The 139,159-nt window shown below is 40.4% G+C and overlaps 2 protein-coding genes across 4 annotated transcripts; both read right to left on the bottom strand.

The window, feature by feature from the left end:
• Positions 1–11,349: 11,349 nt before the first annotated feature.
• LTV1 (LTV1 ribosome biogenesis factor) lies at positions 11,350–19,676 on the bottom strand. The gene is made up of 11 exons (XM_083857784.1): positions 19,552–19,676; positions 18,746–18,877; positions 18,066–18,254; positions 16,879–16,966; positions 15,865–15,985; positions 14,944–15,193; positions 14,131–14,258; positions 13,513–13,652; positions 13,240–13,292; positions 12,331–12,531; positions 11,350–11,729 (listed from the first exon to the last, which is right to left on the bottom strand). The coding sequence occupies exons 1-11, from the start codon at positions 19,552–19,554 to the stop codon at positions 11,616–11,618; spliced, it is 1,419 nt and encodes a 472-aa protein (XP_083713910.1). The 5' UTR covers positions 19,555–19,676; the 3' UTR covers positions 11,350–11,615.
• Positions 19,677–24,087: 4,411 nt separating this feature from the next.
• On the bottom strand, positions 24,088–127,545 carry PHACTR2 (phosphatase and actin regulator 2). 3 transcript variants are annotated; one of them, XM_083856083.1, is made up of 13 exons: positions 127,453–127,545; positions 72,887–73,054; positions 65,886–65,966; positions 62,905–63,063; positions 52,268–52,501; positions 48,147–48,675; positions 46,706–46,908; positions 44,685–44,841; positions 42,531–42,586; positions 36,246–36,307; positions 35,122–35,259; positions 33,351–33,427; positions 24,088–29,738 (listed from the first exon to the last, which is right to left on the bottom strand). In XM_083856083.1, the coding sequence occupies exons 1-13, from the start codon at positions 127,463–127,465 to the stop codon at positions 29,723–29,725; spliced, it is 1,893 nt and encodes a 630-aa protein (XP_083712209.1). In that variant the 5' UTR covers positions 127,466–127,545; the 3' UTR covers positions 24,088–29,722. The 3 variants fall into 3 exon arrangements, with proteins under 3 accessions (XP_083712209.1, XP_083712208.1, XP_083712210.1); XM_083856082.1 differs by lacking the exon at positions 127,453–127,545 and adding an exon at positions 99,290–99,775; XM_083856084.1 differs by lacking the exons at positions 52,268–52,501; positions 127,453–127,545 and adding an exon at positions 99,290–99,771.
• Between the last annotated feature and the right edge of the window lie 11,614 nt (positions 127,546–139,159).

Raw genomic sequence — 139,159 nt, 5'->3', positions numbered from 1 at the left:
CATTTAATCGGTAAGAAAATTCCTTGTGGATTTTAATTGAAAGCCTTAATGAAAATTTTTGGGCTAAAAAGCCCCTACTTGTTGCATCTGAAAGTTTATGCAAGGTGATCCAAGGCCGACAGTGGATCAAGTCACCAAAAAAATAAAGGATATACATCCACAACATTTCTGTCTTGTTGATCAAATTTTAAAAGAAATTAAAATGTTTAATGCAAGAATGAGATTTGGTTTTAGTCTGAACTCAAAGTGCTTTGAAGAGAGGCACAGCATACATGGCCATTTATCATGTATCAATCACTATCATTTATTGTTTACTGGAAGATTCTATTAAATATTCACATGAAGTTTCACAATGTTCACCTGTCTTGTTCAATATATCAAAGCATTAGGGGAAAGAAGAAGAAAATCACACAGTACTGGATCTTCCTATATTTTGTTAAAACCATTGAATGAACTGCTGCTAATATCCACCCCTCTAGGTAATCATTTAATTAAATCTTGGCAATGGATACAAATAATCTCACAACTTTAAAAAGGATAGCATAACAAGATTTGTAGCCTAGAGGGGAAAAAAAAACGAACCACGCCTGAGCCAATGAATTGGAGTTTGCCTATTTTATTGGTAGCTGTAGCATTTCAGGGGGAAGTGATGCTGAAAAATTGTGTTGCTTAAGTTCTTCCGTAATGTGTCAGAAGAAAGCCTTAATGCATCCTTGCCAATCAATCACTCTTATCTTCTGTTGTCTCTCTGTGGTCTAAAAGCAGCAACAAGCCATATACCTGCTACTTCTTGTTATAGAAAGAGCTTTTATATTTTACTCTATTTTTTCTAAGAAGATTAAACCTGTACTTGTGGGAAGGTGATGGAGCAGCTCATCCTGGAAACCAATTCCAGGCACATTAAGGATAAGACCATTTATTTGCACCACTCAAAGCCTGTTTCTCACATCTGCTTTCTCAGCTAAAAATGCTCTTGGCTAGCACTGAAACTGATTTCTCACCTGCCCAAAGTAAATCACCTGGCAGAGCTCAAGTTTTACAGAAAATGCAGCAGCAGTTGCCAACACCCAGTACCTGCAAGCTCACATAGACCAGTCTTTTTCACAGTTCCACACTCCTCTGTTTTAGATGAGAGTGTGGATGTCTGTGCAAGGGACCGCAATGGCTGTCCCAAGCCTCTGCAAACTGGCTGCAACTACAACCCCAGTGATACCTGGACTTGCCAGTATCCCTTGGGAGAGGAGGTGTAAAGCCTGACAAGCCCCAGGTTTCAGAATTGAGAAGTAGTGGTAATTTTAAGGCTGAATCAACAAGGGCATTTGCAACAAAGGACACACAAAGCTTCCATTAATATATGGAATGTATCATCCCAATTCAGATTGGCTACAAAAAACTCTGGAAGGACATAAGGTAAAAAGGATGGAATAAATCTCAAAATTTAAGATTAAAGGTTATGGAATTCTTTACAGGCAAAAACAACCTCAAAGCTAGACTATATATTTTAGGTCTATATAGATACTTCTGTTTGAGGACCTCTAACTGAAAATGCATTTGGGTCCCTCCTGAGGACCCAAATGAAAACCTTCATGCACAAAGTCCACACAATGAATCAAGACAATGACAAGGAAAGCCATTCACTATCAACAACATCCACTTGGAAATTTTTGTCCTTTCTCATTTATAGCAAGTGTTGTGTGGAAATGAGTTTAGGCTATCACATCAGGACTTGCCAAAAAAAAAAGCCCAGCAAAAAAGATCAAACTTTACAATTCTACATTATTCTATCAGAAAACTGGATTCCAAAGGCTAGGATCTGCTTTAAAAGTGCCTCCCCCTCCTCAAATACCTCAGGGTTTGTTATAAGAAAAACGTAAATATGACTAAATGAACTCTTTGCCTGGCTTATGTTCTTTTTTTTGTACTCTCTCCAGAAGTGATAACACAGCAGGTGTTAATGTTGGAGTTTTTCTCTCAGTCGATGGTTGCTTGTCCTAGTAAAAAAAGATGCACAATCATCACTCAACTCTAGCAAGGAGCTTATAGACCCTAGTGAAAACTCTCCAAATCGCTCTTGAAGTGGTGCTAAGAAGGAATAGGCCATATGTCCACCCTCTCACATTTGCAAGCCATTTTTCCTGCTCCAAATAGGTGAAAGAAAAGTTAGATTTTTAGGCATCTTAAAACAAAAAAAAACAAAAACAAAAACAAAACAAACAAACAAACCAAACAAAAAACCCCAAACAAACAAACAAACAAACAAAAAAAAAAAAAAAAAAAAAAAAAAAAAACCAAAAAAAAACACCAACAAAAAAACAAACACCAAAAAAACAACCAACCACAAAATCCCCCCAAACCAGCAGTACTCTCCTAAAGGAGCTGTTTATATTATTCTCTTTTCTATAAGAAAACAGGATTCCGCTTCAAGACACTGATTTGCTCCATTTTTCTGATTCCCCCAAGGGGCTTGGCCCTTTGGCCTTGTGTCTATTGGCCAGGGAATAGCAAACCTTCCAACAGCAGGGAGCCCTAAAGGACAAGAAGACTTTTCTCAATGTACTGCAAAAACCTGCCAGGTTTCTATTCTCTACAGAGAATATTCCTATATTCCAGCTGTTACCCTGGAATATAACTGCAGAAGAGTATGAAGAAGTTGTTATCCCAAGTTTTTTGTACTGTGATATTCTGTCACTTTTTTAAATCAGAAAAAGGGCTCCAGTTTCAGGCATCTCCCAGGTGATATCAGTATGTGTCTTGTTATAAGAGTTTATCAACTCCCTTGGAATTTCAAGTCTTGTATTAGTATAGGCGTCACTGACCACAAACTACTCTTTAGCAAATCTGCTTCCAGGACAAGGACTGTGTTTGCTTACCAAAGCCTGTCTGGTGGGGTTTGCAGCACAGCAGACAGCTTGTTCTTTGCAAAACTGCATATCCCTCTGCTGTGGAGCCTCAGTAAACCCTTGAGAGCAGCACGGATGTTGAATATAGTCTGATGGTAAGAAAGGAACACCTTGTGTCACAGTTTATACACTACAGGAGAAGAATTTGCCTGCTTTACTGGAGCATTCAAGATGCCTGGCCAACACCTGGTTCTACACCTGGCCCCACCAGCAAGTGTCTGTGATGAATTTCCACCAGCTTCCAAAGTACAAACTTAGTAGAACCACAAAACCTTTCTCTAGAAAAACACTTGGGATACTAAAATGCATGCTTATGGTATTAGCCCAGCAAACAGCAATTGCTTTCAGGAATAAATCCTGGGGATTAATAAAAGCAGATTTTCTTATCTCTGTCCTAGTCCTACTCATTCCCAACCTCACAATTATCTAGTCTGAGCAGAGCTCCTTGAGAAACATGAATAGTCAGGCCTCTGGCTGCAGGGAGTGTCTGAGCCTGGTGTTAAGTGCTGGAGGATAGTGGGAAAGACACCTGCATGCACTGTGAACAGGTGGATGATCTGCCCAGCCTGGTGGCAGAGCTTAAAGAGGAGGTGGGGAGGCTGAGAAGTATCAGAGAGTGCAAAAGAGAAGTAGACCTGTAGAATCGCACCCTTCCATCCCAGCCAGTGTAGTCAGTCAGAGGGATAACAGCTGCAGGTAATAAAAGAAGGGTGGTGGTTGTGGGTGCCTTGCTTCTGAGGGGAACTGAGTGTCCTGTATGTCAATGAGACTCATACCACGGGGAAGTCTGCTCCTTGCTGGAGCCTGGGTAAGGGATATTACCAGGACACTCCCTGGACTAATTCAGCACACTGATTATTACACACTAATGATTGTCCAGATGGGCAGTGACAAGGACGTTTGGTCATGGGTTGGAATCAATGAACTCAGAGGTGTTTTCCAATGTGATTGATTCTGTGATTTAGCAAAACACTGCTGAAGCAGTTGTGCCCTGTGAGCTGAGGCACATCTGAGAGCCAGGTTTCTGGGTGTGAAGCAGCATCGTGAAGAATATGCAATGGTGCTTTGTAAAATCTTTTTTGACAGTATTACTGTCTAGATTCTGCTAAAAGTTCTTCAGCAACTGTTATGGCAGGTACAATCCAATTCATTGCAATAAACAATCAGTGTTCAGGGTCAACACAGTCACGTTCAGTCATCACAGTGCCCTTGATGTTCTCAGACCATTCCTCCATGTCCAGTGACTTTTACAAAAGCAGCCCAAGTGCCTTTATTTAATACTAAAGAGTCAGCATGTTTCAACAAATTATTTCTTTCAGTGGCAATACAGAAAAAAATTTTGGAGCCACCAAAAACCTGCTCCAGACCAGTAGCATGGGCAAAATGGTTCTGAGGGGAGGGGAGAGGAGGATGAGATAGGGCAGATACCTGGCTTCAGGGATGCAGCAGGGACACCTGGAACTTCAGGGGAGAATGGGGAGTTTTGGGCTCTATTTGGAGGAGGATGAGACAAAACCAAAAATCTTTCTCTCCTTCCCACAATCTATGTACTTTCTCACCAGTCCTGTAGTACAGGATATACAGTCCTGTAGTAAGTATAGGATATACATCCTCACTAGGCCACTCAGGAATTTGTCCTTCCTAAAAAGCAATTCTCCAATTCCTTTCTCTACAACTACTGCTGCTCTCTTTGCAAGAGCAAACCAAGCACAACTTGGTTTCCTCCAAGAGGGAGAAGGAAAGGGAGGGTCTGCCCTTAGAGTAAAGTAAAGACCAGGAATAATAGTCATCAAAGAACTCAGCAGTGGAAATTCAGAGAGGAGTTAACCCCAGTCTAAGAAGGAAGATGTGTCCTGCTGCTTATATTGCATTGCTGTCATCTAGGAGAGGAGAGAGGCTGAAATCATGGCAGCTGGTCTTGCTATCAGTCATGAATCCCTGCTCTGGAACTGAGCCCAAAGAGCCACCCTTCTCCCTTCTGCTCTCTGCCTTCCTGACACAGGCAGGACTCCACTCAGACCCTTTTCAAGATTGTTCCCACATTTTATAAATCACACTATCATGAGATATTGTCTGTGTGTGCATGCTTTTGGATCTGTAACTTTTAACACAGGGAGCTCTATGCAGAGGCTGAACATGGTATTAAGTAGAAAACCAGACCTGTCATTTTCTAAATGTCTTTCCCTGTCTGCAAAGCTGGGTGGAGAAGGGGACAGTGGAAAAGCCAGCAGTGGGGAAGCTTGTGTACACTACTTGCTTTGAAAGGAGAGAGGATGTATTTCACCCTCTGTTCTAGGATAGTACAGCTATCCTGACTCCTTCTGAAGTGTTAATAAGTGTTAATATCAGACCCCAGACTTGCTGTCTTTACATTTAAAATGTATGGTTAGTTTTCTCTTCCTCCCCACCGCCTCTGCTTTGCATTCCTACTCAGTTCAAGCCAAAAAATAGAGCTGAAAATTAGAGCCTATGGAGGGAATTAATGTTCACATTCTGTTGTGCCAGGGGTGCAAAACTGAATCCCATCTGTGCTTAATAAGATGTCATTCTGTTATCAAAGATCAATACAAGAACCACAATAAGAAAGCAGACCACAAACCTGGATTGGTGCTTGGTGGGGGAGAAGGTGGAAGAGAGTGGCCCTCCTTCACAGCTTTTGTGATCTGTTTGACCGGTTGAATAGTATTAAGAAAACACTCATAATGCTGCTTCCAGTTAGAGTTCTGTCCTGGCTGTTTCTGTAATGGAAATAAGAGAAGACACCAACTACACTCCCCTCTTGCAAGGGACAGAAATATTTTAGAGCAAGGGTTACTTTTTTTTTTTTTCCTGAGGGAAAGAAAAATGTTACAAACAAAAGAAATTTGCTTTTTTTGAAAGGCACAAGAAAGCTGATTCAGCCCTTCACTGTCTATTGACAGCACCAGAAGAAGTATAAAGTACCAATGCATTCCAACAAAATACCATGGTCATGGCAGACCTAAGAGCACTTAGGAAAAATTAGAAAAGACACCTTCCCTTTCCCACTTGTCACATTCTTTTAACTTTAAACTTTTGTGCACTTCTGCTTCTTTCCACAACTAATTTTAAAGGACATTTTACAACAGCAGTTGACCAAATCAGTAGTGAATTGGCATCTCTTGATAAAATAATATCCATGCATGTCCATATGTACTCACCTCCTCCCCAGCAAAATGACTTGTTCCAGAGATTCACATTGTCTTTAAAATATATATTTGAACATTTACTCAAAGAGCAGAGACACTTATGTGCCCAAGGCCGGCATGAGATTACTGATTTGGCTTCTCAACAGAGCAATATTCCCAAACACTAGCAGCACAGGGAGGGGGAGGAAAGAATCTGGCACCCAGTCAAGCACATATGTGAGACTCATCCACAACATCCAGGCTTTGTCCTTGGAGGAAACAATAGTGTTACTGGATGAAAGACTTTGTATGGAGATAACACACACACTTCAGTATTAACTATACCTTTTGCAGGGGCTGCTTCTTCACAGTGGTTATTTGTCTTGCCTGTGGTCTCTGTTTCAAGATGCTGAAGGGCTTGCACTTCCTCTTGAAGGCTTTCTTGGAACACTGGATCAGCTGGGTTGCAAAGGAAAACCATTTTGGGTTGGAATGATGCTTTTTTAATGATGCTTTCTTACCCAGGCTTTAAAATTACTTATATTCAGGAGCAGGGAGCTTTAGCAGTATTTATTTTGGGTTCAGTTTAACTCCTTAAAGACTTAATCAAATCTTTAAAAAGCTGTCCAAGTCCAACTGCTGTTCAACACAAATAAGAAATAGAAGCCATTTCCAGTTTTTTCTGCTCAGGGACGGGCTGGAGAACAGTCCAAATAATGACATGCAGAGAAGAACAGATTGGGTCTGTTAACAGGAGCTGTCCCATTGGACTCCTCCCCATACATGCCTGGTTCTCTTTCTTTCTTAGTTGAGAGGGAGAACAGTCTGATCCTGTTCAAGGGGTCAATATTTTCATTATTAGTTCACTGAGTTTAGATGTATTCCAGAGTGGTGTCTCCCCTGATGAATAGCAGTGCTGCCCATCCCACCAACACCACTGCAAGAGCCACAGCCCCATGCTGAATAAGAGCAGCTGCTTACCAGCATCCATAACCTGACCACACAGAAGGAAAACTAGGGATAGCACCTGCAGCTGGAAGCACGGGTGCCAAATTTGAAGAGCCATGCCTCACAATAAAAGAGGTTGTAAAGTTCAGAGGCGTCTCAGATTTTAGCATCACTCTCACTCTTCTGCAACAGGGTGGGCAATGCCCTTTGTGAGGAACAGCATGGAAGCAAGGACCAAACTAAAGCCTCTTTCCTGCCCTGTGAATTGCATGAGTCCATCCATAGCTGGTAAATTAAAGACCCTGCTCCTATCTTATTTGCTTGTTCCCCTTTTCTAGTTCTCAGTTTTTCTCTTGATGTTCTTAATAATTTCTCTATGCTGTCTACTCTTTCCATAGGAATTAAGCAGATACCTAAGAAAGGCATTTTGGTTACAACTCTACTGGACTAAAACACAGCTCATTCTACTAAAACACACACTTCTAAATCCTCATTTCCCTTTGAACCTTCTACTGACACGATTCAGGTCCTTACCTTCTGTTTCTAGAGATTTTTAACAGCAAACTTGAGAGGAATACTCCCCTGCAGTACCAGAAGAGCAGCAGATACCTTGTGCCTTTCTCATGGAGAAGCAAACCAGTCCTGCATCATCAGGTTCTCACAGGACCTGATGAGCCATCGTAGGATTTGGATCTCACACTAGTCACAGTGACACAAAACTTCTCACCTCTCTCACAGCACAGAGTTCTCTCTTTTCAAACTATTTTTCTAGATAAAATCATTGAATCTTGAGATTCCAAACATGGAACTACTAATGCAAAGTAATTGCACCTTTGTCTTGGTTCTTGCAGTCACACTGATTTCAGTGTATTTTTGTTTTGTTTGTTTTGTTTGGGTTTTTTTCCTTGCCAAATCAGTTTTTAGCACTATTGCAGGGCTGATGTGGTCTACCACAGAGACACAGGATCAGTAACAAACTGAGGAGCAGAGGGGTACATGTAGAACCCCATCCCTTGCAGAAAAATCCTGCATTTGGGTTGTGCCAGGCCAACTGTGCAGCCATGCATTCAGTTTGCATCCAGGGATCAGGGAGGTCGAGGGGAATATTTTCATTCACTTCAGCAGGCTTTGGAACAGGGCCTGGTGCCCACATTATGCTGTCAAAGGGACTAATCAGATAGTTTATTAGTCTATTTTTCCCAAGAAGACAGAAATAACAAATTCAGCCTAAAAACCTAGAACAAAAAAGAGAGCTGTGAGTTAGTAATTTATGCCTCACCAAGAGAAAATACATTCTTTTAAATTCAGTGTATAGTAAACATGGTTTTGGACAAGCAGGTAAATTATGACAGTGCAACACTGAATATGAATTCACAGTGTGTCTGTGCATAATAAATTCTCTAATCCAGTTCACTAATGAAAGCAGTTACTTGCTATTTTAAACTTTTTCAACCCACTTCTCTACCAGCAGTCACCTCCTCCTTCCCCAGTGCTCATTACCCATTTCAGCTAAATTAACTTAAATTCCCATTAAAAAGAAAGAGGTTTTACCACAAAATATGCAGAGTGTTTTCCACGGGTTGTAGAAGGAGCCAGACCTCGAGTTCAGGCAGCTGTGCAAAATGCAAAACATGCAAGAGTCTCAGTTACACAGCACAGGATGTCATGGCTGCAGCACTTGGACAGGGCTCTTGCTGGAACAGTAGTTCATTTTCAGAAAGGGACATCTCCATAGAATTACAGAATATCCTGAACTGGAAAGGACCCAAAAATTATCAAATCCAACTCTCCCATTGCATACCAGGATTCCACTTTGCAGAACTCCCTCCTGATTTATCCTGTTCCAACAGAGCACAGGCTCTCCTTTGCTGTGACAGGCATCATTGTTTTCCACATGACTGCCTAGGTATGTGCTTTCACAGTGATATCACAGTTGGCTGAGGAGATGGTGGAACAATACTTAAGTTCATCACTGCCTCAGTTCAGGGCAGATGACCTGCACCCACCCAGATTTATGGTTTGGATGTCAGCAGGAGCTAGTGATAGCCAGTAATGGCTTAGGTAGAAAGTGTCATGCAAAGTATGGCATGATCTCCATTATTACAGTGGACTTTCCATTATATGCTAAACAGCATTCCAAGATGATCTTACTTTGTAGATGTTAAATTTGTTGAAATTTGCATTTAAATCACCTTTTTTGAAAAAAATAGATGTTAAAGTTACATGGAAATAGTTTCAGGCCCTACTAACTCCAAAAACAATTACATTTTCATTTCAGAGCAGGGACATGACTTCTATTAAACAAAGACAGCCTTTAGGAAAACTTCAGGAAAAAGGGAGTCCTTTTCATTTCACTTATAACCTACAGCGGTACTTCATTAAATTAACTTTGGTACGGACTTCTCATGTAAGTATTCTTTACCTGCTCTTGCTAAAACAAAAGAAATCCTTGTCTTGCTAAGCAGATGAATGACTGCTTTTGTTTCTTACCTTTTCCTTGGGATTTTACCACACTCCAAAACACAGTTAAAGTTACTGCAGTGTTTCACTGATTACAAGTGCAGAGGAACAAAGAAATTCTGTAACCTTTTTGACTCCTTTCCTATTGCCTGTTTAAATGTCTTTCCTCTTTTGTTTCTAAGCAACAGCTGTGTCTGTCCTTGGTCCAGACTACACTCTTCCTTCCAAGTGCCTTCCTCTGTCTCCCCACCTCTTTATTCTGTTCTCATCCCCTAAAGGTTTTTTTCTTGGGTTTTTTATTTATTTATTTATTTATTTTAAAGGAGTTTAGGTATAAGAACAGTACCACTGAATCAATAATGAGAAATCTAACAAAGAACAAGTGCACTGGCTTTAGTAAAAGATTGTCCTTTTTGGTAAACCACTAAATCATATTCCATCCCAAAGCACTGAACAGCATGTTACTTACTTGTTCCATTGAACTTATTTCCTGGTATCTGACTCATCTCAACAGAATCGCTTCTCAGATTTCCTTTTCTGTTTTGTTGTCAGGAGCCATGAGTACTGAGTGGTCAGTATTCTAGTTACCACAGAATCAGTGATTACACAATTAGCAATTATGACACAGGCAGACCCTGCTTAAGCTTGTCAAGCACATGAAAAGTAGTACAGGTATCAGCTAAAGGAAAATGCTGAAACTTTTTCTAGTCTTACAGATTATTTCTATTGATTCAGTTAACAGACAATTCTAGAAAATGAAGGTTTAATCTAAATGTGTATTCTGTATTGATACTTTAGCTCTTTGAACAGTGATCAAGACTTGCAGATTCAAATGCCTCTTTATTCCCTTCTCCAAAATCATGTAACTTTACCAATTAAAATATATTATAAAAGCCTTCTTCCAGTAAAAGCAAGTATTTGGAATTGTTTCTGTACATCAAAAGACTTCCCTGTTAGCTTGTCTCCATCTAGTATTCACAAAACAATTGAAGGAATATTGAAGATGCTTTGAATCCAACCAGCAGTCAAGACACTCCACTGATGTATTGGTTACCATGTCCCTTCCAGTAAAAAGTTTAGCTTTCCATATAAAGGCAGAAGATTGCCCTGTCTGTAACATACAGAAGTAAACTCGAGGGGTTTTTTATGAATACAGAAAGATTCAAGACTGACTACAAATTGTATTAATTTCATTCACGTTATGGACTGATACTATCAAAATAATTCATGTTTACAGTATAAACATTTAAGTTCACCTCAAACCTACAGATTTTGGCCCTCAGCTCATCTTTAGGAAGTTTTAACAATAGTAGTGGGTAGTAACTTTGTATTCCAATTAAACCAAATTTAACACAAGACCTGAGGAAAGAGTATTCCAGAAACTCCAAGACAGTGACTATCTGCAACACACACTATTTATCCAAGTATCTGCTGTTTGCCATCCTACTCAGACTGAGTACTCCCAGCAAAGCCAATTCCAATGGCAACATTAAGGGTCACTGAGTACTGTAACTGCAACACTCCTTGTGACAAATTTTATTTGCCAGGAAATGTAAAACTCATATTAGGTAACAGGGATGTCTAACTACACAACAGCTTTTCAGACACCTTTGTTTACAAAAGGCTTCCATCATAGTACCAAAACAATAAATAACCTACCCAAAAAAAAGAACCAAGGAGGAGTGGGAGTAAACTCCTTGACTAACCAAACTGTATCACAGCAAGGAAATATATTCAACCATCAGTATAAAAGAGAGAAGACGTAAATGAAAATACTGCTTTTTAAATGGAAATAATTTAATAAAAGAATCTAATCAGATCATATCTGTAGGATTCTGCTGATTTGTTGAATACATTCAACAAATATATATATAACTCTGTTCAGTGATAACTTGTAAGAAAAATATTTGTAATTTTAATACATTTCTACTGTAATGAAACTTGGCAGCAATTGCCATGTCACTCATGACAGAACAGACATCACCAATACATTATTTATATAGAATTCTATTTCAGAAAAAATGACAAGTTACTGGGTCTTGTTACAGTGAGGTTTGAACAACCTCCTTTGAGCAGGACTGGCAAAGATGTGAATTAGCAGTTCCCTTCTCAATACAAATGAAAAATTAGGGATGTTTCCACAGGAAGTTTTTCAGTTTCATCAGGACAGCTTCAGACCTTGCACGTTTTGTTTCAGATTGAGCAACTCTTTCTCTTGTCTTGTTTTCTCCTGTTTGAAGGCCAGCTTGTTGGCTTTCTTTTCCATTCTGCGTTCCTGCACATAGGAATAATGAGAAATTTACAAAATAGGAATTAGCATGCAAAATTAAACCATTCCAATTAACTCCTGTAAATCATGAAAACAAGAGCAATCTGAACAACAGTATTATTTATTACACTAATTATTAGTAGTTAAATATGTGTACCAACAGGATAAACATCTTTGGTTAGTTGAAGCTTCTAATACACCGGCAATTTCTGTTCCTAAATAAGACAGCTAGGATTTCATTGTGGCCAATTAGGATTTTCCACATTTCTTTCAGATACTCCTCACTCAGTGTGATCTGAGACATTGTAACTATTTCCTTTGCTACTCTAGATTGTAAGGAAATGCGATGTTCTTTCACAAGTTGTATCTGCAGTAGTGGCCACAGTAACAGATCCCAAGTTTTGAGACTGGAAACCAGTAAGACAAAAAGTATGATGTTTCTTCCCAGTAGATTTTATTTTTTTTAAGAAGCAATAATTAGTCCTTTGAGACCAGCAAGTTTTTCCCATGACCTTCAGACACGAGAAGTGAGTTTTAAACAAGTTCCTAAGGCAGAATTCAGGTAACATAAAATGCTTGGCAGGGTTTTCTTTGCAGCCAGACATACCTTTCGCTCCTCTTTTATTGCCTGTTTTCTGGCTTTGCGATCCTCTTTGCTCTCAGCTTTGGAACGAGGCTGTGTTGATGCTCTTGGCAGGTCACTGCCATTTATCATCTGCATGCGCTCCACCTGCTTAGCAGTGAGACCTTTCTGAGGCAAGACGTGTAGGGGAATTCCAGTCTTCTGAGAAATTTTTATTGGCTTAGGCTAAAATAGAGAGTGCGTATGAATTAGCGGCCCCTAGGCTTTCTCTCCAAGAAGTGCACATGGCACTGCCTTAATGTTAAATCTTCAGATCCAGATTTAACAGTAATAAATGTTAAGTCTCCTCATACTATTTAACTCCCTCACAAAAACACACATTAATCCCAAAGTAAGAAATCAAAACATCTGTGACAAAATCTGGTCTTCCAGAATAAGAAAAACATTTTCCCCTTTTGTTTAAATATTACTGAAAAAATAAAGAACTTAAGTAGTTACTTAATATTCCTTTATAAGCTTGCAAGAAAAAGGTTTCATTTCAAATTTGGGGATATCAAGCTGTGTTCTAATGATGGGAAACATATGGAAGACCAAAGAACCAGGATAAATTGTTTCAGACCATAGGAAAATAAACCTGTACAAATATGTGGCTGTGAGACAGAGATTACACAAAGGTGTCTCAGAGATAACAACAAAGAAAATTCAGTGCTCTGTTTCTGCCTAGCTGTTACAGAAACTTTGAACTGACTCAGTTTTCCTTCTAATAAGAAAAAATATATCCAAACTCTTCTTTAGTGAAGAAATAATACCAAAGCCCACCACAACCTTCATTTCTGCTCCCTGTCTTTTGAAGGAGATACCCATTGAGAAAACAAACACATTTATCTCAAGTTTGTCCAGTGTTATTCATCAGAATAAGTTTAGTAATTTTACCTTTGATGGTTCCTTAATAAGTGTTGGGTGATTATATAGGTTTGAATAGGTACCTAAGTCACAAAAAAAAGAGAAAAAAAAAAAAAGAAAGTAGTCAAGAAAGGCTTGCGAATAGAAATTATGAATTGTACTGCTACTTAGGTTTTGGAAATTCCTCCTGTTGTCCTTAGAGAATAAACCATTCTAACAGAAGCACTATCAGAAAAGTTTTGAAATCATCTATTATTTACTTTGAAATCTTAACAACAAATAAGCAAACTCCAAAATACTTACTCAAAATGGATTCACAATCCCACTTTTCTTTTGGCTCCTCAATAACTACAGTTACTATCTCTTCCTTTTCTTCCTCACTTTCTTCATTTGCAGGAGAGTCCAAATCTTCATTGGGTTCAAGAGCATCCAATTTCACACAACTTTGAAAAAGTTCAAAGGAGAAAAATATATGATTTATGTCTTCTTGAAAATGTATAATTTTGCAAGCCCAGACACCCTTAAGTAAAGCCCCAGACCCAAGAAAGCTATTTCCAAGGAAATTTGGAGCAAAAATGAAGTTTCCTTAAGTAAGCCTCCTCAAAATAAACTAAAAACATTAGGACAAAGATAAAATCAACAAAAGAAGTATTTCTATTTTTTAAAGAGAATGAATGTCTCTAATAGATACTGCCTACATAAAGTTCAAGACAATTATACAAAAGGAACATAACCTCCTCAAGCCAACAAAATTCCTCCACTTAATTTTATCCTACAAATGGATAATACTCATATGCAGCTGTTTTTATTGTGGGATGCAATCTTTGAGTACGTGAACTTGAAACAACACACCCAAAATTTCAATATAAACAGAGGATTACAGAACTACTTATGTGAAGCAGTACTTCTGGGAATACACACTTCTTTGCTTTCTCTTTGTAGTAATCATCCAGGACTTCCTGCAGCCGAGCATTGTCTGTGTTAATGTAGCCCTCTAACTCCACGTTATCTAAGGCTCCAATCTCATCTTCATCAAATTGTTCATAAAACTAGAATAAAGAAGTGGATATCTGTAATTAGACCACTTTTGTCATGCAACTTCTTGATAGCTTAAAGAAGAGTCACACATCTATTTTTATTTGCCTCTTTTTCCTCTCCCTTCTCATTTGCTGAACAACTGCCAAACATCTGAAGTAGGATTTCCTCCTTACTGTCAGTATTCTTTCGGCATAGGACTCACAAAGTTATCTTACAATAATATATAAATCAGCTCCTAGAAAACGTTTTTTATTCTGATACATTATTTCAATCTCTGCCTTAAGAAGCCTGCCACTGCTCAGAACAAAAGTTACACCCTATTTCCACTGCTCTGACATCAGTTCATGAATTAATACTTTACCAGGGACCAGTAAATTGTTTGCTGTGTTGAACTGAGCCTCTCACACAAATGTGTAACACTAATTATGAATGCTCATATAGTCATTGGAGTAATTTTGTTTACCTCCATCAATGCTAGGCCTTTCAACAACAATTAACACTATAATCCAGGTGACACAATCCTCTAAATGTACCCAGTATTAAACACAGAATACATGCAAAGAGCAGTGGCTTGATGCACTGACTACTAAAAGCAGTAAAATCTGCCCAGGTATACAGGACACTGCCTGATGAAATGAATCAATAGACAAAGAAGCATTTAACACTCTTCATGGTTACACTCTTGAGCTGCCTCACCTTCTCAAATCTGTCATCTAACAGGGTTAACTGTTCATTCCGTCTTATTACTGAAGATGACATAGAATATTCCGTGAAGCGACTCTTGGTTTCTTCCTGCATAAAAAGGAATTCTTTTGTCTGCCCATTAACCTCATCATCTGACAAAGGACCTTCTGAATCATAGTCTTTATCAGTACTGCAGCTATCATTTTCATCACTATCATCTTCCATATCTTCCCATTCATCTTCATCCCCAGCATCTGGTCCCCTGAACAGAAGTATAAAATAGTTTTAGAATGATACATGGACCTTTACATAGCTCTGACCTATGATGGGTTATCTGAAACAATTTGGCAATAACAGATTTAAATCTTGAGTGAGACTTTTGTCTGAGAGCTGAAAGCATTGCTGGCTGGATCATGCATCTGTGCACTGAGGCTGAAGTTATTTTTATATTCAACTATACATGTCAAAGCAGAAAAATATTGCTGTATTCTTGACTATTAAAACAAGCAAAATTTCTTACTGTTCATGAAATTATGAGAATGACACCAAAATCTAAGTAGATAAAATGCAGTGGGGTATTACACAAAGCATTTGCAAAGGTTTCAGAAACACCCATTAGCCTTCATCAATACTATTACTGATGTATTTTACATGTAATACATGACAATGTTTTAAACAGTTCAAGAACACTATTATTCCAAACATTGCATATAATCCATGAGCTCAAAGTAATAAATGCACCTCTTGGATAACATCAGAAATTTGATTTTGCAAGCTACCATCCAAATAACACAAGGTAATACTTTTTTCAACACATTAAAGTATTCAGTTTGAAATCTGAAACCATTGTGGCTTCCTACACCTCCACATGCAATAGCAAATAGCATTTCTCCTATTTACATATGACAAACATTTCAACAAAGCTTTACCTACCGCTTCTGTGGTTTATTTGCTTGTAGAACAAAATCATCTTCCAGGATATTTTCTGGATTGTCAAAGTCAAAATCATCATCAAGGGCTGCAACAATATCTGGGTCAAAATCTAGCCGTGGTCCTAGAAGGTTGAAAAGACAAAACATAAATATTTACATTTCTCTGACATTACAAAGCTACTTTCCTGCATAAAAAAACATCCAGCTGGACTGTTAATCTGCCGTAAGGAAAGCTTAAACCAAAGAATCACAAAATTCCTCAAGAATAATTGTAGATTCGATAAAAGCCTGGGCATGTCACCAATCTCTTGTCAATTTTTTATCACACGTTTCCCAGAGGTCTTAAACTCCCATAAATGTATTTTAATATAGAACATTGTAAAAGAAAAAACACCCAGGTTAAAGCACCACATGATCAGCTACCAGCATTAGCTCCAACCCTAAAATTCTCTACATTACAGAAGGTTAGAAAGTGTTTCTCTGCTGCAATTAACAGAATTCTCTTTAGCATCCTTCTCCCAGGACAGAGAGAACTGCTACAATTCCTTACTGTTATGAAATATGGAGATAGCTGTGGAGTCAATGTCCAGTGTAAACATGGATACATAACAAAAACCTACTCACAGTCCCTAAAACTGAAATAACACTAATGAAGGAATGTAAACACTGCTCAGCATTTGAAAAGAAATTGAGTAAAAATCCAGTTTCAGACTCAGATTCAAACAGACAGAATAATAAATTAATAGTATTATCTATAGTCTTCTCCTGTTATTAGTTTGTGTTTGCTACACAATAGTAAGAGCTCATGGATTCATCCTCTCCAAACAAAGCAAAAGAACTTTTACTAGTCAATCACAGAAGTCTCAAATTGAAACATGAGTCTCTCACAGATCATTCCTATGTCTGCTACTGAGCCTGTTCTGAGCCAAAAAAACACATATGACATCACAACAGAAGCCTTAATTACCATTTACTTCCTAGACAGCAACTCACATCACAGAAAGGTGAAAAATACCTGAAACAGGAGCAGCTTTATTTAACAAGCCCACATCCTCTTCAAACTCTGTGGCAAATACCGAGGAAGGCAACTTAATGGTTGGAGCCTTAGAAAAAGAAACAGAAGAACATCATCACAATGTATTTGTTCTTAGTTTCATGTTTGAGCTCACATTAATGAAATCATGCAGACACTCCTGTAACCAAAAGAAACTCTGTGAGTACTACTTAAATGTTACAACAAGCACTTATGTTATCTATTATAATCATATAATTATATTTACTATATATATATATAATAGATATATCTATTGTAAAAAAACCTTATACATTATTTGTGCTACACAGCAAATTTTCAGAGTTATGTAATGATACCTACATAAAGTGCTAGAAGCATCAATTCTCATGTCAATATTCTCCAGGTACAGAGACAGCATTTTTTACATCTCTGAAGCTTTTTAGAGAATGGTTTTACAGCAGGCACACTAAAAGTTTTAAATTTTTTTTTGCTTGTTTTGAGAACACTAACACATGTTTGAAATCAGCCCTTTACTGAAAGGTTTGTTAAAAGCTTCACAACATGCATATCTACCCTAACTTTAAATCTTATGTAATATCACCAAGCTGTACCTGAAAGGTACTTCTGTCTAAGACTATTGGTTTTGACTAAAATTACAGCATTTGGTTGAATCAAACACCCTCAGCTGTGACTGGCAATGGCATACTTCATTGCTTCAAAGCATTTACTGCTTTTCCATTCCAATGTGATCCAGCATCATGAACTCCTACAAGTTATGCCAGCAATTGAAAAGATTGTTTTTATTCTGTTTTTATTCTGTTTTTATTCTGGTTTCCATTTCATTCCCCTTTAAAAACATGGTGTGCTGATAATACAACCTGGCATATTCATAACTCCCAGAGCATTCAAAACTCCTAAAAAAACTTAAAAACAAATGCTCACCCCAGAAAAGCACACAACTTGTTCAAACAAACACCTTTGCAAGCCATCTCTGTAGAGAAAAGTTTGTCATGGGTACCTGAAATATTTTAACGCTGTGCTAGCAAAATAATGTTAATCAGTAAACTCTGGCTGTGGGTCAAAAGGATCCTTATAAATATATATATATACACACACAATTAATGTGTCTAGAGGATGTTAATGCTCCAAAGAACAGAAATACCATTAGCAAAAATACCACTACTTACTGAAATTCTCTGAATTTCATCTTCTATGTGCCCCTCATTTGTGATGACAATTCTGCTTTGCTGTCCACGCACAGATGGGACAAGCTCAGAGGGACCAGAGGCTTCTTTGAGGTGCTGCAAATAGTCATAGTCATCATCAAAGAAGACACCATACTTGCGCTGCTCTTCCCTTCTTTGCTCCTCATGCCCCTAGGAAGCAGGGGGAGAAGAAAATAATCAAAAGGAATACATTTAGTTACTCAAGTCCGTTTAAAACTTACTAGCAAAAAGAAAAGCAACACATCTACTGAGAGTGTCAGAATGCTGAAGTCCTTGTAGTCCTCTCTCCACTCCTTACCCTAATTCACAGCTAATTAGAATGTTGTAATCAGCTGCTTCCATGTCTGCATGCTGTCTGAGCAGGACCTTTCCATCAGCAACATAACCAACAATGCCTGTTTTATTACAGTGAGACAAGTCTTGTTTTGTTGTTGTTTTTCAAATACATTTACACCTCTAATGCTAGTTAAGTCATCCTTCAACTATGAAATTCCCTACAACATTCCTTTTTTAAAAATAAACTGAACTGAAAATTACCTTCTCTCAGCCTATGTTTTCAAACTGTATAATTGCATACCAACTTTTTTTCTCCATGTTGTTTCTTATCTGAATGAACCTCAGTATTAAAAGTGAGTATTTACTTTCTGTGTGGGCAGCAGAACTCTCTGGGGTGCAGTATCATCAGCAGCAAGAGGATCCCTCTGACTTCGGTGCACTAAGTGGAATGTTACTGCTTTCTTCTTCTCTATGAAGGGCTTTTTCTTCTTGTGAGGCTGCAAAAGGAAATTTGGTTAACTGTTAACAAAAAATGAAATATTAAAAAAAAAATTAAATCCACCGAAAGAGAACCTTTTCTCTGTACTGTGCTGCTGCATTAGTTTTAAGGCAATGCCTTATATGCTTGGAGACAAAGCATAAAGGGACCCGTGGGAGCTTAACTCATCTCCCCACACGCACCATGGACATTTTATATGTTCTAGCAGCAAACGCAGCTTATTCAGCTGCAAAATGGCAATACATCGAAAAGTAAACATCTGATAAATAGCACATACAGCTCAACACACAGCCCTAGAAAGGAATTCCGCAACACACTTCATCCAAGAAACACGGGAAACTGACATAAGGAAATTCACACCAGAATTCCACTGTTCCTACAGCAGAATTCCATATCAGCCATGAGGACCAGCGGCAGCACCCAGGCACAGCTCTAACACCGAAACACACACCGAAACGCGTCCTGGATCAACCCACCAAGTATTCTCAACTGGCTGAAAGCCTCTCCTGCGAGTTACCACATCTGACCTGGAAAAACACTTCCAGCAAGGTTTCCGGCTTTACTCGCCTAACAAAACGCGTTACAGCCGATACAGACAACCTGGGGACGGCTCTATTGCTCTAAGCTGCCCTGCTCCCCTGGAATCCCAGGCACAGAGCACGGCACACTCACCATGGCGCTGTCCCCGGCCGCTCCCGGTGTCCCGAGCCCCACTCGCTCCCACGCGGGCCGGGCGTCAGTGACCCCGGGTTGTGCCCGCCATCTTGGGGTAGACCAGTGACCAACGGGGGGAAGGAGAGACGCGGCCAGTCCAGCCCACTTTGTAAGTTTTTGCTTTCCAGTTAAAAAAACCAAAACAAACGATTATAGTTTGCTCAGACTGAAATATTATTTTGATAAAAGAGAGGCTCAGTGGACCCAAGAAGACTGCTCGTCGGAAACACATTTTCCCAGTTCTCCCCTCAAAGTAGTGAGGAATGGTTCGGGCCGCCAGTGCCCCCAATGGCAGAACGCGGCGCAGGCGGGCAAGGGGCAGTGCGCGTGCGCAGTGGCCGGGCCGGGCCGGTGTGGGCGGGGCTCGCTGAGGGGACGGGCTCGTGGTGGGGGCTGAGTCTGAAGGGCTGGGAATAAATAACGCGTGTTGGTGTCAACAGTGTTTTGCCGTGTTTGAGTTCTCATTTCTCACGCGGCATGACTGGGGGAACTGGGCCTCTTCAGAGGACAGACGAGAAGGGGGGGACCTCAGCAATGGCTATGAGTATCTGAGGGGAGCGTGAGGGGAGAGTTTGGATCCAGGCTCTGCTTGTTGGTGCCCGGCAACAGGACAAGAGACCACAGACAGAAAATGATGTACGGGAAGTTCTACCTGAATATAAGGACGAATGTCTTTATGGCGCGGTTGATCTCGCAGTGGAATAGATTGTCCGGAGTGGCTGCCTTCTCCTCTCCGGAGATGAATCCAAGAACCATTTGGACACAACCGAGTGCCGCGTGCCTTGGGACGGCCCTGCTGGAGCAGGGACCAGGTGTGCTACCGCACTGAGGTCCTTTCCAACCAAACCATTCCGCAGTGTGACACTGCAGTTGTACAGATTTTATCTGCATCACGTACCGGGCCTGTATGCTTGGTATTTTAAAACCTGTTTCGTTACTTTTCCAAAGGAAGGGAAGTGTAAAACACAGAGGGGCGCAGGTTTTTTTTCTTTCCCATGTGCTTACAGGCAAATAAAACAGTAACAGCTAAGAAGAGGTTTTCACTGAAAATTCAGAAAAGTTATCCACATTATGTGTGTATAGGTGTAGCTAAATATATATGTGTAGGGATGTACCCCTTAAGGTATTAGCTTTAGTGGTATTTGGGTGGATTTCTTTGGTTTTCAATAGGTGTCACTAAAGCTCCAAAAGAACACAGATTTTCACTCTTCTGGCTGTTTCCTGAGCTCTTGAATCTTTCCCAAGTTCCATCACACCACTCTTACAGAAATGCACAATCTAATCGGATCCACTCCATCAGCTGAAATAACTCCTATACTCGGAGGATTTAGATTATCTCTGCATTTATCTGTGCGAAGGCTGGGCTTCCCTCTTTGTTGCAAAAGGCGCCGGTGGGTGTCCTGTTGCTGTGTGAGGTGTGGTGTGGTGACACCCCACGGCACAGGAGCTCAGCAATGTCCCCTCCGGGACTGGGGCTGCGGGTGGACTTTTCCTGACTGCCCCCAACAGCAACAGCTCCCTCCCTGCAGTGTCCCTGCTGCCAGCCCAGCGACAGCTGCAGTAGCAGAGATGGGTTTTCACAAGGTAATCAAGAGCAGAATCACTCAGCTGTTGAAAACACAGTACTTAACATTTATTTGTGGGGTAATGATGTGGGTTAGATTACTCCTTGTTGCTTCCAAGTTCCTGACGTACTTCTCTGGCATCCACAGAAATGCATGTACATAGACTTGGTGATAGGATTACACTTCACAAACCCCTAAACCTGGTGACCTCCGTGTCTGGTGGTGGCAGAACTGTCATTCCACATACCCCAATCTGGTCTAGAAGCATTGTATCACTTTGCATGTGGGAAAAATTAACTTTTGCTCTCAGCTCTGTTGTAACTCGACTATTTCCTAAGCGTAAGATAAGTTTACCTATTCAGTTAAGTCTCAGTGTTTTCTGTCTTTCCTTAATTGACATCCTTCCCCTGAATTTCCCAGTTAGATTGTAAGTATTTAAGTGGAAGGATATATATTATATATTCACACAGATTAAAACAGGTTTCTTCCCATATCACAGGAGATTGCTAATGTATACTAACGCTAATACATCTGGGGATGAGTTTAAATCAAAGACTAGCAACAATAGGCACCACATGTCTTCCTTTGTTGATACCTGAGGGTGAGTCATCTCCTGATTTATATCAAAATTCAGTATTTATTATTACATATATGTGAACTGTGTGTGAAAGAGTGTCTTGGAAACTCTGCTTAAGCTTCTTATTTTATCCAAACCTTGCAAGGCCATCCATCCCACTGCACTCTCTCACTTCGTTCTTTGCAGAGACTACTGACACAACTCAGCAAAGAGCATCTACAGAGACTGAGGGGGTAAGTGCTCTGGTCACTAACTGCTTCTTTTATGCTTGCAGAAGAAAAACGGTCAGTATTGAAACAGTCCCACTATTAAGGCAGTCACTTAAAAGATAATATGCTGGAAGCATATCCTTAAAATAATCATCAACTTGCCTTCTGTGTGAGGAAATGTATGCTCATTTTTCTTAGTTCTTGCAAAGAAGAAATTATTGCAAAGTAATTAAAAACAAAGGTTATTGTCAGTCACTTTGAAAGTTAAAAGATTGGCAGATGCACTGCTGACTAGGCTGAATCCTCAGCTGTGCAGATCAGGTTTGTTCATGTGTATTTCCACAGCAAATCTGCTGTCAATGAAACTGGTAAAATACACTTCTTGCTGATAAAGAAAGGGGAAAGTGGCAGCATAAATTAGGTCTCCAAACCACTGAGCTACAACTCTGACTTTGTGTTTTTAAACCGAGTATCACCTCTTTGAACACACCTCTCCATGAATACACTGCACACAGGGAATTTACAAGATGTGTTTGAAGGACTGCCAGAATTCAAAAGAAGGCTTCATTTTTCATCTCATTTCCATGAGGAGGGAGTTTATTTTGGCCTCTGGAGGGTCTCCAAATTTACTTTGTATGCCCATGTACATGCTAGAAATTCAAGAACAAAAATATTTTCAGTAAAGATTTTCTGAACAGTTTTATTGAGGTGATTTATTCATTTATATATATCTATATTTCAAAGAGCTAAACAATTTTCTAAAAGGCACTTGGAACTGTGCACAGCAGAGTATTCAACAGTCCTGTACAACCAGGCACCACGCTTTCAGTTTCCTTGTTTAATAAAAACACCATAAAACAAGCATAACATATGTACTGTATAACCCCCCAATACAGTCTTTATGTTTTTCAGGTGATGATACTGGACTATAATTGTGTGCATATGTGTGTGTGTGTATATATATACTACATTACAGATAGTAATGTAAACCTCAGTAAAACCTCAAGAAGCAGCTATCATTACTCTGTAACAATTACAGTTACTGTGTAAAATGCAGTATCAGATCTGCCACTTCTTTAGTTACCATATTCAATCACACTGCGCCAAGCAGATGCATTCATTTTATAATTGTTACATAAAATCCGCCCTGCCTAAGCTGAAAAGTTATCAGTATTGATTCTCCACAGCATTCCATCTTTTGAAAGTAATGAAACATGTGGAAAGTACATTTTAAAGGGACACCAATTCTAAGTTGATAATACATAATTTTTTTTTTTGTAGTTACCAGTAACTATTTAGCATGATGGGCAGTGGGGAACCAAGGCTTGAATTTTGTTTGCCTTACTTGGCTTGTAAATGGGAACATTTAATGAAATCAAAGGAAGTTACTTAATTTTTAACTATTTTTCATCAAATTAACGGAAATTATAAAGTCTAAAAACTGGCCCAGTGTGTATGAATTGGTGACACTCTGTATGCAAAATTTTAATTCCAATAAATTTATGTGAAAATTCCATTTCAGGTGATTGTGGTTGCCTTAGATTCTATGCAGCAAGTAAGTCCTGGCAGTCCTGGACCCTTGGGATACCCCAGTGGAGCTTGGAAACCCGCGCTGCTGTGGATGTGTGATTGAGCCCTCCTTACTGGAGTTATCGCTCCGCAGTGTCCGTGTGGACTTACTTGGAAGAGGCAGGTGTGCAATGATTCCTACTGCTGAATCTGTCCTGGTGTACAGCAGCTCTGCTAGAGAAATACAGGCTCGTGATCCCCCAGGGTTTAAGGTACAGCTGGGTCCAAAGCACAGCACACAAACGTTGCCATGATGTACTGGTTTGAGCTATTGTGCCGCAGAAGGCTGGGAAGGGACACAAACTTATCAGCTTTATCAGCTCCTGTGTGTACAATGGTGTATGTGCTCTGCAGTCTGCTTGTGCCTCTCCCAGATTTGCAGTTGGGTTGTAAATGGAATTCTATTTTTTTTTTAAAGAAACCCTCCTCCCCCAAAAAACTTAAGAGCTATTGAAACAGTTGCAGGCAATTAAGCTTGTGCCATCTCCACACCCTTGCCCCGCTGCTGATACAGTCGATGCCCGTTCAAACAAGCCATTGCTATTTTTGTTTCAAATCACACCAACTAAAATAATAATAATCCAAAACACAGTATTTCTTTAATTCCAAAATTTGTACAAGTTTACAAATCAATATACTACCACACAAAGTAGTGAAAGGAAGAGAATATATATTTAGCAACGTTTTAACATTTTACTATATCATAACAATGTTCAGATATTGTTAATTTGACATAGTATTGCAAGATTTTTTTTTTAATATAAAGAATTTATGCTTGAACAGGAAGATACTGAGAATACCATTGCTTTCTTTGTTTCTATCTGATGGAATATGCAGCTTCTAGAAAATATTGGTGAAATGTTGTTCATATGAGCTTTATTTCCATTAAAATCTGATATGGGAACACAAAGTGAAACAAGGCCTTTTTAATTATTAAACTTAATAAATAGAAACCTGCTTGAACATTACAGCAAATATATGGTAATTTCACTCTATTTCTCCCTTTCTTTCTATAGATACAGTTCCATAAGTTTTGGTGGTGGTTTTTTTTTTTTTTTTTTTTTTTTTTTTTTTTTTTTTTTTTTTCCAGATTTCTGTTAAATAAAAGTTTTAAGCTATTCTGGGCACTTTTAAAATATTTTCTTTTTTTATTTGACCTTCAAAATATTTTTGTATCAACCTTATAAAATCTTTCAGATTACAGAATATATTTTTTTTCTTTTCATCAGAATCCATGTCCCATCACTGAGCATTGCATTGATCTTGGTATAGTAAGAATAACAGCAACAATAATGGAACTAAATGTGGAAGATCCCTAAAGGCAGTAGGCAAGTTTATTCATACTTTTTTTTTTTTTTTTTTCACCCTGAGTATGTTTTCAGTTTAGTTTGCAGCAATGGGACAGGTCTTAACTCCTGAAGATCATTAAAACCAGAGGATGTGAAACTGTTAAACACATGGTTCATGTGTACCTGACAGTCTCATGCAAATGTAGGCTTTTAGCTTGGTTTGCTTTATCATTAAAGCATTAATAGACATTAAGACATGGGCCAATATTCTGGTCTCCACTTAGGATGTCAGCAGTGCTCATAGAGGCCTGTCCTGCCAGGTACTCAGGTGACAATGTGGCTCTCCCTACCCAGACTCCAAGCCCTGCCAGCTGCAGACAGTCAAGGAGTTTTGGTTGATTCCCAGGCTGCCAGACTGGATTAGATGTTTTTAGTCCGTTGCCAGCTGGATCTTCTTGCACTTTATGATGATACAAAATTGAGGCTCAGATGGAGTTTATAGTCAGGTTAAGCAACTGTAAATTTGAAACAAATTCTCTCATGTAGCTGTAGCATTATTAGGTACAGGTCTGAGTGTGAAGCATCTCTGCAGGAAACCAAGCACTAATTTCACCTGGAAGGAGGAGTCTAATTTCTATAATATCAGGGATATTTCATCCCTTTGTTTCACAGCTTTCATTTGGCTTTCAAGTTAAAAAATGGGTGCTCATCTGATATTGTTTTTCCATGTCAACATGGAGGTTGTGGTGCTTCTCTAAGAGATGCTCAGGGTAGCCAAAGCAGATGGTGGGGCTGTCCTGTCTCACACCGCATCAGAGATTGGTAAAGTCCACCACAGCAAGGGACATGCACAACTGTAGGTAAATGAGAAATCCAACAAATAAATGCAGTCTTGTAGAACTACAAATGGTCATTAATACTTACAATTATTTTGAAGAGATGTTGCTTCTGGTCCTACCAGGTTTCAAATCACCAGCCAAAATGATATTTAGCTTAAATAATCATTAGCATTTAGTTTAATTTTTTTTTTTTTTTGGAAATTATTGAGTCAACACATATATCACAATTAAAAAAAAAAAAAATCAGATATACTGTATTTGATGTAAAAAGACTAATATATATTACCTGAAAGAAGAGAGAGATGAGACACTATAAGCATTTCAATTTTTATATGAAGAAGAAATTAGGATTTGATTAAGAATCCATCCTTTTGCACCCACAGCAACATATTGTGATGTGTGATTATACTGACAAATATTATAAATGAGATCATTTCATAAACCACTAGTTCAAGCTGCTCATTTTCTCTTTCTGTGGATATAGACATAACTGATTCTGTGGAACATAGGTATCATGTGCGTAAGGTCTGTCATATACTGTGGATGACATTTAAATTATTTGTCCAACTTGATACAAATTATCATACTGATCCCTCTTAGCCAACTAGACTGTACTATACTTTGCATGAAAAGTGCTATTTTTTCCTTGCCTGTTTAACATATTTTTATTTTTAACTCTAGGATTACTCGCTCATGAATTTCTTAGGACTTATCCCAATTTTTCCCTTCTAGCAGGCATGCAGCACCATAACAGGAATATGGTGTAATATTTCCAATGGGTCATTTATGCAACTGGAAAACATTTGAAATTATCAATACAGAGGACTAGGGGAGATAACAGAAATTGACTTCAGGCCTCTCAAAGCAAACTTACTTCACTGCACATGGTGACATACCAAATTCTCATTATTTTTATTGCATGGACAACATTTTACATGTTGTTTTTCTGCCAGGTGATATTTAGAATATAAAAATAGTATATACAATTCTGTGTCTCTGTTTGGATACAGTACACTATGGACAGTTTGTAGTTCTAATTCTGCAAGTATACTACATAAGATTTTACATAAGTTCCAATAAAAGCAATTCTTTTTGTCCAGTTACATAAATGTGCTCAATTAGTTCACTGAACTCTGGGCCCAAACAATACATCTGATTATTATTAACAAAATAGTAAGAAATTAAAAATTAACTAATCATCTCTAAGATTAGTGTCTAGACTAGTGTCCTGCATCTTGCAATGGCTTGGAGGGAATACTTCACAAAAACCTCTCCAACTCCAGAAGAATAGGGAAAGCCTAAGTGATACCTCACCTATGCATCCTTATTTCTTATGACATAACTTCAGCCTGAACAAGTCTGAGCCAGAAATTGTATCCTCATCTTTGTGTTATTACTCAAAACAAAAAGTTGGCACATGACTTTCCATCCATGGTCCAGGCCTAGTATAGAGGAATGTCTTCTGGCAAAGACAATTTTTTCACCTCATCCTGAGTTTAACAAGTCTTAGTTGGCTTGTGTAACATGTGTGTACCTTGGCATGGTGGTGGAGCTACTGTCTTATATAAAATATTTGTAGTCTGACTTTACCTTTGTCCGAGTTATTCTGCCTGTGCAACAGCTGTCTTTCTGCCTTCAGTATTTTGGCTTTTTTCAAATGTTTCAACGAGATTAAGGCAACACTGAGATCTATTTAATTGCTCCACTCATTTCCTTTGAAGTGAAATACTGTGTTTTATACTTCAAAGTCAACATAGTAGACCTTTATAGGACTTTGGACACACATTCCTAAATATGGCAACATCAACATCAGCAAAAAAAAAAAAAAAAAAAAAAAAAAATTAAGCAGAACTATTCTAGTGTAACTTTTAAGTTTACTCTTCAAATTCTAAAAATAAAAATTAGCATTCTACCAGAATTGCTGACAAACCTTAGCTCTAGTGCCCTGCTAATTCCTGTATGATTTAGTGCCAAAGAATATATTTTCGCTGCTTCCTTGATGTCAAAGTGGCATTTCTATATTTATAAAATGATGGGCTTTCCAGAAGCTTTTTTTCTGCAAATGGAATCCTAATGGCTCTTATTGATTCCTTTAAAAAAGGAAGGTGCTGCTTCCTTTTCTTTGCTACAAGCATGTAGATTTTTTTTTAAAGTTTAGTTATTGATATTTTGCAGCTTGTACATCATTAGATTTTTACCAAAGTGTAATAGATCCTTACAGTCATTTAAATCTTACCTTTTTTTAAAAAAGGTTTCCCAATGTCTTTAAAAATCATAGAGTGATGGAGAGTGACAGCTGTTGGAAAGCACTCTCCTGTTACTAGAAGTGCTCTTCATTAAAATAATCCACCTCATTTATGCAAACCTGGTCTTACTGTAAATAGCTCTAAAGAGGGATATCTAATTTTAGCCACCAAATTGCCTTCCTGCCTTTAGGCTGACATCTTTAACAACAACCTTCAATTTTATAAACTAAACACATTCCACAACAATCTATCACAGGTTCTGAGGTAAAAATCACATCTACACAGATCTTTTATTGCCAGAAAAAGAAATACTTACACTTCATAATTAAAAACTGAACAGGACACATAAAAGACAAAAATAAATTGTAATATGTACACACATTAGAAAGGATAAATAGCAAATATATTGTAATACTGCATTAAATGTATGCATATGTGAATTCCAGACCCCGCCCCCCTCAATGTTGTGTACACTAATTCATAGGATAAATAAGTGCTAATATAAGACAGAGGATTTCTTAGTGTAAACAATGCCACAGGCTTTTTAATAGGCCTTTGGGCCAACTTAGAAAAACCATGTATTGCCTTTCACACTCCATACCACTTAATTTTAATAGTTCTGCATTCACATGTACAATTTCAAGATAGTATAAAAAATTATCTAAGAAGCATTCTTCACACTCAACAAAAACAGACTGGAGACACTCCAAGGATTTTTCTTTCACTTTTGAAGGACCACTAGCTGAAGACATACTGATTCATCTGGAAGTTCTTCCTCAAAGCAGTGCAAGAGTCCTTAAATGTAAAAAGTTACATTAGTAATCACTGCTCAGGCCTATTAATAAAGACTTCTGTGCCTAATTTCAATTCTGACTTTGGATTCACACTAGCATGATGTCGAAGGTGTCACCACTGCCTGCCGTGGATGACAAAAATAATGATCCCTCTGGTTTGAATGGCAAGCAATAGACAGCAAGGAGTGGTTCTAAACAAAGCATTTCTTTGCATTCATAGTGTCACATTGTTTGTCCTTCAAATCCTGTTTATGCATTTCTGAGGATCCAGAGTATGTCAACATTAAAAAAAAACCAAAAAAATATATTACTTGTTCTGTATGAATGTTCCATGTGTTTTCCTGAAGCATGTGCACTGGGATTTAAAAAAAGACAGTTGAGTTATACTAGGACTAATTTCTGGCAACTGTATTTACTGGCACCAAAGAAAATGATAGTTCTTCCTAAAGTACTGATGACACAAGGACTTATGGCTTGCTATCTTTTTAAGACAGGTTGTCTTAAAAGCCACTAAAAAAACCTGCATGCACAGTTGCTTATACTCTCAGGTTTTTTTTAAAAAATAATTATTCCCACTGGCCAAGTGTGTTGTTGAGAAGTCCCATTCATTCCACTTTTCTCTGTGGACTGACAAACAAAGTCTCTTTTCTCCCAGCTCTCAGTTCTTTTGTCACCCCCCCTCCCTCTTTGTTACCCTCAGTCCCAACCCCATGAAGCCCGATGAGATCCTGGCAGCAGGCTCTCCAGCGATTGTCTTCAGCACTTCCTGACTTGTGGAGCTCTGACAATTCCACTGGCTTGTCTGTGTGGGCTGGCCATAGAACCGTGGTCTGTCTGGACATGGACAAATGCTTCCTGTGGGTTCTCCTCCCAGACTGATCATTTGTCCAATGACAAAGACGAGGGCCACTTTCTTCATTAGCCTCAGGGTAAGCTGTAGCACACACTCATAATCAAGTTCCAGTGCAATTTCAGGTCTTCAGGACGCAATGATTTCCCCAAAGAAAATTGTTACTTGAATTATGGGATGTGGTCAAACAGTTATGGACGATGAAACCTGAAAAGATAAATTAAAAAACTTAGAATGATGTAATTTCAACTAACAATGACACTGATCCTCATCCTGCTCTCATAGCTGCTTCCTTTTGTGGGCCAATTATTCCTGATTTTCCTGATCTGTGTTGGGTTAGAGTCAGACCTGTTGTTTCCTGCTGTCCATCTCTCTCTACTTAGAAAACCAAACAGAGATTTGATGTGGCTCAAGCACCGGTGTGTTGCTGTCTGTCCATACCATTAACCTGCCAGTGTGGTCCTGGGCATAGTTTTGCTTGGGTCAGCCAGTGCTTTCAGATACTGCCTGGGCATGGTTGAGGTTAGCACAGGACAGCAGGCAGGCTGGGTAGGGAGAGACATCACCCTCTTTTGAGGTGAGAGGAAGAGGTTAACTGCATGGATTCAAGCTGTGCCAAGCCTGCTGGCCTGAGAACAGTCTCCAGTCTTTTTTGTTTGCCAATACAGATTTAGCCACAATTGCATCCATTATTTGGAGATGCTGTTAGTAACTGTTATCAGAAAAGCTTTGCTAAACCATAAAAACTTAATTTCTGGGGTTTTAATCCCTGTGCAAAATGAGGTTAACAAAATTTTTGTATTTTCTTTTAAGTAAGCAACAAATTTTATGGCACTTCAGATGCTTTCTTCTTATTAACAGCAGTGAACTGAGGTACATGAACGCCCAAATATACCTCACTTTTTTTAGGCTTTTAGGTAGGGCATGTACATCACTCCAGATTGCCTGTATGATGGCTAGAGAAGTGGGTTGCTCCAAAAGGTGTCACCAACCCTTTCTATAATAAGTTAGGAACCTACAGCAATTGAAATTCTAAATCATGTTAAATGTAATGAATCCAAGCAAAAGGGTAAGGAGGGCACCAGTATCACGTTCTCAATCTATCACCAGACATAAATCTCTGTTTAAATGGCTTTAAAAATGTATCTGCCCATGAAGTAGTAATAGATGCAGCAGCTTGAAAAAGGCATAGATAATGATGCATCTACACAATAAGTAGATTACCTAAGTTTTTGTTTGACACATTTTCTCTTAACAGTTCCACACATTGCCCCTGTAAGTTAATTCAATACAATACAGGGATGCGTTTCTCAAATGAAGGAGGTGTGCACAAAGCCTGACATTCACTACTGTGCAGCTCATCTGCCAAATGAGGGTACAGAGGATTGCTAAAAGACACAGGGATTTTGTGATTTTGTAGAAAAAAATGTACTGGACTATATGTAGTATTTTCATTAGAAACACTTCATGAACACCTGCTAATATGCTCCTCCCAAACTTGTATTGATTTCTCTATTTTTAGAAAGTAATTTTCTTGGATTTTGTTATGAAATAACAGAAAGAACCAGTCTAAATTATTAGGAATATAGAACCAGTCAATTGATAGTCATTACAGTAAATTATGAACAATGAAACCCATTGTTCTTTCTTTTCCAAGTTTTATATAAAATTTTAACATTTCAAATATATTGTAAGTACTGATTATAACATTAAATCATCTATATTTAATCTGCAATAATATAGGAGACCATACACTATAAACTATTTCTGTTTAGTAAGCAGCTTCCTTGTTGTCTCAGTGTATCACAGAATAGCCTTTCCTAATCAGGTGCCAATGCAAGTGCCTTTTGGCATTATCTCAGTGATCTTCTTGAAAATAATTGAAGTATGAGAAATTAATTTTCTGGCTAGATACTTCTGGATATGGTTTTCTTAAATCACTTTTGTTGCATCAATCCAATATTACATAGCAGAAAGTACATAATTTTTAATGAGACTTCCCAGAGATAATGGGATCTCTTTTTATTTTCAAAATTGCAATTGACTTAAAACATCTGCATGTTATTCTGCTCCTAATTAGGTTTTTCTGGTGTTACTCTTCTGACTTCTGTGTAGTAACTCCACAACGTGACCGGTGAAACAAAAGAGCATAGGTAAGGAATAGAAAAAAACCTGATTTCCCTCAGGCTGAAATTCTTTCAGGACCCTATAGAATCATTGCCTATATATATCAAAATTTGTCTGTGCCTATTTTTTACTCCATTTTCAAAGAACCTCCTTGAAAAAAATAATTCACTTTTTTACTGGTTTGTCACTCCACTAGCTCCCTGGTTCAGCTTTCAAGAATCCAGTTGTAATCAGTCTCTAGACTAACTGTTCTCAAAGCTCATGAAAAAGTATCTAATTCTTTTTGTATGAATCATGCCTGTCTGCACTTAGGCTTCAATATTGCAATGCAATTCAAGAAACACAACAATGTAAGCAGGGGGTTGGTTTCTGTACCTGATATTTTTATTCTCTCCCTTAGGATGCTCTTTTTTTAAAAGCAATATTTTTATATATTCTGAAAAAGATATACTACCTGCTACCTAAAGAGAAAATGACATCAGAAGCCGAATGACAAGATATATCTCCATGTTTGAAAAGGACATTTTCTAGTGGTCAGAATGCAACACTCAATTAAAAGCCTGCATCCTGGTTCATCTTCTGGCTTAGGTTTGCTGTCTGTGAAACTGGTTTGAATTTTTAAAAATGAATTTGTTTGTGTTATATCTACACAGAAGTGACTTAAATGTATTATTTTTAAAAGCTCCATGTTTTGGTGAGAAAGAATCACTGAAGTTGTGAAGTCAAGCAGTGAAGTAGCAGATACATGAAACAACCATCACCCATTATGAATTTCCCTTGTGACACATTCTTAAATTAGGTGATTCACACTCATTAGCTCAGATCCTGAGTTTGGTTGAAGCAGTAGCAGGAAACAGAAGGGACTCAGTCTTAGACAATTGTTTTTATTTGACTTAATTTTCTGCGGAAGCAAAGACATTAATACTACATACACAATGTTGGCCAACTCTAACATCAAGTTTTGATTGCTAGTGGCAGTTTTCAGCCTTTATAACTCCCAAGAAAAATGAACACATGCCATGGAGATTACAGACAGCGTGTCCCTCCCCCTAGGAATAATTCTGCCAAATTTGAAAGCCTGCTAAAAAACTGTGGACACTTCCAACCTCATTAAAATATTAATGCTTCAGACAACATCTTGGTGTTATCCAAAGCAGAGTACAAAACAAATCCACATTAACACATGGCAACAAGGGAATCTATCTTGTTCCCAAGAAATTGCTGGTAGGAGCCTAAGTGACCCTTAGAAAGCTTGCCAAGACACTGGTAAGCTTTTCTGAAGTTCAAAACATCATCTAGTTTGCACTTAGGAAATGCATCTACACAAATGTATACTTTAATGAACAAGGGAGTGCTGCCAGAGAAGGAAATCCTTTTTATTTTGTGTGCTTGAGTATTACTAATTTCAGCTGTCAGAACTGACAGGTTCTTTGAAAGGTTTATTTTTTAGATTCCCCAAACAATCTTTTTCTACATAGTGACCATTCCATTGCAGTCACCTGCAGAGCTGTATCAGCTCAGGATTGGCATCAGCAATACTGGGAATTCCAACAGAATCAGTGGCAGGATTCAAGTGGACTCATGACAGGAATCCACACAAATCGTGACAAAATGGCAGAGAACTTGCAGAGAAGCAGAGGGTTGCTGTCATACTAATTTCTCACACTTACACAAGAAGAGGGATTCACCCACCTGGTAAATTGCCGACTTTCCTCATGTACTTCCATTTCTGTGCTTTTAAATTCATTCAGTTCTTTCCGTATTGCTGCCTAATAAACAATAATGATATATGCAACCATAAGAAATACGAATTTTCAGGAAAACAGAGTTGAAAGAAATGTATCCCTACTCTTGCAGGTGCCTTACAGCTCCCATTTCCATTCTCCTTTACTGTAATCCACACCTCTCATATACTACTGATCTTTAATAAGAATGACTTTTCAACTACAGCTGTTCAAAGCACTCATCCACTACAAAGAAACGCAAAGCATCAAGCACCAAAAGTAAACCAAGAAACACCAAATCAACTGCAATGGGTGAACAAAGCCCACACTGAAATAGAGCACTTTTACCAACAAAAATGGGCAAGGGGTTGGATTACCCTGACAATCACTTGCTGAGTAGGCAGACAGGAGGGGGATTCTGTCTCCAGGCTCAGCCCTGAGGAGCTGGTGAGTCAGTCTTGCCTGCACAGGCACTGAGCACACAGCAGGGCCCTTATATCTCCCCTCTGGAGACAGGACTTCAGGAATCCAAGATGAACAGCACTTCTTTTTTTTTTTTTAAAGTGGAATTAGTCACCTGGTTTGATTAGTTTTATGTAAAATGGCATGAATTATTTGGACATTTCAGGCTTGGGTTTTCAGTTGGCAGATACTAAAGAACAGCAGAAGTTCAGTACAGTTTGTAAATGTCTCTGCTTAAGTTAAGAGACTGATAAGCAATTTACTTCATCAAGTAATAAATACAATTACTGAAATATTCTAACATATACTACAAGGAGTTTTATTTCTATGTCACACAACTTCCTACCTTCGCTGTTAAAGGAAATGACAGTTTATTCTTACTCATTCTTTTCTTTCACCACTTTAAATAAAGACAGTATCATTTCATTAATCCCTAAAGAAATGTCATCTGGTGTGCATGCCTTTCAGTGCAGAACAGACAAGCAGCATGATAAAATTATAGCATCACCAGGCTGCAGTCTTATAAATGAGAAACTTTGTTTTAAGCAGGGGTGGTCATGTTTAGCCACAACAGCATGATTACATGAGGCTGCTAGTAAAGAGTAAGTGATTTCTGAGCACCAAATCAGCAACAAAGACAGCAGAGCTCCAGCTCTGTAATATAGTTGCAGCACAATTTTCTGCTCCCACTGGAATTAGAAGAATGATTTCTCTGGGAAGAAAAAGGACAAGAGGGTTTCCAGGCAACCCCAAGTCTGCCTTTCTGCTAAGGCCAACAAACTTGGGGCTCACAGAATCAGCCTTGGGCACCTGTTAATTACAAAATGAATTGAGAGTAAAAACTGCTACCCTGAAGTGGGTAGGAATCCATTGTTTTTTCTAGTGCAGTTTACCTTGGTTGGACCTCTGTCAAAGTGGAGGTGCTGGGTCCCCTAACCTCCCACAGACTATGGGAGGACTAGACAGGGCTCAGCAACTCCCATAATCAACACCTTTGGTAAACATTTATCTGTCTTAGCAGGGATTTAAAAATTAGAAAAAAAAATTAGAAATTCTGGTCTGAAGTGTAATAATGGAGGTGGAAAATATGGCCTTAACAGGCACCTGAGTGGGTTTTCTTAGCTGCAAGCAGTCGATGCGCAGTAGTACCATGACAATCTTGCTGTCACCAGCAGATGTCATTTGTGATGCTGGAATCAAGAGAATGTAAACCAGAGGAAAGCTCCCCAAAAGTGACAGATGAAAACATTTTCTTATAATCTACATTTGTCCCTTGCCTTGTCCGCAGGAGTTAACCTGGCCCAAGGCTTGTCAGCACGACGGTCGTAATCCGGAGATTCCGTGACCTCCACGTACTCGTTAAATCGAAGGATTCTTCTTGCTTGAAGTTCAGCCACTGTAGGCCTCAGACTGAGCTGTAAGCAGGAGGCAGAAAATAGTATGCTTAATAAGATGAAATAATATAAAAGAGGAGGGTATGATGTAATCTCAAGAGAACTTTAATGGTATTTCTAAATAGGGTCACTTTCAGGTGTCTAAAAAAAGGCACCATCCTGGGAGTGCTGCGCAGGAATGGGGAGGCAGCCTAACCTGATTTCTTCAATTATAAAAATAGTCTTTTGTCGGGCAGGTCACAGAGAATCATGACAGTTATCCCTGGAATATTAATTGTGACTTTGCAACCATCACTACCCCACTAGGCCATTTGCATTAACAGTTATACTGTGTTAAAACTATAATACCAAAATGAGATTTGGAAGTATCCACCTAACAAAAATCCCTGGTTTTGACCATCTAGGGGTCATTATGATGCCAAATTGTTTCATTTACCTTAAAAAATATTCATTTTAGTTAACTAAAGACAATCATATTAAGGAAACTGTATTTTTGCAGAGATGGGCAGACCAGGGGCACTTATGAAAACTCCTCCCATCTTCTCCCAGGACAGATCTGTAATTGCTCCATTTCCAGGGACAATGAGCATGATCCCATCTGCAGAGGCTGACCACTGATGTGGTTGGAAGAGCACTGAAGGAGTTTCAGAGGCATCACATTGTTTTGCTGCCCTCTCCACTGCTCTAGGGAAGAGTGGATCTATAGGTGTGGCTGTTCTTGACCATACATGATGGGTGGCCATGCTACAGAGTAAATATGTCACTTATGTCCCCTGCTTAGAAACACCAATATGTCCAGATTTGGTATTCTTCTCCAGGTGTGGGGAACTGGACAGTGTGGTGTTTCCCCAACACAGACTTGGCTTGTACTGCTTTTTAAGCAGATTTCTCATCTGGGAAAATGACTGATGGACATTTGCAGCGATGTCTATACACTGATTTTTAGATTCTTATGAAACATAATTCTAAGTACAGAAATACACAATACAAAAGAAGCACATCATCACCTTTCTACTGAGTCTACGTTTTATTTCTCTTTTGGCTTCCTGTTCCTCTTCTTCATTCTTCTCTGTTTTCAGGAGAGATAAAAAGGAGTGAATATTTAAGTATTATAACTGCACATACTGTATTTCTCTTGGTGAAAGCTTCAAAACTCCAAGTCCTGGCTCATGTTTCCTCATATTTCTGGATGATGCCGCATGTGTTGTTTGCATTTTGGCTTTTGTATGCTCTCATTCTTTTCCCTATCTGCATTTCCCCTGATTCTGTAGACATCTCAAGTCAACTGTGGGTCATGAGCACAGCAAAGAGAAGGTGCCTGTCATTTCCTTCCTGTGTACCAGCAAGCAAGTACCCTGAAAGAGCTGCCTGATGTCTCAACTACTTACTCTAACATCACAATCACTGTTGCTTTTACTTCCAACATTGATTTTAGAATAAGAGTCTAATTTATAAATGCCAAGTGAAAAATTTGCTCTGAGTATTTGAATTACCGAAGTTTCTTCTACTGCTACAAGACATAAATCAATGACATTTGTTTCACTGTCCTTTGTTAGCAAAATGGTTTTTGTTTTTTCTAGTTTTATAATGGGGGCATATGATCCAACACTCAAGCCCTCTTGGTTAAGGGCCACTGGCTGGACCAATGGACCAGTGTAGCAGAAAATTATGTCAATTTTTAGAATGTATTTGGGCATATGAATGAAACAATTTCCTTTTAACAAATTTCTGTTCTAACCAAACTTGATTTTTTGACTACCAGTAAAAAGCACACTTAGAAAGACATGTTCATGTGGGCTCAGCATGTTTTTAAATTGATGTATGGTTTGAAGGACAGTATTTGCCCTTTCAGTCCAACTCTGATGGTTACATACAAGGTTCTGTGGCTAAAATATCACGCCTAGAGAAAGACATAAAATTCTGATCCTGTTTTATTCATGGCTGGGGATTACAGACTCTGCATTATTGTTCAAGCCTAACTATAAATTTAAAGAAATTCATTTGTTCTGGATACAGCCAACTTGTATAGATGAAAAGGGAGTTTTAAATCCTGGTATAGTTGTATTTGCCCTGTTTTCTACAGCCAGCCTGCTGTGTTAGGAGAGGTGACCTGCCCATAGAACAATTTGTGTAATGACTTTTACACTGGAGAAAAGGCTACCACAGGACACCTCATGGTAGTTGCAGGTATCCTTTGCTTACTCAAATGCTTTCATGTAAGAATATCAGGGAAAGGAGGAGAGGACAAATTATAAAAATGAAAAAGTAGGAAAAAGGCAATGCCTGCCCAAGATCTGCTCTGTGAGAAGACTCCAACACCAACAGCAGGTTTCCAAGAGCAAGGTGCAATAGCACAGGCTTGCTGCCAGGATTAGGCTGGATCTCAGGTTGATGGTGAAGTTACTAAGATACTGAAATACGGATGTAATTTATGTTTTTAAAATTGTTTTTCTGTTAAATGGAAAGAAATGGATAGCCTGTTCCCATAGAGGAACTGTAAATGGACTCAAACTAAAGAATAACTATAACTGGAGAGTTATAGATTAATCTACATTTTAATTTTTTTAAATTAATGTATCTATCAATAAATAAGTTGTGTATATTTAAAAATTTATAACTTTAAAGGATAAATCACAATAGCCTCACCTAAAAAAATCAAAAGGTCTCTAGCTGTTTTAGGACAGATAAATTATCTGTAGGCTTTTGTTTAAACATCCTGTCTTTGCAATCAATAGATAACGTAGCAGTGAGGCAGTAAGGTAACAAAACACAAACTATTACTTTGGGGCTCCATTCACTTGGGAATCATCTGATATAAAAAGATTTTCTCCCCAGAATGGAATTGCTTAAGTTCTACCTTGGACAATCTCTAGTAGCAGACATAGCAGGAAAAAAAAGCAACTGAATGTACACATCACTGTGCCCTTTTCTTACTTTAGTTTGTAAAATATGCTGTGCATTATTCATATCTTGACATTTCTTTGCCATCTAAACCACAATGTCTCCTAAGAAGCAGCAGTAAGATCCTTCATGTAAGAAACAGGGGCTCATGCTGCTTAATGCATACCTTAAGGAAGAACTACTAAGAGCATGGCCACCTGAAATACTGTTTCTCTTTATTTTGGGGGAGGATAAAATACCTTAAAAAAACTTGCTCTAGACATTTAGGAAGGTTGAAGGTTAGGTGCCTATTCCAAGCTGTGAAGCCACATCCCTGTGGAGAGCAGATGACTGCATATTAGGATGGCTGGACAAGGGAAAACCCCCAAAAAAGGGCAAGCACCTTAGTGACTGGGCAGAGGATCTGGGCACCCCTTGGAACAGGCCATCTTCCGGAGGACAATACCAACAGGAGGCACCAGGAGCTTCCTTAAATCCTGGGCAAAACAGGAGGGGATCAAACACATGGGGAACAGACAGTCTCCTGCATGAGAGGTTGGGGACAGGATGTGTTTTATACATTGAAGTTGGTTTACTTCTAGGAGTAAAACTCAAGAGCTAAAGGAAATGGACTGAAATCTCGTGGCTGCTACTAATATACTGAATCTGCTGTTAGGCACATGAGCCCCTGTCTCTGGCACTGACTTGTACCTAAAGCATCAATTTCTCACCTCCAGCCTGCTGGGCAGTCTTGCTTTCAGCCTGGTGCTACAGAAACACTGCCTTGGATACAAATTCCTAGGAACAGTAAAAACTACAGTCTATTTTTGGTCTTTTAAGGTAAAATTTTTGGAAGTTGCTATGGGGAGTTAAGATGTGTGATGCTAAAAATAATGGGTCTGGTCCTGGTTCCTGTAGGTGTTGTGGAAAATTCCAGCCAGAGGGCCAAGATTTGGCTGCAGGTATGAACTGACTCACTTGGCCAAACAGGAACACAATGCACAGGAACATACTTATGACTGCTTTCCACCTTAAAAGCAGATCTCATCTGTGTGATTGGAGAGAGAAAAAATAAACACAGAATTTTCAGCTGCAAGTCCCCTCCTCAGATGTCCTGCTGCTGCCCTACTGGCAAAGACCCAGCCCAGCAAGCGCCTTTTGCTTGCAGAAGTCTCTGATTAGATCCCAGCAAAACTGTGGCTTCCCTCCTTCCCTGCCTGCAATTCCTAGGAGGTAAACCTGGGATTTGATCCCTAATTGAAACAATTTTGTTTAGCATCAGTTATTGTGGCCATCAAGTTAAATAATCCATCAGTCAAAGCCAAACAAGCAGCTTCCCTGTCATCTATATATTATTGCTCCTGCAACTTTTACCACATTAAATCTGGTCATCTTCCGTTCTGTGGGACATTTGTTTTGTAGCAGAAGGGGAAAAGAGAAGAGACAAATAGTCCTGCCTGAGGACTGCTCTGTTCTTTACCAAAAAGTACTCCTGCAGCATAAAACCGAACTTTCCATTGTGTCCCTGTGGGATTAGCTATGTTTAGACTTCTCTGCGGGCTTGCTAAGGAAAGAGAAAGAAAAGGCAAACAAAGCACTTGCTTCTTGCAGTGCTCTGAAATGCACAAAGAGGTTTCTCTTTCCTGGTTTTACAGGCAAAGATAACCATTAATATTCCCTAAGAAGCATCAAGAGCTAAACCCCATTTTCTACAAAGCCATTACTAGCAGGCATACAGGTGCACTGTACAAGAAGTTCACTGTCCCTTACAAATATAGGGAAAAAAATACAGTTACCTTAATCTGAAATTCTTGGAAGACTAAAAATTTTCTTTGCCATAATACAATACTATAAATACTGTTGGTTCAAAGCCAGTACACAAGAAGCCTGCCTTTATAAAAAACACAGGGCTTTATGTGTTACTTCAAGTGGACTCTTGAGTTATCGTAACTTTGTTTTAGTGTGGGAAGTCTCAGAAATCTGGACAGTTTTATCCAAACAGTTTTTATAGAAATCTGCCTGCAATGTCTTGCTATCGTACTTGGATACAGGATTTTCAGTAACTGCTTTATCTGGAAATATTATCAAAACAAAGCTTCTTGCAAAACAGACTTCCTCACTAACTGGAAATACAAAAAAAGAAAAAAAAATAGGGATTTTTTTTTCTGAACTTCTTAGAAGATTTGGGCTGAACTTTATCCTGAAGTAAACATTTGGACCTTTATCACTTAATGTAACCTCAAAGTCTGATAAATATTATTCAAAGCAATACATCCCCTTAGCTGTAGTTTACATACACACAATAATATAACTCCTTCTCCCCATCCACTGCTTAAAAAATATGAGGAAGGAAATTTTATGAAAGAAATCACAACTAACTCACAAAAGTCGACTACATCAAAAAAGGCATTTAAGATGTGTAAACATTTTCAAATGATCCACAAGAAGGAACTGCAATAATTTTGATGTAAAATACAAGAGCCTTATGGCTTAGAGAGAACTTGCACCCTGAAAGGACTCAGATTGAGTCAGACTGTCATCACAAACCCTACCTTGCTTTTGGTTTGCTTTGGTTTTTATAGATCACTTTCAACTTGAAATATTTTATATCTCGGTGATGAGCAAAAAGCAGTTCCTCCATGTGCTCTCCAGGGTCTCTGTGATTTTCTGGGATTTACAGTTCTGCTTCCCAGCCTTTATTTTTTGCTCTCCCTGGCCTCTTTAAGACACCCCCCAGCAGCGGCAGGGGAGGATGGCAGGAGGCACTGAGTGCAAAACCTGGTGCACTGCCAAAAGCTTAAAGTAAACAAGCTGAAACAGGAAAGGAAATCTATTAACTGCTTTCCAGTCTTGAGCTACTTATTGCAAAACCAGTGAATGGAATAAACACTGACAAAAGGGATATGAAATACATCACAGGTTCACTGCTGGGTTGCTTACCTCGAAATAAGCAAGAAAGGGCAATAAGGGAGCTCAGCTGGTGCTCCCAGCTCAGTGGCCTTATCCTGGCCCATCAAAGATGTTTTGGATTTACCCTTCTCACACAGTCCAGCATGAACAGTTTGTCATGTAGAAAAAAAGTTCTTATTTCCAATTTTATCTTTATTTATCTATGAAATTTATAGGTTTGGAAATTACAGTTTTAGAAAGTCTATTCACATTACATGCTGGACAGGAGTCCCCTGATCCCTCTCCGGTGCAAACCTGAACTGCGGCTTCCCTTTTCAGTAAGACATGGCACTATTTGGCATTTGAGAGCTTAACAACAGCAGTAAGATTTTATTAGCATTTTACTATCAGGATGATTTGCCTGAAAGCCAATAATTGCCCTCTCCCTGATTTGCTAGCCTGAGCAAGTGAGTCATCAGTCCATGGATGCTGTCAGGTAAATATCTATTTTCTTTTCTTCCCTTCCCATTAGCATGCTACACATCAGGGCTGACACCAGGGTTGAGCTCCAACTTTACTGAATAATTGCTGGAAATAACAGCATTATACCAACTCTTTGATCAGGTGTGAGAAGTTCTTACACCTTAAGAGCTTTTTGTTTGCTATTTCTCTGATTTTTGATTTATTGCTATAAAGTGCCTTTTCTTAATTTATTTCTTCTATTTAACCATCAAGTACTAGCTACCTCTGCAAGATGAACACAGGACTAGGTGGAGCTGGGCATAGCAACTGTTGCACTGTGTGTTTAGGTAACATCTTTATTATGTAAAGATTCATAAAGGAAGACAAATCTGAAGAGTTTTCCAGCCAAAGAACAGAAGCAACATAAGTAAATGGCAGAATAGATATAAAGGGTAAACATCCAATGTATTTCCTCTGCCCTTGACTATTTGAATTACTTCTTTTTCAGCAGGAATATGAGGAAGGATTTAACCAATGGGAAGATATTCAGTGAGAACCTCATGCAGGTTTCAGTACAGAAGACATTTATGTCAGAAGTGAATATGAAGGCCAGCATGCTGAAGTAGCTGGCATATACCTATTGACTTTCTGCTGAACACTTTGCCTTTCCCGTTTCCACTCCTGCTTCCAACCTCTGCCCTTACATGCCATCCTGACCGCCAACTGATATTCCTTTCTTCTGCTCCTCACAAAAATCAGGTGGAAGGTTAACCAGCCTAAAACTATTTCTAAAGGGTATCCAAGTCATTCTTGGCCTTTGGGACCAGCTTCAAGAAGTGAGATTGTGACAAGCAAAATTTGGCATATTCAATATATGGAATTTTCAAAGCTACAGTTACAGGTAAGCGTATAAAGCAAGAGCTGACACATTCTTTTCTAGAACATCATTTCTCTCTAGTTATGGTTCTAACACTGGAACAACAATGATGGGCTTCCATATCAATCCAACATATGCTCCCTTTCTAAGTAAACACTATATGAAACCTGAATGAAATACTTACGCTTCAGGATATTTCTTTGCTCCAGCTCTTCAGTTGTGGGTCTCTGGCTAAGTCTCCTGTGAGAACAAAGTAAGTGACTGATTTAAAATCAGATCTAAATGACACATTAGGATTTGTACAGCTTAAAAGATGTAATTTCTTGAAGTAATTCCCAGGCAGTTACAATAACTGCTTATATAACCAGAGTGGCCATTTGTTTTAAAAGATGTAGTGTTGCCATTTGAACACATGAATAACTGATACTTGAATAATATTACACAATTTGTACCAGCAAATTTAAAGTCCTCACAGGTATAATTTTATGAATGAATTCATAAACCTTCTTTGTTCCCAAGCATCATCATTAAATTCAGTTGTGCAATTGTTAGATTATTCTCAGATATTTTGAATGAATTTTGATATTTTTGATATTTTGAAGTCTTACTAAAGTTTTTTTTTAAAACCAAAACCAACAAAACCCATAAGCTGTTCATTCCTCATTAATTTGTATGTACAATCCAGTTGGGAGCTTTACCTGAAACCTGATTTTATTTAGTTACCTAAATATAACTGCCATCACAAAAAACGTCAAACTGAGATACTAATTTTCTGATTTGTACTGGGGAGAATATGGTTGATGTTGTCTCTGTATCTACTAAACAAGTCCACCTGTTCACTTGAGGAAAGAAGCAAGAGAAATTTCAGCAGTAAACCTTATTCTGCAGGTATGTTCAAGACAGATGTCCCTCTGTTCATCAACACTCACATAGTTCGCTACAGACTGTCTTTAGCCTTTTGACACTTACCCAATTCAAATCACTCTTGGACTTACAGATTTGCCCCAGAGAACTGGCAGTTTTACCACAGGTGGTCAGTCCCAGCTGTAGGAAGTCCCAGGTGGGGACCTGACTCACCCCTGACTGAGCTGTAAGAACAGATTTTCCACCAGACCAGAGATCCTGCCAGGTGCTGGCCACCATGCCAGGAATTTTTAAGAAACTGGCATCAAACTTGGATGTGATTTTGGGTATGAGCACAGCCCTGATGCACACAGATATTGCCTCGTGCCACCAAAGCAGAGCTGTGTATAGTGCCTTTCAGCTCTCCAGCAGAACTCACAAAGCAGATTCTGCAGTTCTAGCCCCCAAGAGACGACTGACAAGCAAGAATGTGATCACCAGGGCTGGGATTTGTTCAGGAAAGCAGTGATAACAACCATGCCTCTTTATTAGCAGGAGAAAAATGACCCTTGGGCTCTAAACAGTAGATGTATCACTCTTACAGTTCAGTAATGAAATAGCTGCCTTGACCAGACACCCAGTTCACAGAGCAACACAGCTCATCTTCTGGGTGTTGATGCAGGGCTGTGTATTCTGTACTGGAGCTGTACCGACTGGACTACCCTCATTTCTGGGAATCTCCAACAAACACAGGACATCCTCCAAATCTGGACAACATTCCTGAGCCAAACAGAAACAAGGACAGGTCTAGCAAAATACAGGCATGCTATAGTCTATTCCCAGAGACCAAAATAAACGTGAAGATTTAAAAAAAAAAAAACTGTAAAAGGCAAGTGAAATTTTTTATGCAACGCTCTCAAGTCCAGAAGGAGAAAGTAACATACATCCCATAGCAGTTAAACAGCTTGAGAAAGACATGCCTCAGAGGTGGACATAGTGAAACACTAAACACTGATTATCTCAACTTCTTTTGCTGGCATCAGCATATGATATGAACCAATGAAGGAACTGGAGAGCCAGGAGAGGAGGGGTAGGGTCAGAAGTGACAATATGCACACACATGCTCTTTGTGTCAGGAACTGCTCCTTCATCTGAGATGGGTATACAAGTGGAAGCTCTGCTAACAAATCTGAGAAAGAACCTGAACCATGGCATTGATTATTGTGGTCTTATTTTTACCCTCTTCCTCTTCTTTCCTTTTTTAACCAAAATACTCAAAACCCCAAAAGCTCTCTGATTTTGTTTCTTGCAGGACAAACAAATCTATTATTGACAGTTTCAAGTTTTGTGAGAAATAAAAACCCCATTTTCCAGACAGTTGTACCACAAAGATCCTGCAGTGCACACTGGGCTGCATTTAAAACATGAACCCAGTGTTCTCAATTCTCTTCCTCCACCTCCACCCATGAAACCACATTTACCCTGCGACTGATACCTCACTAGCTTCGTTCCAATCTGATGTCTGATTTCCTGCCTCTCCTCTTCGGATGTTCGCTGCAAGATGTTTTTGTCTTCTAACTCTTTCTTAGATGGTCTGTTGCCAAGTTTGATAGCAAGAGTATCCCTACGACGAATTTTACTTGCCAAAGAGCCTGAGGAAAGGAGAAGAAGGGTAGATTTAGTTCAATCATGCTCAGGTTACAGACACAAACTCTGAGTAAGAACTTTTAATTCCTCTCCAAAGCAACCTTGTTCCCACATGCAGGAGAAGAATTCTAATTAACGGCAAAAGAAAAAACTTAGTTCATGAAAATAAAAAGCTAAAAGGCTTGGAGGAAAAAGCTACCAGCTAAATTGATAGCAACATCACTTGTCATCTGTGAAGTGATAGGATAAAAATGACAAATCTACACTAAAATGTCTTTGAAGTCTAACACATTACAGGTTGGCTTATTTATCTACTTAGTATATTTAGCAACCTGCTGCTCTTTTTCTTCAGCCTTAAATGGTTTAGTCTCATTCTATCATAATTTCCCTCATTTTTTCAATTTTTTTTCAATCAATTACCACTTACTTCTTTTATAGTGCTTATAAGTTACTTGTAAATTAAAACAAAAAATACAGCTTAGAAAAGTGCTCTGAGTGCCTGTAAAGTAACCTAGGCAGGAACCCCCAGACACTGAAGCAATCTGTTCTCCATAAAACTGACACTATAGGGACAAGGGCTTTGCAGCTTGGCCAGCATTACCTTCAGCCACCTGTGGAAGGAAGGGCATTTTTCACAGCCTTTATAGTATTTGCCTTGTGTCTTGACAGTCTGACTGAGATGGGCTACATATGCCCTAGGCTGACAGATTTTCACTGTTTAAGGCAGCTTGGTTAGACCTCAGGCTCCCAGCTCACTTCTCGTAAGGTGCTGTGCTGTGTGAACACATGAATTTTTGGTTTCTATCACTTTGGGTTGTATTCAAACCCAGCACAGAACTGCAGAAGACTTCAGCCTCTTAAGCTACCTGGCACTTTACCTTCTCCCGCACCAGTGGTCAACATTAAAAAAAAAAAAAAAAAAAGTTCATTATGCCTCATGCCACTTTGGTACACTGGACCTTGCTGTTCAGGCTTTCTCAGCTGAGCACAGCGAAGCACTTTCTCCAAAAAAGCTGAGCAAGGCTCTCAAATCATGTTTTGATGGTGATTTCATTCTGATATAAGGCTACCCTGGAGAAGGTAGAGGGAGGGCTGCCCCTCTTCCTTCTCCTGACAGCCTGCTGCTGCCACATTCTTTGCCCAAGCAAAGGAGAAGCCTTTGGGTAACCTGGATCGGAGAACCACAGATTCTATTGAAAATGAGCTCAACAATAGCTGCCCCTGTGAAAATAAATATGAACTCTAGCCTAAGGAAAGAACAGCTGGGAGCAGGGCTTAGGCAGAATGGGGGCAGGACAACCCCTTCAGCAGAGGTGGGCTTCTGCCCAGTTTAAAGTGATGATAGAGTCATGACCCCAGATGAAATTTCAAAGCTGTAAAACTTAGATGTAGTCTACTGTGATATGCTCTGTCTGCTAAGGTTGCACCAGTGCTTAAAACACCCTGATCAAAGAGGAACAAGTGACTTCAGACAGTGAAGCTGCTGATTGATGGGCTTCCTGTCATCCACCACACCTGTAACTCCCACAAGGAACTCATCATGTTGCAAGCCAAATGAATGGCTTGTGATGCCCTAAGGTGGAGACCTTGTTCCACCCTCATGTCCTTCTGAGCCTGTTCCTCCCCCCTCCACTCTCCTCCATGCAACGATTGATCTGCTCTCACCCATGCACAGGCCTCAGCAGGTTTCAGGTTGTGATTGCCTGGGAGAAGCAGGACATTCATTTCTCAGTAGTGACAAAATACTAAATCCCCTAAAAGCATTCCCTGCAGCCATTCCTCTCTCTGCCTCACACCAGCACAGGTCAGGCAGGCTGACAAAGCACAATCTGCAAAAGGCAGCCTGCAGCTTCTGGGCAGGATGCTTACTCTCAGTACTTGCATTCTCGTCGTCATCATCATCGTCGTCGTCATCTGTGTACAGGATCGGCCCGTCTGAGTCAGAGTCACTGCCATGGCTCTCTCTGCTACTTTCACTCTCAGGAGGAGCAGCAGTGTCAGAAGCCTCCTCCACCAGTTCAGACAATGCTTGATCTGGAGCTTCCCCTTCTTGGTCTTCTTTGGTAGCCAAGCTGTTTATTCATGAGCAGATAGGGTGACATATTAATGCAAGCAGAACAAAACACAAATGAGAAGCAACTGAATAAGCAAGGACGAAAATAGAAGTTCTGTTAATCAAAGTAATTCCTTTCTAAAAAACATACATATATAAGACATTTTTAAAATATGCAGATATGTATATGTATCTATGTATGTGTGTTAGGAAAAAGGATGCAAACAATCTGGAATGATGTGCTGTAAAGACTGTATTAAGACAAATCCTAATTGGTTTTTATTTTTTGTGGGGTGAGACCAAGAAAGAAAACAGTTCATAAAGCTGGGGGTGAAAGGAGCAAGTTGGAGAGCAGATGGGAGTGCAAATTTTTCTGTTCTGGAAGCCTAACCCTACTTACTGTAAATAAAGTTTCTCTGCAGTTGAATTCAAAATGTTCATGCTCATCACTGACGAACATGGGGATCAACAGCAGACTGCCCTTTGCCTTAGGAAAACCTTTATATAAAGGAAGGGTAGAGCAGGGGGAAATGCAGCACTGGAATGTAGAGCTGGCAACAGATGTACCAGCAAGAATTTAAAAGGTCTCTAGGCTACTGGCATCTAGACTAAACCCTCCTGGATTTATGTGAAAGATGCTGATTTTTGTGGCAGGGAAAAGACAAATTAATAAGCCAATTTCATTTCTCTACCAACTATTTTGCTTAAAAAATGTAATTATGACTTTTCTCTTGGCCAGTTTTTACAGTACCTGAGATTTAGACAAGTTACTAGGCAGTAAAAAACCAAACACCTACTAATTGAAGTCAGAAACCCTCATTTTCAAGTGTTCAAGTAAATTCAGCTACTGAATTGAGAACTTTAGCAGTGAGATATTTATTGACAACTACAGGGGAAAAAAAAAGACATCTACAGAAAAAAACCCAAAACAACCCTTATAATTCAGTGTAATTTCTTGTTTGCCTTTATGAGAGATAAATAGAAGTGTCATCAGCTTTGAGCTGAACTGCTGACCCCAGTGGCAGCCACAGAATGAAGTAAGCGACAGGTCATGAGCAACGACCTGAGGAAACATGAGGCATTGCAGGTGAAAGGCTCAAAGGCAATGGAAAGGAACCAGCTGTGCTGGGCTGCAACACAAACTGTTCCCAGTCAGCAGAAGAAACAGAAGAGATGCCCATGTGCCTACAGTGCAAAGAAACGTGGCTTCCTTGGCTGTGGTCTTACCGCTCCCCCAGGACAGCCACACTGTCTCACCTTTCCGTGTCTTCTCCTCCGGCATCCGGAGCGCTGCCTAGGGCTGCACTGCTCAGACTCTTGTCAGTCTGGAGAAGAGGCTTTGTGTCTGTCCCAGGGCTGCGTGGCCCTGCCACACAGCTGTCTGACACATCTTGGGCGTCTGAGGAACCAGCAGGCTGACTAGCTGCAGCAGGAAAAGGAGGTGGAAGTGGAGGTGGAGGAGGGGCAGCAGTGGGAGGAGGGGGCACAACAAGCTTGCTTGACTGGTCTGCATTCTCCATTTCAAAAATTACTATGGAAGTTTGCTCAGGCTTGGTTTTTTCTGCCTTCGCTTCCAAACTGTCGGCTGAGGGGGAAGAATCAGCCCCATCTGGTGCTGTTCGTGGGGCTGACTGTTTCCCAGGTTTTTTCTTGCCCCTGGGAGTCCCTGATGTGCCAGATTTGCTGGAGGTCTCCTTAGAGGCTTTGGGATGAGATGATGTGGATGAAGAAGATGGTGATGAAGAAGACTTGGAGACTGGTAGTTTTTTTGCATGAGAGGAACCAGCTAAAACAAGAAAAGAAACGGCATTTTACAGTCTTGCAATTATATGATTTTTGCACTGTATTTCCTGCATGGATTGACTTGTGCTGGTCTTTAAAAAATAAAAAAAAAATATACTTGATACTTCAATACTTCATGTAAATGCTTGAGATGATTGTTGCAGTTCCAATTTCACCTTTGTGTGGGAGACACTGAAATGATGAATACTTGCCCAAGAACAGTAGACAGGACAAACATTACCAATGGGTAAGAACTTGTTTTGAGCATTCGGCATTGACCCATTACACCTGGCCTGGACATCATCTAAGAAATCCACTACTTATTCTAAAAATATGTGTAGTGTCCTAGCAAAATAAAATAAAATAAAATAAAATAAAATAAAATAAAATAAAATAAAATAAAATAAAATAAAATAAATTAATCTCCCTGGCAGAGAAAGCTGCCTGACCTTTCCTACTACATAAATTTTTGGTCTGATCACTGTGAAAACCCTGTGATTTTCCTTATATTTTTCAATGAACATCTGAGTATCAGTTAATTACCTTTCACAATGTAATTGCAACTGGTGTCCTCCTACTTAATGACAAACAGCAGAGGGGCAACAAAACAAGTACTTTCAAGTCCAGCTGGGTCTGTCCATAAAAGAGAGGCAGAAACCACTGCTGTCACTCTGCACAAATGACCTTCAAAAGGGAGGAGGCACTGAAGGCCTCCTGTATGTACTGGAGGTCTTCATTTTACCAGTGACCAACTTGGGCAGTCTTGAAAATGTAGTGAAGCAAGGTTTTGACAGCAGCTCTACAAGCTGGCTGTTTAATCCTGTGATACTCACCATATTGAAGCATATATTTATAATGAATCTCATGAGAGATTTCAGCTAGCCTGCATTTCCATGTGCATTCCAGCAACATTTCTGACTGCTGTGTTAATGCACCCATCACCTGAGATGGGAGTTTCAAACTTCTTTCATTTAAAAAGCAATAAAAATGACAACCATCTTATCGTTTAGTCCTTTTCATCAAAATGCATCCGACTCAAACACTACTGATGGAGGAAAAATTCATTAACTTCCAGAGAACAAATGAAAGCATTATAAAATTACATAGCAGCCTTCTGGCTAAGCTCACTGAGTAAAACAACCCCCCAGCAGACTGGGAGAGAATCAAAGTGAAGATACTGGCCATAGTAAGTTCATAATATAAAAACAGTTTCCATAGTGAGACTGTTCTCAAAGGAGATGGAAACTAATTCAAAAGACACATTTTACTGTTCTCTTCTGTAGCTGTTATGGTTTATAAACATATATAAACACAGAGTGCTGTGAAGCTTTCAGTACATCTGAAAAGATTCATGGAAACTTCAGGCAAATCCCTGTTCCTCTCTGTGCTCCCAGGTGTCTGCAAAGGGCCCTGTCCTGAATCTACTGATACTGCACTCATCTTCCCACATCAGGTACAAATCACTCAATTTACATGCAAAACAAAATGAAGCAGAAAAATGGCATAGGCAGAAGTTCATAATTACAGTAGAAATAGATGGTGGTTCCAACTTGCATATTATTTAACAGAAATCTTACTGAGTAGGTAGATGGTAGAAAGAAAAGGCTCTGGTTCTGATCCACTTCAGTGCAAGCTGGAGGTCAACAGAACCAGTTACATGCTTACACTTAAGAACTACAGTATATGACATAATACAAATATACGGCCACAAAACTGTGGCTGGGAAAATGTCAAAACATGTTTCTATTGTAAAAATTCTTACATTATTCTCAGAACCTGCAATTAGATACAGAAACTCAAAAGACTTCTCCCACAGAAAACCCCCTACGTGTCCAAATGGGTCAAAAGTGCTATTGCTGCTGTTGTTTTTGACTGGGCTGGCTGACAATTTTCTGCCATGCCTCTTTTCCAGTAGGAGATTTGAATTCTGATTAAATGAAAAATATAATGGCTGTTGTTTGCGTTTTGGCGTACATCCATGCCTACATTTAAGTCCCATTCTCCCAGTTCCATTATTTCAGTATGGAAACCTGCTGTGCTGCCCTCAGGAGAGCCATGGCTCAGTTGTTACTCACAACTTCATGGGATTTGATCATTGGCTGCATCATGTGTTCACTTTCATGGGGATCTGACAAACCTCTTGTACTAATACTGTTCCAAACCAGCTCTAGTTATTAAGTACTGCCCCACTTTGAAAGTACACAATGTATTTTTAACGTTGGAAGAAATTACCAGTAGTATAAGGGATACACGTGGATATATTTTTTACATCTGTATGGTCTCCAAGCACTGCCTGATATTTCAGCAAAGCTAATAGAAGACAAATCTGGAACCTGAATGTATTTTAATCTAAAAAAGTCACATACCTGACAGCTTGTTACCAACCACTGGTATAAACATTTCTTTATGTGATGGACTGTTTTATTTCTGAAAGGTCTGCTGTTACAAGGCTGCTTCACCTAGGTAGAGCTGAGTTTTTCAGCTGCATGTGAAATGCAAGTAGCAGATTCTGAATTTTCAAAATGTTTATTCTTGTAGTCATCTGATGTAGTAGGACAGTTAATACAAAATTAATGGATATTTTATGGCAAAGTTATTATGGTAACTCTAGAAGTCTTGCAATGTTTTTAAACAGTCCTCTTCTGTATGCTTCAAATACAAAATGTGCCAAAATGTACAAGCTGTGAAGAGAAATACTTGCAGAGAAAACTGGAGGGACTGGAGGGCTTTCAGAAACAGAGAGAGATTGAAAACACAAGGCTTGTGTAAGTTTGCCAACACATATATAGAGCCCATTTATCACAACACTGCTTGTATTCAAATTATGTGTGGATGTTTTAATTTTGGTCATTGTCTATACTGCAACCATTCAAACTTACGATCAGTACTTTAAGAGCATCCACCTACACTCTTTTATCTTACATTGCTGCTGAATTTTGGTTTAATAGTGTGATGATAAGCACATGTGCTACGTGCCTGATGATGGATATTTTCCATTTTCAGTATGTGCTTAGAATCACAGCACCTGAGGGCAGGCTGGTCATTGCTAATGGTTGCAAAAAATTTTTTAATTTTTTTTCAGCTAAACCAACTGCAATTCAACAGTCATTTAGGATGTCTTCATGATTTTATTCTTAACTTCTTTGTGATCTTGTAATACTGTCAAATTAATTGATAAAGTTGATTAAGTTGATACTTCCAGTAGAAAGTTACAGCAATACCAAATTACTTTTACTTAGGAGTAACTTGTGCTTAGTTTCAGAAGTCACCTTCTTCCCTGCTGATTCTTGATTTCTGATTCTCTGGGTCATTTTTTTTCCAGCTTTCACACTTGAGCTGGAAATTCAATGCTGTCTCTGATGTGCTCAGTGTTGTATACACGTTGTGTTGTTCATCAAACAGCAAGGGGGTCTGTGTGTTATCTGGGGTGTTCGTGGCCAGCAGAACCAGAGCCCAGCAGGAAGCTCTCTACAAACACCCACGGCATGCTCCTCACTGACACTGCTACGTACCAAGGCACAAGTTACCGTAGGACCAAGCCAAGCAGCCCCATGCACATGCACCCACTGCAGCTGCACTGCATGGGCAGTACTCACCAGCTTCCCGGTTTGCACTGGCACCTGTTGGCTTGGGCGGCGGGAGAGGAGGCTGCTTAGCAGGAGCCTTTCCCTTTTTTTTAGCATGAGGTGCTTCGTTACCCTTATGGCTGGTGGTGGTGGAAGCAGCAATGGCATTTTTTGGTGGTAGCGGAGCTTTTTTAGGTTTAGGCTTAGGCTTAGGAAGTGGTGGAGCATGGGATGCCGGTATTTCTGGGCAGTGACCAGTGCTCTCTACGGATAAGAAAGTGAACAGAAGCCAACTGACACAGACATACAACATGTAAATTCAACAGCAAGCCTCACAACAGTGACTACTTCTGCTGCTTGAGCTCTTGGGAATCAGGAGAGACTTTATCTTCTGCCCCTTAATGAAGTATTACCTCAAAAGAAAACTACTATTCACCTCAATTCAGGATCTTCTCATGGAAAATATTTACCTGGAACTTCTCTCAGACACATCTATTTTAGACCCCCAAGGATCAGCCTTTACATTCAGTATCCCAAACTAGAGTGCTGGCTTCAAACTAAATGAGGGAATGCTATTTAACTTCTCTAACACATCTCAGCTTTCCAACCCTACCCACCCTAAGATCAACAGGCAGTAAAACTAAGATTCATGTGAACCTGAATGTGAACAGGGCCATCCTCCCAGCCACAGGCTCAAACATAGCTACACAGAGGAAATTTTCCCAGTTTTCCCCTGAAGCAATACATTCTTCTGAGCTGCACATTGCTTACTCTTAGCAGCTTTATTTTGGGTAACTTCCTCAGGGTATTTCTACTCTTCAGAAACAAATGAAGCTAAATAAGATAGGTTATTTGGCATGGAACTGCTCTGCCCTCCTGCAGGTTCTTTGGGTACTGTTACACAACTGCACTTTCAAGAGCCCAGAGTTCATTCATCAGCAGGGATTTGTATTTATCTACATTGTGCTGTGCAATAGGAATGGCTCTGCAGAGTGAAAGACGTAGCACTGAGGACCCAATATCCACAGTCTGCATTTCAGGAGACTTGACTTTGGACTTTCTTCAGGCTAGTTCTGTAGATTGCATGACTAGTGGTGGAGGGAGTCCTGAGTGCATCTTTTGGCTTAGTTTCATCCAAAAGAAACCTGAGGGGTTTTTTGTAGCCTGCAAACCAAAGAAGGGTAAGAGGGGATGATGAAGAAATTGATTTCAAAAGTGCATGCCTAATGCCAGCTGTAATGTTAATGTAGGTGAGCCATTTACAGTCAACATACAATTTTGCAACATAATCATTAGAGATGCAAAACTTGGTGTTCTCAGGTGGGAAGAATTCCCAGATGGGAATCTTAATCTATTCAAATAAACAAATTCTATGCCCATTTTGTCTCAAGATAGCCTTCCAAAACCTTTCTGAAAAAGGATACTATAGAAGCAAGAGCAGAATCATATAGGCTTTGTTTGCATGTTACTGAAAACTGCGACTGGGGAAGAAAGAAGACAAGCAAATACTCCAAAGACTTGTAACATTCTCTTCTATCACTCAAGAGAAAACCATTTTATTTCTTGCAGTGCGTTTCTATTAGAGCCTCACTCTTAACACACATTAAATGGACATTCTCATCTCTCTTCTTTCCTATGCAAAAGATTCCCAAGAGATAAGCAACACATTTTAATTTTAAGATTAGTAGATGAAAAACAAATAATGTGTTAGGCAACAAAGACATTCTTCCTCTCAGAAACAAAGCCTTTCCAACTTCTAGCTTAAGGCTTGTTACCATGAACTTAAAGCATCACCTGCAGTTATTAAAAGCAACATGCACACGTGTGTTTTCACAAACTTAAGGAATCAACATTAACTGTCCAGCATCTTCCTCCTTTATTTCCAGCCTATTAAGGACTAATATGCTTTTGCTAAGGCTTTGAAAGAACCATCTCATAGAAACCTTTTCCAACTTTCAAACAGATTCTTCTGAGCACAGATTCTTGTACCATGTTTTCCATAGAAAATGGAGAAAGAAACATGTTTATTTGTTACATTTTGACCTCCTCTTTTACAGCGAAAGGGACTCCTTGTGAAATTCTACCTACCTTCATTCAAAGTTGAAATGCTGATATAATTCTGAAAAACCAGGACATTTCAAAATTTGAAGTCCATTAATAACAAACATGGCAAGAGAAGATATGATTTTGTATTTTGAAGATCCTGACGGACATGATGATCAGAAATAATTATAAGTGTAAACAATTCTTTGCTATATGTATTAACTAAAGATCCATAATGCTAAAATTTTATTTACTAGTAAGAAAGAATTTAAAACTTGTTTACTTATATACCATTACTGTGTTTTGTTTCAGGTCATTAGTAGAGAAAATGTTAAAAACAGAATGATAACCTAGAAATAAGGATACACCATTCACCGTATTCTAAAGTAATACAGTCAATCTACACTAAAATATATAACTTATTAAATAATATATATCAGAATTTATCTTCTGAATCAGGAAAAAGGTAGATAAGGCTAAAGCTTTATTTAGTTGCAAATAAACACATCCTAGTGACAACTGATAATTTTCAATTTTTCTATAGACAAATAACTAAAAAGTATAAATGAAAATCGAAATTGGAGCAGTTCATTCACATCAAAGTTCTTGCTTGCAGACTCCAACTCTGATTAAAAGTAGCAATTTATATAGCATTTATTTTAATAGAAATGCCTTGCTTAATAGAAATTACTGGAATACTATCTTTGTCTAATACAGTTCTTTTCATACTGTTATGTACCTCATTCCAAAGACTGGCAGATTCCTGTACAGCTGTATTCTACTTGCTCAGATAATTACACCTCTCATCCAGTTTTGACTGCCCCTTGATTACCAGGGAACCTTCTTTTTACTGACAGCCAGGAGGAAATCTGTGGTGAAGAATATTGTCTTTAACCATATTGTTCCTTCTGGCATCTTATTAGCTTTGCTGCTTTTACCTTTGTTATCTTCATTTCTTTATCTCACTGCCAGTCTGATTTTGCCCATAGTATGGTTTCTCATTTACTTGAGACAGAGATTTCCAGTTCCTACCTGACCAGTCCATTATATCAGCTTTTGACAGTGACAATCCAAGTTTGAAGCAGATGCTTTTCATTGTTTTTCCTCTGTTGACCATCAATCTTTGTGAATATTCACTGACTGTCCTTCCTCAAGCTCCCCTCTACTGTGATGCCAAAGCTGACAATATTTAGGCTTCCAGTATTGTGCTTTTTATCCTGGTCTGGTGTCCCCTTGTTTTCCAGCACCTAATCAGAATGCCTTTTCTTTTACTGCAAGACCATTGGAATTTTTTTGTGGTTTTCTGCATCTATGCTATAATAAATGTCTGTTATACAGTAATACTGGAGCAATACAAGTAACTAATAACTGAAACAGAGGCTTGATCTTGAACAGTGACAGAGATGGTCTGGTGTCTGTAAATGGCCAGAGAGACAATTATGTTGTAATTGTACCTCTCTAACATGATTCTGCTTGAATATGGACCCTTGGTCTTCATGTCTGCTCTTTCTATTGCCAAAAAAATGAGGCTTATGAATCAGTTCAGACCCATCTATTTGTTCAAACCAATCCCCCAGGTACCTCAGGACCAGCTGCAACACACTTTTATTGCTATTGTTTTTCTTAATTTAAACATCTGTTCATCAAGAACTGACCTTTCAACAAAAGGTCTCCAAAACACATCAGACAGGACTATCTTTTATCCCACTGCTGCCTAGATGGAAACATCTGCTGTAAAATCAACTTGCCTAAAAATGACTTCTTTAACAGGAAAGTAAACGTTAGTATCTTATTAAGCATTTGGATCAATAATACGTTTATGTTTAGAATAAAATTTCCAAAGGCTAGATTTTCAAGAAATCTCACTTTCAAACCAGATTTTCTTGTTTCCATAAATTGTGATTGGGGCCAGACTCTTAGCAAAACTCTGTTCTCATGAAAACACCTAAATGATGGTCAGATTTACAAAGTTCTCCGTATACAACAGCTCTTGGGGGGAGGAATCATCAAATCTGAAAGACTTTCAGAGAGATGCCAGTGTGCCACATGCACTAGAAAATCAGATTACTTATTTTCAAACTAAAAGTGGGACCTTTCACAAATTCTGAACCAAATGGACCTAAGAAAATCCTGGGCATACTTTAAGAAGGTAAGTTGTAAAATACAAGAATTTCTTTACTTCTGTGAACTTCTAAGGAACAGAAGGCCAGAGCTTTTCTACTCAAAGATTTTGTCCTACAGCACTGATAGTTTTGTTTGTAAAGCTCCAGCAGTGTCATGGAGCTACCTGACAGAAAACCAGCAATGCTGTAGCACAAGTGTATGATCTCCATCAACTGCAAAGCACTCTCCTGCCAGAGGGTGAACACAACACACTGGAGAAACACTATGCAAAATGAAAGTTGGAAATAATGTATGTTTGTTGTCTTCTGCAGGATGACTCCCTGCACAATGAAACTCTGTAAGAGCTTTGCAGATCGTGAGTTTCCTTTGCAGACTATGCAGAGAGCTGTGTTTTGATTAATCAAAATCCAGGAAGCTGTCAGTCAGGAATATGGGACACAGGACAAGACAAGGTGTCTTTTGTCACTTTTTTGGACTCATTGATTGTGCTGATGCAGTTGGTCAACTCAGACAAGTCCTTTTCATAAACTTCAGATTTTACCAGCTCCATTTTTTGTTCCTGCTATTGCTAATGAAATTCTGTTCAAGAAAAGACCCATTCTAATTGCCAGAAAGCATCCTTTAATTTCCACTCTAACTGTATTTCAAGCCACTGTTTATTCCTTTCTACTTGTGCCAGCATTGTCCCTTAGCCATGCTCTCTCCTGGCTGTTTACCAACTTGCAATATTCACTCAATATGCACTCAGGCTCTCTGGGGCTCTGTTTTGCCAAACTGAACCAGGACAGCTGTCTCACAATGCTGTTTGCAGCTCTCTCTGCAGTTTTGAGATCATCTTTCTTGAAGATGGATAAGCAGATCTGCACATCTGCAGACTTCTAGATCTTACTGATCTCTAATTTCAACAGCACCAAGTGCAAGAAACCTTATAACAGAGACAGTATAGAGAACAGGAGAGGGGAGAAAGGAGCAGGTGTAACATCTCACCTAAAGCAACTGCATTCAGGTATTTTGCATTAGTTTCAAGATAAAAAAAGGTAAAAAAAAATACCTGATTATCATTTTACATTTGTAACTGCTCAACCTTTGGATAAGAAGTAAACTGCTAACAAAAAGAGAATGCCTAAGATACATTCACTGTCAGCTGATCTCTTAGAATCTTGGAAGGTGGAAGGCATGTATGCTTCTACATTCTCTTATACTTTCTGTAAAGATGTGCTCAAATAATTGAATACTTAATTCATAAAAATAACATACACAATATTAATTCTGGAACCACATTAGGATATCTTTCCTACAAAATAAAAAAAACCCCGAAACAAACAAACCAGCTTTACAAGTCAGGAGCTTTCTTCAGGCACTCAGTTTTTGTGGGTGAAAACCTGTGCCTCTCATGTCACCCTACCAGCATGAGCCAGCCCTGCTGACTGAGTGGACAGGCTCTGGTCAAATACAGCTTTATCTAGAGTAGCTTTCCTTGTAAGAATACTTGGATTCAGCCTCATTTACATAGTTCAGGTGATGAATTGAAGATATACTATTCTTAGCAGAACTGGTTTTAGCCAGCAAATAACTCAGCTGGAGTGAGAGATTCTTAGGGAGTCAGGCAAAAAAGCCCATAACCTTTTATGTACGCTGCTCATATCAATGATCTACAGAGCTCAGGAGTGTAGGAAGCCAGCTAGGCACACAGGAGGGACCAAAGTCTCCCTAGTTTCTCACAGTGACTGGTTTGCAGGTCTAATCTTCTGAGACAAAGTAGGCCCTTGTCTGAGGCACTGGAAGATGAGGATTACTACCTTATATTCAAACAGGTTTTGTTCTGCTTTGGGGAAATAAAGAAAAGGTCTATGATGAAAGGAACCCAGAAAATTAGACTTTTAGGAAGAACATTCCTTGGGACACAAACTAAAGCATTAGAGAGCAATGATGCATGGTCATAAGACCAAAGTTTGTGCCTCCAACTTTCTTTTCTTTGGTTACCCATAAGAAAAAAAAGAGATTAAATTTAATGGTAGATTTAAGGAGAGCAACAAAAATATAGAGGAAAGAACCCGTAAACCCAGTAAACATACTAAGGCCTGGAACCTTTTCCAGCTCTCATATGAGTTAGCCTCTTGAGGAAAAAAAATTCAGCCCAACAATTCATTTGGAAACAGGACTAGAAACTGTTTCCTTTACTCATGCTTACTTCAGACATGAGGAAACCTGAGAAGATCAATCTCCTATAAATGGCCCAGGAACATTCCAGAAGCTTATGCCCCATATCACCCACAGCACCTGTAACAAAGCTCTGGCTTTCTGCAATGCAATTATTTATCAAAGCAGCACCTAACACACCTGACTAATGGTATGCAAAACAGAACTTCTTACTGTTTTTTTCCAGGCAGTATTTCACTGATGGTTACTGAGCCTTTCACTTCTTCAAGCCCAAGATAACTATGAAATCTAGAACCATCTGCAAGAATCTTTTAAAGATTTAGCTTGCGTTGACAAAAATGAGTAAGACGAAAGTTTACAAACTGAACTCAAGATACAAATAAGGGGTTTTCTTGTGTATCTGTGTTCCAGGGACATCTTGGCAGGGTTGAAAGTAGAAAAGCATCTCTGATGCAGTACCTGGAGGCTCTACCATGTGCAGCATGCATGCTGCATCACCATGCTATGTCCTGATATCCAGGGAGGCATACAGAGACAATTCTGCCACCTATTCTACAGATGTGGCTTTTGATCTTGTCCAATACTGCTAAAGGGGACAGGAGGCAGAAAGACTCCTTGGGTTCCCTTTGCAATGCTCACACTCCACCTAGAACCTGGAGTTCTGGCACTGCTGGGGATCCTGCAAAGCAGTGCCACGGCTCAGGAGCCCAGGCAGAGTGGGAGATTTCAGTCTGCTGCCCAGACACCTGGGGTGCTTTTTGATATTGCTGCCTGTCCACTTGCTGCTCTGTATCCCTTGCAAGGCTCACAGATAAAATAGCTATAGTTTAGCTCTTTATTTTCTGCAAAAGATGCTAGTGACTTTCCTTAGTCAAAACAAAAGAATTTAGAAGTCAACCCAGCACAAATACATAATGAATAAATTATCTCAGAAAAAGACTTATCTGATTTTTAACCACCAAGGCTTTATCCATCAATTACTTGCTTTATGTTTAATTGTCACTCATTTCTTATCATCCTGCCATAAATGAGAAATTCCTTTTAAACATCCTGCTTGTATGACTGTCATCATTACTACGAATAATAACAGTTATACTATTAAATTGCCCAAGAGAATTTTTCACCACCTATAAAAGGCACCTGTGAGCTGATAGGCAAAAGATGGGTGCACAGCTTATGGAACTGCCTGGCAGCAAGGGGAACAGCTTTCAGGGGGTGTCTTCACTTGCTTCTGCTTTACTCATTTTTATACACATGGCTGAGCCTCTTGTTTGCCCTGTGGATACTGTATTTCCATAACTTTCTAATGCTGAAAAAACCTTTTTCCTTAAACCTGTTTTTAACTCCTAATATATTCCACATTCTACAACCTGTTACTGCCAGCTCTCACAGTTCTATCACAACTGTCTGTATCATGTACTCTTTTTAAGCTTCTGGCTCCTGCAGTTATCACATTTATATGAGAAGGCCATTTTCAAGACCCAGTTGAACAAGAGCGCAAATAAAGACCACCATCATTTCATAAGAGCATTTTAAAATAACCCTATCACTTCGCAGGGCTGAGATGCATTTTTTGGCAAACTTTGATTCAGTGGGAGTTGGAAATGCAGCACACTGTGCTACTGAACAGGAGGAATTAATCCTGTATTTGGGTCTTACAAACATGGAAGGTGTATACATCCTCCTTCAAGATTTCCACCTAAGAGTTCATGACTTTAGAAGCCTCACATTAGCCTCACTAAAGATGAACTTGTTGCAGCCATTACTCCTGAATGTCAGCTAGTATTCAATCTACCTGTCTCAGTTCTCGTGATGGAGGGTTGTGATCTGAAGCGCCAGCACATTTTATGGTCGTAGCAGAAGACAGTGAGCCAAGTATTCCTGCTTCAGCTCTGATTTTGATGCTTGCTCTTGATTCCTTGCTCTGCCAGTGGGCGTGGGTGTAATGCAGACCTGCTGTATCTGCCAAAAAAAATTCACCCAGGATTAATCTGTCAGGTGAGATGCTGTGGGCCTTACTCTTTCACTGAGTTCAGCAGGCAGCTCACCTTCTTGCTTAGTGTGCTATAAATAAAGAATAACTGAAGTGTATTCACAATGACTATGGGGTGGCATGTACTGGGTTTACACAGTGTAACACTGTTTCTGACGTGTGGAATTGATCCTTAACACATTTTGTGGGGAGAATATTATCTGCAATAAATCTATCTGCTTTTGTTTCAGGGGACTCAAGATGTTAACTCATAGGAAAACTTCATGTTTAGGTGCAAGAGGAAAGTATACTTTCAGGGGTTTGCATCTTCTAGATGCTCATAATGAGATTCAATGAAGCCTAGAACACCAGTTTTGCTCATTTTTTGCATATATTCTTAATTTTCTGAGAGGGACTGGAGTGACAGCTATACTTTCTTCTGTACTAAGTCTAGTCCTGTATAGCAATCGTTTTTAATTTCTCCCTATAAGGACAAAACAATATATAGGGAGTGCAGAGTCTAATAAGATGTTTGAAATAGATATTGAACCTGTCCTGCTTCACTGGAGTTCTACATTCTGCAAAGTCAGCTAGAGGGGATTTCAACATGGTTAGAAATGTGTATTTCTAAAATAATAAAACTGCACCTTAGGAAAACTTCCAAGTCCTGACAGTTCCAAAATGGTGTATTTAGTGATGCACAAAATAATAAGTGGTCTGATCTAGCCCCAAAGTTAAACGGAACCATTCTAAATGAGTTTTCCATGGCTTTTATAACTCTTTTCCCCTGACCCAATACACATCTGGTTCTAGTTGGCACCAAAAGATAGATGTATTTAAATGTCATGACAAAGGCTAATCTTGTATTTCTGCCTTGTTGGGAGACAGGAAGTACTAGAAATCTCGTAAGATTCTCCTTGGACATCTCTCCACTTTTTACATAGTCAAGTGGTTTATGTAGCTCTGAGAAGAATTCAAATTTTTGTGTTAGCTCAAGTGACCTTCTCAACCTCCAGAGGGTCATTCATCACTAGGTAGAGTTTAATAGGAGACATTGGAAAGGGTGTTCAATCCTGTCTTCATGGCTTCAGACAGCCAGGAAGGTCTTGATCTTTTGTACCTTTGATCTTTCTGCTAGGACAATCCAATAAATGAAATAGTATTTAAGAACACTCTTAGACAGGGGAAAAAAGTGGTGCATTATTCAAGATGGTAGAGAAAGAAAATAATATCGGCTAAAATCCTGTGATTCCACACTAATCTTTACATTTCCTTTATGAATCAAAGTCCAGCAGATCTGAGTAAAGGTAGTAAAATTAAGATGGACCCTAGGACTGCTAAATATTTACCAGTGTTTACTATAATTAATCTATAGAAAACTCTATAGTTATAAAGTACATTTTCCATAAATGGACTAGTTTCTGTTTGCAGTAATGACACAGCCCCTTGAATGCTTGTGAAGAGCTGGACTGCAAGTGTTTAAGATTCCACGAAAACCAATTGGAATGAGTTGCTGAAGTTACTTTCAAAATGATAGACGGTTTTCAAGCGACCTAAACACTTTTGAACACTCAACCCACGAGCCACTTCTACAATGATACTGCAAGATGATACATATGTACTCAGTGTGTTCTTTCATGAGGAAAACCTGACACCAAAGCTTGGCTGTGGCTACAAGGAAAGGCTCACAGTGAATTTAGAAACTGAACGTCCCTGCATGCATTGTGATGTAGGGTTTGGCTAGTCATTGTAAAAGCATTTAACGTTTGTTCTCACCGGAAGGCCCAATGGGAAAGGCACAGCTGCAGGCTGGAGGGTCAGAAGGTGGTCGAGGGGCGAGAGGCAGTTGGGAGTGAGGTGGGAGGGATGGTGGACAGTGTAGGAGGAGAAAGGTGATTGGCTGGAGGGACCCATGGACAGCATATGAGCAGAAAGGTGATTGGATGGTAGAAGGCGCAGACAGCAGCACTGCAGCTGGGCCAGCCAATGGGTGCCCTCCTTCTGAGTTCTGTTAGGTCTCGGTTGGGTTTCAGTTATGTCAGGTAGAGAAGAAAGGCACATAAAAGGTGAGATTTCTACAACAAAGGGATCTCCTTTGGATGCATAAGGGGGTCTGTGTTGCTTTGTTCCCCATTGCTGCGTTGTGATGTTCAGATCATGCTCCTCGTTATGACCTTACCATAGGCACAGGAAAAGGCGCGCCTACCAGCAATGGAATACTGGTGTTTCACAAGTCTTATCTTCTCAGCAGGTTCTGCTGGCATCCTTGTGGCAGAACAGAGCTCACAGCATGTATAGGTGCTAGTGGAAGAACATGTTAATATTTAAAGCAGGCAAAAAACAATCTGTGAAGAATATGTTGATGTACCTTTCTGATCTTCTTTTTTTCCTTCTGACTCTGATGCTTTCTCTGATAAAGTGCCATTATTTCCACTGACTTTTACCACATTTTCTTCCTGTATGGTTTCTTCACCAATGGCTACGGTATGTCCATTTGAAGTTTCAAAATTTACTGTTACATCACCATCTGAAATGAAAATTAAAAAGTTATTGCCTAGTTTAACTACTTACTTAGCACCTACTTACAACACACAGCATCCCTCTGCTTTCAAGCTTCTGTGGAAGAAAAGCAGAAAGACTTACTGAAATGTGAAACATCAGGCTGTAGATCTGCTCTGGAAAGTAACTCTGGAAAGAAACTCTATAGACTTTCAGATCCTTTGGGTGGACACGTCTGCAGTAGTAGGCTTGGAAGTCCATGCTGGTTTTCTTCTTCATGTCTGTTCATGAGCATCCTGTCCTCTTATCCCTGCATCCTGGTCTACACAGCAAAGAAATGTGTGCATGGACCACAATAAAGCTGTAACATGTTCCAGCATGCTCCAAAAATGGACAACGTGAGGGCAGAGTTGCAGAACTACTGTGGTGCACTCCCAGCATATAAATGAGCCAGAAACTCTGGCAGAAGTTCTCAGAATGTATGTGCCCATTTACTTAATAAAAATACGTCATGAAGACATCATCCAGTTTTAATAATCAAGGTGAAGTCTTCCTATATCACATATCATACCATAATTAAATTCTGGAAGTCAAATTCTTTCTCAGGTCTGATGATACTTTACTCACCTACCCAGACTAGCTCAGCTTGAGAGTTTTATTCATCCTGAAAAAAAATTCTTTCTTTCCCTATTTGTCTCTCTATTGCTGAAAAGTGCTGCTGTTGCTGGCCCACAGCTTTCTCTGTTCCATGCACTTTAAAGTTGCTGCTGATTTTCTTCTCTGGTAATTTCTTTCTGCAGGACTCTCTTGCTGCCAATCCAAAAAATTAGCAAATCAACATGGCATCTCTTCTGATTTCTCCCATTGTTTCTTCACTAACTGTGGCAACTCCACTTCTCTTCTTGCTGTATTATCAGACCTGGATGTTTGGCACTTCCCTGGTTTCAACACAATTATGCAGCCTCTGTCCTATCACCTTGGGTGCTCCCACTGAGGTGATTATTTCATTATCTTCTGCACATTAACATCAACTTGATCTGTAAAAAAATGAGTTCTGTCTTTCTAACTTCGTCTAATTTACTACAGTTGACACTTGCACTTACCTTAAATGCAACATTAAATTTCTTCACATTCTCTCTTCCAGAGCTTCGTAAATCCACTCTCTCCTCTCCACCTCCACATATGACACTGCCACCTCTTATTCACATCTTGCTTCTGCAAACACCTCCTGCCTCCAAGTGGCACTTGCTACTTTCCACTTCATTCTTCTTCACTCCATGTGAAACGCTGTCACTTCTCATTTCTTACCTCTCACATTTCAAGTCTCCGTGTAATTTCCTCTTTTAGCTTTCATCCCCATAGTCATTCCTTCTAACTACCTTCATGCTCCTCAACTGTCTTTCCTACTTCTCCATTTTTAGCACCTTCAAACCAACCCCATATTCTTTCAAAATGTCCTTAAAAATTATAATTTTCATCAAACATGAAGCACAGTGGGATGAAGACAACACAGATCAGATTGATATGGGAGGAAAAAATTGTTCATATTTATATAATTTTCTTTCACTTTGCTCAATCCCTGTAAGAAATCCAAAGTCCCATCCCCTTTTAAGGATAGAAGAGAGGGTCAACGACACTGATGACCCAAGTATTCATACTTTTATCACAAATTATAGTATTTATGTTCAGCCTGTAAGCAACTTGAGAACTTACCACATTTCATTAACTGTCCCAACTGTAAATACAATTTGCAACCTTCAAAGGACAAGGTCACACAGGTCCCCAGTAATGCATGTGGCAAAACCCACAACAAATTCACAGATGGACAAACTGAGGTATGGAGAGTTTGCAAGTCTTGTTTTGAGACAATGACACTGGCAGAGACAAGTGCAGAAGCCAGCTATGCTGAATGTCATAATCTGATAATTAGCCAAACTCTGTATGGACAACTGATGTCACACATCAACAAACAAGCTCTTTACTTCTGAATATCTATGTGTATGATACAACCCATACACACTGATACTTTACTGATTCTTCAGATCACACAGAAAAACTCAATTTGTAGGAGAAAATTATTTTTGGAAAACATGGAGTTCTAAGACTCCTTGATAAAATGACAAATGGTTTCATTTTAAGCTACAGAAAATTATTTTACTCACTTGACTTTTATTTGATTTAGATTTGTAAAAGATGAAGAATATTAGAGAGAATGCTGCTAGAAACATAACTGGATGTAGCATAGAGGTATCTACCTTGGCTTACTCATGCTTTTCAAAATGCTAATTCTGGCTAATGCCAGTTACGAAACCTTAGAGCATTTTGAAAAAAGCGATTGCTTCCCCACAGTTTTATGCTGGTGCCATCTGCAATTGTGCGCCTGTGTGATAGTGGTGGGATCCACATGATCCCAGCATTGGTACTTTTTGATACCTGAAATGCATTATATTTATTTTTCTGAGTTCCAAAGCCCCTAATTTTTCAGCTAAAATGTATAATTTTATAGTCAAGTGGCTTTAGACAGCAGACCTTGACTCAAAAACAGATTTACCGCTAATTAAGAAAAAATTCTGGCAAACAATAAGCAGGAGCCACAGAAGTCACTTTATTTACAGGGAACATTAAAATTCTTCAGGATATGATCAGAAGTCAGCTGGGGCACCTATGGCAGAAGCAGTTACAGAACACAAATCCCTTGACTTAACTTCAGTTGTCAGCTGGCCAAATTACCTCTCACACTTCTCAGTTTGTCTCCTCACACCTATTTATTCTACGTGGAAACAGTGCAACAGTGGCTTTATCATACATGTTTAGTGCTTAGTAGCTAAATTCTAGTTAATGTGTTATCACCTTGCTCAGGCATTTCCTTCAGCACTCCCCTTCTTATCAGCTCCTCTCTGCTTTGTCTTGTCGAAATCTTCCTTTCCAACACTAAAGAAAAAGCACAGTTAAGAATAGATTTATTCTCATACTGCTGATGCTTGTGAAAAAAAAGTAGAGAACTATTTTTTATTTTATAGAAAGAGAACTCTTGTTTCCTCTGATTCTCTAGGAGGAGTGGTCTGGGTTTTCATGGACAGTCTCTGAAAATATTGCCCTGCAATTTCTGGCACAGAAAGTTCTTGATCCAGAAAGTATGATTCAGTATGTTCAGCTCAGCAGGTCTCCTTGAGGCTTCTTTTATGGTCAGTGGAAAAAGGGTGAAACTGAACTCATCCTAGCATAGGCATTTAACATGTAAAAATACCTTTTTCCCACTGACTAGATTGAGTAGCTCAGCTGGAGATACCTCCAGCTGCTTTGTACAGGTTTTGAGTAGTGAGACACAGATCCTGTTCAGAGCAAGCAACTCACAGAGTAGCCCTTGTGACATGCAAGCTGTTTAAAGGAGGAAGAAGGAAAAAAAAAAAAACCCACCAAAACACAACAACAAAAATAATCTTTAACAGAAGTCAGAAAGTTGTGTTCATCCTCATTGATCAATGTTGGTTGGCTTTAATGGAAAAAAAAATGCAGCATCCTGTTTTTAGGTAAAAAAAAAAAAAAAGTATACACCAAGCACCAAAAACACCAAGACTGTGGCATGAAGGACCCTAATTATTATGTTTATTTCCCATGGGAAAAATAGGAATAATTTTATAGGGAAAATCATTTATAGATGCCAAAATAGAATAGCTCCAGACTGCATCCCATCCCCAAACCAATGCAGTGATCTGGGAGATTATTGTAATGATCCATGGGACCATGGTGCATTATGTTCACAAAATGTGAGCATCACTTGTAAAATGTGAGCATCACCCTGTTAGGAAAAGGTAGTCTCCCATCCTGATTCTGTTTACATACAGACACCCAAATCTATGTGATGTTTGGACCTCAAGATGCAGGCATGTAGTGAAGCTTCAGCTGTGCTGGACTTCATCCTATTAATGCTATGGGATAGGACTATTTGTCTCATCAACTAATTCAAACACTCTCTAGGGTCAGTCTAATAGCTTTGTGCAGAGTGATAATACCTCTTGCAGTGTTTAATCTCACTTGTGCCAGCCCAGTTGGAGTGACTCAGCCATACAGTGAAGTGACAGGGTCCTGTGAAGGCACAGAGGGAGGCAGTTTGACTCTTCTGAGAAAGCTGCCCTTCATACAGAGCAAAACACCTTTCCCAGCAGCAGGTACTCAGCTGCTGATACAACCAGACTGGCTGATCTTCAGGTGCCTGAAGGCATCACTGCTTACAGCTTCCCACTCCCCTTCTCCATAAGGAAGCAGATGGTTGAACAGAATGACAGAATTTGTGTTTCAGCTGGAAGTGACCTCAAACCATCTCATTCCAACCCCTCTGCCAATGGGCAGGGACACCTTCCATTAACCCAGATTGCTCAAACACCCATCCAACCTGGCCTTGAATGCTTACAGCAATGGGGTATCCACAACAACTCTAGGCCACTTGTTCAGTGTCTTACCACATTTAAAGTAAAGAATTTCTTCCTAACATGTTATCTAAACCAGCCCTCTTCCAGTTTAAAGCCATTCCCCCTTGTTCTATTGTTCTATGCTCTTGTAAAAAGTCCCTCAGATTCTGTGCTTCCTGAATTTACAGTACAGGTTTATTTCTCACACTGCAAAGTGTGCAGGGATTCAGCAACTCCTCAACATAGGATGCATTTCCCCATCAAAATAGCACCAACTCCTGGCAGAAGAGCTGGAGGGAGTAAATATTTTAACCAGTCCAGCTCCAACTACTCATGCCTGTGAGAACAAGAGCTCACAAATGAAGCATTACTGGCTCAAGAACATGTAAGCTGGCATTAAGTCTGTGTCTATATACTCAGGTGCTTTGAGGGATCTGTCCATTAAAGGTCAAAGCTCTGCATCAGTCAAGTCACATTTGACAGCATAAAGGGGCCCATGAGTGTGGCTGCAGACTCTCAAAACCAGCCAGCCTTCTTGGGGAGAATGTGGTAGCATGAACTCTGGTCAAGTTAGCCTGCCTTGGGTCCCACACCTAAATTACTCACAAGCTCTTCCAACTTCTCCCCTATATTTTTTAAAGCATGTGCCTTGCAACTGTGTGTCACATTGACACACAAGCACACTCCAGGCTTGCACCCTAGGCTTTTCATTAAGGGAAGCAGTCCCACAAAGACTGTTTTAAAAGAGATAGGGGGTCATGAAGACAGAGGACTATGTGGGCAGGCATGGATGGAGTGTCTTGGTCTTTCTAGAGGGCAGATACATTCAGGAGCAGGTGAAATCTCCTTTGACTCAGCCCTGAAGGATGAACACCTTACGCATGCACTTTATACTTGTTTTGTTGCTGGCACTATAAATATTGTTTTATTATTATTTCAGCATTACAAATATTATTTAATTCCCACTCTTTTTTTTCCCTGCTTGCTTTTTACATCTGTTTTCTTGGGAACAGTGAAATGAGATGATCTCTTACTTATCTGTGTGGCAATTCAATCCCACTTGAAAACATTAATGCTTTTTCCATCAAGCTTAAGAACATTGAATTAGACCTTCCTCCACCAATGCCTCTCTCTAGTTTTCAGGATGATGTATTTTTTTCAGTTCTGCAACACTGACTTAACAACTGTATTGAATTAATTATTATGGGAAATGCCAATTTTCATTAAAAGGGATGAAGCCCTTACACTTCAACTAAAAATCCTCAAAGCATTTAATAAATTACACAGGTTTCATAACAACCCTGAGACATAACTATCTCCATTTCACATATTAGAAAATTTGTGAACAGGTAAGAAGCTTAAGCCCCAGTCCTCCATCTTCTAAAATGTTAGCCATGATAAGTGTTTTTATTTAAACTGATTAAGCTTATTTAATTCAGCTTGAAAAGATAATTTATTTTAAACATTATTTGGCCCATGGAAAGACCATTAAAAATCAAGCTAGTATCATAATTTTAATTCCTACAAAGAAAAACGCAGAATCTTAATTTGAATCAAAGTGGCAAAAATATGTCCCCTTGTATAAGAGGAATGAGTAACCTGTCAACTTAGGAACTTATATTGGGTGCTATTTAGTCAATGTGGACTCATCATAATAATTTATGGTTTATTGCAGACTTTAGATTATGCAATATATTTCACATTTACACAGTCAAGTATTTTGTACCATCCTGTCACTCAACACCATCATTCAAACATTTCCTGACTTCTGAATGCTTGACTTTGTAACTCTATCATTTTAGGAGAGCTTACTGAAACATAGCAGTAGTCAAAAGTAATTAGCTCAGCAGACTGATTTGAGACTCTTAAAATTCTGCACAAGTAGGCTGAGTAACCAGCTGATGCTATCAGTACAAATCTTTTCTACAATACGTGTATATAAGAATGTATATATATATATATATACATGAATATATATATATATATATCTCAACATTTCTGCCATATATATGATATGTAGATACATAAGTGTATATATAAAGGTGTGACTATATATATATAAAATTTCAACATGAACACTAATGTACTGTTTATAACTTTAAGCAATAATAAAATGGAAAGAACAATTTCTCCATCTGTGTACATGTATGTATTGAGATTAATTACAAAGAGATCAGTCCTTACTGTGAAGGTAACTGGTTGAGTCGTTGCTATTGAAGAAGGCTGAAGTGAGACAGGCAGGCAGTCTCAAGTCTCATGGTCCAGAAGAATCAGAAAATCCCACGTCAAAACCCTTCCCCTACTGCAGTCAGAAGCAGAGCTTGCCCTGACTTCAGATGTAACCATCAAAAAGGATGTCAATTTATTCCACTGTATTCAGCCCTCATTTACTCCAGCAAATCTTACTCCCCTTCACAAACATTTGGTTTTTTGCCCAATACAAATAAGTGTAACACTACTAATGGAAAGAGTTTACCTCTAAACGCAGCTTGTCTCTCCCCTCAAAAAAGACTGCTTAGTGATGGTCAGCAGTTGCAAATCTCAGGCAGTCTTAAAATCCATTCTTTGACTTGAAGAGTGCTGTGAGATTCTGGATATTCTCCAGTATTTAGTTTTGTTCTTCCAAGAGAAGCTTGAGAGAATTCAGATTATTCATTTTTCTCTGACCTAGTAAGAACTAAAATTGCCTTCTGATCCCTCTCTGTATATACTTTTGCAGTGAAGCTTTGAAGTGGCATCTACTTTGTGCCAAGACACAAACTACTGCCTTTTCCTTTGCAGCAAAACATTGCAGAGGAGAGAAACCCTTGAGATGATGACTTTTTATGTTTATTTTTCCTTGATTTTGAAAGCCCTCCAGGCAAAAAGCATACAGCCAGTGCCCAAAGAACAGACTTTCTGAGATAGAGCGTGGAAAATACGCTGCTAAAGGGAAAAATTCCAACCATCATTCCCACACTGGCACAGATATTAACATCTAACATCTAAATATCCCTCCTTTTTTGATGTTTGTGGTATTTGCTGTTTATAAACATCTTCCAGTTGCTCCTAAGACAAAAAGTGCTCCATGGTACATGTCCTGGCAAGGCCGTAGCAAGAACCTATTTCAAAAAGCCTATTGAGAACCCTGAGAAAGTAGTGACAGTTCCTTGCAATAGCCCAGAAGAAACCCTTTATTCAGCTGCATGTGGATTTACTGAATGCATGCTGAAGCCCTGTTAAGAGAACTGGCAATAAGTGAGGGTCATCGTGCTCTCTCCCATGGTTCCAGGCCAGGAAATGGGCTTCCTGTATGTAAGAGGCAGGCAAACACACAGCCCCCACTTGGTAATGTAAATACACCTCTGATTGAGTAGTGTGAGGAAGAGGATATCCTGTAGGATTTTTATTTTGAATGGATGTCTTCCCATTTCCTTCTCAAGTTAGATAAGCAAGTTTCTTCTGCTGTGTCACTAAGCAAGAAACAAGGGGCAACTTGCCACGTAAATGAAAGATCTTCTCAGTCTCCATTGGTCCTGGGTCTATTTCCTCAAGAAATACAGGGAATACTATTTTTATTCATCCCTGAAATTACCATCTAAGGCAGGATGAATGCCATTCAAACTACTTCTCAGTTCAAATTCCAGCCTCACATGAAGCACAAACGTAAGTGATCCCATGCACAGTTTAAAAGCAGATCAGTGTCTTGAAGGACCACAACATCATGAACAAACCAGCAAATTAAGTAGAAGTGAGTATCTAAGGAGGCACTTCTGAAAATGTTGACCTTAAATTGCTTTGTGCTTCATTTCCCGCTTTTGTAAAAGAAATATGAGCACATGTTTTGCCTTGGTATTATAAGAACTGATGCATTGTGCTTGCAAGACTCGATTCAGGCCCTCGGAAGAAAGATAGTACAACATAAGAAATACTATCTTTTACACACACTTACCAGATACTCATTTTTAAAAAAAAATATTTGAAAAATGATACATGCATTGTTATTTAATGGCATAACAATTTAACACATGCTAATAGATTGTGAAAGTTTAGGGAATTTCTGTATACACAGCTTATGAATGGTCATTACTCTGAAGAACTCATTGCATACAAAATCACATACCTGTCCAGGAGAAGCTGCAGAACATTCAGGAGTCATTATCTAAAAATAACTTTGCTTTAGCAATATGATAAAAGTACTGGGAAAGCTGAAGGAAATGGGAAGCAATGAAGGAGATATCAGACTGAGGGGATATTTTTGATTGCAGTAGTAGAAGAAATACTGGGGGATTTTTTGCAGGGTATGTGGGAAAATAAAAAAAAAAAGGAAAAAGGAGAGAAAAAAAGATTTGAACATCTCAGAAGTCTGTGCAAAACTTCAGCTGGCACCTGGAGTGATGAAGACACCAGAGAAAATGGCTTCTTTTTCCTTTTTGTGTAAATAAAGTTTGTTTTAGAAGTTTCACTGTCAAACCATTGAGCTTCTTGCTGTAACTGTCAGAGGTTGGTATGGGTTTAGAATGTGAAGCAGTGTATTTCTGAGAGTTATGGGGAGCCTACTGAAAACACTTTAGGAGACTAGAGTTGCTTTTATTGCCTACAGCCTTGGAAGACAGTAGACAGAGGGCTTGCACTGTGGCAATGAATCTAAAGAGCTCACAGAAGCCCAGTGGACTCTTAATTAGACTCAAGTTTAGGAAACAACAACATTAAATGTTTGAATCTCAAACCAGAAGTTTGGGATTTTTATAGAGAAAGTTTGGCTAGAGCAGTGACACAAAGACACACACATATATGCAGGGTGGCATTCAGTTTTCTAAACAAGAATGTCTACAGCCATTTCAGATGTCCCAGGGTTTTGGAGCTGCACAGGGATGACAAATATGATATCAAACCTTCAGGGAGAGCAGCCAGGGCATCCCAGAGCATCTCAGGTGGCCCCAAACAACTATGTTTGTCTAACTAAATCCCAGCCTTCAATATCCCTCTTTTTCAGACAGAACATAATTCAATCACAGCATTTGATTTCAGACCATCCTTCCTTCCAGCCTTGTCAGTGGGGAAGTGAAGGGGGCAGAGCAGCCTCTATGAAGGCAGGGGTTGCAGAGCTGATCCTTGTTCTTCTGCTGGGGATGGCCACATCTGCTTCTCCCCCAAACTTCTGCCCTCACGAAGGCAAGGCTCGTTTCATAATTCAAGTCATTGACTACCAGGAGGACAGGAAGATTTTCCAATATATTTGAGGATATGTATAATAAATAAATCAGCTGTGTATTTTAGGTTCAAAACAGAAGCTGAACAAGGTTCAGTTGTTCCTTGCCAAGGATCAAACTGTTTTTCTGTATGTCAACCATGCCTAAATAATCCCTGCAATCTAACAAATTCAAAGAGCTTCTTAAATGTTAACCTGCAAAACCAACAGAGTGTTTTCTACTGTTTGCCACCAAAGGGCCACAGATATACCTGCTGATGTTTCTCTGAATTTTTCACTGGTCTTCTTCTTCCTCCATTTCCAAGGTTTAAAGATTTTGCCAATGTTGGAGAGTTTGCCCTTTCTCTTGAAGGGGGGAGTTTGGGATCCTGGGGCTGGTCCATCTGAGTTAGCAATTGAAGCCTTGTCCAAACCATCAACTGTATAAAGAAAAGAAATAAAAATAACTGAAGCATGGAAATCAAAATAGTACCCAACAGCTAAACTCTTCTACTACCAGATAGCAACAGTCTGTGTGCATCAACATGGATTTTTCCTGTTCCAGAAGGCAGCCCTGGGCTTCACTGCTTCTCAGCACCTCAACTGCAGCTTTCCAGAACTTGCTTCTTGTGATGCTTATCTGGCATATTTGCACAGGCCTGTGGTTTTCTATCACTACAGGAGAGTTTCTTTCAACATACGTTTGGGTGACTTTTTCCCAGTCCTTGGTAAAGTTGAATAACTAGCTATATCATCACATAGAATACAAAACCCTTGCAATGTGAAAATGTAAGCTGTTTCTTTGGGGTAAAATGAATTCCTTTCTTAAACAAACTCTCAAGATAACTGTTCTGGCAGTGGAATGGGAACGGGTCTGTCTGATATCTCTGGTAATCAGTCCTTTCCAGCACAGCCTACCATGAGTCAGGCTTCTTATTAACAAAGCATATTTAACAATAAGCTTTTGAACTGGAACCAAAATATAAAGAAGGATTTCTTTACTGCAAAACCATATTGAATGATAAGAAAGCCAATACTTGCATCAATGGCCACACTTTGAGTTTTGTGAACCAAGTTAAGACTCATCGCACAACATGCTGTAGCATACGGTTAAAATAAACTACCCTGAAAAATCTGCTGGTTTTTATTTCTATTTAAGAATGAAGGTTTCTTAAAGCCTTCCATTTGTAGTCCTGCAAACACTTCCAATGTACTGAATTTTACTCCTATGAGCAATGAAGTAACTTCCCTTACTCAGAGACACAAAATTAATCATGGGCTTAACTCTTTGTGGCATATAGACTCTGTAATTGCTTTCATTCATCTAAAAATTCTAATTATAACCAACTCTGGACAGAGCTGATGCCTCTCTGAACAGTAGTAATGATAATCATAGATCATTAAATCAGAAATGCTATTCAAAGAAAGAAATATCAATGTCCCCATTTTACAGCTGGAAAATACGAGGCACAGAATTGTTAAGTGCTTAATTTTATGTTTGCCAAATAGCTTCCTGAATCCTGGTCCTGTGTCCTAGCTGCTAAAAAGATACATATCCAGCTACATAACATCATGGTGCAATCTTATTATTCTGTTTCTCAGACAAATGGCATTTAATGACTCCTATATTTGTCCTAGGCTTTAGATTGATCCAGGATGCTAAAAAAGAAAATATTTTCTGTAAAAAGCTCATGTAATGCAAACAGAGTCCAAGAAACTTTATTTCCAATGTTTTGAAATAAAGTACTGGGAAAAAAGATTCACTTTTTATAACTTCATTGAAGTCTGCAAAGTTAAAACAAGTGATAAGCTTCCTCACCCGTGTGCCCTGGAGAATAAGGTGAACCTTGGAGAACAAGGTGAACCTTAGAGAGATTTAAAATGAGACTGCCTTAAAATGAAGCAGCTACCACTCTGAGAAGCCAGGAGAGAGGCGAGGGATGAGAAGATCACCAAAGGCAGTGAGCAGCTCTGCAGAAAGGGATAGAGCAGCACAAGGAGCCCTGCAGGGGTGCCTTGCTTGAAATTAGGGATTGCACTTTTGTCTGGGCTTACAGGCATTGCCTGTAAGCAATGGAGTGCAGTCCCCTGCGGAATACAGAAGCCCCTGCTGGAAACTGTGGATCTAAGGGAGAATTACAGTTATTTGCTGTGTATGTACAAAGACAAGAGAGCAAAATTTATTTTTTCAATTCTAGCAGACATAAGAAGGGATGAGGGCCACAGTTTGCAGCCAGGAAAAGCCAGGTAAAAGGTAAGGAAAACACCACCAGGAGTTGGGTAACGCAGCACTGGAACAGGTCCTGGGAGGGTTTGAAGGCTCAAATCTCCAAAGCTCCTTCCGGGGCCGACCTCACCTACTGTCTGTCAGGAACAGTCCTGCTCCAAGTAACATTCTGAGTCCCTCCCAGTCAAGATTCCCATGGTGTTGAGGGATGTGGAAACACACGGTTTCCCTGTGAAATCAGCACTAGTAAATCCAAATACTCAGAAGTGAAGTCATGAAGAAAAGAGACCAGGATCTGTTGGCTGTGGAGTTTTGTCCTGGGACAGGTGCCAGGCATTATCTCACTGGCAGAAGCAGTGAGATACCAGCTCAGTGGAGTGAGAGGCTACCCGCCCTAGAGGCATCAGGACAAAACCTACACTCTTCTCTCCAATGGCTCAGAAAGGCTGGGCTACTGGTGTGAAGAGCCTGCATCCTGGTGATAGACAGCATGGTCTTATAAGCACTAGAATGCTGATCCTTTCAACTCCCCCTGAGTCATGGAATACAGTCTATTGCGGGAGACCACTTTCACAAAAGCCTCATCTAGATTTTTTCACCCTGTGCCTACCAGCAGAAATGGAGGAGGATTAGGGCTCCATCCAATAGCTCCCCACAGAGAAATACAAACTTGCATCAGTTCCTGTTCTGCCCTCTGCTGAAAACTGGTAACTCCAAAATAATGACATTCCTCCTAGCTACAGAAATCTGTCTGCTTCAAACTGAGCAAATACATGAAATTCGTGGCCAGTAATTCTATTCAGGAAGATAGAAACTTTTGAAAACAGATGTCAACATTAATTCCTTCTGACAACAGAAGGCAAGGAGCTGATTTATCTAGTGAATTCAACAAGTGTTCAAAATTGGGAATTTACTAATCCATGGACCTTGTACCAATCCCCTCATTTGAAATATGCATTTGAAAAGAAGGAATAAGCATAGCTAGATATCACAGACTAACTTTAGAAATAATCCAAGATAAACTAATGTCTAGAAAAAAGAACTTATTTATATTCAAAAGCACATATATTTTGTGTATATACATATATTCAAAAGCTATCACATTTTATCGGTTTATAAACTATCTAGGAAAAAACCCCACAATTTCAGCAATGGTATTTCAGAGCATTTATGGAAAGACCTTTATAAACGTTATTACTCCTCTTGTTTGAAACACTCCACAGGAAACTGATGCTTCACATGCACACTACTTCAGAATAAAGTGGTGTGTTTTTCACCTCAGATAATTTATCTACCTTCTATTAATCATTATAAACATTATACATATTCACTGAGGGAAAAAAAGATATCTTAGCTTCCCAAGGTTTAGAGGAGCTTGCTGACTTGTAGTACTTTTTTATTTGTATATATAGTGTCTTGAAGTCCTGCCTTCTTCCCACCATCTTCAAAAAGCCAGCGAGCCACTTCATTGCCTTCAATAAACATTATTAATAAGTTTGACACTAGGACTTCTGGCTATAGCACCTGCATAGTTTACATGACCATATTCCAGTCCCTTGCCCTAGGCAAAGATTTTCCAGCTTTAGGATCAACCAGGTGCACAAGAAGGAAAAGAAGTGAGGATATGAATCCTGGATGTCGATGTCACACGAGGAGATCTTGCTGCAAAAGGCTAACAACAAGGCTAGCAGAGACACTGCAAAGCCTAACTGAGCCACATGAGCTGTCAATTAGATAAAATGTACCAAAAGGACATTCTCTCTTCAAGCCTGTGGGCAGCCAGAGAAGATTAGATCAGTCTGTGGATGACCCTGACTTTCCTACAAATGCTTAGAGATGCCTGAACATGTCTTAGCCCAGGAAGGCTACTTGCAATAAGCAGCACTGATCTCTGTAGCTGCTGAGGAAACACTTTACTGCTGTGAAAGATCTCCAGAGATGCTGTGTGGCTGAGGCAGGCATGTGAAATCATCACAGTTTTCCCAGGGCATGGTACACTTCAACACTAAGACGTCAGCACTGGCACATGCTCAAACTTTCTTCAGATAAGAACTTACAACTAACTTTATAACAGCAGAATGCAACAGAAGAACAACCCACCAGATCATTTCAAGCAAGTCTAATATCAATTCTGTGAAGTAAACAGTGTGCTTCTGCTGGTTCCAGGCCTTGTGATCTGGAACGCAGCAAGATCATTTTTAAAAAGCTTTGACTTAAAGAAATTAATGACCAAAAGGAAAGAGGACTATATTTATGACATTAGCTATTCTGTATTTTTTTGCTTCTGTGTATGTCTTCTCTTGGCAGAGAAAATGAAAAGCCAGCAGAAGAACCTAACCTGCACTCCCCTCACCAGCACCCTTCTACACAACCAAGTGAATCCAACCCTGCTGGAGTACTGGTATATACTTAAGGGTTTATTTCTCACATCAGGGCTGTTAAGAACAAGATGGTACCAGCAGAACAGTCAAGATCTCTTCTTTCCCCACCATGCTGCACCTTTCATGCTGCAATCCCTTCTCTCACCCACATCAACCATGGCTCACCCACCTGAACTGCAACTCTGCTCTGGATCCTTGTCATATAGCAAGGTTAAGAGTGGCAAGATGAAGGCAAAGTCCTTCTCCTATTGCTGGACAACATAACCATCAGGGAAAAAGGCACACAACCAAGTGCCCTGCTGGTATCAAGGCACTAAGGTAGCACTGGTGGCTAATACTTTCACTAGCAATAGTTCTCTTGCAGTATTGCCATGGTATCACCACATCACTCTTAATGCATGTGAGGAAAACCTTTTCACCCTGTCAGAATACAGGTGACTCAGGGTATTGCCCAACCATGAATGAATTGAGAAATGCAGCACAAGGTGCCTTGGCCCCAGTTCAGAGCTATTTTACATGTGGATTTTGACACAATTTCTGTGCTTATTAACTACCAGTTAGCTGGTATAGTTATTTTTTTCTCTTCCTCTCACTGTACTCTGCTGCCTTGAAGGCATGTGCTGCAAAAGTCATCTTGGTTTATTGAGACCTCAAGACCTCTTCTGACAACAATATGATTTTCTATACTGCCTTGCCAGAGGGCAGAGTTGGAAATCATGGTTTCTATGCCAGCAAAATGAACATGTTTTTGCAGCTGCCTATTATCCCCAATTAGCAGTAAGTCGTCAAGTTGCAATAGAATATAAGCTGCTTATTCCTTGAGCTTACTGGCAAACTTCAATGCACTGCATGATAAAAGGTTTGACGTAGTCATTAAAAATCAGAAGTCATTCTGACACTATAAATGTCGTTTTCAAAAAGTATCTCAAATTATTATTTTTCCTGACCTGAACCAGATGGGATTTTTTTTTCTTTCTCACATTTTTGTTTTGTATGTGTTTTTGGTTTGGTTTGGTTTTTTGTTGTTGTTGAGTTTTTTTTAATCTACATGGAAGGGAAAGAATACAGCTAACCCATGATGGATAAACTCGTAAATGGGAGAGACATAATCTTCCTTCAGGCAGCACAATGAATTGGCATCTGCATGCTTTTGCCTTGCCATACATCTGGAGTTTAGCTTTGGAGAAACTCTGTCATGAACTAATTGACTTGATTGTGTTTTAATTAAATGAAAGGAAAAAGCTGAAGTTCAAACGTGGGCGGCAGAGTGGTAGTTTCCATATGGAACTGCCAATATTGCCAAATGTTAATTGGACCTCCCACTAGCAATGAGCTAAACAGGCTGGGTAGTGGCTACTTCACAGAGAGGCTGGCTGCTGCTCTGGAAGAGCCAGAGGGAATCCTCCTAGGATAACCACAGCAGGGATGGAGATGACAGCCTGAATACCTCCAGGTTTCTACAAGGATACACACACAAATGCCTTTGGGGTTGTTGAAATCACACTTGGATCAGCAGTGCCAAAGTCCAGAAAGGGCTTCAAGTCTGAACCCTGCAACTCCCATTGCTTCCACAAGCAAAATGTTACCTTGCTGCAGAAAGTCAAACACGGCAAGAGTGGAAAATTCAGCTCAAAAGACCACATTCTATTCTGCCTGTGATGGTCTACCTAAGCTCTGCAAAAAGCACAGGTACTGCTACACAGGTACTTTAAAGGGAAAGAGGGAAGCCTGTGCTTCCCTGAAAGGGATAGCATGGATGCTCAGGGCTCCACATTTCAAAGAGCCGTGTGGCTCAGAGGGATGCTCCGCCACACTGTTCTCTTCTGCAGTGTGCAGAAAAGGAATATGACCAAAGTTACAAACAATTATGTATTCTAGTTCTCACTTTCTTAGCTGTACCTGGGATTACCTGGCTGAAGGCCTGGAAAAGCTTATTTAGCTATCTGTCTCTTAGGCAGAATGCCCTAGTCCTACAAGACACTGATCCCAGCAAGCAAGCAGGAGACCTGACCTGGGCTTCCTACTAATTACACAAGAAATGGGACATAAACCAGGGTTAACTTTGGGGCTTGATATGTGCTTGCTGCATCATTGGGGTAAAGTGCAAAAAATGTTGCTTTTTTTTTCCCTGGTCACAATAACCACCTCAACTTAAGTGCTGTTGGTTGGTTTGTTAGGCTACAGGCCATCATTATCACAAATTATCTTCTGCTAGTGTATCCCAAATGCAGGTAACACACTTGTAACATCCAGCTTCAGCATTACTTCACAATATAGTTTTCACTCCCACGGAGTTAATTCTACAGAAAAAAAAAAAAAAAAAAAGCAAAGCTATGGTAGTAGGACACTCTGTAGAGACACTAGAAATACCAAAGGCAACACAGCCAAGCCAGGGCTTCCCAGCCTCACTAAATTACACTTCCCATGCAGGAACTTCATGGTTCAGACTCATCTGCTCCATCTACACTGGCATCTGAGCTGTGTGTGTTCTACAGTGCATTGAGTACTACAGTCAGACCTTTAAAATCACACCATCTCTCTTCTCAACTGTTTCTTATGTCATCAGGGATTCTCTTAAGGTCTGAAAAAAAATAAAGATGTGACCTATGCTTGCAATATGCCCATAAACATATGTTTGTAAATTAATTATTTACATTTTGGCAACATGCAGTCCTTATTGGAACAGCTACACAATTTCTTCCTCCTCTTCAATAAAATGTTTAACTTCCACACTTCCAGCTTCCTGAAGAAGGAGCAAGCAAATGCTCAGCCATCCTCTTATACAGGTTTGAAAGCAACTGAGCTGAAAATCTTCTTGCTACCTCCTCTCTCATCCTGGACACAGCCAGCTCCAACCAGAAGGAAAGAGATCATAGGTTTAATGCAGGCTGCTTATTCTTTTATCGTGAACCCCAATACTTGAGAAAAAAATAAAAAGGAAAGTTTACAGACAGTTACATTTTCCAGATATATGAAACATCATATCAAAGGTCAAAGCAACTCCTCCACAAAAACAGGGAGGGGGAAAAATCCAGGCACAATAACATGTGGGAGGACAGAAAAAACAACTAAAAGCAGTGTACATAAAAGAGCAACTAAACTACTTTGGGCAACTGAGCTCCTAATTGAAAATTAATGCTTCTTGTGTCTGAATATTAAGGGATAAATCTCCTTGGAGTACAGTGGTATATATTTCTACTTATAGATTACATGTTTCTGGATGATTTTGTAATTTCACCTAAAAGTAAGCTGCATGTACACATCTTATTAAATTCTGTATTGATATTTTAAAATATCACATCTGAAAACCAGAACTGCAAAACTGGAAATACTTCTTTACTGACTTTTCTTGGCATAGCCTTAATATGGGGGAGAAAAATACCTGTAATAAACTTACAATGAATCATTTTAGCTGCAGGCAAGTGGTAAATCTCCCCAGCAGATATTGGCTAGAAACGTGAAAATAAACTGAATCACCTGTGGCCCTTCTCCTGTGTGGTGATAAAGAGGAATTAAAAGCAACCAACCGTTGCAGTGGTGTGTTATACTGATGCTGAGATAAAACTGGGTGAGAGAGTCACAGGGAAGCCTTTGGCCCTGGTTTCCACTTCCCCAGCAAACAGCAATTTACTCTCCATCTGCCCCAAACAGGCCAGAAGCCCTTGGATGGCTGGTTTTAGCAGCAGCAGCAGCACCTGCTGAGGCAAGGGAAGGCAAGGAAGCATCCCTGGTGCCAGCTGACTGACAGGAAAGATGGGGCAGTAGGTACACCACAGCCTCAGGTGGCCCTGGCTGCTCACTGTCCTCTCTACCTAGCAAAGCATGGCCAGAGTTCCTCTGGGTTGTTTATAGCTCCTCTCCTCTCCACCCCTAAGCAAGCTTGAGGCTGTCACAGGTCTCAGCTGGCTGGCTTCTCTGGAGGTGTGCATCATCCCAAAGGAGATGCTGTAGGATGTTAGGAGATTATTCTGCTAACTCACTTACTCTGCATCACTGGTTAAAGGACTTCAGCTGCTGATCCCTCTCCACTGCTTTTCAGCCATGCCTCTGACAGACCTGGAAAGACAGAGGCATTCCCCTGAAGATCTCTAGCTGTGTCCCAGGAAGGCATCACCACTGCAGGCAGAGGCAGCACTCAGGTACAGCTTTATGCTGCCCACACAAGTGGACTTCCAAGTCATCTCAGCCTGTGTTTTTGCACCACCACAACAGAAACCTCAGATGAACCACCAGCCATTCTGGTGACCATTTGTAAGGCTGCACATTATCACTGCACTGAAACAAAAGAAAAATAGCCTTTTGTCTGGGTTTCTAAAATTGAGTCAGCTCCTACTACTGAGCTGTAGAGTGTACCACTGAGCTGGGGCAGGAACAGAACAGGAGTGAAGGGGAGAGAAGTCTGTGAAGAGAGGGAAGACTTCTGCCAGGAAGTGATCACCTGAGCTCACTGCCAACAGCTGTGAGAGGGGCTCTGATGCCTTCAACACATCCAGTGCTGAAGCAATGACCACCTGAAATGCTGACATCATCAGCTATTTTCCTCTTCAGCATGAAAAAGGTGGGGAACCCACTCCAACTCATTCCAGACCATCCAGTGCCCTTGCCAAACACATTGGCATATTCTGTATGAATATTACAGGTGTTTTAATCTTCATTATTACTATCTTTAACCAAATATTTCACAATTAACATGTTTATATATAATCTGAAAGCAGATTTGGTTTCGTGGGCTCTCATCCCAATGCTTCCCCACTCCTAAGTACTATAACAAGGAGTTCCTGATCTATGAATAACAGCACATTTACATACCTAAAACCTTAGGAGCAACTTGATCAGTCATGTCATTAAATTCCTGGGACAGGACAGCCCAGAGCTCATTGTGCTGCCTTTAAAGAGCAACATTTTCTTCTACACTGGCACCACTTCAACACCTTTTTTTTCTAGAACAGGAAACAGCATATTCCACTTGTCCAAATGTGTGCAAGTCAACCTCAAAGCAAATAGTCTCTTTCTGTGACCTTGCTGGCCTCAGAACCCTGCCAGGGAGGTCAAGAACACTTTTAAACCCAACCAGCAAATTTCTGATTGTTGCTGTCGTTGCAAATATTTGTACAGGCTTTTAGCTCTGCCGTCTTTGTAGAGAGAACTGTGTTTATTTTTAAGTTCAGTTTTCGGCTGCCTTTAAAATTCTTGTCTTTGTTGCTAGATACCAACTAGAATAAACAATAATAGTAAAACTCCAAAATACTCAGAACAACCTATTAATGATTAAACACAGTCTTCTTAGTCAAAATACTATTTTGCCAACTCTAAAACCACAGCCTGTAAAAATCATTCATATAATTCTGTATGTATAGTATCATAATTCTTAATACAGTCTAAGTCATCTTCTTGGTTATGAGGAAAAGGGAGTTGCCAAGTTGCAGCTGACTTTTATTCTACATCACGTTTCATTACCCTCTATCCCCAGCCACAGAGCAAACAGCTGTTTTATTCCCTGTAACTTGTTCTTTACTAGGGCCAAGGTGGGGAAAATCAGGCACAAGCTGATGTATTTGTGAGTCTAGCTGCCCTTCTTTTGCCAGCTTAAACTTGGACATTCAGAGGCATGTCCATGTCAAAGAACAAGTCTATGCTACTGTGATGGGGTTCAGTTTTACTTTAAAAATCAGTATGGTCCCTATCCTACACAATCAACAAACAGTAATTCCATCAAGCAAGGTGATGGCACTATAAATCACTATAGTAAAACCCAGTGGAATTGTAGAACCATCTTCATGAAAGTTTGAGGCTGTATTCATACATATTTTTTTACTTCAGTCTTTCCATGGAATCAGTGTTTATGGAAATGAGGCACTGGTAATAAAAAAACCCAACAAATTTCAGTTGGAACAAATTACAAATGAGAAAGCTGCTGCCCTTCAGCTCATTGCACTGGCATGCTGGGCTGGAGCCTGCCCTGTTCACAGCACACACAGGTGCTTGTCCCTTGTGGAGGTAGGGCTGGAAACCAGGATCCCACTTCCCTGTGGGAGAGGCAGAAGCACTCTCCTTTCAGATCCAGGCACCAGGCCAGGACTAACCAGAGCATCAAGTACTCCTGGGAGGTAAAAGGGCTAAAGAAAGGGGCTTGCTGAAGCTTCAGCTGGGGAGATGTCATCTTGTTGTCAGAGAAGGCACTGAGAATATGCTTTGCTCTCCCAAGCAGATTCTTCCCTTAGGGGAAAACATCTACTCTGTAAGAGCATCATCAACATGGCAGATACATAATTGATACCTTCATTTCCCCACTTGCTTGTTCCTGATGTATTTGAGGCCTCCACTTCTCCTCTGCTCTCTGTTAATAATGAATGACAGCATTATCACAGTGCTTAAGGAGGGCTGGCCATAGATCAGAACCGCTCTCTTTAAAAAGCAGTATGGACAAACACCAGAAAGACCACTCTTGTTTCAGCTCCAAGGATACAATGAAAGACAATAGCTTGAACATAGGATTTCTGGTTTTATTCACACCTGTATTAAAAAAAAAAAAAAAAAAAAAAAAAAAAAAAAAAAAAAAAAAAAAAAAAGAAGCTATCCACAAGCCCCTATGAGTCTGTTTGCAGCATGTCCCTTTCTAACTTTTTCACTCAGACGTTGGCATTTTAAGCAATCATAAAATATATCTTTCCTGTCTGTTGGCTAAAACAAAATGTCAACTTCAACTTTTATGTGACAGTTTAAACTGAACTGCTTTAGCTGGAGTTGGATGAGCATCCCTTGAGCCGGAAAGCAAGGACCAACAGAAAAAACACCAGATCCCATCTCCTCCCCACCATTCCAGCACTATACTACCACATGGCCTAACAATATTCATTCAGTACTTAGCTCCAGCACACAGAGTTTCAAAGGGCACCAGAGGAAATGCCTGTTTGCCTGCCAGGGGCACCTGAACCCACCCAGTTACTCCAGCATGCATCAATACATTGCTGTGCAGGAAAACCATCCATTTTTCTAAGTGGAATTAGGAGTTAGGAGTCATCATAGCCCAGTGAAAAGTCTTCCAATGACCATTAAGAAGCATTCAGGCTGATTGTAAATCAGATAATATATTGATTTATTTACTTTGTACAAAACCCAATACAGACAGCAAGGATATTTTAGCCAGATTAATGCAGTCAGAGGTCACTCCAACTGTATGGAATGACACGCTTCACAGTATTTTGTATTATCTTTAAGACTGTCTTTAAATCCTTAAAAAAATGCAGCTTTCCTTAAAAAAATATTTTTATTATTCATTATTTATTTAGAGGTAAACCAGGCTACATGACCCTTGAGTAATTACAAGCCAGAATACGAAACACTGACACAAAGTACTTAAAAAAACGAGTGAAACAGAAGCTGTTCTTGCAATTACCAGGTTTCTTTAGTTTAATGATTTAGCTGTATGATTACAGGTGTGATGACCTTATTGATGCAGATGAATTGAGCACAAAAGCTTTTCTATTTAGCCATGTTTAAGAGTGCCATAATAAGAACCTGATTAAAATAAAAGAGGTGGTGCAAATAAACCTGAATATGACTGGCAAGCCCTGGACCTATTGCTAGCAACTCCAAGCAGTTCTGGAAATTCCAAATCCTTGTAAATAAAGTATATACAGCATCAGTCTTCACCAAATTCATCTTTGGCATTATTTAAGCTCTATAAAGCTTTCTTTTTTAAACTACTACCAAATATTTTTCCTAGAGAGGGAACATTATGTGACAGAGTGCTTGCCTGTTTCCATCAGTCCCTGGGAAAGTGAGCCATTTCTTAGGAAAGCCCACAGGAATACTTCAAAAATTCCTGTTTGCAATTTATGCCTGAACTGACTGTTTCTCATCCTGGGCTTTCTGCAACTCACCCAGCAGCTAATGCACCCAACAAGGGAGAGAAAGGGCTATTTATCTGCTTAGTTAACAATGGAGACCTAGTTAACACACGGACAAAGTGTCCCACAAAGGAATGAGCAATCACTGTTTCCACTGGTGGTACTTCCACAGGGTCTCTCTCCGAGGGCCTGCCCAGAGGTGAGCAGTCCATCCTGGCAGGAAGGGCTTGCTTGGGTCTCTGCTCTTCCCATCCAGCAGCCCCCAAAATAACATCACTGTGGAGATCCAAGGAGGGAAAGGAAAGCAGAGATCCCACAGGTGATGGATGGATGATCTTTTCCCCCCGCCCAGTAGGCACAGAGGGAACACTGGAGCCCTGGAATGGCAGGCAGGAGTCAAACACAGTCCCTGAGCCCCTCTGCAAGTCACAATGTCTTCACAGCCACTCCTCAGTGATTCTTTGTGTGATTTTAAACCTGTTGAGCTCCAATCTCAACTGAAGGAACAGAGGGCCTTCCTGCAATCCCTGGCAATTTACCTCTCTCAGAAAACACCTCCTGAAAAATTCTATGCCATACTGAAAAAAACTGCCTTGTAACTCCACCTCCAGTGAAAAATGCTTTGTATAGGAACAGGTTTTGAAATAGAAAGGTTAATAATTATTCTTTAAAAGAGCACCTTCGGGCAGCTTACAAATAAATGATGGCAACGTTTTTGAGCTTAGCAAGAAGCAGTGACATTTTGGAAATGAAAAGAAATGATAAAGAGTTCAGTAATTTTCTTGCCTTGAAAAAGGTTTACAATTTCCCTTAAACCTCCCTCCCACTCTTGCTAACATTCAAGTACTTGGCACACATATTCAACATTTTTAGACCCTGTACTCACTTTTCACCCTAGCTGGATGCTGAACTTTGGGAGAGAGTGGTAATTTTAACACCAGGAGAGACCCAAAAAGGGACTGGTGCATCACACCACGCAACTCCTTGCTGTGGGCAAGCATTGTCTTTCACATGCTGTGCTCACAAGAGCTATGGTAGATCAGGGAAAAACCTGGTGATAGAACACATAAAAGCCACAATAAGAAAAACAGAAGATTTCTGTATTTAGTAGGAAGTTTTCTGTGTATCAATAAAAATGAAGAATGCAAGGAATATAGGTAAGCACAGCAGCACAGTCTGACTCAGGTTTAAAAAAAGTGCTAGAAAAGCACTACTAACCTTCACTGAATAATTTCTTGTTCTAGAAGGAATGAAATTAAACAAAATCAAGTGTTAACTGGCTCTTTATATATATATATATTTAATTGTATTGGATCATGAATAACATACTAAACCGAAAAGTACAGAAATGCAAGATGTATCCCACTCAGAAGCTTTTTGACAAATGTTATGGCATTTTGTGCATTTATGAATAGTGGTCACTGAGAACCAGTTCCATAAGTATTTTCACTTAAACCAGAAGACTTTAGTTTCATATTTGTGAACATGTACATGGCCCATACAAGAGGGTTTGTAAGCAGCCTTGCACTTGAAAGGCTGCCTCTAGTTTTGGACAGATGTCAGCACGAGGAGGAACAGCCTGGGCAAGCACCCAGCCAGTGACCCACAGTAAATCAGCCCTCGCCTAATCAGCTCAGTAATGCTGGAGCAGCCAACTAAAGGAAAGGGTCCCTGGATTGTGTCAAGGTACCAGGGAAAACAGGATCCTATTTCAGGTAACACCTGCTCTGAGGATGATGAAAAACCTTCAGATGTGTCCTCAAAGCTTCCAATCCAAACTGCTTCATCACCAACACCGCCTCTTCCTACTTCAGTCAGCCTCTCTGCTAACTTTAACATTCTGTTGTTTAAACCACGTGGGAATCAAAGGTTTGAGTGGACTTTTAATTATCTTTCATGACAACACAGACTTTTAAAGTATAATTGAATTTTGTGGGAAGTTTAGCTTTGAGAAAAGTTGAGGAGAAAAAAGTAATGAATAACAAGGGGGAAAAAAAGGAAGGATTACTATGGCACACACATTTTCTTCACACTCAGAGCAAGACAAAAGACTGTATTTGCCTAATATGCTAGGAATACCATGGTTTATCACTAATACTGCACACTTTTATGCAGTAAAAGGGCCAGCACACAGGCTGGGAATGACCCCTGGCTGGATTGTGGAGCTCATGGGGATGCACAGTTCCCTTCCTCAGCAGTGGCAGCACTCTGGGATCAGCACCTGCTCCCCAGGGAGGCAACTGAGCATGGAAAAACACAAACACAGCATATGAAGTGGCTCTTGTTATTCGTGCAGAGGGAAGTGCCTCTTTACTAAATACTCTGGAATCCATGGACCTGCACGCTGGCTTTTAGAAAGGACCTTTGACTCCATATAATATTTTAATAAACCCACCAATTTCATAACTAAAACAAGCTAGGGTGTAAAGCCAGGGCTAAATGTACAGTGCTAGAATACTGCCCCTGGTGTGCTTTGGTCAAGCTGTTGAAAAGAATGTAATCTCAAATTAATAGGAAGTCATAGTACTTGTCTGCATGTACCTGGATATTCTTTTTACAAGTACAAAACTCTGCTGGTAGTAACAGGTGAGTAATTGGTGAAAATACTGCAAGGACTGTAACTAAAAACCATTAGGTAGGTTTTCGTGCAAGGAAAAGTTCTCATCACTAATTTCACTGACATGCAGTTTAATACAAGGGGCTTTCTTTTCAGGCAAATACAGAGACAGTGGAGGAGATGCAGGGCTGTATCCACAGAACAGAAGCATCCAATTTACTTCTGATGGCAGCTATTCAGAACTGGGAAGGCCCAGAGCAAATCCCTACTATTGAAGGCACTCTTAACCTACCACATGTCCTAAACCTGCCTTATTCTACTACTGGGGAGCTCTGGGGAGCATTGCTCTATCTCTCACCTTCTCTCATGTACCCTTCCTACAACTACAAACAATTGCTACTACCAGACTTCTGGTTTCTGTATTTTATTGGACACAACAAATATTTTGAAAAATTGTCAGTTATCTTGAAAATTGTGCTAAGGACATTTACAGCAGAATATGACATCAATCCTAGTCAGATGCTAAAAACTTCGGTGAGTATATGTGACTCTACACAAATGTGCATCGCTCGGTCGGACTTCACTCATAGTTCCTGGGTTAGAAGAAAAACGCTCCTGCCAATGTGTCACAAAAAGAGCCATCAATATGATACCAACAATAAATGCATTGAGATAAACTAATGGTTGCTTTTCTCACCTAACTTTCTAGTAAGATGCCAGACTAAAGAGGGCTACTGGAAGTCCTCATAAAAGGCTTCCTATTTTACTACCCATCTCCTTGAAGCATCATCTCTTGCACCGTTTCAGCATTATCCCAGTTTCCCTCCCTTCTTTCTCACCTCAAACACTCTTTTTTTTTCACCCCACAAGAAGGACATTTTTAATCTCAAAACTTTTGCAACTACTCCTTATGTTAAAAAAATATTTTTTTTTTAAATGGCACCAAAAATTGTAGGTGCAAAGACTGAATTATAAGGAAATATACACAGCAAGACAAAATGAACCTCTCTACATTGGCAAGTTTTCTCTGCATTGACATCTGGATACATAAGTAATCACTTAAACCAGAAAGAATGGGCTCCATACTGATATTTTTTAATGAGATTGAAGTGCCTGCTATTTGTTTCTAGGAAATGGCTAATTTAATTAGCAGCTCTGCATTTGTTCCTCCTTTTCTCTCCACCCAGTCTTATTTACTGCACAAAAAAGAAAAAATCTAAACTGAAGGAAAGAAACCTCTGGGCCCATATATATGGAGGATGTATCAATTCTTAGGAGGTTAAGAAAAACTCATCTGTGCCACCAGACACCTCCCTGCTACATAAGGACACTGGTCTCAGTTCTGTCCTGCTGCTATATAGAGGCTCTCAGGGAAAAAAACAGGTTGCCAAATATGCCAACCAGTAGCATTCCCATCCAGGGACTGTCAGGGTGTAATGATGTTATCTGCTAAACCACAGGCAGGAAGGCTTCCCTGCAAAACTAAAGAAAGAATTAACCACAGCAGTAGGATAATTCACTAGTTGTCTTCAGCTGATTTCTTCATCACAGTGAACTCACCTAACAAGGATTTCATACAGCAATGCTATTTTGGTTTTTTGGTTCATCTCACCTTCTGGTGATGTTTCCTGCAATATTTCTCTTCTGTGGTTGAGGAAACCCTGAATGCAATGTAGGATGAGCTACAGAAAGAGAGAGAGAGAGCGATGTTTCCTCTACAAACAGATGCCTAAGGACAGCTGGTGGAAAGGTAAAACCACAAAGATCCATGGCATGACTTCAATCATTTGTGCTCATTTATGTCCATGGTCTATGACTTTCAGGCCTGACATGCTCCATCTGTAGCAAGGGAGGGGGGGGGAACAATATTCAATTATTTAATTATCAAACAAGACCCATCTTCAGGACTGATGAATACTCGTGGAAGATTTCAGAGCTGGGCAACACAAACCCTTCCAGACCACGACAGAGTGATTATCTCTGGCTTTTTTCTTACATGCTATCAGATCTTGCTGATTTTACACTGAAGCAGCTGAAAAAGGCTTGTACCTTAACAGGGCTGAGCTGCAGCCACTGCAGCCATTGCCAAACTAAGAACTGGTCTATGCAATAGATACAGTGTGCAATGACAGGTATCAATTTTTGTGTCCAGCTTCTCTTACTGACTAGAAAAACCTGCGAAGTCATAAGCTTTTCTTAATGGTTTAAAATGTATTCAAAATAATGCTTAGCTTTTTTTCAACATTCATGGATGTCAGCTAAAAAGGTACATTCTGTTTCCCTCTTTTTCTCCTTGAAAAATACTTAATCCTAGAGATCCAATAGTGACATTAAATACCTTTTTTTTTCCTTCAGCACATTTTTACTATGCACTTCAAACTATGCTACAGTTTCCAGGTGCATTAAATGTTTCAGAAACACACTGTTCATCTTGCTGGATCTGGCTAAAATCTGCTCTCCTCTTCTTCCCTGCTTGCCCGCGGTAGCAATGGGAAAATTAAATCAGCAGGAGGAGAAGTGCAGGGAGGAGTTAAGAGAGAGGTGTTGCTGTAAGTGTCCAAGATTCTTGTTTTTTCAGTTTCAGGTTTCTGAGAATTCCCCCAGGCTTTTCCAACACACACTTTCTTCCTCATTTCAGAATCATGTTCTCTCTGTAACATGACACAGTTACACGACAGGACTGCCCAACAAAAAGCTTTTCAAGCAGAGTGACAGTCAGGTAATTTCTGCAATGCTTTGTAGTTAATACCTCTTTTTTTCTTGCTGGCTCTTGTTTTGCTACAGTCTTATTACTTTCCCCTCCAGCTAAAGTATATATACTATTTCTGCTTGGTCTTTGTCCAGCTCTTAAAGAAAATGGCTTTATCCACAGTCTTAGTTGTCTACTTTACTGTTCATTCCCTTGCACAGACAGAGTCTCTATTATGTCTCACTTATTTCTTCCATACCCTATTTCTATGTGTCAAAAGCAGCAATATTCAAGCAAGAATAAACAACAGCATTGTTTTTCCAAGAGATCAAATCTAGTGTCCTCTCGTAAGAGTCAGGCCAGCCTTCCAAAACTTTCCTTCCAGAATTTAAGCACAGGAACTACCCTGCAATTAATGCAATTGTTTTAAACCTCATATGAATTTTTAGTACTAATTATTAATACCAATATTCTCCTTTTTTATCAGTCACTTGAACAATCTATGAGAATAGGAGAATCATGCATGGTGGTAAAATGTGTAAGGCAGTAAAACCACTACACCCTCCTCTGTATCAACATAAAAGAGGCCAGATTTTCAGTGCACTAGAACATTTTCAGAACAAGAATATTCTTAGCATCTGTGCCAAAACCAACACTTCCTTCCCCTCAGATATGCAATAAATCTATAAAACTCCAAGAAACAAACCAGTAACCTTCAGACACAGTGAATGAATTTACAGGGAAGGAAATGCACAGCCAGTTCTGAATAATTAACAATGAAATAAAATATAACACATTATAAATACATAATTTAAACACATCTAATTTCTTGGCAATGAACTGTTTGGGTTTTTTTCTCCTCATAAAGACAACTAGTATCTAAAAATCATTTCACACCACCTTAGAGGGACTTTAAGTTGTAACGTGACTCAAATTACTCGATTATATCCCACTAAATCTCTTTCATAAGCATGCAATGAAAGTGTAATTTCTTTGTTGATTCATCCAGGATCTTAGGGAGGAAAAAAGTGAGGGAAAAAAAGCCCACAGAGATGAGCTTCCAGCCTGGCTGACTTTATATTGCCTGTTATGACATAAATGCTTCAGGTAAGTTGATCTCTGGGGCTTATAAGCAAGGAGAGCAACTGGGAAAAGAGTGACAAACTGGACCCTCCCTTACTACTCACATCACACCATGTTTTTAACTCAGGAAGCTGCTGCTGACTGAAATTCACTTGTTAGGTGCCCAAGCACTAAAATCCCTTCAACAGTAGAGGTGAGAGATGTATAAGCCACACTGAGACTTTCCATGGCCACAGGGGCAAACATTGGCTAGGAACATGTATCCTGGGCATCTCACTCCCTACAGGAACTACAGCTGGGGCTCTTCCATGAACTCCTATTGCTCCAGACATCCACCCAACAATACTTACACTGGGATATGCCAGCAGAGGCTGCAGTCTGCTGAGGATGCAGACATGGACATTGACACATGGAGCTGGCTTCCCAGCTCCTGGTTTGAGAGAGAGGATCACTGATGCACCCGACTGCAGCAGACTGAACTGAATGCAAAGCCTGGCTCTTAGAATCACAGTCTTTGGGGTTGGAAGGGACCTTAGAAATTATCTGTTCAAAACCCTCTGTCACAGGCAAGGAACTTTCCACACTCTGGTTTCCAGGCTCCCATTGTGGTAGTTTGTTTCTTCAATACACCATCCTCTCCCTGACAGGCTGCCCTCCCATGAGGTTTCCTGGGCATTCAGACCAAATTTCATTCATGACAAATGCTATTTTACTCAGTTGATCTGACTACCAAGCAGAAGTTGAGATCCACATCACTTTCCTTCTGTTACCTGCACTTGCTCTACAGCCATGAAGGCAGAAGGCATGGAGAGCCAGCCCTGTCCTTCTCCTCAGCAGAAAGACTCAAGTGAAACAATAATCATTTAAGTGTGCATCAACAATGTTGCAAACCCCAGAAATAAAACCAGGGGTGACAAATCCCCAGTCAAGAGTTCACTTCCTGAGCTGAAGCTTACAGCAATAAAGAAAAGCTCTTAAGCTTGAAAGAGTCCCTGTGTGTCTCTAAGTCTTGTCAGCAATGTTTTAAGCTGAAAGTGTAAGTTATGATAGCAGTGAAAACATCAAGTTTCATCATATATCACAGTTATTCTAATTGTGCAAATCACTAAGTTAGCTAAAATCAATAAATATTAGAGATTGCCTGTATTTTTTGTGAATTATCTCTAGATCATAAACTACATGACCTGTTTGCACAGATCATGAAATAGTCCAGGCTTTAAAGCCCAAGCAAAATCCAAGGCCTCTGCACCATTCTTGAGCTTTTACTGGGCAACACATTAAAATGCTCAGATTTAGAAAATACAAAAAGGATTAAATAACACTGAAATGACTATGGTGCATCTGCCTGATGAGGATTTGCTGGCAGTTTGGGCATGGTCAGAGTGAAGACATCTTAAAACTAGTAAAACTAGTAAAAAAACTTAAACTAGTAAAAAAAGCCCATTCTCAGGGGTCAGGAAAGCAGGCTGATCTTTCGGAACAGAACTGGTTTTGCTCACATGGTTTCAAATGTTAGGACAGCTGTATCACAGCCTAACTCTGCTAGGCAAAACATCATTTTAATTCACATGAAACCAATGCAGTAATCAGAGAAGAAAAAGGCAACACAGGCCTCACCTTTTCATATAAAACTTCATTTTCACAAAGCTATCATTGACACAGATTTGGTATTAACCCTCTTGATGCTCTGCCACTGTTACGATTTTAATATGATGGACAGAAGTAAGTTCTGGGAGCAGGCTGTTTGCTGATGTATTTTTAAAAATTCATCAGTGATTGACCCAAGGCATTAAGAGCACTCAGCACTGTGTTTTAAAACAACTAATTGAGGGAAAAACAAACTCATACCAACATCAATTCAGAAGTATTTTTCTGCAATGTTACATTTTTTAAATCTCAAAAAGCTTCAGTGTCCAAAATGAATAAAGGAAAACTTTAAGGAAAAACATATAAAGAAAGATATAAACGTGCAACCCTTTTCTGTTTTTAATAGGCTGGACTGTGATATGATGCAAACACTGATGAGGATTTGAGAGCTCTTTGGTTTCCTCCTGGCTATCTTAGTGCTGTCCTGCTTCCTTGTGGTGTGAGTTTTCCCATTTAAACCAAGGAAGGAAATAAAAAGGACTGGAAAGCATTTTGAAATCTGTAACAGAAAACACCACCTAAGGACAAGGCTATATTACTCAGGAGCAGTAAGAAAGCCAAGGAAGAGGATCTAGGAAGGAAGGACAACTGATCCAAGGGGTGGCTGGGATCCAGCGGCATGGGATCAGTTGTCAATGGGGCTTAGCACAGGGGGCTCAGCAGGAAACAAGATCTTCCAGGAGCTTTTCATCTGGGGGAAGTATCGGGGTGGTCATCTGAGAAGACAACCCCCACGCAAACACAGCAGCCAGCAGGGCTCTGCCCCCTGCCCGGGAGCTCTCCTTCTCCTCATGGCAGATGAGGAAGCTGATGATTAACGCTGCGAACAGGTGATTAGCGGCCACCAAACATCAGCACATGGAGATACCTCAGCCAGCAGGCCGGACATGAAAGGTCACGTACCCTGGCAGCTAAACCAGGAGAAATTCTGGTCATCCGTGACGCAGCCACGGAGGGAGAAGAAGTGAGACACCAACCTGTTGAGCATCACACCTTTGTTTTCACACACACATGGTCCCTCTGGTGTGGCCGGTGCCCTGTGTCCTTATGAGACCCGTGTTCTCGGCCATGGCCCAGGCTGCAGGCTCATGTTGCAGCCTCCTCTGCAGTGAGGAATTGCTGCAGCTGAGGAGCCGCGGCTGCGGGGGCACCGCTCTGCTCCGGAGGATCACACAGCATGAGGCAGCATGTACACTTTATATTCCATAAACATGCTATACTTAAAAGGGTGCACAATTTTTTCCCTATAAATAGCAATTCATTCCACACGCTTACATTCAGACCCTCGCCAACAGCACAAATCAGAATCATGGTGTTGGGAGCATGATGAGACCTACTGCTTCCAGCAGTTGCCATTGCTTTTCACGTTTCAGCTCAAGAAACACAAGCACGAACTTTCAAAAAGAGGTCTTCCAGTTCCCATTAGTAGCAGGCAACTTCATGGCTACTCATTCTGTTTGAAAACATGGGGGTTTTATACCTTTGACAAGGCATCCAAAATACCCACTCCATCAGCCTGAAGTCAAAGGCAGATTACATACTTAATTAACCCAAATTCTAGAGCTGTCACAACTGTAGTCCCATCTGACAACATTGGTAGGGTGAAGAAAGAGTTTTCTCAAAAGCTGAAAAGTTTTGGATAGAAATTCAGTAGCAAATGAAAACAGTACACCATTATATTGTACTTAAAACTCTTGCATAACTTACAAAAGCATAAAGAAGAAGGGAAAATTGAATAGGATTCCCAATGTAGTCTTATGAGGGTTCAGCCTCAAAGTCCCCAACCAATTTAAATCTCAAGAAAAAAAATAAGGAAGATGAGGCTCTCTGCTAAGAATGTCCTTTGTGGCTGTGGACATATCATTTGAGGTTTCATGTCAAATGGAAGTTACCATTTCATCTCAATAGCTCTGCTTTCCACTTTTTCAAGTGCAGCAAAACCTGAAATGACCAGCTGATAGGTGTGTTGGGAGTAGTTCACTGCACCTGTATGTGCTTTGAAATGCCTTCCTGTAAAGTGCAATGAGTTTCAAAGTTCTTTCACTTTAGAAAGGAAAAATAGCCAGAGAAGAAAAATCAATTTCCTTTTTTAACCCTTTAAGAATTATTTCTCTGAGGGCTTTTCTGCACATTCAGAGTCACACTGGACTGAGTCAGAATGAGAATTTAGGTCTATGGCTAAGCATCTACATGTCCAACTCCTCAGGAACAGGAGGGCTTGGTCCTCAACAGTGCCCTCAGTAAGGCTCACAAGTAGCTACTAACACAGAGCACTGGAATAACTTCTACTAGACAAGTCTTGGAATTTCTCCATGGATAACCATTTAGTTTGTTTACCAACACCTAAAAGTGCTGAAGCAAATATTAGTTTTCCATTTCATTTCAGGATTATGACAAGCTTGCCCAGTTAACACAATTACAATTCATCTGCACAGACACAGGTGAAGCTGCTGTTTCCTTGTCCATGAACAGGAAATCCCATAAAGCCATGAGAGATGAAAAGCAGCAGTCTGAGAAACATGTTCACTTCTGACCTATGAGAATCATTTCACCAAGTGCCAAGGTCAACAAACAACAAGATCCTACCAGTGACTGCTTTCATCTCATGGGGGGAGCTGGGTGGGAAATGGTTTTCCTGTGCTGTTGAAGTACATTTTCATGCCCTTGAAAAAAAAATGTGTCTCTGTAAAGGGATGAAAAGCAAGCCAGACAGTTTGTGCTCTGTTTCTGCAAAACGTAAGTGAGGAGAGGAACTCTCCTCCACCCCAGAGCAAACAGCCCTGCAGATCACATCCTTGGCACAGGAGGCGAGCACAGGGGTCTGACCCTGATCTTCAGCTGGCCCCACTGAGCACCCTGACCAGGGAGCAAGAATTTCCCAGGACCTTCCCTTTGCAACTTGTCCTACCCCTTTCCATACCCTCTGCTTGTGCTCCAACTGCATGCTGAGCTGCCTGACCTATTCCTAGGAGCACTAACAAGGTCTGTTTTTACTGGAAATTTCATTCTTGACAAGGCAACACTACTCAAGGAACAACAAAAATCTTCTGTCACCTAACTAGTTCTGCTTTGAAATGCTACCTTCCTGATATGCTGATCATGTCTCCACTGTTGGTTTTTCTGTGCTACGGCTGATACTGAACTACCAAAGAACAAATCCAAAAAAAAAAAAAAAAAAAACAAAAACAAAAACAAAAACAAAAAAAAAAACAACAACAAACTGAAAAAAGCATATAGCTCTGCTGCCCTTTGATAAGCTGTAGATCAGAAAGTAGAAGTGATAGCTTTTGCACACAATGGCTGATAACCCCCAAAAGCACTCAACTCCAACCAGTAAATGGGGAGAGAGCACATTAATCAAGTCCTGCCAGGCGTGGGAAAATCAGAGAAGAGGAAGGAAAATGAGAAAGGATAATATGCACTCATCCACATATCTATACTGTCTATAGCATCTTCCCAAGCTCCTCTTGGTGTTTGCCCACATTTTCTAACCATGGCAAATAACAAACAAACTTTAAAAAAACCTATGTAAATGACTGGAAAGCTGTAACCTAGGAGAAACAGCAAAAGCTGCCTACGGACACCAACCAGGCAATCCAAGACCTGCTTTGCCATCTACCATTCATAGTTATGAGAGAGGATTAAAGCCCAGATCCTCCTGTCCAAAACACTTCAACACTTCAACACCCACTCACATGCAGCTGATGGCAAACTAGTACAACAGTATTGCTGAAGAAAGTTCCAATGGAGTATAAAAATCTGAAATTCTTCCTCTCTTCTCAGGCATGCTAATCCATCTGGTATGAGTCTACATCTGCCCAGTCGAGAAAGACTTCTGATTTTTATAATTAGATGTCAGTGCTGCCCTTAACCCAATGGGAAAGTGACACTAGGAACTCAATCTGCTTGAGTACTTCAACATATATTTACATTTCTGAGAGTAAAAGAGCTTAATTTAAAGGAAATCTTAAAAACCCAACCCTTAAGGACACTGGCTGAGGTCCATCCTGAGTATTGCATTATGCATATATTTTATCTCTTCTAAGTCACTCTGTGACGTTCAGGAAAAATCATTTCCTTTACATTGCTACATCAAAGTTCACTTTACCAGTTACCTGAAGGCCCCATGGTGGTTTACTAGTAGTGCCCTCCCCTGCACAGAGCCAACAGCTCCTCTGAGCCCTGCAAGGGCACAGCAGAGCTCAGAGGGCAGGGTCTGAGCCCTCCAGGCTGGCATGGTTGGGGAAAAAGGAAGCAAACAGGCAAGCAACTCCTCACAGCTGCTTTTGTGTGGCTCACTGGGGATCTGAATGCACTATTGATTCCGTAGCACTAAAACAGATTTGTAGCCCCTGCGTGTGCAAGACAGATATCTCCTTCAACTCTAATCTCTAGCAGCTGTCAAAGACTTAAATGGCTTGGAGCTGCGTGGCATGCCAAAATCAACGAAGATTTTAGGCCTGCTTGCCTAAAGGGCAACCCATGGAACAGGAACCAGTGGAAGTCATTCTCCTGCCCTGACACAGATGGACAGGGCCTCCCAAACTTCACAATGGATTAAGTGTCCAGACCAGGTCAGTAAAACAGACTAGAGAAAACAAATGAGTGCACCCCCAAGAATCCATGCTACCCAGAAACACACTTGCCTCTATGGTTTCTTGTTGAGGATATACCCTCCTAACAATTTCAACAGCGATGAAAGTGGAGTGGAATTACTCTTCCCTGAAACCTCCCAGAGGCGCTACCACTGTCCCATCACAATGCAGTGCTCTTAAAATGAAGATAACTAAAATTTACTTGGCAATATTGAGGCAGCATCATCGTAACTTACATCTTCAGATACCTGCCTCTTGCTGCTCCTGATCAAAAATTTTGGTCTCAATCAGGAAAGAATTCAATGGTGACTTTTTTTCTTTGAGGCGAAATTAGAAATGCAGCCCAATTATTGTTCATTATCATCCAGCCAAGTGAACACAGGCACCACAGTTATCCTTAGTCAAGATACAGACCCCCCCAAGGCAAAATGCTCTCATAATAGACTTTTGCACTTAAGAGTTTGGTCACTTTTTTTTGTACAGGAAGTTTAACAAAAAATTGTAACCAGTCCATCTGTTTCCTTACATCTGCTTCCCGATGACTACCTTGAAACAATCCTAACACACTGGCTGCCGGGTGAAACCTTCAACAGGATGGTAACATTTATTGGAAATGGTCCCATTTCTCTCTCATGCAATGTTTGACAGGTGAGAAAATCCTCCAAGGTTTTGACTGGGATGGTGTGACTAGGAATATAACAGTTTGTCTGAAAATCGCGTGTTAATACTAAAACTATTCTCTGAAATGGCCATGAAAGAAAAATAAAAGAGGAAAAGAGAAAGTTTGTTGCACTGTCTCCTATTTGACAAAACATTCCCATATTAACAGCAATAAGCAAATTAAGGATAAAGTTCAGCCTTCAGCATTAAAGCATCAAAGTCCACAACAATAACAGGATTTTGGGTTGAGGTCTTTTTCTTTTTTTTTTTTTTTTTTTTTTTTTTTTTTTTTTTTTAGTGGATGCAAAGGAAACAGGCATTGAGGAAAAATAGGCATGCAGGAATTTCGCAGGAAACTTCAAACCTCGCCGAAGTTAATTTAGATTCTACATCCTATTATTGTGGGAAGAGACCCACTCTGCTTTTCAGTAACTAAAACACACCGGGTTATCCTAACATGTCTCCAAACAACATTCCCAAGAAGAAGCTCGTAGTATCTCCAAAAAGTTGCAAACAACCAGGACTGCCTTATTTTTTTATTTTTTTTTTTTTGGGGGGGGGGATGGGGGGGCGGGGGTGGTGGTGTAGAGAGGAGAATCCGAAACAGTTCCACTCACCCGCTATTTATTTATTTTCAACAGTCTGCATACACATAAAATGTCCCGGAGCTAAAAGCGACCAGCTGGGCGGGTTACTCCGCCGCGCTCCTGGGCGAGCTGCCAGAGCTCCTTCCCTTCGCTTTCCCTACCAAGGGGAAGCCTTCGTCCTTCTTTCTTTACTAACGGGGAGCAGCCCCGGGGCGCGGGGGAGGCGGGGGGCTCGGCGGGGGCTCTCTCCCCGCGGGGCCCGCCGAGCCCAGGGCGGAGAGCGGCCGCTCCTCCCGTCCCGTCCCGTCCCGCCGCGCCCCGAGGGCACCGGGCACCGCTCGGGCACCGCTCCGGCAGCCCCGCACCGCCCGCCCCGGCCCCGCCGCCCCCGGTACTCACCGCCGGCCGGCTCGGGCAGCGTGGAGACCCCGGTCTGCCCCATGGCTCGGCCGGGAGGCGCTCACGCCGCCCGCGGGGCGCGCAGTCCCCGCCGCGGCTGCTGCCCAGGGCTCATCCCGGTGCCGGCCGGGCCCCCCGGCGGGCGGGGGGCGGCTGCTCCGGCTGCGGGCCGGCGGCTGCTGCCCGTCATCCCGCAGAGCCGCCCGGACACCGCCGCCAGCCCGGCCCCGGCCCCGGCCCCGGCCCCCGCCCCGCTCCGCCCCGGCACCGCCTCCCCCGCCCGGCCGGGGCTGCGCCGGGACCGCACAGCTCCTTAATGAATTTTTTTATTTTTTTTTTAATCAAAGAAAAAAACCTCCCCCTTTAGCTACACCTTAGGAGTTTGGGAAGGACGATGCGCAGCTGGCGGGGCTTCCCGCCCTGCTGGCATCCCGGTCCTGCCCATCCCCGCCCTGCTCCAAAGCGCTACTCCAGGCATGGAGTTATTCCCATCTCTCCTGAAGGTACAGGGGAACCTTGAGGCAGCCGCAGGGAGCGATCCCATGGCCCTGCTCGAGGTGCTGTGCTGTTTGGGGCAGTTTCCATGAGTGGAGTGCCCGGGCACGGCTGGGATCCTCACCAGGCTCCGGCTGAGGTCCGGAACTGTGCCCGACCCTCGCCACACACAGAGGGACATAATCAAAGATAAGACTACTTCTAGTTTTGAAAGAAAGAAGACAGTCAAAGACAGTGGTGTCCAGAGAGCACTCTGCCGTAACAGGTGACAAGAAGGGACAGAAGCAATTATCCAAACTTATGGGGAAAACAGACATTGTGCAGACAGCCCTAGGGCAAAACGAACCAATGATTAATTTGTCTTCCTTAAAGCATAAGCGTCATCCGAGCAGTGATACAAGCTTAATGCTAGAGCAAAGAAGTAACTGTTACCACTGGTGAAAAAATAAAGAGAGAAAAAAATAAAGTAAAAAATAACGCCCCCCCCAAAAAAAACCCTTGAGCATCTACTAGCTATTACTATGCAGTATCTAGAAATAAGCAAGGAGATGCATTTATATCACAGGAGGACACTTTAGGCTCACCTAAAGAACATCTATTAGCAAGACATGGTAAAATTACCATTTCCCAGTGGTCTGGAAATCCCAGAGGAAAGTCTTTGAGGGGTTGAAGTGATGTTTGGCCAGCTGATCTTTGCATGTGTTGGTACTGCGATGGTGTTTCAAGAGATGGAGAAGTGTTTTAGAGTGGGGCCCATATCAAGGATACAAAAGGAGCACAAGAAGTAGCTGCTGCCTGTGTCGTAGGCAGAAGAATTGTGATTGTCAGCTAATACATGGAAAATACAACTAATGCTAGTCTTCATGGGTTTTTAATAGAAAATAGGTCCTAGTAAATATCTCTTTTATTTCCCCATTTTATATGATTAGGCATTAAATTGCCAGAGGCTTGAGTGTAATAAACTTCTGCTAGGTACTTGATTTAGTAAGAGAAAAAAAAAGTGACTATAGCACAAAATTAATAAAGCACAAGCAGATGAAGAACTAAATGAAAAGCAGATCAATTGTCCAAGCAGCACTTGCATTTAATGAGGATGTTTCTGTTGATGAGCTGCAGGGAGGCTCTTCAGAGTTTTCATCAGGAATCTAGAGAAGTATTATTTCAAACAGCTTAAAAAAGACTAAATAAATCACCACTGGCAGCAATTTTAGACAGAATAAATATTAACAGAGTGATAATGAGAAGGAGGCAGTCACAGAGTTATCTGGATTATTTAATAAACTCAGATCTTTCAAACAAGTAAGTTTTAATAGGGTCAAAAAGCGAAAAAAAAAATCAGACTTGCAGGATGGAACAACAGAACCTACATGGCCAAGGAATGTATCTTTGAAAGTCACTCCATATGGGAGCTTGGAGAAATTCAACGTGAGCTCCTAGTAAGCTAGTGCTGGTAGAAAAGGGATTGATATGTACATACAGCTGTGCAAGTAGAAAAGGGTAGGTAGAAATTCCGTTACATTGTTGTGCTTTTTATCAGGCAAAAAGTGCTGTCCCGTGTCCAGTGTTGTCTGTCCCTTAAAAAGATGCTGTGTGATGTGAGAGAGCTGGAAAGAGATCCACAAGATAGGATGGAAACCACAGAAAACGGCCTCCAACGAAAGGTATGTGTAAAAAGCCACTGCACTTGGGAAAGACAGACATGTTGCATTTTAAGTTAACAGTACCCTTGCAAGGAAACAACAGCATTGCAACACTCCTGGATGTTCAAGTACTGAAGGAAGGACTCTTTGTCTGTCACCCCTAAATTTAGGTTCCATACAAAGCATAGTGTTGAAGACAACCAAGTGGGGCTTATGCAGAGAACCAGGCTGAATTGTGCAGTGGTACCCAAGGGCAAGGTAGATGGCTTAATGGTCCCTTTATCAACCCAAGGAAAGGCTTCCAGAAGGGTGTCTTATTGTATAGACAACTTCTGTTATTATTTTCTCAGGACTTTTTTTGCATGCGATTTGACATGTTCATTTTTCTTACCTTGAAAAATTATTTTTGAAGAGTTTGTTTTGAGAAACTCAAGTTACCTCTTTGGAGTGACTTGTAAACAGGAACATAAAAGTGTTCCTGTCTGCCTCTGGCGAATCTCATTAATTTTATCAAAGGAAATTGTGTTCCCCTCCTGCGTAAAAGCCCAGTTTACAATGCAAAAGTGTATACCATCTGTCTGCAATGATTCACGTGAAGCAATAAAGTCCTCAAAGTCAATTAGTGAGCTAAATAAATGAAATTTAGTTACCACATCCTTCATGTAATTGAAGTAGTTACCAATTTTTTTTGCATTAGTTGTTGTGTTTCTTTCTGGCCTTTTCTTCCTAAGTTACCTGATGGTGGCAACTTTCTTTTCCATGAATGGTAAGGGAAACTGGGCTGTTGAATGATATATTACATTTCTCATATGTAGAGAATATACATATATATATGTGTGTGTGTGTGTGCGCGCGTATATATATACACATACACACACTTATATATATGTATATACATACATACATATATATATATATATATATACTTATATGTACATAATTGCCTAACACTCTGCTCACAGTCACATGTGAGCATCCACACAAAATATACACATTTAATATCTGGTTGTCTGTAGGCTTTTATTCTGCAGTATGTCAGAGGTGTTCTCATCTGTGCATTGTTTCTTGCCATGTTGATAGTTGCCATGTAGAACAGTTGAAAGTTATAAAGGACATAACAAATGATTCTAGCAGAGATTTGAGATTATAGTTATGTAGATAAAATACACTTTTATTTGGTATACTTGTTTTTCAGGGTGTAGATGATCTTATGGAAGCTTAGGCTGTATATTCCACTTTGCATCTAAACAACTAAGAGGATAAGACACACAAATGGACTTGCAAGCATTTTGCAGTGTTTTAGTCTTCTGGGGTTTCTGGAAATCCACAATTCCAAGCAAAGCAAAAACAGGCAGGGGAAGATTAAGGTAAGAATTTCAGGATTAAAAAAGTTTCATGACCATTTTATCCAGGGCTCAGACTTGTTTAGTATTCAGGTGATCTTGACTTCTGTTTCAATGTCTATTCTTATTTATCCTTACTAGATCTTTGCCATTAGAAGCAGGAAAAACAGCTGGGCAGCTGGGCAAACCCATTCCTGGTGTTTGGCACAGACAGGTTTTCTTTCTGCTCACAAATTATCTCCAAATAGATTCTGCACTTGCAAACCTGTTTGCTACTCTAAATTATTCACCATAGAGGTTTTCAAAACAGTTTTGAACACTGGAAAGCAGGTAAACAATTCATGGCAGCAGGAGTTCAATAATTTATTACCCAGACTGTGTGCTAGGTGCCCTCAGCTGTGGGCCTCTCTTTGTGCTCTCTGACTCAGGGGTTTTACCTGTGCCTGCAGGAAACCTGCATAAAAACACATCAATATGGTTTTAAATGGTGATTTGGCTAATGAATGCTTATGGATCTACTTGTGTGGTTTTATCATCTGATCTGTAGCTTTCTTTTGTTGTACCCTTTAACTTAACATTGCTCTTTCCTATATTGAGTAACTCTTAGCAAGTTGCCCTGGGAATGACTTCTACAGACTTGAACATTTGCAAGTATGTTGAAAAATCTCCATTGTTGTTTCAACAACAGATCACAGTTTCTGTGATACTGTACACACTGGACTTTAAAAGTAATTTCCATACTGTGTGTGGTTGAAAGGCAGAAAACGGGGAAAAAATGGTCCCAACACAAATATTTAGTGAGTCATGAAGAGCAGATCTACTTCGCTCCGGTGCATATTCCTCAGCTTCAGAAACTGCCCTACACCCCCACTGTGCTTTCTTCCTACATTTCAATTTCTACGTGCTTCATCCCCAGCCAGTTCTGTTCCATAATATTTTTTAAAGGTGTTTTCTTTCCCTAATGTTCCTTAAAGACAAATTCTAAAACTTTAAATCCCTCTGAGATTTTAGATGTTTCCCTCTATCCCACACTTGTTGCTACTGTTTGTTTACTTTGCTTGTGATGATCTGGAGTCAGTTCCCTTGGTTCACTTCATCAAGCCTGGCCTATGCAGGAACCTTCATTTTCTCACAGACTCAGAGTATTTCACTAATTATTTGGAGTACTATTACTTACACGTCTATTGCTTTGAAAATTATCAGCTGCCTAAAGACTTCTGATATAAGTAGTAGAAGTGGTGTAGTGCAGATTTTGGAGAACTACTTGTATAATATAATGAAAGTTAAAAAATGAGAGATTAATCAGACCCATCTGACACAAGTGTTGGAGTTTTTAAATTTGAAATTATTTAAAGGTAATATGTTATAAGAAATGTGTGCTCTTCAGTGTTGGGAAAGATGAAACAGGAAAAGCTTATAAATATGATTGTCTGGCAAGAAATACTAAAGATATAAAACCTGTGAGTGAAATAGAAATGAAGGCCAGCTTTGAGATGTGATCATGGCAGGCAGGAAGACGGTGATTAGCTGGAGATAGGTTGAGGGATAGAAAACAAAAGGACCCAAGGATGTAACCCCTTTTCATCCTGACAAGGTATCAGGGAAAAAGTAGATAAGAAAAGTAGTCTTTAGAGTTTAGACTATAGGATCATATGGTAATATAGTAGCTCTCATAGGCTGCATGCAAAGTTTGTAGGTTTTGTATCTCTCACCGGTTGGTCACAGTAAATTAGAATATTCAACACAAAAGGAGATATAATGTATTGTAATAAGGTCCTCAGCCTTTTTACTTTTCCCCTCTTACCTCTCTTACCTCTCTTACCACTCTTAGCTCTCTTACCTCTCTTACCTCTCTTACCTCCCTTACCCCTGCTACCTCCCTTACCTCATACCCTCTCTTCTCTCTCTCTCTCTTTGGGGCATCCCTTCAGCCGAGGCTGGTGGCTGAAGGCAAAGCCCTCTTTACCCACGACCCTTGCAATAAAACCACATGTTTCTAGAATATCTCAGATCTGCAGAGTTCCTTCTCCCTGCCATCCACAGATGCCCCTACACTTCAGGAAAAGACTCTTGCCTTCTTTTAAGAAGGTCTAAGTAGTGTTCATTTGATGCTGGCAAAAGCTCCTTCTGTTTTTCTTTAAAGCACCAAGGGGAGCTGGCATACTGGATCACATTATGTCCCTAAGCCTAAATCAGATATTCCTGAAAAACAGGTGGAGAACCCCCCAGTAGGTGACATGGCATATTGCCCAAAGTCTGTAAGGTCACACCCTAATGCTTAATAATGTAAATACCACAGTCCTGATTTAAATTTTAAACCCTGAATTTTCAAAACCTCTTCTACATGTTTATGACTGTTAGTTGCAAGAACTCTTGATATTAATGTACTTCACACATGACCATTTCCTTTGTGGCTCACACTGACTCCTGGATCCCAGCACCTCCTATTGTGTGTCAGCACAGTGACAGCACAGGACAGAATTTCCTTTCCAGGCAGAAAATAACCATCAGACATTTTCCAATCAACAGTGTGTTTGTCACCAGATTTCAATTTTATCCAGGGTTCCAGATTTATGATGAAAGACAAAAAAAGGACTACATTAGAAACTATAAATAGCATTCTGCCTGTCCTAGTTCAAGCCACTGGGGAAAAAGAAAACAGTGGCGTAACAATGACACGTTGGAGTGTAGAGTTCCTCAATAGTCGGGTTTCTGCCAGGTTTTCAAAGGGTTTAGCTGCTGCTAAAGTTTGTATCAGTAGCTACAATAAACAGAATGAACAGGCCCCTTTACTGATACAAGCTGGCATGTCCCCAGCAGAGAAATTGAAGTACTGCTGCTAAAGGCAGCTGGAGACCTATTATTACTGCAGATCACCACCCTTCCTCTTCCATCTCTTCTCTCAAGGCCTCTTGCCCCTTGCATTGTGCTCACCATAGCAGTGGCACGGTACTGGAGGTCCCTAATTCATCATTTCAAGGAAAGGCTCCTACCAGCTGGACCAATTCCCCTTAGGCATTTTTTCTCTCTCCTGTCTGGGCCTAACAGCAGGCTCTGGTTACCTTCTGGCTGCTGCTGCTGCTGCAGCAAAGCCCAGCTCTCCAGGAGAACTTCTGTGCTCCCCAGCCTGTCCAGCAGTGCCTCCTCACTTCAGAGAAAGCAGCCATGATACTGATCCAGCTGCACTAACCATTTCCCTTAGAAAAACAGCTTTCTGCTCGTCAGGGCACGTGTGGTGGTTGCTGGCTGTGGCTTTTCCTCTATGTTTCCAAGCTCCTTAATGAATCACTGCTTTTTGGCACTGAGGCAAAATAAACACATCATTTTGGATGCCTTTGCCAAGTGTATGTACACTTGGAACAGGTTTTGAAGAGTAGAAAGCACAAGGTTTAATGAAATGTGCAGGCTGCTGAGTTAAAAGTTTCAAAAGAGCCAGAAAATATGAAACCAAGGGTCACAAAAGTATCATTAGCCCCCAAGTTGTTCAGACCTTGTGTATTTTCTGGAACACATGGAGGGGACTTACCAGTAGTGTATCCACTACAGCCCTCAACAGAAAAAAAGAGTAATAGAAAGCAGTACTAGGGTGCAGGATCACTCATCAGCATGATGGTTAGATGCCTACCTCTTTCCTTTCCCTTCCCCTTTCCATTTTTCTTTTCTGCTCATTAACTGATTCAGTGTAACTACACATAGCAAAGCAGAGTTTTGCACTGATGCTTCCAAGCCTATGTGAAGGGGAAAAGACATCCAACAAAAAATTTGGCAGGCATACTGAATGAAATTTCTCATCTGCTCAAGCCAGTGGTGCGTGCATACATTGTTTGGCCCTTTTGAAGTGCATCAGCCTGCCCATGACTTCAATAACATCCATTTGCTCTTGCTGACTTGAGTGAGAAATGAGAAAATGTTTTGAAAATGTTTGGCACCGGTGTTCTTCTAGTTCCTCTCCATTCAATTAGATTTTAGAATGAATTCAAATGTATTGCTGGACTATAATTAGCTCTGAAGGACAGAAGGCCACTGGGGACTGGCTCTTTTCTCTTTAAATGGCCAGCTGTAAAGACACCACCTTGAACAATATCCTGAATGCCAGCAAAGTTTCAAACCTGGACCCATGCCTGATTAACTGCCAAAAATCAGAATCATCTCTGCCTTTGGCAAATCAAAGTCCTTCCCTGTGAAACTGGTTTACTACAGAAATATCTGGACCAAAATGCAAGTTTCAGCCTTCAGTTTCCTTTCACCGTATGTTTCTACAACTGTGAAAATGTGGACTTTTTTTATCCTACTGGGAAAATGCATTTTTTCCACTCTCCCATGACTCAAAAACATCTGAAAGATTCTCCCTCCAAGCTGAAGAAAAAGAAGGGGGAAAAACTTCACCTTTTGGCAAAGATACAGATGGAAATTTTTGACTCAAAAGAGGATTTTCAAAATAAAATAAAAGAAGCATGTGAAAACAAGGGGTTATAATGGAAACTATTTTCATAGCCAGCTCTAAAGTAAGCACTGCTGTTCCAGAGACACATGGTACTGATGCAAATATTGGTTTGAAGCCAAAACCCCTAGCATGCTAGTGGAATCCGGAAACACTACAATATTAAATACACCTCGAAATATATGTCAGACATCTCCCCGTGTCTGTTCCACTTATTCTTCACAGCAAGACACCTTACATTTAATTCATCAGTGGCTGCAGAGTAACAGAACAAAGAACTGCTGGGGGATGTTCTTTCCTGCACCACACTTGCCCAACAGTCTTCTGGAAGACCCGGGCTTATTATTCCCAATTTGCAAATATTGAGCTAATATCCACTTTCCATCTGCAGCACTTACACAGCATCTATTATTACAGCATGTGAGCACTTCTTGCTGGTCCTAGGGTAGTGTTGTTTTCCCCAAGGCACCATTTCCATGTTTCATTTGGGGTGATGGGAGGAGGGAGCATGCTACAAAAGGTGTGAGGGCATCCTGCTCAGCTGCACTCCTCGTTGGCAGACTCTCTCCTATCTTTGTCTGCTTCTTTCACATGCTACAAAGCAGTTGTCCTGGCCCTGGACAGTTTTCCATCATGGAAAATCCCCTTTGTCTTCTCTGGTGAGACCCCAACTGGATTACTGTGACTCACTCAGCACATAAACGACATGGACCTGTTTGAACAAGACCAGAGCCATGTAGATGATTAGAGGGATGGAGCCCCTCTCCTATGAGTACAGGCTGAGAGCTGGGGTTGCTCAACCTGGAAAGGACAAGGTTCAGGGACACTTTATAGCACCTTCCAGTACTTTAAAAGGGGCCTACAAAAGAGCTGAGAGGGACCTTTTCACAAGAGTAAGTGGAGATGGGACAAGGGGGCAATGGCTTGAATCTGAAAGAAAGCAGGTTTCAATTCCATATCAGGAAAAAAATCCTTCATTGTAAGGGTGGTGAGACACTGGAACACGTAGAGCTGGTACTTGTTCCATCCCTGGAAATATTTAAGGCTGGAGAGAGCTCTGAGCAACCTGATCGAGCTGAAGATGGCCCTGCTCATTGCAGGGAAGTTGGACTAGATAACATTTCAGAGGTCCCTTCCGGTCCAAGCTATTCCATGACTATTTTTGCACCTGCCATGATTACAGCTGTGCTGCTTGGCCCACATCTTTGCCAATCTGTAGGAAAGCCCACAACCAGTTCCAAGTGTACAAAACAAAGGCATAAAATGCTTTTGTGCAGATCGTCTTTTCTGCAGATTTGAGGCTTTTGCTTGCAGTTCTTGCCTCTCAATGAAATGCAAACACTAACTGACATTTTTCCCAGGAGTAAGGCTGGTGCAGCATCCCCCTTTCCACTTGTATTGCCCAGAGGTTTAACAGGAAAGCGATGTCCCCTCCCTGCTGGCTCTGTCATGGTCTGGATGGCTGCAGAGACACACCAGCACTAGCAGAGCACTCAATGAGGCTGCTTCTTCTCTGCCTGTCTGGCCCCAGCTCCCCACGAGGCTCTTCATAAAGAGGATCCACAGGGTTCACAAAGAGCAGCCAGAGGCAAGCAAGTGGGGCTGGCAAAGTTCACAATCTGCTCTGCCAGGGATTCATAACTGCTCCAGAATGGGAATGTGTTCTGTGGGCGTTGGCCTTGGTGGCTGGGCCCTGTGCTTTGAGTGGCAACGGCAGAAAGGTGTGGCTGGTTCAAAGACACCACCAGATCCAATTTCATGCTAAGATGCACACCATGCACCTCTCTCCCCTCCCAAGCACTTGTTTGGGGTTTTGTTTTGAACGTCCAGAACCAATTGCTTTCATTCTTTTAATTGGAGGTAGCTGTCTTTGCAATGTTTTACACACCACTTGTTTCTAAAGCCATCCTTGATGTTAGGAAACATATCATCCCTTCTTAATTTCCATATGACCAGGTGTGCATGGCTGTGCAGAGGGAGGGCTGAAAAGGGTCAGGTTTTGCACCCTTGCCAGTGTTCTGTAGCAGAATTCTGATCTGGTAACCTGCTAGCATCTCCCTGGTCAGGGCTGTAGTGAGGCAGAAAGCCTGGTGAGCTCCAGTTCCTCCTGTATGCCTGGCATTTGGTCTTTACATGGTGATTGCATAAATCAAATGTCAATTCGTGAGTCTCATTTTTCTATTTAAATCCTCATGTGTCATTCATTGACTTGCTGGGGGCCAGGGGAACCAGCATGCTTTAACCACGCTAGTCCTGGGTGTCTTTTTTTGTCCTGATTTATTTCAGGTTCATTCAGTTGCAAACTCACACATAACTCAACAATTATATTAAATAAGGCAAGTATGGTTCTTGGGAAAAGTGCTTTTACCAAGACTAAACATCAATATTACACGTTTTTTCAATCTGCTTTTTTAATACAGCAGATTGTTAATGCAGCACATTTAGTCAGTTCAGATGAAAAAAATTCATTAAATTAAAATTCAGCAACATTAGAGCCAGATGGGATATAGGGCCAAAAATGCAGAGACTTTTAAAGCTAATGTAAATGTAATATTATTGTTTTCAACTATAATCCAATTAAATTGGGCTGACAGAAGAAATGCCCAGGAAGATAGCTTCTCTGTGAGGAAAATCCATTTAAAAGAAATAGTACATCAGATGTTTTCATGGTTCTGTGGATCCTTGAATTACATTCCAGTATAGAAACAGAAAGGCTGATGTAGGAGTGCCAGCAATAAGACCTCTACTGCTATGTCACCTACAGGGAGAAAAAAGACTTAATTTCACAGTGCATTTTGCAAGTCTTTGACAGTAGGAAACATTAACCCAGGAAGACCCCTTGTGAAAAGAAGAAAATACACATTTCTGACAACACAACCTACTTGGGGAGCCCTCATGGCCCCTTCCATAGTCCCTGGTAGCTCTGGGAGCCAGAGGGCAATGCCAAACTCCCTCTAAAACCTCATGTGCGTGCAAGGCACAGCCTCATGCTTTGCAGAAGTGCCTTCATGTGCACTGCAAATAGCTTGTACTGGGCTCTCTGGATGGCAGACAAATGCCTTTGCTTGTGGGGTATGACCCACAAAATCGGCTTGGCATTCTGTAAAGTCACTTGGGGAACTGTGCTAGATGGTGATTAAAAAAAGGTACCCTACATAAGACACCCACACCTACTCCATCTCTCTTTTTAAACAGTTACCCTTTCCAGAATACCTGAGACATTTCCTTGTGTGTTAGCTGTGTGCCACAGTAAATAGTTGTTTCTCCCAAAATCAGTAAGCAGAAATCTATATAAAGTCTCACCTACACAGGGGATGGAGCAGGATGAGGAGCACTCCGAAGCATTCTCAAGCACAGATCCCACTCACTCAAACTACTAAAATACAACACAAGATGTCTTTACAGTTTTCCCATGAACTGCACAGTAATTATGAACCACAACCTTGACTCACACGTGGTGATAAAACCCAGTGCCTGTAAATCTGTGAATGTAGCTGGCAGTCATAAAGTAAATTATGTGGAGGTCAGGTCAATGGTCCTTTCTATGTTTATTCCTCTTATTTAATGGTCCATTGCTGGAGACAGACTGAGAACTTTCAGAATGTTTTACAATGTATTTATGCAACCAAGAAGTCTGTCCTGTGCTTTCCATCCCCGTTATCCTGACGTGCTGAACATAAATCAGGGTGCAGGATGCAGATTAACATTTGAGGAAAGCACAGAGCACTTTTTAGTTTATTCAATAATGTATACAGAGAAAAAACCTCGTCCTTTCTAGAGTAGCCCTTAAGAAAGATCACCTTTTGGTAGAGGGACAAAATAGGGCCACCTTCATTTTGTGCAGCTGAATTTCACAGAAGCTCAATGTCTCAGCATGGGACATCTGGATCCAGGCAGACTTCCATTCAATTCAAGACGAAGTGTGGTTAAAATAACATTGCATTTTCAGAGGTCAGATCCTTGCAGCTCAAGCTAATTAAAGTGATTTTTTTTAAAAAAGGTACGGAGACTTAACCCTTGCTCAGCACTCAGTACTAACTCCTGGCCTCACAAGGCAGGTTGTGTTTAAGTAAAATAATTCATAAAGTGAATGTATTTACAGTTATGCATATTCATGTATAGATACATGAAATGGATGCAAGTCACTTGCATGCTGTCCCAGGTAAAAAACCACAAATTTTCCTGTGTGGCCAGCATCACTGAAAACCTTCTCAGTACACAGACATTTGTGTTAAACCATCCTATTAATCCTACAAAATTTTTAGAAGTCTGAATTTAGAAGCCTCCAGCAGTAAGGCTTCCTGCAGTTCAAATCTATGGACTGGAAGAGATATAGAAAGGAAGACATATTAAAGATGTCTATTTATCAGTCTAATAGAAAAAAAAATCTGCTTTTTAAGGTATGTCATCATTAAACTAGTAGATGAAACTTAGCAGTGCTATTAAATAAAACTAGCAGTGTTATTAAAGTAGTATGGTGCTAGTAACTTATTCAAATCTGGCATTTCCTTATGATATGATAAATATTAGGTGGTTTTATAAATAATTTGGCCCATCAAATTAACTAATATGAGACAACAGGATCCACAATTCATGCAAGGCATTTTTTGTTTGTATAAGTTATCTAGCAACATTGGTTAACTAATGGACCATAACATTTTAGTAAGAAATATTCATGCATTTTCTGAAGTGTTCTTGGGCTTGTGCATTAATTTTTACACTGAAAGTAATTTGTCTGACTGCAAACTGTTCTAAATGACATGACATTACGTAGCTCTCAGGTTATTGCTTGCTAAAAGCTGAGTCAGTCCAAAGGACAAAAGACAACCCAGAATATGGGGGAGGGAGGGTGACCTTCTCCACAGACAGAACATTTCTGTGCACACGTCACAAGTCTGCTGCCAACAGCCTGGTACTGAATTGCCAAGAGGAGTCATCATTCTGCTCTTCTTTGGTGCTGTTTCACTCAGGTCACTACAAGGTATTTCACTGGCAGTAAGTTTTACATCAAATATACTACAAATTTGCTGGTGCAGAAAAGACCTCTAATGCTCAAGAACATGTGCAATGAAGGCCATATAGGAGCTCTGGAACTCCTGGTTTTCCATGGCAAGGCACTTGATCAGCATTTGTACTGGCTCAAATACCACGCAAGGACCTGGGCCGTGTATTTTTCACACACATGAAAAACTCAAGCCTTTATGAAAGCTCTACTACTTACATCAGGCTATGCACTTTTGGAGAAGAGATTTGTCAACATAACTGACAAATTAAAAAAATAGCAAAAAAGAAAGCAAATAACTGTGTGTCCTTAGGTATAAAATCCATTTCTTCTAGGAAGCTTCCAAGTTTTGAGAGTTACAACAAAGTTCCATGTGCTCTATCTTATCCAATTCTCTTTCTTGTGCATTTTTATCGACCCTTAGAAAACTGGCATGTTTTATCACATTAGAATTCAATGTAAGAAACCTGAACACATGCTCATGCTTCACTGCTCAGTGGTTATTAGAATAATCTGCAGGAAACAACACCACAATAGGGCATTGTTTGTGAATGTGAGCAAAAGGTTACAAGGAAAGCCTGCACCCAGAGCTGATTCCTTGGCTCCCATTCCCTTTCCCATTCCCATGTGAAAAATGCACATGTTGTGTATGGTGGCTATTTCCATCATGGTCAGTCTCTTCTGCATCCCATGAGAGAAGAATGTATAGCAAGAGCACATTTATTCTGAAAACACAGAGTAGCTGGAGTGGTGTGCTCAGTGGGAGGTGACCAGCTATGGCTTAAAGCAAACCTCAGGCTCCTCCACACTGCAATATTTGAGTACCCCACAGTACCCAGCAAACAGATCTGCAACAGGCATAATATAGGCATAGCTTTGTGAGAAATCATTTCTTTAACTGAAATTTGCTTGAATACACAAACTCTCAGTTCCACAGTCCTCAACTCCCTCCTTCATTGCTGCCCAGCCACACAGGCACCAGAATTACCTGTACACTGGGGCTTTCCTCCTTGATAACTAAACACCCCCCTGGGAGAACCACCACAGCTTCTGTGCCCTGCAATGCCCTGCTAGCACTCACACTGTTGGAGAAATTGTGCCCAGTCTCTTCTGAAGAATCCCAGAGAATCCTGAAGACTGTGCTTGTTGAGGAGCCTTTTCAAGGGACATGGGGCTGTCCAAAGAAGGCATATTTGGGGAAAAATCTTATCCTCTCTCCTAGGGTCCCATTCCCAAGAGATGAGCTTGGACATATCCCAGTGCTGGGTAGTGAGGCTGTCTGTCATCTGTGTCACAGGGGCTCCTTTTCCAGCCTAAATCCCACACAACACCAACATTTAGATGGAAAGACCCTTTCTGTCCATCCATGCAATAGCTTGGGCAGGACACAGAACAGTTTAAGTTCTTGACTTGTTTTTTGCTTGAAGGGATTAATTCCTGCTTCTCTGACTTTCCAGTGACAGAAATAACCTGATCTTTTTGCTGGTATAATACCAGTATTTGAGGACTTTTATCGTGCCCACTGGGATTAGGGGGAAATACTAGTCATGTTTTTGCAAGGAGAATAAAGTACTGTTAGCATTAAAAAAAACCCAAACCCAGACCCAAAAAACAAACCACAACCAAAAAAAGCCAACCAACTTCTGCACTTTAAGTAGGTGCAGAGAAGGACAGATGAGGGCCCTCAGCAGCAGGCTGTATTATCATATACATAGTCTATTTAAGGCCTAATGAACTGCTTGTTATTTTAGGCACTGTGGAGTTTGCAGACACTGTCTGTGTGCTCCAACGACAGCATTCACCCTCACCACAACCCACTCTGCTGCTTCCAGCTCTTTTGTCCCAGAAGGTCTCTTCTGGCAGGGGTGCCCTGTGGTGTAGGATTCTTAGCTACCCCAGAAAGAATGACATCAAAAACTGAAGGGCATGATTTAAATGACTTGATTAAAAAAAAAAAAAAAAAAAAAAGAAAAAAGAAAACAAAAAAAAAAGAAAACAATCTCTCTCTGGAGTACACCAGAGAAAGCCACAGCAGCTGCTCAAAGCAATGGTAGTAAGACTGGAAAGTGTTGCCTTGCAGTTTGAAGAGCAGCACCAGTAACCTAAAAGTCAGGTTTAGCCCAATGAAACCTTCCTGCTAGTTGTAACAGCCAGGCAGTGTTTAACCATGGTCTTCTCTGCAGTTGTGTAAGAGTTCCAGCTACACTGCCAGGCTGACAGCAACACTGAGAAATGAGGATGGTGCCCAGACCTCAGAGCTGCTGGAATAATGCCAGAATCTGCCCCTCCATTGGTGTGAGTGGATATAAATTACTTAATTGGTTCTGGCTTACCCCCACCTGCCCCTCTGGCTAGTACTTAGCAACTGAAATGAACATGAGTTAATGCTTTGTACAGGTTCTCTGGCTAGTGCTGACTCTGGGGTGATGAGAAAGAATTAAGCATCTTTCATTTAACTACCTGTGCACTGAAAAGTAGTATAATGGGCATCATTTCAACAAGCTTTTCTGGTGCTGAGAAGGCAGGATAGCCAAGGTTTGTGTGTGCCAGAGATGCCCTTCTTTTGTGTCCAACAGGTGGCAATTAAGGCAGAAGCAGCAAGATCCAGTGGAAACAAAGACTTTATTAAAACTGGAAGGAGAAATTCTGGGTGTTGATAAGGAATCAACCTGCTGGAGGCTTTCTAATACCTGAGACCCCTCAATTCCAGCCTTCTTAGCAGTCTAAGTTGTGCAGTGTTGTTTTTCACTTGTGCTACTTAATAGTCACCTTCCTTTTTCAAATTTGAAATTGATTCAGCATCACCAACAGCCAATATTTTAATCTAATATAGATACACAAAGACATGTATTGTTGTGGCCAACAATATACCTCTACAGAGAGATCTTTGTGATATTTATTCATAAATGGGAACTAAGAGGTCCAAATTAGTATTTTTCAGTAAGAAACAAGGAAATAATATGTAGGATTATTATAGTTAGAAAGCTGCAAAGAGATTTTAGGGTTAGGTGCAAAGGAGATTCAGAATTACAAAATTTTCTTTTACAGTAGGTCAGATTGTATTGTTGCAAGGCTTCCTGAACCCTCTTCAGATTTTTGTGTTTCCAGGAAGACATGGGACACCAAAGATCACTTAACATCCCAAAAGCAGTCACTCCAGTGTTCCAACTAGAGCAAGACAGCACCTTCCAATATTGCAAATACATGTAAGGAGTGTCTCAGCTCTCTGAGACAGAGCTCATCAGTTGCAGATGTGCTTCCAGCATAATGCTATTATGCAAGTATTTTTGAAAATCACTGCCTCTCAACATGGAGCCTCCCAATATGTAACTATGATCTAATTAATCTTGTTCCTGATTATATGGCCTTGCCTTTGTCCATACTGAATGCATTTGTCTCTTGCCTAAATATAATTTTGTATTTTCTTGCTAGTCAGTGCCAGTAGCACCATACAGCTGGAGCAGAGGACCAGTTCTTGCTGGATACCTCCTAAGTCACACCTGAGTGACAACAATTCCCGAAATACACTTGCATTTTGAAACATAGCATTTGGGCACAAGAGAACCCATCTGATACATAGCATATAGGTTTTGCATCACTTTAAGTTCTACAAATCAGAACCAAGCCAAGCATCTTCTCATGCAGCAAGGTAGATGTATGAAATATTTCCCCCAAACCTGTTTTTCCTCCAACCCATGTTAATTGGAATTATTTGTATTCAATCTCTTAATTCTTTCTGGCTCAGTCTCTGTATCATCTGTTTCACATTTTTGCCTGGGACTGATGTCAAACTCAGTAGCTAATGCTTATGAGTCTACCTCATTTACTCTCTTTAAAAATTGTTGCAAGGCAGATTAATAATAATTTCTCCAAGAGCATGCAGTTCTCTCATAAGGGAGACCAAGGGGATACATTGTGAGCCTTACCTGGTTAACTTCAGAATGTTCCTGAGCCCAGGCAACTCATTGCCTTCTCAGACCACAAACAGAAGGCCAGAAAAGTGTGCCAGCTCCATCTCTGGGCTACAAAACAAATGTCAGCTCTGTGCCTTTGTGTGGCCAACTGTTTGCAGCTCTTTTGCAGTACTCTCCCTATTCACCCCTACTACAGACTAACACATATTGCAGCGGGCTGGGACCTCCCTGCCTCCCTACCACACTTGCATCCCTCCTCTACATGCAGGAAAGATGCACCCAGCCCAGCATTCCACCTCTGAGAGTCTCTAAGCACTGCAAACTCTCTACAGGGTCCATGCAATGGCTGAATGCCAGCCATACAAGTCAGTCCTCCACATGCTGAGGAGTACTGTTGGGAATTATCTTTGTTCCTTTGTGTTTGCAATGTCTCTTGACCTGCATAAAGCACGTGATGCAGCCATCCATAAATATCATGAGAACACAGCTTGTTCTATAAATGAGCTCATAATGAAATTTGATTTAGTATAATGAAATAGGAGGGAAATATTGGGAGCAAAGTGGAAATGTTGATATGCTTAAGGATGGTAAATATTTTGGACTAGTCACCTTTGACAGAGCAAAAGCTGAAATGGGTTAGGGGCCACTTCCCAGCTATGGGAAATCCTTTCATACCTGTGTAAAGAAACTAATTTCTCACATTTGAGTCCAGCCAATGTGACCAGGGAGTTGGCAGCAGGCAAATCATGGAGCATGTGAAAATTTTCTTTGCTTTTTTCCCTTAGCTGAGAAGAAGCCCAGTTTGATACAGGTAAGCGTTTTCTTATAATTTTGTTTCTGTTCCTAGAAACCAAGCTACTGTTAATATCTCCCCTACTCCCCCTTCCAAATAGTATGAGACAGCCAATGGGTGATCCCTGTTGGAAGCAATCTAAATCAGCAATGCATACACTGAACTGACTCAGAAGACTCTGACAAACCCTGGATTTGAGCACAGCAACCTACTTTCATGGCATCAGTGGCAGAACTGGAGCTCTGGTGTACAGTGCATAGCAAGATAAAGGGAAGTACAGAAGGGAAGTAAGCACTTCAAATTCCTCTGCAAAGCCACGGGAAAGCTTTATGGTTGCCAAGCTACTAATATCGTCAAAATACTCTTTTCCCTTTTACATTCTGCCCATAAAACACCGTGACTGTGAAAAGGGGCAGAAGGAAAAAAATGTTTACATTTTTTTTTAATTTAATATAAAATAAAATAATAAAATAAACCCCAGTCATGCAGATTCACACAGAGCATGCAGACCATTATGAGTATGTGAAAGTGAAGGGGACTACAGGAGCTATGGGGACCAATCCAACACCATAGCAGGAAATAGATACTTTGCTGTGGGAAGCACCACTTTTGCATCCTGTGGATACTTATGCACTTTCCTGAGAAGCTGTAAGATGCAAAGGTGTAAAAGACTAGTGTGGCACACCAGAAGCAGAGAAAAAGCCTGAGGTGACACAACTCCATCCACCATGTGCTGAGAAGCTTATTTGTGGTGCTTTTCAGACAAGCACATATCAGCTGTCATGGTGATACCCTCTTCTCCATCAGCAGACAGATTGACTGCATGAGGCTGCATTTATTGCCATGGGGGAAAAGTTTAAAGGCAGAGTAGAGGAAAAGGAGATCAAGTCAAGAGGCAACAATGACACAAAAGCATAGTTAAATCTGGGAAGGATTTTGACTCCTGCCTTCACCTTGCTCAACCTGAGGGTGCTCCTTTGAAATGGATGCACAACCTATCTGCATCTGAAAGATGTACACAAACTTAAACTCCTGGGAGCCATCTGCTTTACAAGGGGAAAAAAACCTGAATTTGTCCTCAGAATTTCAAATTTTGCTTAAAAAACACTCCAAAGAAGTCTAGCTGTGGTTGCAAGCAGCAATGACAGAACTTGGAGCAATCTTGTCCCCAAATTTGCAAGCTATTCCATAAAGCAGCTAACAGCAGAAACGCTGTCACAACAGGCAATGGGAATGTAGGGAGAAGCAGATTTCAAGACTTCACTGATGCACACACAGCAGCACTAGTGCAGGAAAAACACTACCCTCAGAAAAGTGTTCTTAAACCATAGCTGCAGAAACTGCTCCCTTGGCTTAAGTGGCATATCACTGGCTTCTTCACCTGCAGGGCAGAGTAAAGCACTAGGCAGGCTACCACCTGAGAGAGGAAGGGGACCCCACAATCATCCTTCTTATTCCTCTCTGGGAGAAGATAACATCTTGGGAAATGACACTGGCTCTACTCTTTCTCCTCCAGCAGTTCAAAATAAGACTCTAATGGTGCTGAGCAGTATGTCTACTCTGCCAGTTTTATACCTTCCTGCTCTTCTTTGCAGTCAGGCTTCCTGAGATACAGTATAAGAGAATATACACAACACTTAGAGAGCTTGAGGGTTTGCAAATGTGACAGAAACTTGTGTGAAAATGAAGAGCTTTGTGTAGAGTTACTTCACCTGCTCTAATATTCGAGTTAAAGAATTATCTTGGGGTGACAACACCCACAGCTAAAACAAGGAATATTGATAGATATAACATTATTTTGAGGACAATAAAATAATATAATGCACTGCTCGTCACCCTTAGATGTTGCAAAAGTTCATCTTCAGGGACCTCAAAATCTTGCTCAAGATTTCATCATGTTTACTTTTGCCCTAAAACCTCCTATATGTAAGCAAAAAAAAGTATTTTTTTTCCCTAGACTACCTAGACTATCTAACCTTGGAACTGCCAAGATGCCCTCACATGGCACTGTGTAACCTTCTCCAGCTTCTAAATAAGCCAGGTAATTCATCAGGGTGGATGGCACTTCCAAACCCGTGGGCAGTGGTAGGCTCTGAGACCTGCTCGCATCAATTAACAGCACAGTGCTGAAAGACCCTCCAGCTCAAACTAGAAGAGCTGTGACCTGAGCTGGAGGCTGTGCAGGTGTGAGAGCCTACATCCCATCTAACCCCAGCAGGCTCACCAGTTGGGGCCCAGGCCCCAGTGCTGGTGTGACTGTGCTGTTTAGGGGCTCAGATTACTGTCTGCTGGGCAAAAGGCACCACACCATATCAATGTGCTCAGAGCTGCCTCAAGGACCTCCTGTCACCCAGAGCAGACATGGCCTTCATGGGGCACCGAGGCAGAGAACAAACAAACAAAAAACCCTGTTGCCGAGTTTTGTAGACAAACTGAGAAAAGCTGACTCTACCATGGCTTCCCATTTCCCTTTCTAACCCCAAAGCCATCGTTGTTCCTAAATTCTGTGGTGCTTTATGCCTCTTGAAGCCACTCATGCCAAAGTAAACAGCTACTTCAACCTCTTGCGAGTGCCTTAAGCTGTTTTGTAGGAAATGCATGTTTATGCCTTACAGAAGGCATATAATATATTACAATCACTGTGCTAAGTGATACAAACTGGGGAATTTAAAAGTTACGTTTGGCAACCTGCCCTTACTGTGCTCTAATTATTCCTTAATATCCCAATTTAAGGGCAGCATATTGGCCCCATTTATAAATTGTCTGGCTTTTATGAGTTTGTGTCACAGAATTAATGTTAAACAGTTTTCAGATTCTTTATTGAAAACTGCTGATTGTGTATTGCTTGACAAAGCAAAATGTCTCCATTAGAATAATGATTTATTGTAAATATGGTAGTATTAAGGCAGACTAGTCTGGGTATTAAAAATGCATGGAAAAAATCCATTGTAAAAAGTGTTATGTGAGCTGTCATAATTTGTCAGTTTAATATCTTGGTAGTTTGCATTTCTTTTTAAAATGCCAAGAGCAATTAAACCTTATCTTACCAACAGAAGTTGCCAAATTTCACTTGAAATTAAACCAGTATTATGTGTCATGTTAGTTATTTTAATAATGTTAAACAATAAAAACAGAAAAGAGAAGGAAAATGAGACTTCCAACTGCAGCTACAAAAAAACCAGCTAAAATATATAGCCTGTTTCTGTGATAAAATCGCAGTCATGAACTCCATAGGCTTCTTCCATCAACAAACCATTTTCCCTGAGAGCAAAGCCATAGCAAAGTCTTGCTGAACTATGATTTAAATGTCAATAAACAGCTCCCAGCAGCACAAATTTTATGCCTGAGATTGCCATATTTTCAGTTCATCTCTCCACATGGTTTCCAGGCAAGCCTCCATAATGAAACACCCCTTGTTTTTTGGACTGACTCAAGTCCCAGTGAGAAAGACAGAAGGGACTTGTGAGTCAGCAGGAGCTGGAGCTAGGATGAATTGATCACAACTTTGTCTCCTGTGGAAATACCAGCTGCTGTCATATTTATATTGGAACTACATTGTGCATGCCTTCTAGCAATGGTCACGCCATGGGTGAAAAAATTGTTTCAGGGATTGTCTCCCACTGTGCCTGACTCTCTACAGGGACACAGGGTTGCCTTTATCATTGTAATGAACTATTCTGTTGCATTTCAAAAATACATTTAAAGGGGATTTCCCATACAATAAGTTGTAAAATAAGCAATTTCTGATAGTTATATTATGGGAAAGGTGCTGCAGAGAAAACTAAGATTGAGCAAATATTTGGCCCTGACCAATTAACTTCCTCCTAGCCTTTTGCTTTATTTGAAAATCGGATGTTAAGAGGGACCTAATTCTTCACTCAAGCCCTCTATTTGAGCCATATATTTCCTCAATATATAACTCAATACCTCATGGCTGACAAGTCTGGGTTAAGTTTGTCTCCTCTGGGAGGAAAGCAGACAAATCATCCCTTCCTGTCATCTTTGCAGAAAGACCTTGTGCTGGTACCACTGCCCCCACAAGGTGCTTGGGGAGGATGCTTCTGTACAGATATCAATACAAACCACAGCAGCCTCAGTCTCCCAGTGTCTGCAGTAAAGGTGAAAGATCTGTTCAAATGGATACAGCTACTTCCTTCTTCTTCCATCTCCAGCAGTGAATGGGACATCCCTTCTGGTGTCCAGCTGTGCCTACAGTCAGGCACACACAGCTCTGTGGGTGTAGGAGAACAAATCCAGCTGCCTGGTCTTCTCCAACACCCTGCCTCTCCACAGGGCACTGGCTGGGGACACTCACTTTGGCCTTGGAGCCTTCCCACTCACCCAGGGACTGCCGGGCCCCACGTGCCAGCAAGAATGATTAGAGACAAACTCAGCAGTTTTATTCAGGATTTACTCCTGTCTGCTGGGAGAAGGTTGCTAGGTATTCTTGTGTCCTAAGCTACTTATATTTTCCAATTATACTTCAGGAAGAAGTCTCGTAAACGTTTTATGTGAAAATATAAAAAATGCTTAAATAGTGAGACAAAGGGGAAAAAATTGGGAAAGTGAGGATTATTTTGGTAAAATTTCATCCAGTCTACTTTTTGAGCCCAAAGAAATACCCCGCAATTATGCATCACATTTAATGAAAGACTCACTGTTAGAGACAATGAATGATGATGAAACAGCAGCAGACTAAATCCTTATTATCAGCCACCAGCTCTTTGGTCATGTTATCTTGTTTTCCCCTCTGCCCCTCACTTCCAGTTCTCTCAGTTTGAGGTGTTTGAAGCCCCTGGAACAAAGACTGGTTTTCTTGGAACGATTTGTGCCAGTGCCTCTTAACACAACCTTTCCTTGTCTGGACTGATTTCTTGTACTGTAAAAATAATTGGCTCCTGCAATTTTAGTTTCATCCTTGTTAGAAGCATATGGGAAATGCTGCCTCTCTAACCTGGATTACTACTTCTGTACACAACACTTGCTTCTTCACCAAAGGTGGCAGTGATGATCCAGAGTGCAAAACAGGGGTCTGAAGGCAGCTGGCCAAAAATGCCACACAACCAGCAGATGTAAACATAAGGCATGAACTCAGAACCTGATGGTTTGATGCTTGTCAGCTTTTATCAGAAAAAAAAAAGAATCAGAAATTATTAGTAAGTAAAATCAGTGTTATAGCATCTATCCCAACCAGATAGAGTTCTTGCTGCTTCTCCATAAGAAGCACTGCAGCAACTGGAATCATTGCTTAAAATATCGTAAGTGTGTGTCAGCACAGTGGAACCAGAACATTTCTAGTGAAAGAGGGCCATTTAAAGCAGGGTGGGTGGACTATCTCCACATTACAAGATGCTCCATCATTTTAGTCCTACATGGTATTTGCCACCTCTAGTGCAAGTTCCTATATAGTCATTCTATGTGCTATGTTATAGAGACTCGACAATAACACAGGGAGCAGCAGCATCACAAGGAAGTTTAATCCTCACAGAAATAAATCCATGGTCATGGATTTATAAATACACTGTTCCAACTTCTGGGTAAAGGGGCATAAGCCATGAATATTATTCTAAAATTACAACAAGAAGAAATTCAAGTTTCTAGCAGACCTGTGATACACTAGAGTGTTCACTTCAGCTGGAGGAACGGGTGAAAATAGAAGGCAAATTAGAATACACAATGTAGTATAAAGGAGTTGCTTATTGCTTTTTATTTTATTGTTCATGAGCAAGCCATTTTGTGATGCATAGAACATAGCAAATGGACCCAATAAAAGAAACATGGCATCATGGATAGTCCCATTTACCTAAGAGTGGGACAGACAAAGGGAAAGGCTGTTGTCCCCTCTAAAAACATCTTCACACTTTGGGAGAACATGGACAAAGTACAATCAAAGACTGAAGCAGAAACTGCCAAAGGATGTGACTGATTCTGCTGCTGGACTTGGAATTCTCTCGAGGGCTCACAAACCTGTGGGGACACTGCCACTGTCTCTTCATTGCAAGTGGTTTTGTGTTATTGGGTTTCCAAATTCATAGGGGCAATTCAGATGAGCTTAAGCCTTGGATGGCCAAAGAATTTCAGAGCCCTTTATGGGCAACAAATGAACCTAACTGAGATTGTTATCTAGCCTAGTTCTGCACACAGATCAGCTCAGCTACATTAGAGGTTTTTGAACACTTAAGAATTGATGAGAAATCAGGATCATAAACTGAAACCGTCCTCCCAGTTTTGTCCTCTTGCCTGTTGTTTTGTTTTTTTTTTTTCTCCTCTGTGTTTTAGAAAGATGCATCCTGGTTTGCCTCAAAATCAGGTAAGACATACAAAGTATCTGTAAGGTCAAATCCTCAACCAGCATTTAATCCCAGCAGTCTTGTATTTAAAGAATGCTAAATAAGTCCTATTGACTTACGGAAAGACGAAAATGACCAGTTACTTCAAAAGCAAGGGAATTTCCATCTGCAAACAGTTTCCTGTGTCTCTTACCCTTCCTGTGAACATGATGTCATGCAGAAAGCTAAATTGACCACTTGCTATCCTCTTCACTCCACAGCATTTCAGGCTTCAAGTTAAAGTCTCACCTCAATGGAAAACTCTAAGTTTCACTATAGATCAAATATAGATGTTGCTACTGGATATTCCTCAGAGATAAACTATACAACAGACAAGACCTCCAGTCCCTTTAAAACACATTTTCTACTTGAAGGTATAGCCTGCAGCCACAGCTGCAGAACCTACATAATTCAGGGTAACAATTAACCACAGCTAGCTCATTACTGCTAAAATAATATTCCAAGTGCAAAGAAGTCATATAAATCCCCAGGAAACATGAAACAAGGCCTCCTGGCTTTGTTCACTACTGGTATGGTATGCATGACACAGGACTTCGCTTTGGTGCCATTCCTCCCCCAAGCCCTTCACACATCACATTGGCACTCTTCTTGGTAAGAATGAGTGTGTAAGACTTGTCTGTTTTAAGGTGAGATGCCCGTCCAAGAAGGACACAGCTGACAGGAGCTCTGGGGAAAGGGATGTTGCTGATCTCACTCCTTAAAGGAAATGCATCACTTGGGAGCACTTCTGTTTCCACTTCTTTCTTCCTGCTACTGCAAGTTTCTTGCTGCTTTTATATTTGCTTCCCCCTGCATGCACCCCCGCCCCCCAACCCCCCCCCCCCGCCCCCAAGTTATTTCCAAGCCAAGCCTTTCTGTTTTTTAAAAATGAGTTTTGTTACATCACTGCTGTCTCCGGGCTTGATGTGTTTGGCCCAAAGTAGATGTGTGCAGCAAAGCTGGAGCCCAGGACCTGCCAGTGGAGGCTGCTGGCTGCTCTCCCCTGCCCAGAGCAGCAGGCAGCCTTGCAGCTGAGTACCTGCAGACAGCCTGTCACAAACAGCTGATGCCAAAATAGGCAAAAAATACAACTAGAACTGTCCTGTTGTGCCCTACACAGATGGATGAATATTTTATTGTTATTCCAGCAAAGGCTTTTAAAAGAACACATGAGACAACAATTATGTGGAGCTGTCTCAGTACACAGAATAAAAATAAGAGCAATCTAACACTTAAAGGAAAGGACTTTTAAAATAAAAACATTGTTTCTAAACCCTACAAAATTGTATCAACCATAACTGCTAAAAGTGCACACAGGTGACTTATTAGAGACATGGATCCTTTTAAATGACAGTTTTGGCCAGAAAATAATTTTAATGATGGCAGAGGAGAAGAGTGATGAATTACAGAGATATTTCTGTTATGCGGAGCAGAAGATGGAGTTTTGCCCAGCAATTATCCATGGTCTGACTTTGAAAGTCTCTTCAGCAGCATGATGAGTTTAATAACAGAGGCCTGATTCACTGACACTGATACCAAATTGTTATTTCTAACACTCAGAAGCTAAAACACATAGCTTTGCAAATATTCTGCAGTTCTGTATTGCCAGAAATAGCATCTCTTCAGGCAGAATTTGGGCAGGTATCCAGTTTATATACATCAGTGTGTTTACATTTTAGTTGGCAGACTGCTGAAGAACAAATTAATCAGGCAGTTGAGCTTAGGGATGCAAATAATTCTGTTGCTCTCTGATCTCATAAGTGCCCAGATGACACCACAAGGGTCTTCAGAACTGCTCTCCCATCCCTGTAGATGTCAGAGGGACAGGACAGATATGCAAAGGTACATCTGTATATATTCAGCTGCACAGTCCCCACACTAGCGTCCCAATGAGGGATCATATGCCCTAAATTTTCCTCTACAGACCTGGCTGTGTTTACTGAGCACCCGGCAGGCTCTTTGGAAATGGATGCATTCCCTGTGCCACCAAAGTATGGAGGTGGCTGGACTGTCAGAAGAGCTGCCTGGAGAAGGGAGCATGTCCATACCCCACGTGGGGCTGAAGCCCACTGGGGGTTTGGAGCAAGCTGACCAAGGGCAGCAGAAAGATCACTGCTAACCACAGAATAAACTGGATCACAGCCTTACCCTCTGCCATGATGTCTTCAACATGGCTTAGTTTCATCTGTTGTTGGATTGGTTTGGGGCTTTTTTTTTAAACTAGATTTTGGTTATTGTTTGAAAGGATTAATTTAACCAATTTCAATGGTATATAGGTTGTTTTCTAAAAATGGAAAGTACCAGTCACTGTTTCCGCATAAGAAAAGAAAATATCCGGAGTTATTCAGCAAACTAATGTTATAAGAAGCTTTGAGAATAGCTGGTAAGTTGTGCAGACATCAGGCCTTACTTAACTTTTTGCAGATAGTAACCAAACTGGATTCTTCCTCATGCAAAAAGAAAAAAAAAACCCAAAAACCAAGAAAACCCAAAATAACCCCACCCAAAAAACCAAACCAAACCAAACCAAAACCAACCAAACAAAAAGCCCCCAAAAAACAAACAAACAAAAAACCCCCACCAAACCCATACCAAAACAAAACAACAAAACAAAACACCGCAAACAACAACAAAAACCACACATAGAGGAAAATCTGTTTCTATGGTTTTCAGACATTAGCTTCCCTCTTCATTCCCCCCCCCCCCCCAAAATGGCCTTTAAAATAAATGTGACTCATTCCAGAACAGATCCTTACAGCTGGATTAAAGTGGTATCTCCATCAAGACTGCAATAGTATTAGTTGTTGATACTGAAGAGTGTAAAAACCTGGAGGAATTAGCAGCTCTGCCTGCCAGGGTATCTCTTGCCCACAGGCGTTCTGGGTTGGAGAGCAGGAATCCTTCTCCAGCAGAAAATTCTGCCTTGTCATGCAATATCAAACACAAGTCATTATCATTTATTATGTTAAGGCTTCTTAAAAGCTAGCCAAAGCACCAAGTGCAAAGAATATTGCGAATCACATTTATTTCCAAAAATTAACATTTTACTAGGACCGTGTCAGGTTTTTTAGATGCCGGCAATGTAATTTTCCATGATATTACATTTTAAATTCTAGAAAAGATTTTTTTGGGGGTCATGGACTTTATAAAAATAAAGCCAGAAGACCTTTCTATCTGTTAGTCACAGAAGTTGATAATGATACATGTGAGGTGAGAATGACCTGGACATCTTAGCAGACATAAGCAAGAGTTTTGCTTCTACTATTAAAAAAAAATAAAAATCAAACCAAAACACCCACAACTCCCTGAAAATCACTGAAACATACCATAGAATAATCTTTGCCACACACTGTCGAGGTGATTGTCACTTTTAAGGTCAACATTAGACAAATCCGACAATCTGAGCAGGTTTCAAAGGGCACTGAATCTACTGCAGATTGTGTCTCCTAAGATGTATTGCACTAGTACCAATAAATCTGTGAGATCTCCACATGTTCAAGTTTTACAGCAGTCAAAGTAGCATGCAAAATACCTGTCCCAAAAAGCTCTCTTTTTTCTTTGCCTTGTGATAGAAGGTAATGCAAAAGGGAAATGCAAATAATGCATTTCATCACCGATGTAATGATGTGTGCGCCTCCTTAGAAACCGTGAAGTGCGTTATTTGGGATGAAAATGCATGATCTAAAGTTGGAACATCAAAGAAAATAAAAAGTGCAAATATATTCAGTATTTTATGTACTAAATACGAAAGAGATTAAGGCATTATACAGAGAAAACAGAACCAGCTTTAAAAAAGATGAGAGCTAACCATTATCTACTTTTTGTTAGCTTTATTAGTTACCTATCCACACCTATTTCAAACTGTGAAAGATATTTCCCTCTGAAGTACACACATTTTCCCTTCCTGCCACATTTCCTCCATATAGGTTCCAAAATAACACTGAATACCTTAAAAAGGCAGATCCTACATTACAGTTTAAGTTCACATTTCCAGGAAACAGACTTACAGCAGAAAAAACCAGACAGTTAAGGGGTTAACAACTTAAGTGTGTCACATTTTAGACATAAAAATTTGCTTTAATGAAGGACATTTAAAAGGAAGAAGCCACAGAGGGTAAAGAAACACATCTCCTGCAGCAAGGGAGAGAGGATACAAACGAACCCCGTAGCTCCACTAAGAATGAAGATCTGTTTTATTTCACTTACCGGAATTATCCATTATTCCCTCTCGGTATTCAAAAAGCACAGTTCCCCAGAAAAGCAGCCGGAACGGTCTCAGGCTCGCTAATGAAGCTGGCTGCCCTTCTCCTGGTTATTAGACCTTGCTGGCAGTCAGAGCATACTTCATGTACTGACTGCAGTAGACATCACCAGGAAATTTATATCTCCAAGGATGACAAACAGCCATTAGCTCCATTATAGGCTGATTAAGATTGTGTGAGCCTATCAAGTAGATACTTAAATCCCCCAGGGTTTTACATCTATAGGGGGAAAACAAAAGAACTCCTAGCCTATAATACTGAATATTTCTTTCTGAAAAGTAAAAGAAATGCTGATGAGGAGAGGCTTAATGGGTAGGAAGGCAACACCTTAAACACAAAAGGGATATATTACTGAGCAAAGGGCTGTTATTTATCAGTGACGTAACAGCAAAAGTTTTAGAGAGAAAAAAAAGGGGGAGGAATCTGTGGCTGAGAGAGTGTTAGGTTAGAGTACATTTTGCAGCCATTAGCTTTGGCTGTGCTTTAAATCCTGCAAGTTCTGCACCTGATGTTCTGTACATCAGGTGTTCCCCTTTTTGTGAGAAACACAGTAGATGTACTTGCCTGTGAATGCACATCAATGTATTAATTGCCTGGAAACATACATTATTATAGTGATCATAACGGAATGTAAGGAAAGGGTGAAAAGTAACTACAGGGATTTACTTCTTTTAAAGTCAAAGTAAAAAAAGCTGGATGCTGGAGGATTGGGATCAACAAAATCTGAATGACATGCTGAAATGAAGAGACATTAATTCTAAATTTTCCATATCCCCTGAGACTCTGAAGCACAGGCTTTTCCCCCACAGAAGTAAGCAAACAAACAAACTCAGTATAGACTCATAAAAATTTCCTTGTACCAGGATATTAGGGTTCCATCCCCCATTTTGGCACTGATTTGCTATGTAACCCTAAACCAGGCATTTTGTGCCACAGTTTGCTCAATGGTGACAGGGACACCATTACACACATAGCCTTTGGTGAAAGAGAATGTCACAGAATGACACTACATAAATGCTGCACAGTATTTTCTCAATATTTGTACCTTCCATTAGATAATTCACTCCAATCCTCTTTATTGCAATGGAGAAGGAATACAGGTTTTTTACGTCTCCACTATATTGACCATCTGCCTCACAGCATCACATGAGCAACAAAACATATTTTCAATTCATCACCCCTTAAATGTCCCTTTGATCTTATTTGTCTTTTTTAAATTTTGAATAAAAAGACGGTTGCAGCACTGATCTATTTGCACTGGTTAAGAAGTGGAAAGAATCAATGGCTAAGAGCTAAAGTCATCAGTAAGAATGTAAAATATCTAGGGCATACTGGATATATTTTGTATTTCCAGAAAAGAAGCGCTTGGAGGGCTAAGGAGAGGCTAAAGATTAGAGATCTGTCACACTTCATATTAAGCTTCTATTTATAAGTGGCTTATGAAGAGCTTATAAAAAATGGAAGTTAGCATAAGCATATTGCATTAATACATGTCACAGATAGCTACAACCACACTAATACAAAGGGTTAAAGATGACCAATAAGGAGCTTATTCATTTGCTAGATCCTGTATCAGTTAATGACAATTGATTAATGTGCCAGTTTGGGTAATTGGTTAAAGTGCATTTGGTGAAATCTAGTTGCAGAGGAGCACTAAACCAGAGGCTGTGTGATGACCATCTGATAAAGGCAATCACTTTTCTCCAGCTCCTTTGCCTGGAGAGTGCTGGGTTCCTACAGAAAAGAGAAAAAGCTCAGGCTCTTGGTGTGTCTTTAAAGCCCCACGTGTCCTGGAGAGAGCTAGAGGATGTGCTGCAGCACTGGCAGACTGCTCAAGAGAGAAGGGCAGAGGATTGTGCCTTTGTGAGAGGATGCTACTGCTCTGCTATGGAGCCAACCAAGGGAAAAGCAGGCTGCCTGTGTGAAAAGAAGAGGTGGCTTGGTTTTGAGATGGGGCTCTGCAGAACTGCAAATCCTACGAATGTCTGAACTCAAACAGCACTGCTGGATGGTGACGAAGAGGCTTCAGGGCAGAAGGACAGATATCTTAAATCCCACCAAATATGCAAATGTCTTGTGCTGACTAAAACTAAGAGAGATTGGTTTTGAATCCAACTTGTTTGCTTTGAGTTTCACTGGAAGCTGGAAATGGGGAGTTCTGCACTTGAGAGGCCACCAGACAATGGTGGAGCTATAGGAAACCTGTCTTGACTCCTGTGGCTGGGGAACACAGGTGGGCAACTCCCCCTGCCAGAGACCCCAAGGGAAGGTGCTAAGCTGCACTTACATAGACCTCAGGAAAGTGAAGAGCTCCAGACAGTGACTATTTCTATGTGCAGAGCAGTCCTTATGTGCATGCCATGGCTGAACCTCATCTGCAGGGCAGATGGGCTTCATGGTGTCCTTCAGGATGCTGGTGCCCCAGTCACACAGATGAGAAGACCTACAGGAGCACACCACAGCTTCCTTCCTGCCCACATGCACAGGTTTCCTTTCAAGGATGCCCTGGAAGAGGCTAATGTGTACCCAGGTTCCTGCCTGACATGTAATTTAGATTCACAGCTTCAAGTCAGCTAAGGATCAGGACTGTAAGGTGCTAACTAGAGTATGGGAAGTCCCAGTTGGAACAGCTTGATAAGCATTGAGTTTGGGTGCTCCATCATGTGACAGGAACTGTTAATAAAATTAACTGTTATTGGAATTTATTAACTCTTCAAAGCTAACTATAAATGGAAATTTCATATGATGTGTGATGCAAATCTCCCCCATTTGAACAGAAAGTATCTCACCAGGAAACTTCAAAAAGAGAAAGCTTTACAAAATATGTGAATTGCAGTGGATTTTTAAAAAATTGTAAGTAATTAGATTATTGCATAAAAATCAAGAGATTTGTATGATTAGATGCCATTCTTACAGGACTAAAGCAACGTTGGCCTGACAGAACATGAGGGAAAAGAAAGATACAAGTAATAGATGGAATTCAACAAGGAGACTGTGATTGCTATTTAGAAGTAAAATATACACATATTCCAGGTATACATTTACTTTATTTGTGAGTATAAAGCAACCCCATCACAATACACAGTTGCATGACACCGAAATGACTCAGTCTTTTTAAGGACAATTTCAGATAAGGGCTAAGAAGGTCAGATCTGCACAGGTGCAAAGCTCTCTGTTAATCTTGCAAAAATCTCATACTCCATCAGACTGTACCCTGGTTTTCTTCACCTATGAGGTGGTCCTGTCTAACAATTCATTTTAGCCATAGGCACTTAAGACCTGGGCTCAATTCCTTCTTCATCCTGATTTTGTGCAGGCTCCTCCAACATCTGACCTAGGAATGGCTTGTACCATGCTCACTTCCCACACCTCATCTGTGTGAGGATAAACACACTGGAGATTGCGTGAGACCCCAGTGCAGAGCCAGGAGCCAATGAAGTCACTAACCCAGATAATCAGGGCCATGCCCTGGAGAAGAAAGCATTACAGGGTACATTAGTAGCACTGCTAATTACACAGAACCCTAATGATCCCGCTCTCCAATATACCTGATGTACACAGCCTGCTGCAGCAATGACATTTCACTCCCAGGAAAATCAATGAGGATCCATGGAGGCACAGAAATCTGCCCAGGTAAGCAACAAATAGAGAAATCAGGGTAAACAGAGACCTCAGTGCCCAGCCATCAAAAACACTTAGAGTTGACAAACTTGTAGAATCGATGGACAGCTTCAGCTGTGGTGTTTCCAATCATGACAAAGATGCCTAAGAACACATTTAGAAAATGTGAAATCTGGCTCTGTTCAGTGCACATTTGTCACTGCAAAGATCTGATTCTGTAAGATGCCATTTCGGGCAAAATGTTTCACTTCCCTTTCACTGTGTCTGTTTCTTCCCACACAGAAATCATCAGGCAGGTGTCTCTGGGATAAGCTATACTTGTTTTTAGATGCTGTGGGTTTGAATAGTCATCATCAATACTCTAAATAGACAACTTTATGCAATTCTTGTAAGTATCCATCAGCTCCCAGGGCAACGACAGTGCCGAGTACAAGGGATCTACAGCTCTCCAAAAGGTATTTCCTTCTCTGGAGTGCCTTTCCATCCACCAATGGTGAGATAGTTTCACTGGGAGGGAAGGATTGGTGAGGAGGTGAGAAGGTATGGGAATGACAGTAAAAGATCTGCACTCTCTTACAGACTTATTTCAGTCAGTAAAGATTGCTGCTTGTTACAAAGTGGCTTTGCTGCTCATGAACTGCACCAAAATCTAGAATTAGTAACATCTATAAATACAAAGTGGCTGGATACACACTCTTCAGGCTTTATGTATATGAAAACCATCTCTGGCACATTCTTGAAAATTGCTAGGCAAAAGGGAAAACCTCTTGAGGACGTGCAGGGCAGCATGCATAGAATAGGTTTCCCTGGGTAAGGGCTGAGGATTTGGCAAAGTGCAGAAACAACCTCTAGTAGAAACCTTCCCTAAGCCTCACTAACAATTCCCAGCATTGTTGGGAAAAGATTTTGCCAAATGCCTTTTCCCCACCTTAAAGGGGCAGAAGAGTTTGAGAGCAGGACAGTTACAAGGATGCTCTTTTCTTGGGAAGAAGCTCCATTTCAGCCTGGAAATACTGTTAACACACAGCTGTAACTGCAGAGAGTGCTTCGTTTTGCTGAGAAAACAGCAGGAATCTCTTGTTCCCCAGGAAGACTTTATCCTTGAACAGCCCGGGCAGATGCAGTGGTTCTGACTTGCTGAAAGCTGCAGGGAGAGAAGCAACACCTCTGAAGTCAACAGATTTAAACTGAGAAAGCAAGGAGAGAGTGGGATCCAGACAGCGATATGGGGTCGTTGTAGGTGGCGAGTTTCACAGCACAGATGGGTTTTCAGAGGGAGCAGGAAGGGGCTGGGTGTGTGTTGAGTTCGGTGCAGAGAGGGTGGCGCGGCTGAGTGAGAGGAAGGATAGAGGAAGTGGGAGGGGAAAGCAGGGACAGGGGGACAGGTCAAGAAAGAGGTTTCAGCATATCGTAAAGAAGGGAGCTCAGCAGGAGATAAAAGCATCGACAAGAAAAACATCTCCAAATACTTGACTATTTAAGAAAACTGTAACCTTTTTCTGAATCCTGGATTTTGGTGAATTCACATCTACAAAGCAGCGTGGTATGTGTTCAGTTTGAAATACCTGGAAAAATAAACACAAGGTTTTCCTCTTCAGCTTTCTCACCAATTCCTTTATGGAGGCTTTGCATGTGCCTGACTGCCTACCCAGCCCTGGAAATCTTTAGAGGATTTCTTGGATTTGGATATGCTTGAATGAGTTATGCCTGGCATGGCCAAAAGTAAATATATATTAACTATGTGCTGGTGTCACCATGATCACGTCTGCATGGCTGGTGATGGAGGCCTCACAAACAAGATGTTAATGACTTCAGGCATTTTTTCTACTATTAAACCAGCTCAGAACCATTGGCAGGCTGTCTGCCTTCAGAAAACTATTGAATATACTCAGAGTCAGGTCTAATTGACATGCTGGTAAAAATGCCTCAAGTCACAGATTTGTCTGTGCTCCATCCTCCCTCTTAGCCAGTCACTTCTGTCCCACTTGCCCTTCTGCCCTCGTTTTGCCTTCTCATGAGCACACCTTCACACACAACCTAGGCTGTGGTTATTCCTGTGTTCTGTCCTTACTGTAAGTCAGACTCTCAGACTGTGCCATGTACCAGCTTGTACAGAGCCAAGGGTGGCTGCTAGAGGGAAGTTCTCTAGATCTGAAACTGCCGCACGTCTTCCACCGAACTGCCAAGCATTTGCTGTCAGAATCAAAACATGCCCTTCTGTTTGCTTTTTACAGTCTCCCAAAATTGGAAATTACTTGGCGAAGCAAATGGCTACCAAAGGGATTTGGGCTATGATTTGGGAAGGTCCAGAAGATGTATTTTCCTCTCTGTCACAGAAAACTGGGTAAGTGTTCCAGGTGAAAGGCTACAAGACCTGGGCAGCCATTTACAGTGCCTGGTGTGGGTGTTCATGCATTAATATAACATATTGCTCACATAAATGAATTCTGTCAAGCAAACCGAAATAACCTCTCTCCTTTTCTCTTTAAATATCACAAACAAATGCTTTGAAACAAGTTACTATTCCTATGGAAACAGAGATGAGCTCCAAACAAAACCTTACCTCATGGCATGGCCTTTGCTACCCAGAGTGCTAAGCTAAATCAGGTATAGAAAATAGGGAAAATCAGTTCAAAGTAAGACTTTTTAAAGTGTAATTTTAAGGTATCAGGCTGCTCTAATCCTTAGTATTATATGATTATAACAAGGAATAAAAAATTTGCTTCCACATGTCCACTGAAATGAAGTTCCAGACTCAAACTTTATTTTATGGACTGTGGGATTTTCACACCTGAGCCAGAGTTACAGAGCCTGTTACAAAATGTTTGTACTTTGGAAATCTAATAACATCTTTAAATGTTCTGAAACCATTATGATATTTGACCAGATTGAGTATTTGTCCTAGAACAGATTTTCTACAGAGAGGCCAAACAGAAGCTCTGCAATACAGGGACAGCCAGTTTTGGATGCCAGTTTGTCTCTGTCCCAGTCATACTGAGGCTGGTGCAGCAATACCTCCATCTCAGCATTTGACTTCATCAGGATGGTAATACAAGCAAAAATACTTCAGACTTCTATTGAAATGTGAAAAGTGAACATACATTGTGAGTCATAGGGGCCAGAGCACCAAGAAAAAAAAACAAAATGCCTTTTGCTCTGTCAATGAAAGTTACAATAAAAAACAATGGTCAAAAAACTGAGGCTAAGCATGTTCAAGTAAAACATATCTGTTGCAACAGCAAATGTGATTAAGCTACCAAGGCTATCAGTGGATTTTCTGTCTCTGGAGGTCATCACATCAGGACTAGATGACATTTCTGGATGACAACAGTGAAACACAAGTTACTGAGCTCAACAAAAGTGTTGATGGGTGTAATTTAAGGGCCTGTATCACACAAGTCAGACCTAATAACCCCTCTGGCATCAGTGCCACGAATCTATGTAAAAAGGCCAGTCATCATTATCTTTGCTGAAGTGAAATGTCAGATTTTATCATGCCTTAATGACTGCATACAATAAATTTACAGAACATTTTACCCTGCTCCTTATCTCAGGACCTTCATCTTACTTTCTGGCCGCCCCCCCCCTCCCCCCCTTTTCCTCTTGTGTCTTCTGCAGATTTTTATTCTGCAGTCTTATGTACAATAAAAAGAGAGGGAATTTAACCTCACTGAGAGGCATAAACATAGCTCTAATTCTACTTTTTCTTAAAATCTGCTAACAAATAAGCCAGTAAAGAAAAAACAAGGAAAGACAACATATCCTGGTCTGAGGATCTGAGGTGATATCAACTCATGGTGACGCCAATAGCAAAACTTCCACTTCAGTCAGGCAAGGACTTTGTGTCTGGACATAAAACATGTGGCCACATTTATGTTAAGGATAAGGGAGATTCTGGGTGTTTCAGTTTGTTTTAAGCAGTGTGAGTGAAAATACATCAATAAAATCTTAGGCAATAGAAGACTGCATTTAAGATATTATTGGCATTTATCTTAACCCTGTCTCCCAGCCAAAGTAAAAATTAGGCAAGGAAGAGCTAGATAATGATCACTTAAATGTCAAATGCCACACTCAGGAAAATGGACAAATAAATACCAAGAAACAAAAAGCTTTTCAAACTCCAAAGGCTGACAAAAAACTGCTAGTGTGCAGTCATGTGCTGTACGTGATGCACTGTACATTCAGCCAGACAAACCTGAGTGCCTCTTAGAGGTTAATGTTTTGTAACTTGATTTGTGAGACACAAATCTGAGCAGACATAAACTGGAAAAAAGCAGAGAAGACACCTGACAAGATGCACTACAGAGAGGTATAACTTCAGCTTGTTATCTTGCTGTCTCTTCCCTCCTGGTACTACTAGTTATCGTATAGATCTTGCCACTAACCTGTATTAGTTTTGAACTCCATAGTGCACATTTAAAATCCATCATCCAGAAGTGACCACTTTTAGGTGCTGCCAGATATTCTGCTATAGATGGAAGGGAGAATGGCAGGAGAGCCTGACTAATGCAGAGTGAAAAACACTGCTTGAGTGTGTTTTCCTAAATTACTTTTTAAAATATCTATTTATCTATATTTATCAATTAATTTACTCTATATTTTACCATATTGGGACTCCATTCTCACTTAATTAATCACAACTTCTGTTCCACATAGAAGGGCCTGGCTTTACATATGCATAGTCCAGGCCATGTTACCCACATGAGCAATTGGTATCTGCACAAGGTCTGATGGAATCACGTCTCATCTCTTCAAGCTCAGGGTTACTCTTACTTCAGTCCTTAGGTTTCCATGGAGTTGCAATGAGTGCTTTCCTCCTTCACTGGCAGGAGCTCAAGCTGAATGGGCTGTGTAACTGTGAAGAGTGCCTAGCATGCCTGAATGGGGTCTGTCTGCGTTCTGTCAGTAGAGATCCCTGAAACAAAACATCTTTTTTCCCCATATCTATTTTCCTGCTCTTTCCTGACTCAATGAGAGAGATTTATGATGGAGAACTTTGTCTGCATAATCAACCTCCTTAAGGCATCCAGCTGGACTAGAATCACAGCTCCAGATATTGGACAAGGCACCTCACACTCGCACCAAAGGGTATTTCTCTTTAATGACTAACAAACAGAGATTGACTTCACCTATTCAAGCACAGAAAGTGCGGTGAATCGATTGCTGGTGTATGTGTAATTTAACTCTCAGCACACTGGTCAGTTACAGGAATGTCTGATCAATTTGAGTTCTGCTCAGCTCCTGTCCTGAAGTGCTTTAGGTGCCACATAGAGGATCACTTTAGCTTGTGCAGCTTGATGATATTCTAATACCAGCAACAAAACAGATATTCAAATGCACCTCAAAGATATTGAAAGGATGGTATATTTCAATTATTATAAATCACATATTTTACCTGCAGAAGGTGATTAACAAGATCAGTTATTTTAATCTTATTTGGTAGCTAGTGTGCTTGCCAGAACTTACTGTAAAATATGCATGACAAACACAGAGCCTAGCTGATATCAGCCAAGTACATCAGGCAATTGGCAAGATGGAGATGTGCCACATGCAGGTGTTGGGAAAACATGCATTAGAAAGAGTTTGCTTCTGCTGAATGAACTGAGAAGGTAAATATTTTCCATTTCAAGATGTTACTGTGTCACCATAGGCTATATTTTTGTTATGCCACAGCTAGCCAGTATAGCAGAAGTGAAACCCTGGAGTCATTTCAGGTAATAATGCTGATAATGCAGCATCCCAAATATTTTTATTCCTAGTCAAAACTCCAACTCTACTCCACTGTAGCATGGAGCCAGAGCATAAACTACTGTTTATACAACAACATAAAAACTTCTAGTGCTGAGAGATGTGTTACAATGAAATCAGCAACATGCTGTAAATCTGGTTCAGACTGCCTGGTTGCTTTGCACAGAAGTGTGCATATCTGGGGAAGAAAGGCAGAAAGTCCAGAGAATTTGACCAAAGAGGCAACAAGGAAGCCAGGAGAACTCTGGAAATACACCCCAAGGAAAACCTATGACCAAACACAAGCTGAAAAAGACTGAGCTGTTAACAGTGGAATGATGCTCTTCTGTTTGACTCCTGCTGGTTTTGGGAAACAGACTTGGTGTATTGACAGATGAAGAAATTGAAGACATTTCTGTTTCTATTATCAGTTTGCCATCCTAAGTGAAACAGCACATAAAGTTGTGTGAAAGTTCAAAAAGGGGTCAAATCCACATGTTAATTTGGTTTTTGCAATTTCTGTCCTTCCTTACCTGTTACCCAAAACACCCTGTTTATTGTAACATGCTTTTTATCCAGGCATCCCTACCCAGGGTGTCATGCATGGCTATTTAATCCCTTTTCCGGCAAATAAATCAGTGCTTTTTTCCTGGGGTGATAATAAGATGTAAAAAGAACTCCAAAGTGACATTTGTATGGCATTGTTCCTTTTCTTTCCCCCTTACAATAGCATCCACTGGCCATTGCAGTGCCTATTTTGTGCACAATCTGGGATACTGCAATTAACTTCTGAGCACAGGTCTTTCCATAAAAGCATCAACAAAGGGGTAGGAGGGGAAATTATGTATCCTGCTTCATTTATTTCTAAAAATAACAACATTTCATCAAGAACATGATGCTTGAATTTGCCAAGAGAGCATATTTAGATAAGGCAGGGAAAGGTGCCCTCTGGAGAGCAAGAAGAAAAAGCTCACTCAGGCTGTTATAAAAGGTGGTTGAGTAATTCAGAGCTATGTTGCCCTTCTCTTTGCATTGCAGGGTGGTGAGAAGTATAAGAGAATACTATAGAAGGACACTGACAAAAAAGTATTTAAAATATTTTATTTACATTATTAATAGTGGTTTGATTATTAAAATAAAATGAAATTGAAATAGCTAAATATTTTACTACTACTATATTTTTCTTTCGTTATTGAGGTCAACCTGGACAATGGGATTACAATGAAGATGGTTTCCTCTTTGATTCCCCATTTCCCATTGTGGTTTTAAAGCACAGGTGTGCTGTCTTTCAACAATTTCCTTCCCGCAATTTGCATTCAGTTTAGCAGTGTGGGTAAATGGCACAATCATATGCAGTCTTAATCTCACAACTTTTCTGTTCTCTACATGTTCTCTCAAGTTTCAGCTTTCAAGTCTGACAAGCCCCCCAAACTACAAGTATTTTGATGAAGCCTTGAAATGGTACATTTCTTGCGGCGTTTTCAGCATTTTTCTAAAGCAGTTTTTCAGAAACTTCAAATCCATGCAAAACCTTAGTATTGGACATAAATTACTTGACAGTGATTAACCTCTCAAGGAGCTTGGAATTCTACCTAGATTTTGATAATGCTTTCTTTGTGCACCCCAGTTATATGAAAACCAAAACCAAAGGAGGAGTATGTCAATTGACAGAAAGCCGTATTACCTCCTAGCTTGAATTTGTCAAGAGCATTTTGACTCCCAATGCTATCCTCTCCAGTGCTTGCAACTTTCCTGGCTTGGCAATAGCTGAAAAATTTGCAAAGATATTCTGTAATCCTACATTTAAATCAGAACTGAAGCACTGAGTAAGAGCTGGGCCAGGGATGGCCCCATGAAAGATCCTGCAGGAGATGCTCTTTTAGACTGACAGAAAACTACAGATACAAAGTATGTACAGATACATATTTTTGAGAGCAAACCACTGTACACTTCATGAAGATAACATCCAGGTCATGTTTCTATGACATTGATTTCTGAACTAGACCTGTCCACAAAGACAGGACAAGTTTAACAATTACATTTCTATTTTATAAAGGAAAATTCAATTGAAATGGATAAACCTTAATGTGCTTAGCCAGAACCTAAAGATTCTTTGCTATATATCTTGCACATGTCCAAATCAAGAATGAAATCCCTTTGGAAGTAGGCCAAACAGTTAACCTAGAAGGAAGAATTCAGATATTATGTTGTTCTAAGGTTGCAACAAGCAATGTAGTAGATCACCCTATTAATTGTATCTTCAGGTCAATGTTTTATCTGAGTCCAAACCAGATCAGTGCATA

The sequence above is a fragment of the Zosterops lateralis genome (genome assembly GCF_965231275.1).
Source record: "Zosterops lateralis genome assembly, chromosome: 3".
NCBI classification, from domain to species: domain Eukaryota; kingdom Metazoa; phylum Chordata; class Aves; order Passeriformes; family Zosteropidae; genus Zosterops; species Zosterops lateralis.
This window is presented reverse-complemented; position numbering and strand designations above follow the sequence as displayed.

Bases quoted from the DNA above. Each gene is read 5' to 3' on its own strand.
- PHACTR2 (XM_083856082.1), bottom strand. From the start codon at position 99,332: ATGGGGCAGACCGGGGTCTCCACGCTGCCCGAGCCGGCCGGCG. The intron at 52,502-62,904 runs GTACATCAACAT...TCTTATCCGTAG, and splicing joins AAAAAAAGAAGATCAGAAAG to AGAGCACTGGTCACTGCCCA. The intron at 36,308-42,530 runs GTAAGTATTTCA...TCCTGAAAACAG, and splicing joins GCAAAGAAATATCCTGAAGC to AGAAGAATGAAGAAGAGGAA.
- LTV1 (XM_083857784.1), bottom strand. The intron at 16,967-18,065 runs GTAAGTAGTGGT...TCTTTTTCTAAG, and splicing joins ATGAAATTCAGAGAATTTCA to GCTCCAACCATTAAGTTGCC. The intron at 15,194-15,864 runs GTAGGTAAAGCT...ACTTCTGTTCAG, and splicing joins GCAAATAAACCACAGAAGCG to GGGACCAGATGCTGGGGATG.